This window comes from Haemaphysalis longicornis, unplaced genomic scaffold (assembly GCF_048455015.1).
Source record: "Haemaphysalis longicornis isolate Haplotype H1 unplaced genomic scaffold, Haemaphysalis longicornis Haplotype H1 scaffold_18, whole genome shotgun sequence".
Lineage (NCBI taxonomy): Eukaryota > Metazoa > Arthropoda > Arachnida > Ixodida > Ixodidae > Haemaphysalis > Haemaphysalis longicornis.
The window spans coordinates 3,633,094-3,777,272 of NW_027526282.1; the positions used below are offsets into that span (position 1 = coordinate 3,633,094).

Genomic DNA, 144,179 nt, shown 5'->3' on the forward strand with positions numbered 1-144,179 from the left:
ATTAGTGCTTTTATATGGGAAGAATTTATTGTGAAGCTGGGGTGCTTCAAAGGCACTAAATACAGAGAATGCTAGGTTGGGCGGGCGGTGTGGGGATAGAACTACTGAGAAGCAGGACTGTAACTTTGCTGCTAATACGCGTTACAAATCTAGTAAAGGAAGACAGACTTCATGCAAGAAAAAAAAAAGCTCTTCAATTTCAAAGCCCAATTTGATATGTTTGAATGAAACGGACATACTCAAAATATGACGATAGTCCAGCAGCAGCACCCCGCGAGCCAGAGGCTATGACCTACTCCGCGGCTGTTCGTCGACCCCGCCCTGTTCCAACACGTCGTCAGAGTCCCTTAGCATTGAAGGACTCTGACGTCGTCAAGAGGCCCCGCCATTCCGCCGCCCAATGTCGCCCGCCCGACCCCCTGTAACCCGAAACCAGGCGCCAAGGAAGACCGAGGTGTGGCGAACACCTGATAATCGCCCGCTGTGTTACCACTGCGGAGAGGCCAGCCACATCTACCGCCACTGCCCTTACAAGAGGCTAGGTTTGCGAGGATTCTCCATTGACGCACCTCGCCCTCTCCCTTGCCAACGACCACGTGAGATCGACGAGTATCTCTCTCATACAAGCCGTGGCCCAGCCCGTTTCAACCACTTGCCATCGCCCTACCCATATCAATTGCCGAACCGCCGTAGAAATGCTGACTTCGCCCATGGAAGGTCCCCCAGCCCACATGAGGGAAATTAAAAGCAGCAACTTTGGGAGGTAAAGTTGCACAATGACGGAAAAAGGAAAACCCTCCAATGACGCAAGGACGCGCCGAAGATAGTGATTCACGACTTGCCCTCATCCCGACAACCCGACCTAACCCTGACGAGACTCCCAAACATGATGACAACTACACAACGCGATGCATACCCGACATGACCGAGACTGCCGCTGAGAAGACGACGACAACGCACAGTGCCCGACCGTCAACACACACAAGCCGAGATGCGACGCCCCGACGCACCCGGAACTCAAGGAAGGCGGAGTCCGGCGTCAAGGTGTCTATCGACGGCTTTGATGTAGTCGCCCTCGTAGACACGGGAGCCGACTACTCAGTAATGAGCGGGCCATTTGCGTCTAAGCTGAAGAAAGTTATGACCAGATGGGACGGTCCGCACATACGCACAGCAGGAGGCCACCTCGTGACGCCAAATGGAACGTGCACATCCCGCGTCACCATAGACGGCACGACGTACCCTGCCACGTTCGTTATCTTGCCTAACTGTTCCCGCGATGTAACTCTCGGAATGGACTTTTTGACGGACAACAGCGCAATAATTGATCTGCAGACCAAGTCGATAACTTTTTCCTCCAATCACTCCATGAAGCCAGAACCGAACCCTGAACACCGTGCAGCTGTAAGGATCGCCGATGATCATGTCACCCTGCCAACCCGCGCAAGCTTAATGATCACCGTCTACTGTGAAGGTGCTGCTCCTGACGTCAACACTATCGTGGAGAGTGACCAAAGGTTGCTACTCAACCGCGGTGTGTCTATCGCAAGAGGCATTGCGCGGTTTAAGCAACGCAGATCCCACGTTTTGGTCACCAATTTCACCGAGGAGTACCAGCATTTAAACAACGGCGCTGCAATTGCGTTCCTCAAAAAAACGCAACAAGCAAGTGATGTGATCGCAGTCGCTGACTTTGAACGCGCACCCGCAGATACGACCTACCCGACAGTCACCGTACCGCGTGTCTTCACACGAGCGCGAAGCCATCCGGACTCAAGTAGACGACATGCTCAGGGACGACATAATACAGCCATCTAAAAGTCCGTAGGCTGCGCCGGTTGTACTCGTGAGGAAAAAAGACGGCACTTTAAGGTTCCGAGTTGACAACCAGAGACTGAACAAAATCACCAAAAAAGACGTGTGCCCCCTGCCACGAATCGACGACGCCCTCGACCACCTCTGCCACGTGAAGTACTTTTCATCAATGGATCTGAAGACAGGCTATTGGCAAATTGAAGTGGATGAGAGAGACCGAGAGAAGACTGCATTTATAACCTCGGACGGTCTATACGAGCTCAAGGTGATGCCGTTTGGGTTGTGCACGGCACCAGCAACGTTTCAAAGGGTCATGGACACTGCGCTAGCTGGCCTGAAGTGGCACACCTGCCTCGTATACCTCGACAACGTTGTGGTATTCGCCCGGACTTTCGATGAACACCTTGCAAGGTTGGAGTCTGTACTCGAGGCTATTCGCTCGTCGGGGTTAACACTGAAGCCCGAAAAGTGCTGCTTCGCTTACGAGGAACTCACGTTTTTGGGACACGTCGTCAACGCCGCAGGAGTCCTGTCTGACCCGGCGAAAACATCAGCCATAGCGAACTTCCCAAGACCGAAAGACAAAAAGAGCGTGCGAAGATTTCTCGGACTATGTGCATACTACCGGCGCTTCGTCGCAAGCTTCGCACGCATTGCAGAGCCACTCACGCGCCTGACAAAAGCTAGCACCCCTTTCAGCTGGGAAAACGCCCAAGACAAAGCATTCTGCGAGCTGCAACAACGCCTGCAAAACCCGCCCGCGCTCGCTCATTTCGACGAAAACGCCGAAACGGAAATGCACACGGATGCCAGCGATATAGGTTTGGGTGCTGTCCTCATCCAAAAGCAAAACACAAATAATGAAACCCAATGCATGGTTCGCGGCATTATTGTAGGTACCAGTATGATTTATTTGTGTACAGTACGTCACGGACAAATGAAATGAAAACACAAAAATATGAACCAGAACAAACAAATAGCGCGCTTTATTTCCCTGCAAACCAAAATGATGCGTGGTGTAGTTAAAAAAACTAAGTTGGGATATGTGGGTTTCCATATATACCTTTAGCGCGCCATTACTTCACCTTAAAAAGTATTTTTCAATTTTGTGTTTTGGTTCATATTTTCGTGTTCCCATTTAATTTGTCCACGACTGTACATGGAAGATTACCTAGCTGATAGGGGGATCCAGACTGACCATTAATTTCTAGGTGCCTACTATAGGCACTCAGTGGCACAGCACTGATTAGCATGACCACTAGATTATATGCCAGCAGTCGCAGGTTGCTCTGTGAGCAAAGTGAGGTTGGCCAGGTTGAGGATTAAATTTAGCACCACCTGATGGAGCACACCGTCCGCACCCAGCAATTTATCGGTGAGCTGGCTCCTATTCGCACGTCACGACCTATAAAGCCTGTTATGGTCTCGAGCGCTTGGAGCTGCTCATACAGAGCAACGCAGATTTATTAACAGGGAGGAGAGAATTTGCCGCTGCGACAAACAGGCAATGCTGCCTTTCACATGGTGGCCATTCATAACCCCCCTTCTATTTCATTCAGTTGAGGGGTAAATTGTTGGAGTCCACCTCCAAAAAACCTACTTGCCTTTGACGCCGAGAGGAACAGGTCAGCATACCTTTTCTGCTGCCATTTCACATTCATAAGACACAAGAAACCAAGCATTTAGGTTGCTGCATAGCGTCTGTTCCCTTCCCTGGTGATGGCTCGAAAGCATGAAGATTTTGCGAATGAGTGGATATTTTAGAATTTGTCAAGTGTTACATTCTCAGCGTTAAAATCCAGCCTGCTCATTCATACAACCATAAGCTGATACATCAGTATAGGTTTATCCCCACTGGTCACTGTGGGCGAGATGCAATGATGTAAAGGCAAAAGTGCATCACCGGCGTCAAACGAGCCCGAAGGGTTCATTCACACTTATGCAACTTCACTCAACAGCAGAGTAGGCAGAACATATCGCAGGGCAGTTCACAAATACAAGTGAAAAGAATTCGTGGACATCTGCCAACTTATAGCATTGCCTTCACACTTACCCAGATTGTTGTCACTTATAGCCAAATATTATTCTAAATATTTTGTCTGCAAGGCCACCCCTCCACCCAATTCGCCGTCCGGCCCTCCGCCGCGTCTGCTTCATGCAACTTGGCCATCCAGAGTAAAACATTGCCAACCCCTGTGCTACACGATTCAATTTGCGCATGCTGCTTGCCGTTAAGACCTACATACCTCACTTCATAAATTTACTCGTCCAATCTTCAGCAACGAATGACAAAGCGAGTACTTTAAGTGCAGAAAATATTTTATTAAAACAGCAGGTCAGCTCTGCAATACAGTAAAACCTCGTTATAACGAAACGGTATAGAACGAACTAATGGATATAACGAAGCAATCGTAATTCCCCTAGAAATTCCCATAGATGCCCATGTATTTAAAACCTCGTTTTAACGAAGCTAAAATGTCCTCGCAATGGGTATAACGAACCATTTTCCCCCCAAAACGAGCACTTACTGACCGCTTTGCGACCGACAGATCAATGTCTTATAGCGCGCGACGGTTATGTCTCATTACGGACGAGGTAATTGAAAACTCCCGCTCGCAGGGCCGCCGCCAACTCCCGCGCGCTAAAATGGCAACAAGCCGCCTGGCAACCCGCGCGAACTGGCGCGTCTGCCGGCCTCCCCCTCCGTGCATAACGCGTGGACCCGCCCGCTCTTCCGCGTCCGGAGGCCGGGCATGTTTGGGGCGCTGCGCCGACGCGCCGACCGCGGTTTTTGGTGTTGCCTGCGATCATTCAAGTGTCAGCAGTGCCAGCTTTTCAATCGGATGGCAGGTGCGTAAGCAGTGGTGACAGCGACGATCTAGATGCTGCCGTCAATAAGGGTGCCGCAGGCGACCAATCCCTGGCGTCGTGGGACGCTCTTCTTCATGTCGGTGTCATCCCCGACTGCGACACCTTCTACACGTACGTCAGTGCCGATGCTGACGCGGTAACGACGGAGGAGCTAACAGAGGAGGAAATTGGACGCGAGGTGACCGGGGTGCCTAATGAGGACTGCGACGACAGCCCAGAGCCTATTGTCGGCGAGTCCGGCGTACCGACGTCCGCACAAGTGCCGGATGCGGCAGACCTGCTGCGCCGCTTCTTTGGCGCGCATGATGACGGCGAGGACGGAAACGAAATAGCGGCTGCAGCTGAAAAAGCCATCATTCGTCTGAAGAAAACGCGGCAGCAATCCATCAAGTGTTTCTTTTCTGCAAAGTGAGCCGCAACGGCTGATGTGCTGTTTCGATCAGTGAAGAGCCATTTCGCGCGAATAAAGTTCTGATTCTTGCTGTTCTTATTTTTTTTCGCTGGTTTTTCTCCACGCCACGGTCGTTTTTCTCTCGTGGCGGCTGCTGTGAGGTTCGGTGGGGAGTACATCCTCTTTTCTTTGTTAATTAGCGGTAGATAATATGAATATTGTATATAACGAACTAACGTTTATAACGAAGTAATTACGACTCCCCCTTCAACTTCGTTATAACGAGGTTTTACTGTAGTCAATTAAGAAGTCACCAGTTGCTTCTTAAATCGTACCAATAAAACACGTCACAGCAACAACAGAAGTGTTTATTAACGTTGATCCCAAGCTACATTTCCGTAGTACATTTTTACAACTTGAACGCCCACTCACAGTGTTGCCATAAAGCATCAAGTCCGTTACATTAAAACAAAATGATAAGAAGCAAAGCACAATCGGAGCCATTTGAAAACGCACGATGCCATTCTTGGTTTCTGCCCCCTGGCAACATAACAGATGAGATTGTGTAAAAATGAAAATGAAAATCCAAACTGCGCACAGCAAAGAAAAAAAAAAAGAATGCTGTACAACTTGCTGTGCGAAGCATTTTAACACTTGCTGCAGTACAAACTAAAAGGAAAGAAAAAAAACCTAGAGCTATGCATTAAAAAAAAAAAAAAAAAAAAATTCGTCGAAATTGAGGGCACCTAATCGGCAGCTCGATCGATAAACAAAACTACGTAGAGCGTCATCCTTATTAAAACAGCAAACCAACTGCAGAGACAACACAGCTCACTGCGGTCACGCACCTACAACACTTGAAAGCATTTCGTGCAGCAGCATGATACAATAAGAGGTGGTGCACATGGTGTAACATGGAAGCACCAGTGAAACCAATGTGCTCGTCAATGCAGGCTCCTCTCAAACACACCCACAAAATGCATTCCTACCAGTAATTCTCAAACAACACGACGTCGCGAGTCAACAACAAATAAAAAAATACGGCAAACGACAAGCGAGCGTTGATCAAAAAGACGTAGATCCTTTCTTGTCCAAATTTTAAAAAAAACCGAACACCGACCAATGTCATGGTTGATGCACCCGGCCAAAGCATAAGTAGAGAAACGGTCATTCCCAGATTAGGAAACGTACTTCAGGAATACTTTCCCAAGGCTAACAAAGCACTCCACTGGGGCAGTGGTAGTCGCAAGGTGCGTGGGGCAAAACAACGAGCTAGCGCAACATGTACAGCGCTACCACTAAAAAGTAGTAGCAGGTAAAGTTTGCAGAGCACCAAACACGGTCTCCAGGCACCTTCCCTCCACAAACAGTCCCAACACAGCTCCCTCGATCGAAGATAAACAACACACTTTCCGTCCTAGCCGCTACGATGCCGACGGCCTCCTGGCGCTGGTGGAAGATGTCGAGGACGAGGTGCGAGACAGGGACGCTGGCACCGAGAGCACTAGTGGCTTCCAGGAGAGCTTGTAGCGGCGGCGGCGGGGGGCAGGTCGGAGGGGAGGCGTTGAACTTGCAGGACTTGCGCCTGCGGCAGTCCTTCTGGTCCGGGCTGCTTGCTCTCCAGGCGTCCCCGTCAGCACGGGAACTATCACCAGACGCCCGCGCCGCTTCCTGCAAGGAGGCAGACAAAAGCTGTGAGAAGTGGCTCTACTATACTCGGTTACAACTCAAGAACGGCACCACCTCATGTAGTGTATCACTCCGCCAAAGCGCTGGACCCGTGACGTCAGTGCGTGCGCGTTTTGAAAGGGGTTTGCTATGATATCGTCTGCCTTGTCTCACACAGTTTGTTTGTCGTCACTGGAGTCGTTTATAAGCATATTAAAGGGCCCCTGAGATGGGGTTTTTTGGGGGGTCGATGGTATCGAAGCGCAACGGCTATTTCTTGAACTAATCGTGACGTGTTTGTGCGCTCTTGATTTAATCAATTTTTTACGAGCGTAAAAACATCAGAAAGCTACAAAAAACATCTTTTGTGTGTGGGTGCTTTTACACAATCACACATATTTGTTTTATACCGGAGTGTAAAGCACTTACACACCGGGCCAAACCGGGCTTGACGCTCCTCCGTTCTCGGCGGAAGGATACAGTGAGCGCAGGAGCAACGACGCTTGCAGCCAGCGTGATCGCTCAGCGCTCCGTGTCTCAGTTTTCTTTGCATTTGCTTTCTTGGACGCTGTACCCGAAAGGATTCTTTGCACCATCTGTGTTTCGAGCGTAGCCTCGACGTTGTTTCAGAGGTGGTAACGAACGGCGCGCCAAGGGAGCGCCGCGCCGACGACGAAGGAGGAGCTCTGCACGCAGCGCTTGGACGCCGCCGGGCACTGCTCGTGATCACGAGGCGCACGCTCAAGTGCGCTCACGCGGGCTGAATAAATCAGTTCAAGCCCAAACGCTGTCGCAGCTGATTCTCTGCGGCGGTCGCGACAAGGGCAAGATCATGCTCATCCCGTAACGACAACTGCCAAAGAGTTTCATTTCATTGCTTCCCATCAAGTCATGATCGCAGGAAAGTGTGGTTTGCTGCACCGGCCTTCTGAATGAACCTGTTGCCTAGTGTCCTTAGCGCGCTTTACCGTTTGCCGTGTTAAATGAAGCAAGAGTAGCCGTTTGCTGCTGAAAACGAAAGGATTGCACTCTGCGGTTTCTGCATTCCGGCTTACCGGCTCTGCCGAGTAGCGACATCTGGCGAATTTGTCGCAAAGCAAATGACACAAACGTTTGTTGCCCAGAACTGTTCGCTTACGCTTGAAATGGCTTGAATCTTAGACGTCTTAGATTGAACTCTCACAATACAATATTTTTTTTTAAAAGAGCCGTATACTTCTACTGTAGAGCTTAAAAAATCGAAAACATGACGTTGACGCCACCATCTAGTGGGAAGAATTAGGACCAAGTATTGCATTAACCAGAATTCACGCCACCGCTAAATATTTCGATATAACATGAGTAAGATATATTGTAATGATTCCGCAGTTACCTATATTACCTTGCCCAAGACGATTTTGAAAGCATAAAAGAGCTATGCTAGTTCATAAAGGCATCTGAACCATTGGAAGCATGGGAAGCTGGAGTAGGGGCGGAAATTTTGCTCGCTCATTCTAAAAAAAATTGTCATTTATCCTGCTCCTGATCATCATTTAGCAAGAATGTAGTAAACAACATCAACTAAAATTGCTTGCATGAAGCGCAGAGCACAGCGCATTTGCTGTGCCGTAAATTTCCGGAAGAACGCCCACCCAAATTTAAGTACAGTGATATCAAGTGAAAAATACGAGATGGGCGAAATTTCGGGTCAAGCGCGGAAAGGACGAATAAGTGACCGCATCTACACATAAAGAGATGATTCGGGTTTGTTTTGTTCACTCATCGGCGCTAAAGCCATGGATTTTACGGGGTGGGCGCGCGTCTTTCAGTAAATTGAATATTTCACCCGTAAAAGGGGGTGGGCGATGTTTCGGGGGAGGGCATTCACTCGGAACTTTCTGGTAATCTAATCAAAACGCGAGCGTACATTTCGCCGGCGCAGGGGGCTCGCTACTACAGTCGGTAGAAATTCTAGCCTCTGTATCGCTATGTAGCGACGGTAAAAATAAGTTACCGTTCACGGAAACTCTCGCGCATGCAAGGTCGACTTCCGCAATCACCAGTATCTCCTGCTCAAAGCCCGTAAAGACTGAAAACGTAGCTTAAAAAAAAAAAAAAAAAAGGACGTCGTCGTCTCATGTGCGACCCACTCGCTGAAGTAACCATGGTAACGACGACGCTCTAAACCAAACTGCCGCCGTCAAAAACCGCGGACATTCCGGCGACCAACCATGAAATGAGTGCTTCGCCTCGGACGAGGTCGGACTATGTCGTCATCGCAAGCCGCCGAGCCAACAAATAGTTCTGTCTCGTCGGGGTAATAACTTTTGTTAGCGTGAGCGAATATGCTTACTATTTTTGGACTTGTTTCTACAAGAACTATAGAGTAGATTTCTGACACAAACAAAAACACTTTGAAATCCATCTCAGGCCCCCTTTAAGCCCAAAAAATCACGGGAACGGCTCACGCCATCTTCAAAATATTCCCAGTAACGCCCTACTTGCGCTGCGCGGAGAAACATACGGCTACGGTGATAAGGCACAGCGGCAACTTCCGTTCTTAAGTTGTCACCGAGTATAGCTTTCCTGTTCCAACTTCACCGCTTGGCTTGTCCGTTTGGCCTTCAATGAACATTTCGCCCACACTGCCCCCAATCTCCATAGTCGTTCCCCTGTCTGCGCTTGTGTTTCCTGTTTTTTTTTTTAGATAAGCCCCTGACTGACTGACAAATCCAGACTGCACCTGTTGAAAGCCCCGTTTTATTCAATTGCCCCTGCCTTCCTCGTGCCATCAAATTTCCGCCATTTTTCCTTTTGTCTTTTTCTCGCACACTCCGCGACATGATCTGTTGCATTGATGCTAATTCTTTTATACATGTATTTCTGAATTGACACACCCCTTTTCCCCCACTGTTACACAAAGAGTGTGGGCACTCAAAAATAAAATATGAAATGTACACAAAACTATTCCCCTTTTATATTTGAAAAAGCTTCCATACGTCAACATGCTCACTTTCATGGGATAAGAAGATGCATATTTAAAACGTTTATTTAATGTCAGTGTGTTGACTTTCATAGGACAGGAACATTCATTTGTGTATCGTATAAATTATCCCTAACCTTTCTTTTTGCTTGTTGCAAGCTACTAACAGGCCTTAGGTGCCCTTTTTCAATGAGTACAGAAGCAATAAGCCCATCGCTCAAGTTAATCAATGCTCTCTACCTCCATTTTCCATGCTTTGTGCTTACTTCAGAAGCGAATGGCATCAAACAGTTGCTCAAGTTCCTTAACATTACCCCTTCATTAGAGAAATGCATGCTTATAATATGTACTTATTCAGACACATCCCATACATAATGATAACACAACGCTTCAGTCATGAAACTTTTCCTCTCTCCTCGCACAACCACAACCAAAACTGGTGTGGCAGTAGCCTGCTTTTATTGGATAGGAACCAATTGAAGTTTTTTTTTTTCCCCCAGGTCAGATCACCATTAGGGGCCCAATTCTCCAGGCTCCAGTTAATTTTGCGGGCGGCGATGACAGAGTTCTTGAAGATGGTGGTGCGATGGACGAGCTTGAGACGTAGTTGATTTACACTACATAACAGCGCACATTGGTAATAAAAGATAAGACTTCCGAGTGCAAACTCTAGCTCAAAGCGCGTACAAGTCCCTTGAGTGCCTCAAACTCCCGGGGCTAACTATCTCATGCTCATAGTGCTGCGCACAAATCACTTGACTGATGTCGGTGGGGGCTTCCCCCTAGCTCCGAAGCGAACCCTCAAACTCCAAGTCTAACTTGGGCTATGACAATACCTAAATCTGCAAGATATTATTGGACAAGACTCCACGTCTCTCTGGGACCAGCCTAGCTTGGAGGCTCAGACCAGAACGCTCCTCGCAGCCAAAGTTCACCTCTACAAAACCTCGACGTCCCTCCCCCTCTCTCTCTAGGGGACAGGGAGGGCCCAGAGTTCGCAAGCCTTCACAATGTGCGGGCCAAATGCGTGCGTGTTACCCGCAGTGTTGAGAATGCACGCCAACTCCGAGTGGCGATGGTGGTGGTGATGGTTTGAGTGTGCTCTACAGCACATTGCAATCTGCCCACTGCTGGTACAGAGACGACTGACCAAAACACATCACGCTTTGGGAGGGACCCGTCCACATGCCGGGGATCACTGGAGCTAAAGTCGTGGCTGCAGCGGTAATCCGAGGGATAATTAGCCGTCTTCCCGTACATTCCCTGCGATTCCAGAAGCTTTGAGGGAACGCCTTGCGTTTCAAAAGGACAACCTAGCTCGCGCAGTTTCCTTCCAGACATCTCGACGCCCAAAGACTCCGTGACTAATTCCAAGAGTCACTGTAACTTCCCTGGTGCAAGCCCTCCCAGACATGAGCGGCAGCATCTTTTTAGATGCCAAGGCATCTCATTCACTCGCCTTGTCCATGCAGCGTCGGCGTCGTTGTCGTCCGCCCTTCCCTTATTCTCCTCGCCATGCTCACCCCCTCTCCTCTCCGATAGCGAACACTCTCTCGCGAGGGACATTGAATTGGATTCGATTGGATTGGCTTGGCTTGGGTTGGATTAAAGTGGATTGTGTTGCGTCATAGCCGCGGCAGGCGCACTGGCGCCGGCGCGTCCCCTCACCGTTATGCGTGCTATAAAACGCGGTGCCTGCGCCGCTCCGCTCCATCGTTCCAGCACCGTTCCTCCGCTGTCCAACGCTGCAACGTGAACCCCCCATGTGTCGCATCTACACAGGGGTTCCCGCGAGGGGAGGTGCGAGTTTTTTTCGTTCTCAGGCAAGGTGGAGACGACCGGTTACCGAGCTCACAAGACTAACCTGCAGCGCCATCTATGAAACACTGCATAAACTACGTTTTGAATTCCCCTGGGAAAACGCGCCGACGCAACGCAGGTGATGAGGCGCGCCGTAGTGGAGGGCTCCGGATTAATTTTGACCACCTGGGGATCTTTAACGTGCGCCGAAATCTCGTACACACGGGCGTTTTTGCTTTTCGCCTCCATCAGAAAAGCGGCCGCTGCAGCCAGGAATCGAACCCGCGACCTCGGGCTCAGCAGCGCAACGCCTTAGCCACTGGGCCACCGCGGCGGGTCTGGGAAGGGTGCAGGGGTGTGTAGTGCACTGCTATGACAGCAAAAGAGACACACTTTTTTGCCAACTGTGGCGTGTGTGAGTGGCTGCCATTATTAAGGGGGCACATGGGCCTTTGATCAAAAACTTAATTTTTACAGTTATGATGATGAAATTGGGGGACGTATGTACATAGTTTTTTATTCTGATTGTAGATACAAAATTTATTTTTGTGTAACATGATTACATTCAAATTTATTCGGATTTTCATAGTTGATTGGTTAACAGCTTTCGAAAAAAAAACTGCTGGAGTACGATAAGACTAGCATTATCATTCCATCTGGCCTGTAGCACAAGTTACAACCATTTGAAGTTTTGTGCTTGAAAGGTGGGAACCAGAAAAACCGATTTTGTTTTCCAAGCCCAAACTTCAAATGGTCGTAACTTCTGCTACAGACCAGAGTTACTGGATATACAGTCTACGCTCGTTACAACGGACCCTCTGGATGCGGAAAAAAACGTCCGCTGTAGCCGAAGTATGCAGTATCCGACAAGGGGGGGGGGGGGGCTATGAGCCCTACAGTGGGTACTTTGACCGATATTGCATGCATAGTACATACACTTTGTTCTTTCTACACGCCTGCAGCACCTCTGCACAGTGTTCGCGCGAGGGCAAAGAATCGCGTAAACACCGTTTCCAAAACTTAGCACCGGCACTTCGAAAAGGCCTAGCGCATGTGGTCAAGCGTGTAAAGACGCAAGATGAGCTGAGCAAATAACGCAAGAATGTAACTAGGCGCAATTATAAACCAGCTATAAAACATCAGTCGTGCCTATCAGCATTAGCTAGGCTCTCTTAAATCCCCTCACGACGAGGCAGGTTTTCCCGAAACCGTTCGTCAAACAAATCGGATCGCTGCCGGACGCTCCCTCAAGGCAGATTCCACATTTTTAGCGATTTTATTCTGGTCATTGAAACAGATGTAATGAAATAATCTGATGACGGTCAGCTGTAAAATCGAAAGTTAGACCAGTTGGACTGCGCACGGTTACCGGCAGATTGCACACAATGGATGGGGAACAACCCCTACTTGAGGCATTTCTTACCTTTTTCACCGAACGGAACGGGAACGATGCATGCGTGGGTAAATAAAAGCCGAACTTCACTGAACCCGAGTTTTTTATTACATAAAAAAACTGACGAGGGCAGACTCGCCTCCGAGTGCACCACTTCGAGTATTAGATTGCCCTGTTTTCAATCTCACCGGAGTCGCGTTTATCGGCAGCGGCCTTGTTCTTGACGGTACAGCGGACACTGTGCTTAGACAGGCCTGTACTTCTGGCGATGTCAGCCTGTTTTTCCTCGTGTTCAACAGCGTTAATTACGCTTAATTTATCCGACAGTGAAATCAGCTACCCTGCCGCTCATGCCGCTGGTCGCACAAAAAAAAAAAGCCACTGGCTTGGCTTGGCTGCGCCAACGACCCGGCTGCCAGCAATGTTGCCAGACATAATAGTTTTCTTGCCAAAATAAACGAAAAAGCACACCGGGCGCCGGCCCCGCGGAAGTCCGCTATAAAAGTTCAGTCGAAACAATTTTCGCCTAAAATTTAGTCTGTTGTAGCCGATAGTCTGCTCTAGCCGGGTCCGTTGTGAGCGGAGTGGACTCCATTTAAAATGCATGGGTAAAAGACAAACCAACAGAAATGGTCTGTTGTAACCGAAAGTCCGTTGTTGCCGGATCCGCTGTAACGAGCGTAGACTGTATACCAGTTGCGAAACTCCCCATAGGCCCCATGTATCGAAAGCCAGTCTTTGGTTGCCCCCCCTGCGCCGCCGCAAACACACGGCAAGTTGACTAGCCTGTCATCTGTCGGCAGAAAGTTGGAGCAGTACTCACGCGCTTGCGGCTGCTGCCGTAAGCCGTAAAAAAGAAAATCCGCAAAAACAAGTAAATTTCACCTAATTAATGTCTTCTAATTTAAAAAGCAAGGTTAATTTTACAAAATTTTTGAATAATAATATTTTATCGAAGTTCAGTTTTTGTCCCCTAGGGGCGCGCTAGTAACAGGGGGGCCTGTGCCGCCCATATTCTGAAGCGGAGTTTCGCAGCTGGTATGTATTGAAGAACTTTGCGACAGACCAGATAAAATGATTACATGAGACTTATTGCCCTCCTTGATTTGTGCACAGTTCACTGGTACCTTGTTCAGCTGCATCACTCCAGCAGTTTTTTTTTTTTCACAGAAGCTGTATAAAAATCAAATATAAACATCAAAATAAACTTAATGTAGTCGTTTTACACAGAAACAAATCTTATATCTACAATCAAAATGAAAAAATATGTGCATACGTCCTTTAATTTTCATCATCATAGCTGCAAAAATGAACATTTTGATCAAAGACCTAAGTGCCCCCTTAAAGCGAAGGTTTCTATGCCTCACTCGTGCCGTCCATCGTTACACCCAAAACGCACTGCAGGAAAGCCAAAGTTACACAACGAGTTTCCAGGAAGGCACATCAAGCACCTCAAGGAAGGGAGGGAAAAAAAAAAAAAAAAAAAAAAAAAAAAACCTTGTGGTTGGAATTAGCCTCAGTCCCTTGTGTTATGAAAACGACGTCTATACGATTGCACTATTCCCACACGGTCGAAGCAGTTTGGATTTTGGACATAGAGTCAGGTTGCGTGGGAGAAAACCTTGCGTCTTAACCCTCAGTCTTTTAATAAAGGGGCTTTGATTTTTCATCCCGATATCTCCCTCCATTCTCTCCTCCCCCTCCCCCCGCCCCCCCTTTTGCTTGCATATGGCCAGACACAGGCACACAGTTTTGTCGTGGCTGGTGTTGATATTTTTATACCAAGCATGCTTTATATCTGCTATGCCCCACACAAGCCAGAAATCGGATAAGTTGTAGGGGGTGCCAAATGCCCGGCTTTCGCCCTCGCTTTCCTGGATCTGAAGGGGAATGACACTTTCCTACAGGCATAAAGGCTCGATTGATTGATTTACTGATTATGGGGTTCAATGCGCCGAAGCTATCCAGGTTACGAGACGCATCATTGTGGAGGGCTCCAGATTAACAGTAATTCTATTACCAATGGCGTTTTCATCGTGCAAGTAAATGTGAGGGATTTGTGCAGGGCAATTTTTTTTAGCAAGATGTAAACGCTGCTTTCAGTAGTTGCTCACACGGGGATTTTTTTTTTTCTCTTTGTAACCACTGTGTAGGCGAGTCACGTATGCTCCGTACAACACAGAAAGTAGCTCTTACAGAATGCCCTGTTTGTATCATTCTCGCTGCTGTTGTGTAACTGAAGTAAGCGGCTGTCATTTCTGCACTGCGTGTTGTGCCCAGGATGACATCAGTTCTGCGCGACGTATCAACATACGTCAAAGGCTCCAGCTTCCGCGTTCATGCGGACATACAAATTTGTTATGTTTGAACCTCCGTCAGACATCCCACGAATGTCCCCTGGATGCACACAAACACTCTATGGGCACAAACACATCCAGAACAAATGTCAACCGCACATCCAACTGACACGTGAAATCAAAATTCCAACTGAAGTTCAACGCGATAAGGTACTACGAGGCACACCATACATAATCAACAGCTACGGTTCACTGAAAGTGCGTGGGGACCTTCAAAATGCACCAAAAAACCTTGACAGATGTGTCCGTCTCATCCTCTCCCATCGTGAGGAACAGCCGAAAAATGGCTGAGAAACGAACTTGCGAGTTTGTGTACCCAGTTGCTGGGTGGTGCACTTGAGTGAGGCTCAAGTTAAACCTTCACTCTGAGTTCGCATCGACCCAAAGTTTTAAACAAAAGGAAACAAGCAAGAGCTGCAAACCTCACGTTTTGGGGACTTCCTCCCTGCCCCTCCCAGAAGAGGGTGACTTGGTTGCGGGTGACCTCCCCTTTTTTGGCTGCAGGCGCTGCCGCGTCACGCGCGGCGATGCCGGTTTTGGCGGCGGCGACTCCACTTTCACTGGTTCTGAAAGAATCGTGGCAGCAGTTTCACTTGCACAGAAAAGCCCCAGGGAGCCATCTTTTGTTGGTGCAAGTTTAAACAGCAAAGAATCTGTTGGCAGTAATTTCATGGGCATTCGAAATGGTTCCTTAGCACTAGTGCCACCAAAGTTTAATGGGCTGCAAAATTAGCTCCAACTGGTGCATCAAGACACCGCTTGCCTTATTTTATTCACCAGGGTTCATAGTATCGGAAAATATAAAGACTACAGTTTTATGACTAACACTGTTTCGTCTAGTGTTCCTCCAAAAGTTACCTCTACACCAGAGTTCATAGTATTGAAAAATATGAGGACTACAGTTTTACGGCTAACACTGTTTCGTCTATTGTTCCTCCAAACGTTATCTCTACCTTGGGAACTAACTGACCGACTAAAGAAATTATGAACATATTTGGAACGAGTGCAAAAAATGCAGCAACACTGAGACAGACTTTCACCGAGTTTACTTAAAAATGAAAAGAAGTTGTTTTAAGAACAGTGTCCCCCCGAAAGCTGCAGTTTGTTCATTTTGTTTGTTTTCTGTGGAAGACAAAAGTTGGGCCAACAGTCGGCGGGACTTCCAACTCCTTCAACTGACAACTTTGTCTCTCCTTGCTGTCTTCCACGCAAAAGGCATTATGCTACCATTCCTCGGCACTAGAGAACCTCCCCAACTTTGAGTGGCCCTTACCAGCCAGTTTCCTGCCCCTCTTCTTTGGAGAAGGTGGCGCCACGACTGCCTCTGCCTGCTCGCCGGCCTTCCGCTTAGATGGCAGCCGGCCACGACGTGCTGGAGTCGCAGCCTCTTCCTCAGCCTCCGCTGCGGGCGCTTCCGCTATCGTGTCCAGAGCCGTGCCGCTCGACACTCTACGGGAGCGGCGAGCCGACTGCACGGACTTTGCTGCCAGGGTAGATGATGAGCGACGCCTGGTACGCGTCGACGCGTTTGCCTCCACATCTTCTTCCTGCTCAAACACGTCGCTGACTTCGGCAATGGTGTCCAAACTGGCACCCGAGGAGGCTGCGGTGGACTTCCGCCGGGAGCTCGTCGACCTTGTGGGCGTTGCCGTGCGCTCCTTGGGAGTTCCGCCCACACTGCGTCGGGCCGGAGTTGGTAGCGATTCTTTCTCGACACTCGAGGCAGTCTTCTTGGTAGGGCTGGGTGTCTTGCGCGGGGCAGCAGGCTTCTGCGCAGCTCTCCGGACCGCCTTTTTAGCTGGGATCGGTGTTTCGCTCTTGTCGACGCTGATTTCAGGCACCCCTTTCTCTGGCGTTTTCATCGTAGAGCTGTGAACCGCTGACGCCTTCCGCCTTGTACCCATTTCTGTGGAGCGGAGCTTCTTAGGACTAGGGGTGGCTGCCTTCATCCTGGACCGAAGGGGTGGCGTTTTCTTCGGACTGGCTGGCGACTCTTTCTTAGGGCTTTGTGCAGCTGCTTTTTTCTTGGTGGTGGACGCCACTGCAGCCGCCTTCTTTGGACTTGGCATTGTTTCTGTCTTCTTAGGGCTTGGCGTCGCCAGTCTCCTGCTTACGCTCGACGCCCTCTTGGGCCGGCCTGGTGTTCTTTTGGGGCTCTCCGTTGTTGCTTTCTGCCCCCTAGGGCTCGGCGTCTCAGCTTTCGTTGCGCTTTGTGTCTTCTGCCTAGGGCTCGGCGTTTGAGCCTTCCGTTTTGGGCTGGGTGTCTCCGACTTGGCTGGGCTGCTCTTCTTGGCCACTTTGCGAGGAGGGCTGGACGACACTCTCCTTTTGCTACGACCGTGTGCAGATATGGGCTCCTCACTGGCCGCGCGGGTCTTTCGGGCCTGCGACGTCAGCCTCTTCGCACTCTCTTCATCGCGGCGACGCAGTCCCGTGTTGAGTGGCGTAGACGGTGTCCGTTGAGATGGGGGCACAGAGCCACTTTTCCGCCGGCGTTCCCTGCCTGGAGTTGTCGACTCGGTCTGCGATTCATTGCCCTTTAGTGTGGACTTGCGCCTTTCCCTGAGGCGGTAGGAAGACTCCACGGTGCCCTGCGACAACGCCAGACTCGAGCCTTCGGCCAACTTCACCGACTGTACTTTCGGACTCCCCTCGCCCTTTGAATCGTGTCTAACCCGCTTTGGAGAAGAGCTCTTGGGACTTGCAAGGGGCGACATTTTCACCGTTAGTGCCTTCGGACTTCCCTCACCTTTTGAATCGAGCCTAGCACTCCTCGGAGGAGAGTGCTTGGGGCTTACTGGGGGCGAGATTTTCGCTGGACTCCCCTCGCCTTTTGAATCGGACCTACCGATCTTAGCAGGAGAGCGCTTAGGACTAGCGGGGGGTGACATTTCCATCGCCCGTACTTTCGGACTCCCCTCGTCTTTAGAGTCAAGTTTACCGCTCTTCATAGGAGAGTGTTTGGGGCTTACTTGGGGCGACATGGCCTTTTTCGGAGTTGCCGCATCCCCCACAACCCTCCTTCCGGGATCGGACAGTGTTGGAGAGCTCTCCAGACGCTCGACCACAACTTGAGGCATGAACATGCCCACCGTCGCCGATGGTGCCAACCCCGCAACCACCGCCGCAATTTCTTCGACGCTGCTCTGCGTGTCTTCTCCGGCCGACCGATCCAGACCCGGAACGAAGCCAAAGGACACATTGACGGGGCCTGCAGCGCCTCTGAAATGCGCATCCGTCTCCGAAACAGGGAAACCGCTCGGTGGCGGATGGGCCGACCCTGCGGCCGGAAGGCTTCCCCTACGCAGGGCAACATCGTTGTCGTCCGAAAGAGATCTCTCCACTTCCACCACCTCAACATCAGCCGCCGGCGTAAGCAAACCCAGTGAGGCCTCTCGTGCCACTTCGAGTGGTTCTAAGGGCAGGATTGGCTGCATGCTTCCAAGTTCTGTCAGGACAGCACCGTCTCCCCCCTCATTGGCTGCCACCCCACGTACGCTGTGGGGGGCATTGCTGTCATCACCCACGATGCTTGCCTCGTCAGGGTACCCGTCCCTGTCAGCGTAACTACGGGGCGGACTTCTGGACCAGTCGGCCTCGCGGCTTTCTGTGCCGTCGCGTCTCCGCGGCATCTCCGAGGAGTTGTCCGACAGGATGACTATTTCTTCATCCTCCTCCTCCTCTTCCTCCTCTTCAGGCTTTTCACTGTCCGAAGCTGAAAAGAAAGCAAAACACACGCAATATTAAGAAATATTCCGAGCATTCAAAGGCTCACACCAGGAACATGAGCAATTATTTGGACGACGGTTTCCACTGGAGACCATGATGTGTTATCGCCATTCAGGCTCTACCTTCGGGGTTTGTGTCTTGTACAGACAGGTGCAAACATACCCACTGAGAATCGGTGCACAAATAATGTTACATGCCTCAGCAGAAAGGAAGGCGCAACAATAAATTTAGCCATAAAATTTCTCGAGCGCATAACACCAACAACTACTACAAACAGGATGAATGCATAAGGGAATTTTAAAAACAATGTAGGAAGTGAGCAGCGCTCAAAGTAGTACCACTAGTTTTATCCCCTACTGCAGCATTTACTATGTCAATGCTGGCATCCACACCCGCACCATCATTCTCACAGAAGAATAAAAGCTAGACATAATTTACACCCAGTAGTTTTATGTGACAATATAAGCATATAACAGGCCCAGCCAATCACATGGCTACCACACACAAAGTTGCCTTGAATTTGTTGAGCTGCCTGTGTTACTATGATGTAGCCAGCACATGCCTTGGTGGAATTTTGAAACCCGAAAAATTGAGAATTTTTTATACCTGCACCAATTTCAAACATTATCTACGTGTCCATCTCCGAGATAGCCGCACAACCCAAAAAGTGCCACTCAAAAGAAGCAATGCAAGAGTCCTTAACTAAAGTTGCCTCCTTTGCGAGAAGCACGAGCCATGCAGGGGGCCAAACACGCAGAAAGACTGATGCACTGGCAACTCCGATCGGAAAAGCGCGTTGCTTCTACAGCGTGCCACAAATCAACACTCTCCCCTCTTCGTTAATTCGTTAAAACAATACCCCTCAGTTCCCTGCCCCCCCCCCCCCAAATTCCCAGAAGGGGATCTCTGGGCCATTCAACGTTGACAACCACTGCTTCTGACCTAAGCTTTGTTACTGTCTCTAAGCACGTCTCTCCCCTCAAGTACAAAACCAGCATATTTTATTTGCATTTCCAGAGCAGTTCTGACTGACCAGTTCCGGGGCAGTCCACAACTGCTTCCACGATAGAAAATATATGTGCAAATAAAATACAGAGCTGCCCCGGAGCAGTCCAAAAAAACAAATAAAAGACGGCCTGTAGTCCATGGTGACAAAATACACCCTTGTTCAACCAAAAAACCAAAAACTCCCGGGTAACTCCCTCAGCTGCAACGAAAGACTTTCTGGTAACAGAAAAAAGAAAAAAAAAAAGAAGGACATGCAAGAAATATTGACAAGCTTTCAAACATCACATTACAGTGACATAATATGCGGACGAGTGAGACATAATAGAAGCCAGCACTAAAAACGTGGTCACCAGGGCGTTAACTGCACATCGCCATTCAGGCGATACGATCACTTGAGGCCCCACTACAATTGCCCAGTCGCGTTTCTTGGTAGCGGATGAAGTTGGTGGCCACGAATTACGCAAACAAGATTCTGCAACATCATAGAAAAACAGCCAGAAAATAACTGGGAAGTCGCCGCTGCTTCCTCTCTTTTCTTTTACACCTCGATTACATGTTTGAAGTTTGTGATGAAACTGGTGTCATCGTTATCAGGGTGAAGCAATGCTTTCAATGAACAAACCCTGCGTTTTCTTTTCATTGCCCCTTTAATGCAGGGTCCAGCATCCCTTCCCCTTTAAAGGAGGGGGTGAAACTGTGACTTGAACATAGGACAGTGATCCAAACTTTACTTCGTTGCCATTTTTCCCCCTAACCCAACCATCCGAGCCTCCTTCTCAATTTGTTTGTATTCACTGGTGAGGCACGCATGCAGGCAACCGTGTGAGTGCACCGTCACTCGTTACGTTGGGCTCCGCGGGATGGCGGTACTTGTCCGCGCTAAGCACATCACTGTGTTGCACGCTAACAAACTCTACCTCACCGAACGCAAAGTATTGCCTCAAGTCCAATGTGAGTGCGATTAATAACGTCTCTGTTGACACCACCGTTGAGAATCAGGTTGAAACGGAGCAGACGACGCACGCAGGGGTGGAAGCAGGGTCTAGCTTTTTGGAGCAGGCACGAGAGCAGCAAAAGTCTTATTTTGGAGCAGCTTTGGAGCAGCGAAAATCCCATTTTGGTGCAGGTTTGGAGCAGTTTAGGGGCTATTTCGGAGCACTTCTGGAGCCCACTGACGGCTTTAAATAATGCGGCTGAGCGCACTTTTAAGTGCAACTAATCCAAAAACTGCATGAAAAATAGAATTGGCCAGAATTATTTAGCAGGAGCGCAATAAATCAGATAGGAGCTGGCACCTTGATATTACCCTTTACTCGGGACTGAAACCTGCTTTTTGCCAATTCCTTTGAATGTAGCGACTTTTTGGCTTTTATTTGTACTATGGTACTAACGGTGGCTGCTCTTTTTAATTTTTTGGTAAAGTAGTTTCGAGCTAAAACAATCGCGTGCAATGCGCCGCCCCGCTGCCACCGTCACCGCAACCGCGAAATCAGGCGTCGCGAACGTGCCCTACCCGCGCGGCACTCGCCGAGCGCGCATCGTCTCCCATCGATAGGCCCCAACACGAAGACGGGCCCCGTACAATATGACGCCGCATTCGCAGCAACCTGAAGCCGCCGCGTCGACCGACAAGGCAGGCATCATAGGCAGGCAGCGAATGAAGACGGCGATTTCACGACGCCTCGTTTCGTGGTAGACGCGAAGGCGAAAGCGGGCATCCCATCAAGACGCCCGTTTTCGCGGTCGAGGCGGGCCTCGTCGGCGCGCAAACAAGTACGGCGGCCGTGTGGCGCGCTGCACGCAACTGTTTCAGCTCCACACCACTTCTTTCATTAAAGAAGCGCGAAAAATTCGGCTTCAAATGAACTTCTGATGCAAAAGGGCCGTTATTAACAGCGGAGCTGTGGTTACTGGCCGTAAGTTCGGGGTTCGTGCGCGCCGAAAACTCCCACCGAGGAACGCTAACGTACATGTGTCTTGCAGCTCTCGACCTGACTCGACAGCGGAAAATAAAGTGATAGCGGCCGCCGCAACACTAGAGGAGCGTGCGCATGCGCTCAGTATCGTAGAAGAGCCCTTCGCGCGGAATTTCGCGTCGTCGTGCGCATGCGCTCAGTATCGTACAATAGCCCACGCGCGCAGCGGCTTCGCAGTTCTCGGTTCGTGCAGGTCCCGAAAAATTAGACTTCAATCACCAAAAACTACTGATGCGAAGGATGTGCGAAGGGGTCGTTCGTCTTACTTCGAGCAGCTGCAAATTCCAGAGGCCATGCCTCAAGTTATAACACTAGATAACTGTTCAAAGTGCTTTTACTCGTGCTGGTGACAGCCTTCCAGGAAAGCCGCGGCGATAACAACGTTGCGATAAACTCCACGAGGGAACCACGAGTGCACTGAACTGCCGTGACTATGGATGCGGCGTAGATGCGGCTGCGTCTATTATGAGATAGATAGATAGATGTGATAGATATACTGTTGCCGTTCCCTTTTAAACAGGTGATCGACGGGAAATCCGGCGCTCCGGAAAGCCAGCGCTCAGTGTTGCCCAGACGACGACAAGACTCGGCTAAATTTGGCGTTGTATGCTCTCAATGGACAATAATCGCGCAAATTGCTGTTTCTGCGCAGCTTGGCGCAGCAGGGCAAATTGACGCACAATGGCGCAATTGGCGCAGCAGTTCCACCCCTGCGCACGCCAGTGTTTTTTTATTCTTCGGCGTGCGGACACGGTGGCCCAAGCCGGGCCATGCCCGTGGCGCATCGGCCATGTCTGTGGCTGTTTCCAGTGTCGCCAAGCGAAGAAAGTGACAGCTAAACTTTTCAGTGAATACCACCTATAGGGCCACTCACCGACTTGATTTTCAGGGCAGCTTACAAACCAAGCCAAAAATGAACAAACAAGCTCAAATTCTGCCTACATCCCCCTCCCCCTCCACTCACCCTCAGAGGCGCTGATCACAATCACCTCCTCGACCACTACGGCCTCCCTCCTCTCCTCCTCCTCGCAGGGGTCAAACACGGGCACACGCAGCGACATGGCCGACTCCTCCGAGCTGGGCTTGGACACCTCTTCCATCAGGGCCGTGCCACCCCGGTCGGGGAACAGACGACGGGGCACGGGAGAAATCAGAATCGCCTCGCCCAAGGTGACGGCCCTGGCAGCATGCTGGAGGACCCGGTTTTTGGCAGCATCCAACGCCTCCGCCGCCTCCCTTTCCTCCTCCTCGTCCTCCTCCTCGAGGGTCAAGCCTCCCCTTGCGGCATCCCTCTCGTCCAAGGAGGACCCCCGGATCCCTCGCCTGGATCCCTCGTCGTCATCCGCCAGGGGCGTCCCGTCCAGGTCCTGCAATGTTCAGCCATGAAAACAGAGCAGCCACTAGTGAAGACTGAATGAAAGAGGCCAAAGTGTACAAGTGTCATATAACTACAGGGACCGGTCACTGCTCAGAGGGCACGACGAATAAGTACACCCAGCGCCGCCCCGTGGACGCTTGAGCAAACTTTGGGTCGGTGAGAGCCAGACGGCGGGCGTGCGTTTATATATTCGGCACCTCTTGGTTGTTTGTTTTTGCGATTCTGCGATTGTTTTTGAAAGGTGTCTCGAGCTTGAAAACTGTTCTGGCAAATAGTTTCTGTGAGATTTCCGGACAATTACGGGGCTGAAGCAATTGCATTTCTTAGACGGAAAAGCGTTCACAGATGCGTAGTCGTGCTGCTGACCACTGTGCCTGTTCGCCCAGCGCAAGAAAGTGCTTCCTGCACCCTATTTTTACGCTGTACGGTAAAAGTATCGGTTGATTTTATTTCCTTAGTACCTATATTGACTTCGCTGATTCTTCTCCCGCCTTCAAGAGGCCTTATATTTTCCTACTGGCGTACCAGTTAGCGAAGCGTCGCATGCTGCGCTTGTGCAGCGCTTGTGTGAAGCGACCTTGACTTGGAGCTAGATACAGTGTACAAACTAACGAAGTAAAAAAAAAGGCACATTCTTCCATTCACAAACATGTTGTGGCTTAGTTTCAACTGAGCGAGCGAATTGCGAAGACCCGTAGGCGGCCCGCGGAATATACGCTGAGCCTACTCACTCTGTCTGAAGGCCGGGGAGCCGTGCAGTAGCGCAGCCAAATGCCAGCTCATCTCCTCCCAACGTCGCACGAAAACGCCACAGAAAATGGGCGAGGGTGCAGAGAGGAGGACAGCATTTTCGAATTGATTTTTCTACTAAATAAATTCGCGTAAGCGCGCTCAGAGTGGTCGAAACAGAACCTAGGGACTCCGGACTACAATTTGCGCTCGTAATCCCGCAATGTTTACAAATCACTTCAGTGTCCCTTTAAGGAATTCACTGTGGTTTGAGGCTAAGCTGTTGCCAGGCAATCATGCAAGCTAGACCAGCCAACCTAGGAGGTGCTACATCTGCTGCAAAGTTTGTGGTTTTGCTTTTGACTTCAAAATATAAATGGCCGTCATATATATATGGGTGTTCAATATATGCTAAGCAACCACATATAAAGCAGTCATGCTACGCCCAAATCTCACTAGGTGAACACTTTGAAAATGCTGCCATAGGCACGCACCTCCCCATTGGTGGACGAGTTAGACCCTGGCCATGCGGTGAGTGCCGATTGGTGCATTCCACGCTGGCGCGACTTGCAGGCGTCAACCTGTCTTTAAAGGGGCACTTTTGACAAGGCTGCCTAAAATCGCCATAGGAGGGGCTTTCAAATGCCTGCCAGCTGTTTCTTATACTTGTCACTTTCTGGCATATGCATGCCACAAGTATTCGTAAGTTGGGCTTCTGACTACAATATGTATTATAGGTATGCGTTCGCTTTCAAACTACTTCCAAGTCCTTCCTACTTCCAATATTTCTTTAGCTTCAAATATTGACACAAGACTACTGAACCCCGATAACACCTGACTTCTCAGGTTCAGTCGTCAAAATTTGCTAGGCCATGCCAAACGTAGATAGGCAGCAAAAGCTTCAAAGTACAAGCTTTAGGAAATGTTTTGGAAGCACAAGGAAATGTTTCAGGCCAGAAGGCTGGAGAAAACACCTTTTTTTCTTTATGTCTTCACATAATTGAGCCACAGTGAAATTTTAACCTTTCACTTTGAATTCTTTGCGGCCCAGAAACCTTTGGTGTGGCCACGAAAATCTTGACAAAGACTGTACCTGTGCATCTCATGCTACATCCATCACTACGATAAGAACACCAAGAAAAATACAATTTAAAAGGACCATGAAGACAAAATGCAAGTTTGGTTCATTCGGAAGAGTGCCTCTTTAGAATAACACCGACTCCACTGTTAGCGTAAATGTCACTCAGATAAAACAGAAAATAGGTATGCGACTCACTAGCTTCTTTTCCCCGCCGAACTTGGGACATCCTATGGCATAGTATGGGCAGCTCATTTGGCAATAGGCTGAGGCCGGCAGAATTCGACAGAAAGCAAACAGGGACCACAAGCTTGCAGAACAAGCTATTTGCACCCGCCGCAGTGGCTCAGTGGCTAAGGCGTTGCGCTGCTGAGCACGAGGGCGCGGGTTTGACTCCCGGCCGCGGCGGCCGCTTTTCTGATGGAGGCGAAAAGCAAAAACGCTTGTGTGTGCGAGATTTCGGCACACGTTAAAGATCCCCAGGCAGTCAAAATTAATCCGGAGCCCTTCACTATGGCGCGCCTCATCGCCTGCGTTGCATCGGCGCGTTAAACCCTACAATCAAATCATCAAGCTATTTGCACCTGAATTTAGAGCACATTCTTTTATAGCAGTAGGAATGGTGGGGCAAACAATGAATGTTACGAACGAACACGTGAACACACAGAAGCAGTAAGTGCGGCACTTTGCCGGCAACACAGCCTAACACGGTCGTCAGGTGCATTGGATTGTCTGACAACACTGGCCAACTGACATAAGTGGCACGGCTACTTACGCGACTTTGTTTGCCAAGTCATATTTGATGTTTTACAAAACAGTTACAGTAATTACAGTTAAACCTCGATATAACGAAGTCGTACTTGCGGGCGAAAATTTCGTTAAATCGAGAATTTCGTAAAATCGAGGTTTCGATTTTACAGTTAATTTAACCAGTTATTGAGGTTTCAAAACCTTACCCATCACTCAGAAACAACTGCTACGTAGTTACCTCTCCACTTAAACCGAAATTTGTACTAAATCTGGCCGCAAAATTGTGTGAATTAAAGGCAATGGAATTCGGATAGCCGACGGTAGTTCGTGTCGTCGTAAAACCGATGCTTTTTCCACAACGCTGCATTAAATATGATAGCAGACTAGGTTTCCACTTTTTCTTTTTTTTCATTTCGGTCACTACTAAATGCCGCGGTTAGTCAATTGCACCAGCGTACATGCCCCGTGAACTTCACCCCGGCGAAGTGCTGGTTCGAAGTTACGCCTCTTTTCGTCCGTTCAGTGGTAGGCTTAGGCGCGGCGTTGAGGGGTGCGGCGGGCCAACAGCGGAAGGGTGCTATGAAGCTTTCGAAATACTTTTTTCGTCCACACAGGCTCTGCAGTATGGGCGCGTGATGCAACCACGACACTCGAGATAAAGCCATGAATGAGAGTTGAGCGGAGTACACACGGACCGCTTCACTTTGTGGAGCAGCGCTTACGTGCTCCCGCTAGAGTGGAAAGCTTACATCAAATATCTTCTGGCCAAATTTGATTAAGCACTTACTTTTATGCCCGCTGAGCCCTAAAGAAACCGATTTCTCCGCATCGCAGCGTTCTAATGAACACGTTTTGACCACGTTCGGAGAGCAATTTATTGCCACCAGCACTCGATGTTCAAGCCGTAGTGAAGAAGTCCGTAAGCAGTGCTTGGCATTTCTTGACCAGGGTGGGCTTTACGTGACACTCGTATGCTGACAGCGCTAACAAGGCTTGCTCTTCAACATTCGCGTGCGCCTGCGTGCCTCCGCAGAACGTCGATGGCATCCATCACTTCAATGGCCTTCGGTTTCACCGACACTTCCTCAGGCTCTTGTTCGGCACACTTTTCTTTCCCTTGGAGTGCTCATGCTGCTTATAAGACTCATCTAATGATGGACGAACGAAATATTAATGTGGTTATCAGCGTGCACAACCTAGAGCAGCAGCACCGTGAACAAGGACGGGTAGAAAAAAAACACTTGAAGTAGGCTTCAGCCTTCGGCAGCCCAAGCATAGAGGGCGCTGGCGTAGGCAACGATGGAGACGTCAAAATGGTGGTCGCACTATTCAACCGTCCATGACCGCTAGCGGTTTTTGAGCAGCTTCTTTCATCGCTTTTAATTGTTGTCAACCGCATAATTCACCACTTTTCTTTAATTTTAGCCTTTTAAGAGTTAATGCGAGTACTGAATGTTTTTAATGTAGGCTCTGAGAGGCAAAATAAAACGTGCCTCGACCGGAATTTCGATCTTCCTTTCTCGCCATGACTTCGTTAAATCGAAAGCGCCGCACGAAATTACTTCGTAAAATCGAGATAAAAATACATGGATTTAGCAAAATTTTGATAGAAAACTTGAAAAAATTCGTTATATCGCGAATTTCGTTAAATCGAGGTTCGTTATATCGAGGTTCAACTGTATTCGAATCTAAGCCGATAGTTTTTTTGAAATACTGATATATCAAACTCCAGGGTCGGCTTAGATTCGAGGATTTTGAAATACGCGCCAATTTCCAAGTAAAGTGGCGCGCAGCTAGCGCCACCCAGAAAAGAAAGTATTGTAGCCATTACTAGACGAGCCAGTAGCCACTTAAGGGCCATAGGCCGCCATTTTGAATTGTGCGGACCCTGTTCTGTGGGAGAGAGAGAGAGAGAGAAATCGACTTTATTGGATCAAAAATCCTACGGAGGCTGCAGGCGGATCACGCAGGATCGCCCACAGCCCGACTATTCTAGGCCTGTCGTCAAGGCGCGGTGTCCCCCCGACCTCCACTCGGGCCGGCCGGACCGCCGGCGGTCCCCAGGGCTCGCATCCCTCGGTCCCGCGCGGCATCAGCCCGCCCTCGGGATTGCCGGGCGAGAGCCGCCTCGACCCGCTGGACTACCTGCAACTGCACTTCATAGTCTCTTGACTGCATAGCCCACACCACGTCCGTCGGTAAGCCCCCCGGGTGTGACCCAGGTGGACACAGGTCCGTAGTGCAGTCCCAGAGAATGTGGGTAAGAGTCGCCGTTGCACTTCCACACACACTGCACTGCTCACTGTCAAACACCTCCGGGCACACGTAGCGCGCCAGCGCCGGCGTGAGCACAGAGTTGACAGTGGCTTGCGTGCGGTGTGGCGTTTGGTTTTGATAGCGCAAAAAGAAGCGATGCCATTATAGTGCCGCTTTTAAAAGAAAAGTTGTTTTAGCTGCGGAGTTGTCGTCGAACGTTCAAGCCGGGCGGGACTTCGGCGTGGATGAAAAAAATGTCCGTCGTTGGAGGACGCAACGGGAGAGGATTTTGCGTCCTCCAACGATCGCCCAGAAGTTGCCCGGTGATTTTGAAGAGAAACTGATTGAGTTCCAGCACCGCATCTTCATGTTCAATAAACGTGTTTTCTTTTTGTGAACGCTGACCCTGCCTTTTTGTTCGGCCTACATTCGAGGTAAGTTTTTTTTTTTTTTCGCGCCTTCGGACTTTCGGGGGTCGGCTTAGAATCGGGGCCGGCCTAGATTCGAATAAATACGGTACTATCAACCATAACAAAAATACAACAGATATAAGTCGGATCAAAAGTGAGCCCTGTGCTAACGGCGGTCCTTGAGCGGTATTGTTGCGCCCTCTGGGATGTCGGACAGTAACTACGGTTACCAAAAACACAGCATGGTGGTAGCCTCAGTCAACATACTACCTTACGCTTTCGGTACCTACTGTGAATGCGCCATTGCTGACGTCACCAAATGTACGATGCAGTAAGGAAACTGAAATTTCGGCTGAAATTGCTTATTTCTCACTGAATAAAGCATCATTTGCTGTTGGATAAACGCTCGGGGCGCTGTAAAGCACTAAATATTTTGCATACAACAAACTTGTACTTTCTCTTCACGGCATCTTGAAGACAAAACTTCCTCTCACCTCCCCAATCGGACTTGGTGTTCCGGGTCCCCTGTGCAGCCTCTCCTTAAGTGGGCTTGGCGTCCTTGGTCCTCTGCTGAGCAGCGACTCCTTTCCAGGGGAGCCTGGGGACAAAGCCAAGGAGATACGGCGAGGCTACTGCTTGCGTCCACACAACACGATAAGTGAACAAAAAAGGCTTTTTGCAAGTGGAGCGCCACTAGAACTTGCAGCAGGGGCCAGCATAAAAGGCTCGGCAAGAAAGGCACGCAGCACCCACCACTGTCTTTCCATGACAGGAGAGGATGGCAAGTGTCCTGCCGACCGTTGCAAGTGCAACCAACACGGCTATAGCCGAGACACAAGCTGCCCGCATAGGTGCAGGGAAATTACGTCTCCGCACCCATACCCCACAAATCCCGCAGCGAGGACAGAACTTTGCTAGACCCTTATAGTTCCAAATGACCTTGCGACCGACTGCAAGTCCAACCCTGATCAAGGGCCATGCACTTCGTTACACTTTAGGCAGCAATGTTGGATGAATGCACAGCTCTGTGCGAGTCATGATAGAAAAGAAAAACATCTAAAATATCTATGCATGCAACAGTTGCCAAGATCTAACCCCGTGTGACATTTACGCGCTGTTTCCCCCTGTGCAACGCTGTGGGGGCACACCTAACCACAAGTGCGTGGCTGCAAGCATGAGACGCTAAGTTGGCCCTTGCGACTGACCCGTGACGGAAGCGTCCAGTGTCGACGACCCCGGCAGGCACCTGGCGGCCTCCTGGAGGAGGAACGCTGGCAGCCGGTCCTTCAGCCCCGTGAACGACGTCTGCGATGGCCCCGCCGCTGTTTCCTGGCAACAGAAAGAACAGCACGCACTTCCACCGGTTAATTTGTAGACAGTGAAGCACCGTCTAAAAAAAACTCCCTCGCGTTCAAAACAAGTGGCCCCACTGCCACTGCAGTGGCAAAGTAAAGGATGCAGGTGTTGTGTCTCCTGCTTTGCGTGACGCATATCACGTGGCACCCAAAGGTCTGCACCTCGAGGAACTTGATCTTTTCAATTCTGCCAGTGGTGTGTGCTTTTCCAGAAGCGCCAAACTGGCACTCGGTCAACCTGGTTTTTTTTGTCTCGTATTTTCTCGGCACAGGGCCAGATCTAGCATCATGCTGCTCTTTTCGCACTCTCTCTAGAAAAGGAAGCCTAGTGGCATCATTCTACATAGTCCCTTATTTTCTAATCAAGCGAGCGAAGTTAAAAGAAAACAATTGGCCGCGTATCTGCTCCTTTCGTTGCAAATGTCGTCAAAAGACGATAGTCTTTGTAGACATTTGCCGAGGAAATGCCCCCCCTTTGCTTTCCCGCTCACCTCTCACGCTGTGCCTGTTCCGTCGCACTCATCACAAGGTAAACACACTAAAGGTTTGCTCAAGGCGATTTGAATTTACCGCATTCCACTGCTACAGGCCGGGTTCCTCGATGCCAGTGCTGCAGTACGGCGGGGACGCGCGTGAATTGAGGCGGCCGACTACAAGGTTTATAGAACCGCGTGGCCGTGTTCCAGTGCATTCCAAGCAGAACGTGGAACCTAGCTAGTGGAACCTTTTGTTGCTGTTGCTGCGCGATTTTTCATATGCCGCCAGGAGGTTGCGCGGGCAACAGCAGGCGGCGGTTTTCTGCAGTAGATGTATAATATCATTTGCTGTCGAAAAACCAAGCATCCATAAATTTTTTAATAAAGGAACACTGTATATATGCCTTGTGTACTAATTTCCTGTCTTATATTTGCGTAATGTCTTGTTCTTGTTCAACAAAGTTGACAAGTATGAACATATAAACTGGGCTTAGGCATTTACATTTGGTTGCGAGTATATAGGACTATTGCGCAGTATCTATTTTACTTTGGCTGGGTGGCTGAATCGAGTCACAGACAGACAGACAGACAGACAGACAGACAGACAGACAGACCAAAATTTCTGGGTTTAAGTAGCCCAAGAAAGACTATCGTCTTTAAAAATAACAATGCATCTGCCGATTGCCAGTATGTAGAACCTGCATAGTGTGCAAGTAAATACAACAAAGAAACTTCTGCTACATTCAGCTTCAAAACTTCATGCGCCTGCACTGAAAGGTCATGGCAAGCAGCCATATGCTGTTGTGGATGACATACCCATTACAAGAACTCCAAAAGTGGGCCCCAGTTTGCATCCACTCTAAAAGTGCCCGTTTTCATTTTCAGCTCTTTCTGTCTGTCTGTCTGTCTGTCTGTGTGTCTGTCTGTCTGTGTATGTGTGCGTGCGTGTGTGTGCGCGTGCGTGCATGTGTTTACAGGAATTTCTTCTTGCGGAAACTGCCTGGTTGCATTGGGGTGCGTTTAAAGAAGTCCTCCCTAAAAAGCTTCGTGTAAATTGGCAATGGTGCCATAAAGCAAGTGAGACAAATTGGCAATGGTGCCATAAAGCAAGTGAGACAAATATTTTGTGACATTCACAACCCCTTGTTCCAATTACTTATGGCAACACCTGTGAATTTCAAAAGTCTGTTTAAACTTTTTTTTTTGGGGGGGGGGGGGGGAGGGGGGGGGGGGGGCAGGCGGGGGGTAATTTGTGTAAGAATGACATACGCTCAAGCCACGTAGCTCTTGCGCCCCGCAAAAGGCGAACTCCTCGTGGTCCAACCAGGGAGACCCAAACGGAACCCACTCCCACCGGTCGAAATACACCTAGAGGGCCACACTATTCGCCCCACACCTGAAATCAAGATCCTTGGAATGATCTTCCACCACGACAAACGAAACTCCACTCTCGGAACTCGCCTCAAACACACTACGGACCAGGTGTCTCATATGCTGCGCAGGATCATCACGAAGAGGCGTGGCTTTGGGGAGCATGCGGTGCTACGTCTCGTGCAGGCCTTCATTATTTTCCGCATTACCTACGCAGTCCCATATGCTCTGCTCAACAAGCACGAAGAAGAATGCGTGAATACAATAATCCGAAGATCATACAAGCGCGCACTGTGCCTTCCCCCGAACACATCCACCTCGCTCCTCCTTCAACTCGGCATCCATAATACATCGTCGGAGCTAGTTGAAGGACATCTGCTACAGCAATACCAACGGCTCTCTCTCACCAAGGCTGGCCGCCATGTCCGGTCAGAATTAGGAATACATACACCGGGCTACAACGGCCCACTTCCAGAGCCCCTACCCCGACATATTCAAGAACGCATTCAAGTACGACCGTTACCGCATAACATGCACCCGGAACACCACAGGGGACGACGCAAGGCTCGCGCGGAGGCCATCTCACGGCAGTACAGTCAAGATGCTGATGCCGTCTTCACAGACGCGGCGGCATACCCGTTCTACCCAGCGTTCGCCCTGGCAGTAAGCCCCGCCCAAGGACGAATGACTATCACTGCCTCTATAAAAACACGCTCACCAGCTGAAGCTGAACAGGCGGCAATCGCGCTTGCCATCTCCTCAAACAAGGCTACTACTGTGGTGACGGACAGCCAACAGGCCTGCTGGCACTTCCAGGCCGGAACGGTGCACGCTGCGGCCCGCGGAATGCCACTACACCACCCCCCGCAGCGACAGATCCAGATTGTATGGACTCCAGCCCATCTGGGAGTGAGAGGGAACGAGACGGCCCACGACCTTGCGCGAGAAATGACACGCCGCACGAGGAGTGAAGACGCCGCCTTGGAGAGATTTACTCCCCTTCTGGCATACAGAGAAATGACCCAACATCTACGCCTGGCCCGACGCACCCTTCCCCCACCCCACCGACACCTATCTATAGAGCAGGCACACCACTACCGTGCCTTGCAAACAAGCACCTTTCCCCACCCAAAAAGAGTCTACCACTACTCCGAACACATTACGTCCCCTAGGTGCCCCTTCTGTGGAACAGACTGCACTCTTTTCCACATGGTTGGTGGATGCCCCTCCCACCCTCTCCCCAAACCGAATCCGCACAACTCTCCCGAGCTCTGGAGGTGCGCCCTGTCCAGCTCATGCCTGTCCGACCAGCTTCGGCTGGTGGAGCGGGCTGTAGCGGCTGGCAAAGCGTATGGGGTCCTGGAGTGAGGACTCCACCTCCTGAAGACGTCACACAAATTTATTACACAATAAAGATGTTTATCCTCCTCCTCCTCCTCAAGCCACGTAGAAGAGTTGAAATGGCAGACAGTGGTTGTGAAGAACTGCATACCTTTTAGGCACCTCAAAACCACTATATCTGCACAGCTAACACACAAAAAAATACCATTCCGGTAATAGGAAAAAATTAGACTGACAGCCCCGCACGCGCACACACGCACACACATTTGGATGGAACTATGACTAGGCAAGCAAAGTTTTGCCCGTTTTCAAGAACACCTGACGTCTTATTCACAGGACTGGGACACCGAACTAGAATTTTTTGTGGCTGTGTAGTAATTTGGGAGACTGGGAAGGTGCCACAACAAGATGCCTTCGATTCCCAAATTAACAGGCTCGCACAGGTGTCAGTAGTCTCTCACCAGTGACCGGTCATCGCCTGAATCCACAGCCATGCTCACGGACTGCCCAGCACCAGCGCGCTCCGGTTCAGGCGAATCCTCCTGGAGCTCAGTGCCGGACTCCTCGTCGCTCTCCGAGGCAGTCACAAACTGGCTCGAAGGGTCACTGGACCCCTCGGTGGCACTCTGTTGTGAGGGACAGAGGGAAGATCAACCACCCACACTGTCACGTGCAATGCGAAACTCTTAGGTGGCTGCCAAATAAACCGCACAATAGACTCCAAACCAAGAATCGGGAACAATGGTGGCAATATTGAATGCGTTCTTTTCATGTGAGAATGCCTTTCTTCTTTTGCACGCATTTCAGAGCCACAAAAAATGTCTGTAAAGACACAATGGCAAAGATCCCAAAGTACAGTGTAGCTGCCATTTTAAAGGAACAATGAAGGAATGCACATATCGCTTTGTTCTATTTGATTGTAGGGTTTAACGCGCCGACGCAACACAGGTGATGAGGCGCGCCAACCAGACAAACTTGCTTGGACTAGCCTTCAGCATTTGTTATGTTCCCGTTCTGAATCTTTGTTGCTTTGCTTATCACTTTTACGATACCGAGTGGAACATCACACGGGTTTTCTTATTGAGTGCCTCAATAAATAAAAGCCAGTTGTCACGCAGCGCTCATATTCACCTTTTTCACAGTCCCGTCTTCGCGCTGTTTCCCAATATGTTCTGACCTAGCGCATTGCCTAATTAGAAGATACGTGAAAGCAGCGATAAAAGTCTATAGCTCCAAGCAATGCAGAAACATCGCAGGGAGGGAGTATCTTGATTCAAGAAAGAAACACAAACCTGCGCAAAGCTCACCCCAGGCGAGCTCCTTTCCTTGGACTGGTCCAGCTCTGAGGACTCTGCAAGGGAAAGCAACGAGCGCACATGGTCACAATCAAATGGCAACATCCACATGCTTGCTGATTTACGTGGAAAGGTATTGAGTGGTGCAGAAAAGGGCAGCATGAACGTTACATCACCTGCTATTCCCCAAGAGGGCACCATACAGTAGAATCTCGATGATACGATTATGGGTGATACGAATTTCGGGATGATACGAATTTCTGAAAAGTCCCGGCAAAATTGCATTGTTTGCAATGGGAAAAATTTCGGCTGTTACGAACGGACCTGCGTGGCCCGGCGGATGATACGAACGAGCCGGCGAGGCGTCCAACTGCCGAACAAGCAAGTGACGGCTCTCTCTCCCCATTTGTCACTCTTCTTTCTCCAGAAATGGCTGGGCTGTTGTTTTCTGCTCGCGAAAACGCGCCCCGCACGCCCCATGCGTGCCGCGAAACCTCTCGCACGCTGCGCGCGCCGCGGCCGGCGGCGGCAACATGGCGGCGGCTTCGACCGCGAAGTGGCACGGCTGCTTGAGCGACTGCTTCTAGCCGCTCTTTAAAATGCCGCTCAAGGCAGGCACGAAGTTTTTTGTGCAGTAAAGGAGCTGATAACGTTGGCGAAAACGGTACTATAAAACACCATCCGCGCCGCTAGTGAAAGCGCCCATAAAATATCTGCCGGAGTGCTAAGCCTAAACATCTCGGGCGGAGCCAGCGGGCTGTCTCGAGCGTTTCGCAAGTCGTCAGCGTCTTTTTCTGAACGAGGTAGGAGTTACCGCGGGCGCAAAATCGTCAATGCGGCCGTGAAAATACAGCGCGCGCAAAGCCGAGGCGTGCGAATCGCGTGCAAAAACGCACCATGCGGTTCACGCTTGACTGTTGCGGCGTGTAGCGAGCTTGGATACCAGGAGTGAGGAGACAAGCGCGAAGCTCGGCGAAGCGTTACGCGCTCCAGAAAGGACTGCTTTGTGACGTGGGGGTTAAAAAAAAGCAGAAAAAATCACGGATTTGTTCACGCCAAAGTAAGAAAAGAAATAAACGAAAACTTTTTTCAGCACTCAATTTTTTGGTCTGTGTTGGTTCATACGAATTTCGGATGATACGAATATTTTTCGCGGTCCCGCGAGATTCGTATCATCAAGATTCTACTGTAATAACATGCAGTTTTCTTCTAAACACAAGTGTTCAAATCGACCATGTGGATGCCTCTGCCTAATAAGCCACGATTCCCCCCCCCCCCCCCTCCCCAAAATGGTGAAACACATAAAGAGGAACACCAAAAACTTTTGGGGGGTTTTGGCACACGGATGTCACATCTGCCAACCATTCATACGTTTCGGCATCTCGCCGGTTGATGTTTTGAGCTTTAAATTGTGTTGATAAGCGAGTACTGTTGGTCTGCATTCCATGAAACTAAAACCCTTCACGAGATGTAGGCATGCATTCCCTTTTGGTTACTTCACGTGCACTGCAAAAGTGGCATCAGGTGTTTTCCCAATACCTGTACGTGCTAACTACCGGTGGTAAAGCATTACACTTACGGGTGCATTACAATAGTGCAAATAAATGTGCAGGCTGCAGCTAGCAGCAGTCTCGTCTCTCACCATGTTCCAGCTGAGAGGATATTTTCTCATACATACAAACAGTCTACCTGCCTGAGACTCCCTTTCCCTTTGGCACTGCAGCCTACAAGGCCACCGCAGCACATGCCTGTATTAAACTGGAAATTCATTCCTGATGCTGTTAACATTCAAGTAAGATTCTGGCTTACATACTGCTTTCAAGGGCAAAGCCAGCAGTATCATTCATTTTAGAGTGGCACAAATGCTAAATTTCTAACTGCAAATCTGATACTAGTGATCAATACTATAGCAAATAAAACATTTTTTTAATATAAGCATTTTCACTTTGGGCTATGGAGAAGACTAGGACAATAAAGAAACAAACAAACTATGCCACAATAGCAACCACAGTGCATCCGAAGCAGTGCTTCAATTCCCCTGAAATCTGGAAATTACACTGCTTTAAAGGAGCCATGCGTAATTTATCGGATATTTAACAACGCACAAAAGATGCATGCGGAAGGCCAAGTAGTGGAACTTCTGGCTCTGCAACAATGCAAACCTTCCTCTCTCACTTCAACTCAGAAGACCAATAACATAAGATCAATAACATACTCGCACTGAGGCTACCCCTGGGCAATTACGTCCGCCATAGTTAACGGCTTCAAATTAATTTCTTGCACAGGGAAATCTTTAACATGCACCAAAATATCAAGACACCACCATTTCTGGCTTTTGCTTCCATCGAAACACCACGAGTTACGAATGGTGCTAAGCAGAGCATGCCTGTTGAGATCACACTCCTCCACGCTCACACATGTAAGCAACCCAAAAAAGTGGAGCGATGCAAGAAAAAGAAAGCTAAGCTGGTTTCGACACTTACCCGCGCTACGGGCACTCGTGTCAAGGTCGAGGCTGCAGGGGAACAAAAAAAAGTATAAGTGCAAAAATTTGCACCACGCTGCAATAAAGCTTGCAACAAACAATCAACAAGCTGCCATGATGGCATTGTGACAGTAAGCACATTAGTTCCCTCCAATAACCTGCCCCTTCCCAATTTTCCTCTTTGTACATTACACACACAAATGAACTGAGAAACAGAAGTCCCCATTATGCAGTGGATGGTACTAGCCTTTGGCCAAGATTATCAAACGAGATGACGGAGGAAAAAAGGTTTGCCTCCAGTTAACGCAGACAATTGGGGAAGTTAGTACGTTTTAACAAGGATAAACAGTGCAAGAACGACGAAACGCAACAAAAAAAGAAATAACAGACACAGCATTGTGTCTGTTAGTTCTTACTTTATTGCGTTTCATCGTTTTTTGCACTGTTTATTCTTTTTGCTTCCTGTGTTGCTCATCAGAAAATATAAAAGAGAGAAACAGGGCACTGTTGGGCAGTGCAAAGCTAGGAGAGTCGCTGAATGCATAAGTTACAGGAGCTGGCTAAAGAAACGCGAATTATCAGCAGCAAACTGGGGCAGGTTTCAAAAGTGGAAGTTACAGAGCTCTTTCTTCACACTCACAAAGGTCACAGAAAATGTGTGGCAAAAATTTGCTATGAAAGCAGCAGGCTGCCTGTCCACCAAGCATAGAACGCTAATGCAACAAAAACAGCGTTGAACCGTTTTTGAACAAACTGCTTTTGCACGAAATTTACTCACCCGGTCTCTGACAGCGATGTGTCCGAGACTGCAAATCTGAGCTTCCGCACGGTGGAAGAATCCACTAGAAGAGTGCAAGGGAAAAGGAATAAAAAAATAGAAGTAAATCAAAAGGTATCGTTAGCAGTATGAAGCTCATGTTCAAGCGCCATGAATATCCCCATCAACACAGATGCAACCCAGTAATGGAAAACTTCAGCTTTTCTAGAGCTTATTGGCGCTTTCATGAAAGCTGCACTGGTCGCAAGTTGCAAGCAATCCGTAAACAGGACCCCAGGACACAGTGCAATTTTTGAAGTCAGCTTGTAAACTGTACGATGCTTTCACAGATACCAGCATAAAACTGTCTGCAACAGTCCGTGTAAGCAGAGAGCATTCGGTGCCGGACAGTGCGCAACAGTTTCACCGCTGCACAATTTTGCGCACTGCCTTGGCTATGGCGTTGGCACCACACACCAAAAGCACCAAAATTTCTGGGGTGGTGTTACTTTGACCAGAGCCTACTTTGCGTTACCATGGAAGCCCAAAGCCAACCAGGACCAATCAAGTAAGTACCTGGTAAGGGGTAAACGTCGTCGGCCGCCAGGGGCGTCAGCGGCCAGGCTCCCTCATCCGCCACCGAAGTGGGCGTGGAGGCCAGTGGGGGCAGTTCTTTGGTGCGCCGCTTCAGGATGGAAGCTGGCGTGTGGGAGGATGCGGGGCCCGCGGAACTGGCCTCTGCCACTGGACCTTGCCAGCGCTGGACCGGTGGAGTCTGGAGTATGGACAGCGCCTCCGCCTCCCTCCTGTAAGTGGCACAAGCACATTGCACTCCGGATTCCAGTCTTGGAGACAAGCAATTGACTGCAGCCACCCCTCGAACAAGCAGGAAAATAAAAAAATAGAACAAGTCGAGATGGTTCAATGATTCGAAGGAAGTAAGGAGTCGACAGTACAGGAAAGACAGGCTAATAAGGGAAGCGCACAATTGGCTACCTTACGCACGGAGACAAAGGATTAAAACAATATACCGTATTTACACGATTTTAGGTCGACCCTTTTCTTTCAAATTTGGCAATCCAATTTTGGGAGCCCGACTTAGAATCGAAATTGAACTGTGAACAACTAGAAACGACAAGAGAAACAAGAATTCAGGGGTGTTACAAGGTGGGGACAGCTTTGCACCTTCATTTCCATGGTTATGACCGAAGCGTAGCATATTAATTTTCCATTGCATGCATTCTGGCGTCAATAAAGGTGATGCCGACTTTGAAAGCTGGCGTTCGCGATCTGTGCCCTCTGTTCACCGTACTCAGAGCGACTAACCTCCCACCATTGCGTTCGGAAGTGTACTGAACATGTGATGTGATTGTGGCTACGTTACAAACAAAACGCTTCTTGAATGTGAGTACAAACTCACAAATAAAAGGAAATCGCACACGGCCGCTTCCGTCAGCTACCCTGTCTGTTTTGGTATCGCATGGCAGTGCCGCTGCCGGTTGCTTCGATGGTTGTCATCTCGCAGAGAATGTGTTCTCATAATTGCGAATAAAGTTTCCAGCTCAACCCACAGCACATAGTTATTCAGTGTGCTTATACAAAAGCTTTTCTTTTTTAACATCTACTTACTGCGCGCATTACGACCACATGGCTCTTGTGGGAGCATCGATCATTGATGGAAGAGCCGGCGTATGGGGGTATTGGTAGCTGATGGAAGAGCTTCTCCTTGTGATACGATTGTTTTATGCGGCACTCACGTTTTTTCTTTGTTTTTTTTTAGAGACAATTATTGAGGGGTCGACCTACATTACAATCCTGTAAATATGGCATGTAAAGAAACAAGGTGGGGGGGAGTGAAGAAAAAAAGGGTAAAGGTAAGGCACAAAGACAGAACCGTGGACAAAAAATAAGGTGTAATACAAAGCCAGCAAACCGAGCAAATGGGCGAATGAAGGGAAATGCACGCTTGCAATGTTCCTATGACCATCCAGACAAACCGGTTGCCTTAGATGTTCGCTGCAAACCTGGCCTGGTGAAAACATTTGTGAATACCTAACCTAACACTACTTCAGGCACGAATGAGAACCACCACAAAGATCAAGAAGCATCACACAGGAATCAGTGGCTGCTCTTTCAAGAGACACCTCTGCAGCCATAATTTGGTGCCGAAGCAGTACGAGTAAGCTTCTGCCAGAATGGAGCACCTGCCAGCTGTTCTCTAAAAGGACTTAGAAACACTTCTTCAAGAAATCACAGATGGCGGCCTCAATGAGGTGAAAGATCTTAGGGAGAATTTTCAGCCCACACTTAGTATAAGCAATCATGGAATTAAACGTACCTCTCTTTCCTCTCACTACATGCTTCCTCCATTCACTTGGAAATGGTTAAGTCCCATCAGTTTTCACTTTGTATCCACCAGCTACCAGATGCCACCCCACCTAAATCCTCCCTACCGCCTGGTTTTACCCCGCTGCGTGCCTTGCTATGTTGCCAGAGTCCACCTGTGATAATGCGAGAAAGTGTTTCAGGGTCCTTTTTGAGAACAGCTAGCAGGTGAGTGGCGGTGCTATACCCTTGCACAACTTTACTTGTACTGTTTGGGCAGCAACTAAAGCCATGGCTGCAAGGGTGCCTCTCTTGAGAGGGCAGCCACTGACTGGTTGCTGTGTTGTGTTTCTTGGCCGCCAGCTAATCAGGATCAGTGAGGAGATGGGCTTCGCAACCAAGAACGCACCAAGAGGGATCCACATTCAATTGTGCAAACACAAACCGCACATTCAGTATCAGGAGACACACTAAAATTCCTGGCTGTCAAGGGACAAACGAAGGCCCTCATTTCCGAATACTCCAAAGCACACAAGTTAAACAAGAGACTGGCTTATCCTCAAAGTAAACAACAAAACTGAGAATGCACTACTCCCCACCGCCACTTCGATTCCTCAGAGCATCGTACGGGACGGTGGTGCAATCTAGTGTGCATCTTGGTCATAAGACAAAGAAGTCCCTTGACTAGAAGAGTACCCTTGCTTTACTTACAATGCCATTAGGAAGAGTGAATGCAATGGCTGCAACTTGGCGCAGAATGAAGAGGGCCACTAATCGCAAACAGTGTGGTCGCAGCGTCATTGGCAGAGTAAGGGTTATCTTTGAAAGGTATCCATGAATGCACAGTGGACACACAAGGCTCACACCTGGCTGAAGTACTGTCGACTACCTATTGCAGCAACTGAATGCATCTAGCTGCCACCTTTATTGGCGCTGTCGGGTCCTTTTGAAGAAAACAAAGAAAATAAATATATGCCTTGAGATGAAATAATTCAAGCCGCGTCAACCGTTAACCTAGTCAGACATCGTGAGGGCACTCTTTTTATCTAAAAGTTTTTTGATCCACAAGCACGCTGTCGCAGGCAAGGACTAAAAAACCTTAACTGGCACGATGAGTCTAGGAAGGGTTGTGGCTCATGGCATACACTGTAGTAAGACAAGCATCTAAACTATATAAAATGCTAGAAACAAACACACTGCCGCTAAGTAGAAAGTCGCTGCTACGTCTGCAACACTCACTCAAAGTGGAGGCTGTGACGGCGTACACTCGAGGAAGACTTCCTGCTGCCGTGCTGGTCAGCTGGTGTTTGCCTGAAAGTTAGCGAAAGTAAAAGTCCTCAACCTGCAAGTCCTCAACTTGCTTGTGCAAACAAAGCGGAGGTGACAAGAAATGGGCCAACGCTCATCGCGCTCCTGGACAACTTCCTTGCAGAAAAAGGTCGAATTGTATGCAACTGAAAAATAATAACAGTGAAGACATAATTGAAGACATGTTGGAAAATAGATACCAGCTCACTCGTGTGTTTCCCTTATTTTTACATTGCTCAATTTCACTGTCATCAATGAAATGCACTTCATGTGTCAAAAAAAAAATTCCAATGAAATGTGACAAAAAGAGTGCACTTTTACTTCTCACTTCTGAGTTTATTATCTACTTACAGCCCTTTTTTATGCATGACGGCATGTACAGCAGGAGATAATGGCACAGGAGGCATTACATGTTATTTATGCATAAAAACTGGCTCCTGAAACTACATTCATTAGCCGTTTCGGTGTCACTGACGTACACCACTAGACTGTTCCCTCCTCGTTCAAATTCAAAAATGGCCCTTAAAAAAATTCAGAAGAAAAAAGACAAGGGGGGTATGACATAACCTCTGAAGAAATCTGACGGTGAAAGGATTGACGGATGGCTCAACTGGTCTACAGTAAACGTTGAACGGGGTGCACCTAATCGGCCCCAACCATCATTTTTCCAAGCCATGCAAGGCTAAGCCACTGCGGGTGCTTGAACTTCCTCTGTACAATAAAACCTCGTTAGAAGAGACACTCAAGGGACCCTAGAAACATGTCTCTTGTAACCAAAGTATCTTGTATGCAATGTTGCTAACATGGCGAACATAGCAAAATCAACCAACCATACTTCATTAGAATGTCTCTTATAACCAAGTGTCTCTTGGAGTAGTGTCTCTTGCAACGAGGCTTTAGTACATTGACTTGGAGATAACTGCTGCAGTTCGCCCCAGACTGAGCCCACTGCAGCTACCACATTGAAAGTTTTCAAACAGGAGAAAAGTGGACGTCAAAGAAGAACGGGTACACCCCACGAAAGGCAGTGCAGTGGTTACAGAAGTGGAACTTACTGCTGGGGCAGTATCCTGTCTTTTGATACGTGCAACTTTAGCACTGCCTTTTTCATGATAAAGATTTGCACAATGCCTTTCTTCCTCGATTCTTCTGCACCTTCTCGTGAAAAAGGAGCTTAAAATCTTAAAGTCATACAGATGATTTAACGTGGCAAAAATGGTCCACTGCAGGCCCACACGCACGCACACGCATGCACGCACACGCATACCTGTCAGTGGGGCGGGGAAGCAGTGCAGGCCTGCTGGAGGCCTCGGAGGCTTCCAGGGTGGCACGCACCGCAGACACCCGCGACACCAGCCTCGGGGTGGTGCCCCTGTGCGGCACGCGCGCCGACACCGTCCCCAGGGAGCGCACGGGCACGCCTGCCAAGGAAAGGCACACACGCACCCACACCCATTGGGTCCACGGCAAGTGTGATTCTATTGATGCGAAATTCCTCCTCCACCCCAATGTCTCTGCTTTCATTTGCGCGAACCTTGCACTCATGAGGAGCTGCACTTACGAAGGTAATTACGTGACAACCACAATTCCTTAGTTGTTTCTTTCTTTTTTTTTTTTTTTTTTCAACCATTCGGGCGAGTGTGAATCATGACTCAAAAGATGGTCACTTATGATTAGTATTTTTTTTCCTTTTACGTCAGTAGAAAAACCACTATGGTGCTCCCATTGGACACCTAACTAGGGGTGCACTCTCTTCCCGACCACCCAAAACATCGGTCTGCTTAGGTCAAACTCTGCTCCGACTAAATGACTAACAAACAAAACAAGAAATAAAAGGAGCCTGTTTCCCTAGAGTTTCTTATACCTGTGACACACGGCAACGCTAGACCTCCTTTAAACTAAACCCCTTTTGCCACGTCAAAAGACATTTTGTGAAAAGGAGTGGCGCTCCTGACACACAACAACCCCCGATCTCCTTTACGTAGTTCCCGTAATTGACACACCATTAAAGTGGCGCAAGCAGTTCTGTGGAAAAAGCATGCACAATAACAAAAATAAAGTGCGGCTAAGAGCTCTTCTTCGTTATTTTAGAGAGAAACAATGCGTTTTATTGTTGTTTAGAAAAATAAATGGGTAATTTCACATATTTCTATTAAACAGCAACGATGGAGTGCTTTTTTAGTCTGTTTTGTGCCTAATCTGGCAACAGTGGGCAGATGTTTACAAAAATACATTACGATTGGGCTTATTTAGTGCAATTTAATTTCATTGCAGTTTTAAAAAATTATGAAAGTATTATGAAATCGCATTTGATCGCACTAAGTTCTGAGAAGCTTATGATTTGCAAGTGCCTGCTTACGAGGCTGCGCCGCTAGCTGCTCCTTCCCGTTCGGGAAAGGAGATAGGCGAACACCCCTTACGGAAAATGCCCGCTGCGGTGAAGGAGATTTTCCTTTGTCGTGTGTCATCGAGGCAAACGCCGTTTCGGTAGCAGTCCTTCTCTGCAAAGGCCTTTTAGGCGCCCGTGTGTCAGGGGTATTAGATATACTAGAGAGGAGTCTGGCATTAGTGCCAACACAATGCCATCGTGGAGACTATGGGAAGAGTACAGATTTGTATTAGCTTCGTAATTTCTATACCTCGAAACCTTTTAGTGCATGCAAAAATACATTAGGTGCAACAAAAATGCAGCAAAAAGTGTTTCTGACAAAGGCAGAAGCAGCAAGAAGCACCCAGCAGCACCACCCAGTAGCAGCGAGAAAATAAAACGCCCATTATCTTCCTTTTTGCAGCGGGACTACGTGAATAAATAATTTTTAACTTTAATAGTGCCCCATTTAAAACCCATTTAAAACCCATTTGAAAAATTTCAACAAACAATCGGAATGGTCTCTAAGATCAGCATGGTCCACAGTCAACTTAAGCTAACCACACACGAACAGCTTTGGTGGGGTTGGCTGCAACGCACATGTTTTGCCATATATATATACACCGTTTTTTTACAGAGCACTGCCATCTTGTAGTACTGGTGCTACCTAGGCCCTAGACTATATCCTGACTGCCTTATCTTATACGGCTAGCTCCAAAGCATTCTTCCGGGCATTCACACTTATTCACCGTGCTCCAGATATGCACTCTCCACAAGTGTTAATTTAAGGCTGCTGCACACCGAGAAAAACAGAAGTGTCCTCTCTTTCTTGAGTGTGCAACATTGTAAAATGGTCTCAAGTGGAGGCTAAACGAAAGAAATGGTTTATTTACGCGCACACAAACTGACGAACCTTCCTGACAATCTACTTTTAAAATAATGGTGAAACAATTAGAACGTGTTTCCGTGGAGTACTGCAAAAGTTTTTGTAGTGGCCAAGTCGGCATATCAACAATGTTCACATACCCTCACCTCATTGTGGTCAAGGATCCAATATGGGATCCGAAACGTCACAATTGTTGATTTGACTTGGTCAGTGACTGCAACTTTATTATGAACATACGACCTGACCAGGCAGACCTCAGTCGAACCCTGGCCTATCCCCTTTTGAATTGAATTTTTTTTAATTGAAAATAAGTTTTATTACGTTGAAAAACCACGAAAAAAGAACAAAATGTGATCATTTCATCCTCTCAATGTTACAGCGTTTTCATTTCCTGCCCACTTATTAAACAAACACTTCTTACCGCACTCTTGCTCCGCTTCTTCGGACTTGCAAAATATTAAAAACAAAGCCGATCACATAGCAGACACAAATGTGTGCCCTTACCGCAATTCCCACAATGGCACATGATCGCAAAGCCCCTTTTCTCCCTAGAATACTCCGTCTGGTCCTGCTCCAAAATACATAACACTGATCAAAGAACACTCATCATAAACACACCCGAGCAGTGGGAGGCAGCCTTGCTCAGCTTGGAAGCTGACATCCAGCTACAAGAAGTCCGGATGGCTGAAGCCACCGCCAGGAACCAAGGACTCCTGGCTGATGGCTGAGGGGAATGGGCGGGGCTCCCGCCCCTCCTACGCCAAACCCCTCACCAGATCTCTCTCTCTCTCTCTCTCTCTCTCTCTCTCTCTCTCTCTCTCTCTCTCTCTCTCTCTCTCTCTCTCTCTCTCTCTCTCTCTCTCTCTCTCTCTCTCTCTCTCTCTCTCTCCCCCTACCCCTACCTACCCTACCCTACCCTACCCTACCCTCTGCCCACTCACCAGAGGTGTCCCTCCGGTTGCGTGCCCCCCGCTGCTGCGACGGTGGCAGTGGCACGAGCCGCAGGAAGCTCTGCATCAGCTCCAGGGTGGCCGCCGCCTGCTTGCGCACCTCCTCCGGGTACGACTGGGCAGGGTAGTCAGGAAAACAGGTTAGGGTGCAACCGGCAGGTGCCCGTCCTCTGTATTACAGCCGTGGAGCGCTCAAAAGCAAGCACCCTTTTGAAATATACTTCACTCCGCTCACAAAATTCCCCAAACCACCCAGCAAGAAGGTGTCTGACAAACAGCTCCACCAGCGACATCTACTGGTTCACTTGGGACACTCCTATTCTCTTCAGCAACTGCTAGTAGGGTGCCACGGGATGACCGGCCAGCGCACAGAGATGAAGATGCGGGAATGGCGGCAGCTTGACAAAAGCCGGTGGCAGCAGGACAAGAAGCAGACCGAGACAGAAAAGAGGAACATGGCACAGAAACGCAGGCGTTGAAGGCGACAAAGAAGAAAGTGAGTGAGGGGGAATATGGGAGATGACGTTTCATTGGTTCGGCGATCCATCTCGGCCCTCACCCGCTGCAGCTGTGCCCTGCTGCCCTCCCTGAAGATCTCGCGGATGGTGGTGGTGAGCGGCAGGGCGGCGTGCGGGCGGCCGCACTGCAGGAAGTGCAGCGCCACCTGGCACAGCCACGAGGGGTCGGCCAGCTCGCAGAAGAAGCCCGTGAGCTGCGCCTCCTCTGCGGCCGACAGCGGCACCTGGAGCAGCATGTCCAGCTGCCGCCGCGCCTCCTGCTTTCCCCCTGCACTCAGTGGGGGATAACGAAGAAATCACCGTATAAGTTGGAATAGAGGACGATATTTGCCACCGCTAAGTCACACCTCGACCTATATACCGGTCATTGGCTTAATGTTAATTGTCATCTACCGGCAACCAGGTAGCTCATTAAGCTCATCCAAACCGCAGAGGCACCAGTGCCATCAATCCAATGCGCCATCTTTTTTTTTTAATGCTTTTGTTTTTTGTTCTCTTCCCTCACTGTCAGTAGCATGTGCGCGCTATCGCTTGAAACTAATTTTACAGCTCATTACACTGTGGTGGCACCAGTGGCAAGGAACTATTTTCAGTGCCCATTTCAAACACCGTAGTTTACTGAGGTGTAAAATTCGTTCCAAGCGACGCATCAAAGAACTGCTTCGATTATTGCATTCACCACGGTTCATAGTATTGGAAAATATAAAGATAACAGCTTAATGACCAACACTGTCTTGTCTATTGTTCCACTAAAAATGATTAGTTATCACTATCTAGGGAACTAATTCACCAACTGAAAATATTAATGGAATATTTGGAATCAGTGGGAAAAAAGCAGCAACACGGACAAGTTTCACAAAGTTTACTTGAAAATTGAAAGATGCAGTTTAAGACCAGTCTACCCTTAAAGCCCCTGGTAATGGCCCCCCGTACTCACTCCGGTTAACCAGTGCCACGATGGCGCCCAGCAGCTGATCCAGGTAGGAGAGACGGCTGTTCTTGCGCACCAGCTCCAAGGCACCAACCGCGCGGCTGCAAGGGGGAACACACACCGCATTTCTTCTCAACTTCCCTCCGCTCACCGATCGACGTGGCTACTCGCTCGTCTTACTAGAAGAGAGCCCCTTGCATTCCACGACAAAGCACAGTACCAAACCACTTTTACTCACATCGTTTCTTTAACGTAATGAAGTGCCCCCGGAAGTTGTTATTTACACAACTAGGACACTGTTGTCATCTCAACCTCGTCCTTCAAAGCTTCCCACTCTGCGCAGACGTATTTGACTTTTGAAACAGACGAACGCACAATGATGCAAGCTGATGTTAGACAACGATTCGCATATACCAAAACTCCACTCACAGCCAGTGAACCCTGTGGTTCATTTCGATTTCACGTTACGCTCATATATCCTTGCAAGGCTTGCAAGGAATGATGGCGGACAGATGCTTTCAGTGCTGTCCTATTGCACTTACCACCTAACACACTTTTTGATAGGCTAACAGGTGCCACTGGCAGAGCATTTTCATCATCATCGTCATTAGCTCGCAAACAGGAGCTAGCAGTATGCTTCCAACAGCGTTGCATCATTTAAACATTAAAATATTGCATTTGAAAGCTGTTTTTGGAGAGGTTTTGCAGAGGTTTTTACACTGCACTTTAGTGTAGTTGCTAGGTTTAGTTACTTTTTAAGCTTAAACTTGTTAATTAGGTGCTGCTACTTCGGATTTCGTGCTTTTGGTTTCGCTGTAAACAGCGGAACTGCCATAGAAATTCTCCAAAACAAACAAAATTTCAAATTTTCTTCCTTATATCCAATACTTCACTATAATCAGTGCTCACTACAACAATGTCCGAGTCTTGCTAATACCACAGTCCTTCAATGTTTTACTGGTCACGAAACTTCGGCGCTCGTTTTATATAGGGACCGCGCGCGCCACTACAGGCGCCACCGCCGCACGAAGGTCATCCAGCCGCCGCGCATGCGGCGTATTGGCCAGCTCTTGGCGTGCAAACGCTCGCTCGAGCTTTTAGTGTCGGCGCGCTGATTAAGTGCGTTTTTTTCGTAGTAGCTAGCGAAAAATAGTCCAGTCATTGTGTATATCACTTGCCTTCAATGGGGTTTTACTTTTCGAAGAAATTACCGTAGACTTCGGCCGCGAACGACAACGGCTTCTGCGTGCCCTGGCACAAGCGCTGCGCCGTCGTGTTGACGGATTTTTAAGTCTCTATTGCTTCTTTTCTTATAGAAAAAGTTGTAAATACCACACATACGGTATCTGCGTAGCCACGGACTGCTGCGGGCCTATCGATAATAAAAAAAAAAAACTGAAAGAAACCAAGTACGCGTCGTTCAGACTACGCTTAATGAATCCATTGATATCTCTGGAATGCACAGAACGCTGAAAGAGATAGCCCAATAGTATTGTCGTTTCGATGCGTGGGTACACACTTGAGAACATCTAAAAACGCTGCAGCAACGCGAAGGATCAAAACGCGAAGAGATATATATGTTGCACCATGTGTCTTTCTGCTTCCACCCTTTGCAATCCTCGCAAAAACGGGAAGCGAAAAAAGAACAATAAAACTGATTTTATCACACGCAACAAAAAATTTCAATGTTACGAAGGGAGACAAAAGAGCGTGGTCCAGGGTACAAAAATTTATTTTTTTCGCGCTGCGATGTGCAGCATACGGAGGAAACAGAATATTGCTACGAAGCCAAGAACGACGCAAAGCTTTTCTGAATGCAGCGAGCTAGCGAGCTACTGCTCTACAAAGGCTAGCATGAAACACAAACGTCGAAGAAGCAGTCCGCAGTGTGATGTGCACAAATGAACGTCGATAAAGTGAGTTGCGCGGTGTTTGCTATGCATGCATTACTATCGGAAAGTTATTAATTTCAAATCCATGAGTAAAGATCGTTTCCCCGAAGTCCAGTGTCGATCAGGAACCCAATCGCCCGGGCTCCGGTTGATTTGGCAGGAGGCTGGCTGGGCGATGGTGTTGAAGTTCTTGGAGACGGCGGCCGAATTGATTGATTGATTTATAGGGTTTAACGCGCCGACGCAACGCATACGATGAGGCGCGCCGTAGTGGAGGGCTCCGGATTAATTTTGACCACCTGGGGATCTTATCGTGCGCCGAAATCTCGTACACACGGGCGTTTTTGCTTTTCGCCTCCATCAGAAAAGCGGCCGCCGCGGCCGGGAATCGAACCCGCGACCTCGTGCTCAGCAGCGCAACGCCTTAGCCACTGAGCCACCACGCTGACGGTGGTTCCTGGAATCCGGCCGCGTCGTCTGTTTTCTCAATGGGGGATTAGCCCTGTGGTATGCGGTGGGCCAGACGATCCGTCTCCCGTGCGCGCCGTGACGAATTGGAGTCGACTGCTCTGCAGTGTTGGCAGTGCTACATCGTCAGACAGGGCGGCGGGTTCCCACGCGCAGCCCGGGCGCCTGGCCGCTAATCTCATAAGTGGACCTTACACCATGGAAATAAGATTAAGAACATTGTCGAAGAAACAAAAAATCAAGTTAGCGACAAGGTGGCACACTTTTAATATCAAACAACATTGCCCGACGGGACGTACGACAAAAAGAGCAAACGGGCGCTCTGGTTGAAACGCCAGATAAGAAACCGGAATCGGCCACGCGCGATTACAAAACAAACAAAACGAACCCTAAGGGATAATTCGCGGAAATATGAAAAGTAAAAGCACAAGGACGTCCCAAATCCTTTTTACACGCGAGCCTGAGCGCAAGGTAGTGCAAGCCATCAAGATGGCGCCGCCGGAGTGTGTGTGCGGAAAATGCTCCGAGTCGATTGTCGGCCGCCAACAATATATCGAGTGCTGCAAATGCAACATGCACTTCCACTGCAAATGCGTTAACGTCGTCGGCAACGCCTACGATGAGTTGATGACAACCGGCGTGAGTGCATATGTGTGCAAAGCGTGCGAACGAGCATCGGAACGAGACGCCGCCTCGATGGACACCAAACGTACCGCCAGCTTCGAAGTGGCGCGACCCAACACCGGCGACGAAGCTGCACCCGTATTGCCGAACGGCGAATTTGCGTCGATGATACAACAGTTGTGTTTGAAGATTGACAGCCTTACGGCCGAGGTCGGTGAATTGCGAGCCGACAACACGTCGCTCCGGCAACAAACTGAGCGAACGACCGAGCTGCTACGCAAGCTACAAGTGAACTCCGCAGCCGACTTTGCCTCATTGCAGCTCCATCTTTCTCGAAACTCGGAGCTTCTACGCACAGCGGTGAGCGTGAATCGTGTGGACCCACAGGGTCTAGCCGGCACACAATTTTATTCGACCGTGCTGAAGTTGGATGACAAACAAAGCGTGCCAACCGCCCCACGAAAGTATGCGGCGACTGACAAGAGAAAGGCGCGGCGCCTCCCTTGTCGACCAGGCCCTCGCAGTTTCCAGGTGCTAATCGAACGGCCTCTAAACACGAGGCACCTCCGCCAGAGTCAGCTGAGGCCCCCGAAGACGACGACGGCTTCCGGCTTCAGCGCCGAAGACGTGCTAGGCCTAATGTCGGCCGCAGCTCAAAGTCGACTCTCGCGGCGGTCGTGCGACCCCCGCGACAACGTGCACTCTTCGTGACGCGCCTGGCTCCCGGCACCACGACAGTGGACTTGACTTCGTCGTTGAAAGACCTCTTAAACGGCGTTGAAGTGACGTGCACTCAGCTACCATCTCGGCATCCCAGCTACTCTTCGTTTCATGTCGCGATCGAGGAGCAACATTTCGACGGCATCAACACGCCCGAGGCATGGCCCGAAGGCTGTCTCTTTCGCCCTTTCTTCGGAACGCTGCATGGCCGGCAGGATGTACTGCAGAAAGACACTTCTAAATAAGCATGTCGGACCCTACTTGCACCATCTATTACCAGAATGTCCGCGGCCTACGAACGAAGGCCGACGCATTTTACTCTAATGTAGCCACCACCAACTATCCCATTATATGCCTCACGGAAACGTGGCTGGACGATTCCTGCGCAAGTGCTCAATTTTTCACACCTGGTTACACAGTCTTCCGCCGTGACCGCAATTATGCCGCGACTAAGCAAAAAGAGGAGGGGGTGTGCTAATCGCGGTGGACAGCTCGCTTAACGTGCGCCGTAGAGGTGATCTAGAGCTTTACGAGGAAAGTGTTTGGATTGAGGTATCCGCCAGAAATGGCGCCAGCTATTTACTGGGAAATTATTATTTTCCACCTCTTTATGATGCTACCAAATTCATCAACCATTTTCAGAGCCTTGAGCAAATTGTAGACTTTTCAAAATATAATGTCCGCATTTTTGGTGATTTTAACCTGCCTGGGATGGATTGGGCAGCTACAGGTGTTCACGAGGTTGCTGCTGCGTCACGCCCGAAAGCATCTTTTATGTTAGACTTCATCATGTTTCATGGCCTATATCAAAAAAACACTTGCCCAAACCACCAGGGAAAATTTCTTGACGTCATACTAACATCCTCTCCTGATGATTGTGTCCAGAGGGCATGTGCTCCACTAACACGGGTAGATAGTTATCATCCTCCTTTAGAGATAGTGTTTTCATTGAAAGTGGTGAGGCACGTTCCTCGTGCACAAACTAAGTTTCAATTTGACCGTGGGGACTACCTCGGCCTGTATGTGTTCCTAAGGGACTACGACTGGTCAGACGTGCTCAGCGACCACTGTGCAGAATCGGCCACAGCCAAATTGACTGCTGCACTACAAGACGCAATGGCCAGGTTCATCCCGCAACGCACTTCCTGTCCATCCGTGTATCCGGCTTGGTTCTCTCAAGAGCTGCGACAGTGTCCCGAGCGAAAGGCACACCTGCACCACCTTCATAAAGTCTCAGGCTGCCCAACAGCGTATAAAATGTTCAGCGATTGTAGAGGACAGGCCAAGCAGCTGCTGAAACGGGACAGGCAAGCCTACATTGACAGAGTTGAAACATCTTTGAGGCAGGACCCCAAACAGTTCTGGAGGTTCATGCACAGTTATGGCTCACGATCATCTAAAATTTCAACGATCCACACAGCTGCAGGCAAGGCATGTACCAACGCAACAGATATTGCCAACCTGTTGGCTAGCCACTTCAGCTCCAGTTTTTCAGCTGGTAATACTGGCAACACTGACTATGCGGATAAGACCTTACAGGCAGACTGCCTGGCGGCAACGCCAGTGACAGAGACGGAAATTCGTGAAGCCCTTAGAAAAATGAAGGCCAAAAAATCATGTGGCCACGACGGCATCCCTAGCTTCATTGTTAAGGGCTGCGGACCGATACTTACACCCTTATTGAGACACATCTTCAACATCTGTATACAATCTGGAGTCTTTCCAACCACTTGGAAACACTCAATTGTTGCACCCATATTTAAGTCTGGCGACCCTTCCCTTGTGGTCAATTATCGACCTGTGTCACTGATTTGCTCTCTGTCCAAAGTTCTGGAGCTTATTTTGTACAGCCGTCTCTACTCTTACTTCTCCCAGAAGCTGTGTACACAACAACATGGCTTTATTCCTCATCGTTCACCTGTGACAAATCTGTGTGCTTTTCTTAGCAAAGTGGTCCCTGCAGTGCATTCAAGACACCAAATTGATGTAATCTACTTTGATTTGTCAAAGGCATTCGACACTGTGTCACACTCCTTGCTGTTACAGAAACTGGACAACTATGGAATATGTAAGATGTACTTGATGCTTTTTGAAAGTTACTTGTCTAACCGTACAAACGTTGTGCGAGTTTCGGGCTGTTTCTCTGGTGAATTTCGCTCAACTTCTGGAGTGCCTCAGGGAAGCAACCTGGGCCCCTTGCTGTTCTTGATTTTTATCAATGACTTGGCTGAGCGCATGCAACACTCTGAAATGCTCCTCTTTGCTGATGACATTAAGATCTTTCGGCCTATAGACAGGGCTAGCGAGTGCTCTCTTCTACAAGATGACATCAACACCGTGTCAGCATGGTGTTCAGCAAACATGCTTCGCATCAACCCATCAAAGACCAATGTGATATCATACCATCGTCGACAGGTGCCGATTCAATTTTTGTATAAGCTGCATGGGGGTTCCATTACTCGAGCGTCAACAGTGCGGGACTTGGGTGTGCACATTGACTCATCACTAAGTTTTAAACACCACATTGAAAAAACAGCCAGCGATGCAATGAAATCCCTTGGACTCTTAACACGTGTCACGAAAGAATTCACTGATCCTACCTGCTATTTGTCCCTGTTTCGGGCTATTGTACGTTCCCGGCTAGAGTACTGCTCGGTTGTATGGAACTCTGTTCCTCAATACTTGTCACTGTCTCTGGAACGAGTCCAGATGAGATTTGTTAGAATCTATTATGATCGTTACCTTTTCAGGAAAATATATTACACGTATGACAGAATACTCGACCACACTGGATTAAGCAGACTGAGTGACAGAAGAACACTCCTCGATATGTGCTTTCTTCACAAGCTCATTCATGGAGCTGTTGACTCTGCTGATTTGCTAACTTCCATCAATTTTCATGTCCCCACACGATGCCATTCCTCGCCGCTATTTTATCCTGCCGTCAATCATAAAAGCCCTGTCCAGAGAATGCAACTCCTTTACAACTCACTTGAAGCGCCTGATCTGAGTATCTTTGATCGTTACAGCACTTTTGTGCAAGCTGTTAAAAATACATCTAAAGCCTGAGTGTGCACTTATGTGTTGTAAAATCAGGTGAGTCAGCCATGTAATGCTTGTTCCATTGAGGTTATATTTTCATTTCTCATGCTCTTTTTTCGCTATGGTACACATCTGAGTGTGTTCTGAGTGTGTTCTTCTTTTGCGTTGTAGAATCGTGTGAGTCAGCCTTATAATGTTTGATCCATTGATGTTATTTTTACTATACTCTTTTTTCCCCATTGTACACATCTCCCTTTCCTATCCTTTCCCTTGTTTCTTCTGTGCACCACGCTGAAGGCGTCATGCTGTTTGTGGGCACTTATCTAAATAAATAAATAAAAAAGTTTGCAAACAGGTATGAAGCACCACTACAACCTGACTGATATGACAAAAATCCGATTTTAAGTTAGCCTTGTACAATTCTAGGTCCACGTTGCTCTCAAAAGGGTACATTGCTTTTTCCATTGTCACACACAGTGCATTTCCACACACTGTCACACACTTATAATCGAAGCTGAAATCTCCCGTTGCTTGCCTTGGAATGGCGCGCCTCCATTTCTCACGCAGCTCCCCGTCGCTCGGTCAACAGAACAAGAAAACATTTTCTGTGGTATCGTTGTACAAGGAACGACATCTCGGGTCGCAACACATGTTCGGCATCGTCATTGCACTACTTAAGTCGCATCACAACAGCGCGAGATGCACGTTACATTTTTTTCCCGCACAAAACAAACACAACTCGCCGCGGCTCCGCCGTTGCAGCCAGCGCAACGCCGCCGGAGGAGTGACCTCAGTGAGAGGGTGGCGCCACCGCGCGGCGGCCAAAGGCAGCATATGAAGCTCTCCCATTGAGTTACGGAGCAGTTTCGTGACCAGTAAAGCATTGAAGGACTCTGCTAATACAGTCTACGCTCGTTACAGCGGATCCGGCAACAACGGACTTTCGGTTACAACAGACCATTTCTGTTGGTTTGTCTGGTACCCATGCATGTTAAATGGAGTCCACTCCGCTCACAACGGACCCGGCTAGAGCAGACTATCGGCTACAACAGACTAAATTTTAGGCGAAAATTGTTTCGACTGAACGTTTATACCGGACTTCCGCGGGGCCGGCGCCCGGTGTGCTTTTTCGTTTATTTTGGCAAGAAAACTATTATGTCTGGCAACATTGCTGGCAGCCGGGTCGTTGGCGCAGCCAAGCCAAGCCAGTGGCTTTTTTTTTTTTGTGCGACCAGCGGCGTGAGCGGCAGGATAGCTGATTTCACTGTCGGATAAATTAAGCGTAATTAACGCTGTTGAACACGAGGAAAAACAGGCTGACATCGCCAGAAGTACAGGCCTGTCTAAGGACAGTGTCCGCTGTACCGTCAAGAACAAGGCCGCTGCCGATAAACGCGACTCCGGTGAGATTGAAAACATGGCAATCGAATACTCGAAGTGGTGCACTCGGAGGCGAGTCTGCCCGCGTCAGTTTTTTTTATGTAATAAAAAACTCGGATTCAGTGACGTTCGGCTTTTATTATTCCCACACATGCATCGTTCCCGTTCCGTTCGGTGAAAAAGGTAAGAAATGCCTCAAGTAGGGGTTGTTCCCCATCCATTGTGTGCAATCTGCCGGTAACCGTGCGCAGTCCAACTGGTCTAACTTTCGATTTTACAGCTGACCGTCATCAGATTATTTCATTACATCTGTTTCAATGACCAGAATAAAATTGCTAAAAATGTGGAATCTGCCTTGAGGGAACGTCAGGCAGCGATCCGATTTGTTTGACGAACGGTTTCGGGAAAACCTGCCTCGTCGTGAGGGGATTTAATAGAGCCTAGCTAATGCTGATGGGCACGACTGATGTTTTATAGCTGGTTTATAATTGCGCCTAGTTATATTCTTGCGTTATTTGCTCAGATCATCTTGCGTCTTTACACGCTTGACCACATGCGCTAGGCCTTTTCGAAGTGCCGGTGCTAAGTTTTGGAAACGGTGTTTACGCGATTCTTTGCCCTCGCGCGAACACTGTGCAGAGGTGCTGCAGGCGTGTAGAAAGAACAAAGTGTATGTACTATGCATGCAATATCGGTCAAAGTACCCACTGTAGGGCTCATAGCCCCCCCCCCCCCCCCCCCCCCCCCCCCCCCCCCCCCCCCCCCCGTCGGATACAGCATACTTCGGCTACAGCGGACGTTTTTTTCCGGATTAAGAGGGTCCGTTGTAACGGGCGTAGACTGTACTCACTAAAATTTCAACTTCAAATATTCAGCGCAGTACTCTAGGCTCTCTATTTGCATTTGATTGATTGATTGATTGATTGTAGGGTTTAACGTGCGAACACAACGCAGGCGATGAGGCGCACTGTAGTGGAGGGCTCCGGATTAATTTTGACCACCTGGGGATCTTTAACGTGCGCCAAAATCTTGCACACACGGGCGTTTTTGCTTTTCGCCTCCGTCAGAAAAGCGGCCACTACGGCCGGGAATCGAACCCGCGTCCTTGTGCTCAGCAGCACAATGCCTTGGCCACTGAGCCACCGCGGCGGGCTATTTGTATTTTATCTGCACACACAAACCTTCAGCATTTACAGACCCCAGAACACTCTGCCCTGTTTAAATGGCACACACAGTGCATAGCCCTCTTGAGACAACATGCAACAATGTTAACGTGCTTCTAGTCTATGAAGTGCTGCCCGCCTAAAGAGCTGGTAATTATGGCGAAGCGAAAACTCAAGACATGCGCCTGAAACGCACCTGTACAGCCACGAAGGAAAGTCGTGCAGCTTTCTCACAAGCTTTGTAGCTGAAGGAAAGTTCTCCTCGGGTGGTTTACTTAAGGGGGGACGCGGCTTTCAACTTCGGAAAAATGACCAAAACATCGTTTTTTTGAAACCCGCATATTCGGCTTCTATGTTTCCTATTCTATGCGTCTGCAAAGTTTTTACGCTGAAAAGCGTCGCAAAGTGGCATAAAAAAATACTTTTGTCAGGCGCGGTGACAAACTATCAGCGCAAAAGGCCGAAAAAACGGCAATTTTCGGAGCGCTCTATCTCCGCAACGGTGCCACCGGGCGCGGCCATTTTGATATGGTTAGATCGGCCGAGCGATCGTCTTTCCGGTTCCGCTCGTCTCTTTTATCTTCGTTCATTCACAAACGCACAAACGGCAGAAAAGAAACGACGCACAAACGAAGCTAGAAATAGATGCTGAAGCGCTGTTGGTCCTCCGGTCGGGGCTCAGAACAACGACCCTCCTGATTGGATGTCACGGGCGCAACGCAAGATGGCGGCCGCCTGAGCTGCGTAGCGAGCGCATTGAGTTCATTTTCGCCGCTTCGCTCGGCCGAGTTTCTGTTCAATCTGTGGTATTCAACACGCACGTTATCGCGATGGGAATGCCTGAGATCGCGAGCCAGATTACGGGAAGTTGTGTGGCTCGAAAGGAGGAGGTCATCGAACGCTTCGTGGTGCGCGTGACTCTACCGTCGCCAGACCCCGGAGGGTGACGCGGTGTGCGCGCTTGCGATAGCGGTTCGTGAAGTGAACTTTTAGTCGGGTTTGCGATGTTTACACGCTTAGTTATTGCTGTGTTTTGACTGTGGACTCGCTAGCCTTGAAAAAGAAACGGTCGACGCGTCAAACGCGCTGGCGCGCACGGCATAGCCGACGCGCATTGGAGCAGCACATGACTGGGCAACCGGTGGCAACCGGTTACGATTGAACGCCAGTAGTTGTAATTAATGCCTGCGACGTTAGATTTGATCTTAAAAGCGACCTGACCAGCCATGTCAGGTATAATTAAAGTTCGATATGTCGCGGTAAGCGTGCGCTGCGATGCGCGCGAGCCATATCGCCCGTATTGCGCAACGTTTCCCGTGCACTTGTAATTTTCATGCAAACAGGTTTGAGTTAGTAATATAGGAATAAAAATATGTTCTCTGCATTAAAAATGTACGTTACTGTCGCAGCATTTAACAGTGATTTTTTAGGGAAATTATTGATACCATTGCTTAGGGCATACTGGCTTTGCTGCTAGAAATATTGGATGCCTTGAATGTCAAAAGTATTAAAAAAATATGTTCTTGCATTGAAGTTGGGAGTTATGCAGAATACTCTACCAAGCTTCAAAGTAGCTCATTTTCATCCTTGTGGTATGCAAACTTTTGGCAATGAACACCTCTGCACGTATGAGTACTAAGTTGCTGTGCCAGGCAAGATGATAAAACATAAAAAAAAGCCAAAAATGTTCAAATTTAAGTAAAAAAAAATGCTCAACTTGTTGCCATGGTGACAACACTGCAAAAGGAGGCTGTTCAGTGCGATACAGCCAACCAGCTAACCTACTTTGCATTGAAAGCCCATTGAAACCCATCTCCCCCTTCATTTGGTCTGCAAAGTGGGGTATGTACTCTTCACGGAGGAGCTGAAAATGATGTTTTCTGGAAAGAAAAAGGCTGTAAAAGGCACTCCAATTTCAAGGCAAGGCATTCCAGAAGCCCCATGTTCAAAAGGACATGAAAGGCTACAACCATGACGACTTTTGATAAGTGAAACCTATGTTGCAACTTCGGAAGCCGTTTTCTCAAAACAGTTTTTTTTGCCACCTCCGTCGCTTGTACCAGGGATTTTTTTGTGACCGCTGGGTCTATTTTGATTTCGTTTCTTGCATTACATTCCTTGATAAACAGTTCAGGTCGTGACACTCTTGGTTTTCCAGATTTGTTTTTTGTGATTTTTTTATTCGAATAATCGTTCACAGTCAACATGCCTATTGCACATTAACCTCCAAAAAAATGAAAACCAAAAAACATTGTGTTGTAAAAAAAAAAATTCTAAAACTGTCACGACCTCGTCCATTCATTTGGGAATGCAAAGCACTTTGAACAAGTTTTCTATCGTGTTTTATAAGCCGCTCAAGCTCGGTACAAGCGGAACAGAAAGAAAATTTAATACATAAAAAAGTTTTCAAAATATTAGTTTGAAATTTTTATGGTGTTATCACGGAAGCATTTCCAGTTGCTGTGCCAATTTTCATCAAAATCCACAAAGAAATAAAAAAGTTGATTTTGAAAGCCACGTCCCCCCTTAAGGGGGGACGCGGCTTTCAACTTCGGAAAAATGACCAAAACATTGTTTTTTTGAAACCCGCATATTCGGCTTCTATGTTTCCTATTCTATGCGTCTGCAAAGTTTTTACGCTGAAAAGCGTCGCAAAGTGGCATAAAAAAATACTTTTGTCAGGCGCGGTGACAAACTATCAGCGCAAAAGGGCGAAAAAACGGCAATTTTCGGAGCGCTCTATCTCCGCAACGGTGCCACCGGGCGCGGCCATTTTGATATGGTTAGATCGGCCGAGCGATCGTCTTTCCGGTTCCGCTCGTCTCTTTTATCTTCGTTCATTCACAAACGCACAAACGGCAGAAAAGAAACGACGCACAAACGAAGCTAGAAATAGATGCTGAAGCGCTGTTGGTCCTCCGGTCGGGGCGCAGAACAACGACCCTCCTGATTGGATGTCACGGGCGCAACGCAAGATGGCGGCCGCCTGAGCTGCGTAGCGAGCGCATTGAGTTCATTTTCGCCGCTTCGCTCGGCCGAGTTTCTGTTCAATCTGTGGTATTCAACACGCACGTTATCGCGATGGGAATGCCTGAGATCGCGAGCCAGATTACGGGAAGTTGTGTGGCTCGAAAGGAGGAGGTCATCGAACGCTTCGTGGTGCGCGTGACTCTACCGTCGCCAGACCCCGGAGGGTGACGCGGTGTGCGCGCTTGCGATAGCGGTTCGTGAAGTGAACTTTTAGTCGGGTTTGCGATGTTTACACGCTTAGTTATTGCTGTGTTTTGACTGTGGACTCGCTAGCCTTGAAAAAGAAACGGTCGACGCGTCAAACGCGCTGGCGCGCACGGCATAGCCGACGCGCATTGGAGCAGCACATGACTGGGCAACCGGTTACGATTGAACGCCAGTAGTTGTAATTAATGCCTGCGACGTTAGATTTAATCTTAAAAGCGACCTGACCAGCCATATCAGGTATAATTAAAGTTCGATATGTCGCGGTAAGCGTGCGCTGCGATGCGCGCGAGCCATATCGCCCGTATTGCGCAACGTTTCCCGTGCACTTGTAATTTTCATGCAAACAGGTTTGAGTTAGTAATATAGGAATAAAAATATGTTCTCTGCATTAAAAATGTACGTTACTGTCGCAGCATTTAACAGTGATTTTTTAGGGAAATTATTGATACCATTGCTTAGGGCATACTGGCTTTGCTGCTAGAAATATTGGATGCCTTGAATGTCAAAAGTATTAAAAAAATATGCTCTTGCATTGAAGTTGGGAGTTATGCAGAATACTCTACCAAGCTTCAAAGTAGCTCATTTTCATCCTTGTGGTATGCAAACTTTTGGCAATGAACACCTCTGCACGTATGAGTACTAAGTTGCTGTGCCAGGCAAGATGATAAAACATGAAAAAAAGCCAAAAATGTTCAAATTTAAGTAAAAAAAATGCTCAACTTGTTGCCATGGTGACAACACTGCAAAAGGAGGCTGTTCAGTGCGATACAGCCAACCAGCTAACCTACTTTGCATTGAAAGCCCATTGAAACCCATCTCCCCCTTCGTTTGGTCTGCAAAGTGGGGTATGTACTCTTCACGGAGGAGCTGAAAATGATGTTTTCTGGAAAGAAAAAGGCTGTAAAAGGCACTCCAATTTCAAGGCAAGGCATTCCAGAAGCCCCATGTTCAAAAGGACATGAAAGGCTACAACCATGACGACTTTTGATAAGTGAAACCTATGTTGCAACTTCGGAAGCCGTTTTCTCAAAACAGTTTTTTTTGCCACCTCCGTCGCTTGTACCAGGGATTTTTTTGTGACCGCTGGGTCTATTTTGATTTCGTTTCTTGCATTACATTCTTTGATAAACAGTTCAGGTCGTGACACTCTTGGTTTTCCAGATTTGTTTTTTGTGATTTTTTTATTCGAATAATCGTTCACAGTCAACATGCCTATTGCACATTAACCTCTAAAAAAATGAAAACCAAAAAACATTGTGTTGTAAAAAAAAAATTCTAAAATTGTCACGACCTCGTCCATTCATTTGGGAATGCAAAGCACTTCGAACAAGTTTTCTATCGTGTTTTATAAGCCGCTCAAGCTCGGTACAAGCGGAACAGAAAGAAAATTTAATACATAAAAAAGTTTTCAAAATATTAGTTTGAAATTTTTATGGTGTTATCACGGAAGCATTTCCAGTTGCTGTGCCAATTTTCATCAAAATCCCCAAAGAAATAAAAAAGTTGATTTTGAAAGCCACGTCCCCCCTTAAGCTGACCGCCTAACAGCTGGTCATTTTTAAGGCAAGCTCTAAAAAGAATAGGGTGTTAAACAGAGACAAAAAAAAAAAAAGACACAAACGACGTATAAAGGCGCCACATCGTTAGTGTCTACCTTTGCCTCCATCTGTGTAGCGCCCTATTCTTTTTAGTGAAGAAATGAACCAAGCAGCTGAATAACAATTATCAGTCTTGGTCTCAGCATAGACTCCCCAAAAAAAGCAATTCAGCATTGCTATGGTGTGGGTAGTCCTCCGGCTACCTGCCGACTGTCCCTGGTTACTCCTAGACGGTAAATCAAAGAGCTCTTCAATCTGTGCTCATCAATCTGTGCTCTTCGGGCAGTGCGAAGTGCTGTGGGTCGGTGCACTCCAAATACTTGCGAGTGGACCAGCTCAGCAAGTCCTGTGAGCCCCGTTCCCTCCTTTGCCCATCACCTGTTGGCCAGCAGCACGTCCAGCTGGAGGGCCAGTTCCTCGGGCGTGGAGGCCGCCTGGAGGTGCTGCAGGCCGCACAGGGCCAGGGAGGAGTCGCCCCGCCGCAGCAGCATGCGCACCACGGGGCCCCACAGGGCACTCAGCAGGGGACGGATGTCGGGGGTGGCCAGGGAGTGCGCCCGCTGCAGCTGCTCCAGGCCCTCCTGCAGGTGCAGGGGAATGAGAAGAGGGCACGGCGAGAGAACCCGGTCTCAGTCTCTTCGCGGGTAAAGAACGGCGCACCGGGGCTGCACTCAGTGCACACTCCGGGGCAGGCAAGTGCGAGTGGTGGGGAGAAAGGCTGTTCAACCACCGCACAGTAAAACCTCTGGGCTAACAGATCGTGCAGAGCAGCACCACAAGAACCCCAAGCAGAGAAGAAAATGCTAAGCACCTTAACATCTTCCCTTGCTCCATCTCTTTATGCCCAAATATCAAAAAAGAAAAACATCCTGTAGCAAGTAAAACAGTCACGTGCATGACGCTTCCCTCGAACCACTTCTTTGCGAAAAGGTGCCTTTCACACCGCTTAACAGAACTTCCAGGCTAGTCGCAATGTTTGTTTTGTCATGTTAGGGGGCAGAAAGGAACCACTTGAAGAATGACAGACCCTACAATGCCAAGTGGTCAAGTGTGTAAAGTGTAATATGGGCAAAACAACACACCTAGCACATGTTCTTGCTCAGTTTACTGCACTTTGTGTTAGGCTAGTCTGGACGGCCCACACTCTTCCCCACAAACAGCAAATACCTTTCCTATGCAGCAACTCCAATGCTACACAAACCACCTAACACCTGAACAGCGACTAAAACAGCCTTTTTTTATTACAGTAAAACCTCATTACCAGAGACACTGGTACAAGAGATACCTGGTTATAAAAGACATTTCAATGAGTGAGAACGATTTGGTTGGTTCTCCTACATCTGCCATGTTAACAACACACTGCATAGAAGAGACCTTGGTTACAAGAAAAGTGATTCCTGGGTCCCTTGAGTGTCTCTTGTAACGAGGTTTTACCGTACCGAGATAGCCATGCTCAAAGTATGAATCAAACTGAACTTAAAAAGATAGGTGATCCGGCTGGTCTTAGTTTATACACTGCCCTTTTCACACATCTCTCGAAAGAAAAGGATGGCCTCACAGAGCTTTTTAACAGACCACAAAGACAAACAGTTTCTAAGAGGAGCACCACAGTTTGCCAGTGCGGGCTGTCCCCTCACGCACACACCTTGTGGACGTTGTGGTCAATGCTCCAGATGCCCTCCACCAGGTTCCGCAGGTCGGCGCCCATGGCAAAGGCGGCTGGGAAGCGCCCCAGCTTCTCCTCCACCTGCAACGGCGGAGAGGGACAATGCGGAAATGTTTCACGTGCTGCTGCGTGGCAGCGGGTCAATGCACTGGAATAAATGCCGTTGTTTACTTCAGCCAACTGCCACCTTCTAGAGTCGCCTTTGAATGCACAAATAGCGGGGGCCAGACCCCCCAGAGCTCAACATTTGCCGAGCGCCTCCATCACTGCCCGAGTGATCCTCGTAACAGACAGGCAGCTTCTCGCGTGTGTCTACCAAACGGCGAGAGCATAAGGTTTGCATTCACCGTCCCCCAGACTGGGCTCCAGCATTTGCAAGGCCAGATACATGGCATAAGGAAAGTCATGTTGGCCAGTTTTTCCTCAGGAAAAAAAGAGAGAGAGAGAGAGAGAGAGAGAGAGAGAGAGAGAGAGAGAGAGAGAGAGATTGATTGATTGTGGGGTTTAACGCGCCGACACAACGCAGGCGATGAGGCACGCCGTAGTGGAGGGCTCCGGATTAATTTTGACCACCTGGGGATCTTTATCGTGCGCCGAAATCTCGTACACACGGGCGTTTTTGCTTTTCGCCTCCATCAGAAAAGCGGCCGCCGCGGCCGGGAATCGAACCCGCGACCTCGTGCTCAGCAGCGCAACGCCTTAGCCACTGAGCCACCGCGGCGGGTAGGGAGAGATAGAGATAGAGATAGAGATAGAGAGAGAGAGAGAGAGAGAGAGAGAGAGAGAGAGAGAGAGAGAGAGGGGGGGGGGGGAGGAGGAGGAGAGAGCCAACAGGGAGGGAAGGGTGGGGGAAGGGTCTCACCGAGGGGTGATGCTGGCCGCAGACGGAGCCCGTGTCCAGCAGCAGGTAGTAGGTGAGGGCGTGGGCGGCCCAGGGGGGAAGCTCGCGGCACAGGTACACCTCCAGGGCCAGCTGCAGACCCGAGGGGGGGTACTCACGGCCCCCAAAGGGCAGGCGAGCCTCCTCCTCCGTGCCCGCCCAGGCCGCCTCCACCAGGGCGTCCACCAGCAGGTGGCTGCCCAGGTCGCGCCTGCACACACGGCCGTTCACTTATCATGCACAGAGGGGTGACAATCTCGCCTGGTCGGATCAAAACACCTTTCATCGGAAACCGGGCCAAAGCCACACTACAAGACGGCTGCGGTATCAGCTGGCCCAGAAATGGAAAGCGCAGGTCTCAGGAGTTGCACTTCACGAAAAGAGAGTTGAGCAACTTTTTCCAAGCTGACAATAAAGGCAGCACGGTCAGTCTACAGTTAGGAGTGACGCATTCTATTCACCCAGCTGTATCTCGGTGCCAGTTTGCCCAGATAACCCAGAAGCGTAGGCGAGTAAGTAGTGCCTTTCACAATAGTGCGGCAGCATTGGGCCCTTTTAGTGCTACCTGCAAATGGGGGTACGAAAAGTCCTTCCGAGGCCCCAATAAGTATCGTTGCTGTTCTTCAGCCAGCCACTGTAGAATGCCGTGGCAAGTTCGATACGCTGATGTGGGTGTATTGTTGTGAACAATGTAGCATCCACAGTGCTGCATGCAGCTTGTGGAATCATGGGAGCACACTGGTCTTTAAACTTTTTCTTTGCTTTTCAACTAATGTTCATGAAACTTCATGGCTTGAAGTGCAGAGGTGCGCTGCCTGACACGAAAACGTAGAACACAGTGAATAACACAAAAACTGACAAGGTGAGTTATTATTTGTGTTATTCACCCTGTTCTACGTTTTCGTGTCAGGCAGCGCACCTCTGCACTTCAAGATGTTAAAACACCAACTAACCCACTCCCAAGCCTTGCTGAACCTAATTTCATGGCTTGTTCAGTTTTTTTTTAGCTGATTTCAAATACTATCCAATTAGTTTTGATGTAAGGCATTTATTTTCTGAGATAATTAGAAAATCTTTTTTGACTGCTCTTGAGAATAGGAAAAACAATATTCAACGAAAAATTACCAGCGAGGCATGAATACACACCAGAAGTTGTGGAGAATAAAGTGTGGGAAGCAGTTTTTTTTTGTTGTTTTGCAATCATATACTAGCTTACAACAAAGTACTCCTGCTAACCAATTAAAACTAATGCTTATTAGACTATTGAAACACGAAACGTAAAATCTCCTTCTGATGTTGCATGGTTTAAACATTCAGCTTTACAGTGCAAAAAAAAAAAATTATCGTTCTAGCTGCTCTTTATGCTGGGATGTGCCCCAAAGAGCAGAAGTTTACAAATCACGAAAGCCACAATTTTGATTTATTTCTCTGCCACACAGCAGCCCGGAGTACTATGTGCGGTAGTTTTCATTAGTTCAGTACTTATACGACACCTCGCATGCATTTGACAGTTTGCTGGGCTGCTATAGGAAGAGAAATAACCTGAAATTGCCACTTCCCTGGTCCAGAAACTTTTGATTGTGGCTGCACCTCGAGAATTTCCTATTGCTGCAATACCACTCGTGGCGAAAAAGGAGAAAATTGTGGAAAAATTGTTATTTGCCATCAAAATCAGGCTTGTACAGCTTTTTATAAGTACGAGGTACTGTTCAAGTATCAACTTTTCAGAAGAAAAACTGTGCAAACTAAGGAAAAAAGTGGTACCTAAAAAAAAAAAACGCTTTTTTTGGCGACTTTTTGGTCCCAAAGACCCATGTGCACTGAAGGAGCACTGACACCAATTTTCGGCGTCAATACTATTGCACAGTTTGTTTCCTTCACTCAGCAGAATACCCTGGCTGAAATATGAGCGGCCTGCGATGCGGAGAACATAGTTCAATTGGATCTCATTTATCGTGCCGACGGAGCAGCGCGCGGAGCGGCACTCAGCAAATGGACATCAGTGTGACATCATCCAGGGAGAGCCAAAAGAAGTGACGCGGCAGCGCTCGTCAAAAGCTTGTGACGTCACTTCATGCGCGCGGCCCCACGAGCGGCGAGCGGGCGCAACACCCTCTCAAGTGGGCGCCGGTGACGTCCGCACAAAGCGGTGACGTCAGGCCGGCGTCACAAGCTTTTGACAAGCGCTATTGCGTCACTTCATGCACGCGGCCCTACGAGCGGCGAGCGGGCGCAACACCCTCTCAAGCGGGCGCCGGTGACGTCCGCACAAAGCGGTGAGGTCAGGCCGGGATTCTGTCATATGCGCTGTTTGCGATGGAAGCGCGGGAATTTGAAACAAACGATTTTCAGGCCGTTCAATGTAATTAACTATCGCATGCTGAAGTATCTGAAGTGCTGTTTCAGGTTGGCTAGACCATTAAGCATTGATAAAAGCAATAAAAGTGTAACATAAAATTTTCGTGTCGGTGCTCCTTTAACTATAGAAAGACACGGCTTCCCAAAGCCCCCTGGAGAGACAGCCCACCTGGCCTGCAGGCACCAGGTGCGCAGGAAGGTACCCGGGTAGGAGATGACGCCCGGCCCCGGCCGGCGGTCGGGAAGGACCTTGCTGTCCAGCAGGAACAGCAGCACCCGCAGGTGGCCAGCCAGCAGGCCCGCCACATCACGCCACACCTCTACCAGCCCTGCACCCAGCACACACAGCAAGCACAACATACAGGGTCACTTTTGTGCACGGGGTTGAACCACAGCTCAGTGTTTATCACACAACAGCAGCCAGGGTCACACAAGCACTCGGCTTGGTAGGGCTAAAGCTCAACCATGCAGACTACCCCAACATCTCGCACAAGATGAGCGAAACTACAACCATGACAGCTGAACTGTTGCACTAGGTTTGCCAAACTCTTCCCAACGCAGAGGTAGAGCCCCCGCCCCCCCTTTCCAAAAAATTATTGTGGTATCGTTACTTGAAGCCAAGTTGGCACCTCTACATTATTTGGCGTAGTTCGAGAGGTGGAACGTAGCACATTTATAGATGCTCTTCCATCCACGCTAGCCTAGGACCTTGTGCCGTGGAAGGCAGCCAATCACTGGCTCTTGCACTAACTAGACCAGTGTACCAGTAAAATAAAATGGCCAATTCTGCCCTGTGTTCGCATTAAAAATGTTAACTAAAGCATGCACGAGATTAGGCAGCTTGAAAAAGCACCCTTCTATTATCGGTGAAACTGTTCAGTGTACAACTGCCCGAAAAAAGCCATACAATCAGATGAAGCGGCAAAACATTCAAGACCATAGGTCCGTGTACTCACTCAGGAGCGCACTCATTTGTACTCGCTCAAGAGTGAGCTTGATTATGAGCGAGTACAGACCCACACAAAAAAAAGCGAGTGCAATGATGAGTGTGAACAAGCCCAGAAAAAAAACAGCGAGTGCGATGACAAGTTAGTACAGATGCAAGTACCGTACTCTACAGTACTTATGATTATGAGTACAGTACTCATGAGCACAGTACTCATGAGTAAAGTACTCGAGTACAGTACTCGCAAGTACAAACTTGCGGGTTTGATCACACACTCAAATCGCAATACGTGTGCACAAGTCCCGTGCATGAAGGAAAACTGCGGCTTTCTACATTCCATCTTCCGCGGTGTTGCAGCTCTCAGCAACCATTTGTCATGGAGTTGCTATAGTGAAAGCATGGGTGATTTCGCTGCTCTCTCTTCGTACGAATTCTGCGAAAAGAAGGGCCTGGGAGGCTGCAGGCCTGCACAACGCATGCTGAAGCTACTCTCGGTCTTTACAATCGGTCACCAGAAAAGCTTTAACCTGTTTCAAATAGGCAAAATGGTGAAGAAGGAGACGAGGAGAACCAACTGGTATGGGCTGGTAGAGTTCTCCGTCTCTCGCTTAGTCGAGTCCATAGACTTAGCGCAGCATAAGTTGTTGATTGTGTTGATTGATTGATTGATTGATTGATTGATTAAGAGAACAAATTAGTGGAAGCACTTTTGGGTATGAGTAAATGTGGGAACAGATGAGTATGAGCGGGTACAGACTGAGTACGAGTGCAAGTGAGAACAGATTGAATACGAGTACTCGTGAGGACTACTGAGTTTGAGTACGAGTGAGTACGATTAGAAACGAGTATGTGATGAGCGAGTACGAGTGATTTCAAGTAGAGATGAGCTTTTTGAGTTTGAGTGAGTACAGCATGAAGGAAAAATATTGTGATCGAGTTAAAAAAGAGTTCTTTCTGTTTTGCCGACCTATGTTCAAGACACTCAAGTGCGACGAAAACTGCTAGACTATCGAGCAAGACAGGCACACAAGTGAGACCAAGAATGAGGAAAAGGGAACAGCGCTAGCATCATCCTCGTTCCTCATCCTCGTTTCTTTCTTATTCTCCAGCGCTCAAAACTCCACAGGCGAGCAGTTTCCAGCACAGCCAAGGCCACCCACCGGGGTCATCGGTGTTCATGCCGCAGGCGTGCTCCAGCAGCCGGTGCAAGATGTTCAGCTCCTCCAGGTGGACTGCCATCCGCTGCTCGACGGCAGTCACGTCCTGGCCCGAGCAGTCAAACAGCGGCATGTCTGCATGGTCCGGCAGGGAGGGAGGGAGGGAGAGGGAGAGAAACACAGATTGGCCAAGACCGTCTCACTCCCCAGTCAGAACAGCAGCACAAAACACCCAAGCCCTGCAGCATTCCTGCTTTCAGCATCCAAGTGGCTACTAGGAAATGGGATGGGAACCAGAAGGAGACCACTGACTCATGGCAATAACGAAAGACGAACTTTGACTAGGAAAGTTAGAAAAACAAAGTTTTGAAAACTTCTCTTTTAAAACAAGTTCTTTTAATTTTAATGACGAGGGTCAGTTTTTAACAATTGCCACGTTTTCCCCCCGACCAGATGGCATTCTGTCGTATTTTTGATTTCCCCATTAACTTGATGAAGGAATGTAATAAGAAAATTCAGAGGCAAGAAATAGACTTGAGACTTTAAAGGGCAGGGACGGCTGGAGGTCAGCGGGAAAGGCCTTTGTCCTGCAGTGGACCTACATAGGCTGATGACGATGATGATGAGCTTCGCCACCAATTCTCGTGAATAAATGAAGCTAGGGACAAGACCCTATTGTTTCTCCACTCCAGCACATTCTGAAATTCTGGAACCATCTCTCCAACAGATCCATGATCACGAACACTTATTCCTCCGTTAAACGCATTTTTATGCTGACTGCAGCACTTTGTCTAGTGTCCTTGTTTAGTCTAGTCTTTGTCTGATGTCATCACAGGCAGCATGGCATTGTTTGGCAAAGACAAGTCTGACTGACTGACTGACTGCTTTATCCAACCTCTGGATTAGCATTAAACTGCAGCACGAGACAAAAGGAACAGATGATCTCACTGTTAAAAAACAAAAACAAAAAGAGGGGGTGAAGAGAAAACTTCCAGGCTCAAGCTGATCTCACGTGCACACACTGCTTCAATTTTCAGCAACGGCAGCAAACATCAAATTTTTGACTGCCAGTAAAATACAAATAATAAAACCTACTGTGAATCTAACTACTTTTGAATGAGACCATCTTTGCTCTTAAACACAGCTGCAAGACGACAAAAATAAAAAAAAGGGAAGGGAGGTAACTAGGTCCCAACCTCACATACCAACATGTTCATGTAGTAATGGTTAGTATAGAAAAAGAACATACAAGAATATAGAAGAAATATATACAACTACAAAGCAAGGCAACACAGCAGTGGTGTAAAAGATTACAGATTTAATCCTAACAACCTCGAAGGTCTAGCGGCACAAGCACAACACGAGGAACACATAGCAGTAAAATACATCAGCAGTACGTCATGGCCCATGCAGTACACCATACCTGGCCACTAGCCAGGTATGGTGAGTGGCTAAGAATGGGGTGACTTGGTGAGTTGTGTGCTGCTTTATGCCTAGAAACACTGGCCCTAAGAAGTTCAAGTGCTTCAGCATTTTTATTTTTTCTTAATAAATGCTCTTGGACTCTATGCAATCACACTCATCACTGCAAAAACGTTCACGATAGACAATGCCAATAGCTTCCCACCTTAGATAACATAAGACTTAAGACACATGCTTAACACCAGAGTTTTTAAAACACAAGCTCGCTTGATGCAAAGTTTTTTATTTTTTGATTGATTATGCGGTTTAACGCGTCGATGCTCCACAGGCAATGAGGAGTGCTGTAGTGGAGGGCTCCAGGTTAATTTCGACCACTTCAGTATCTTTAACACACGCCAAAATCTCGAACACATGGGTATTTTTACTTTTCTCCTCCATCACACAAGCAACCATCGCGGCCGGGAATCAAACCTGCACCCTTGGCCTCAGCAGCACCACGCCTTAGATGCAAAGTTTTGTATATTTGGCTGCCATGCTTCATTCTGTGAGAAAGCCAAATCACGAGCACGTTGCGCTCTGATGATTTAAAAAAAAAAAAAGAAACAAGTTGCGCAACAGGGCCAACTTTCACGTTTGCTACTGAAAAATGACACAAAAGATAACTCGTTCTTGGAACAGTAAGAGTGCACTGCCAATTGAGTCAAGCGGTTACTTGCAAAGTATTTATTCACTTTTGAATGTGCACCCATTTCTAGGTCTCAGTTCTCTCCACTTGTGCATGCAACACTAAAGAATGAAATGAGACGAGCAGTGTGCCCTCCCTCCCCTTTAACCCCCGCGCACTCACAGAGCTTGTCGAGGGAGCCCTTGATCTCCTTGACTTTCGACCAGGTCCACTTGAGCACAAAGGGCAGGAGGGGCTTGTCAGCCGAATCACCTGCGCAATGCAAAGCACAATACGCACTGCTCGCACAAACTGAAGGGGAGAACAGAAGGGCACGCCAGCTGAACACGGCTGATGCGGATTCCAGAAAATAGTGCCCCCACCCAAAAAATAGTCTGCACGCAGCACTCAGGCTCTCCGGTTATCAGTCTCGAGGCTCACTGTAGAGTCCCTAAGAAGCATTCCAGCATCTGTTTGTTCATATACATATCCCTATGCTGAGCAGAATTCTTGGACTACCCGCTGTTGCGATGCTGTTACGCAACACGTCTTCTGCGCTCGGGTGAACCACCAAAAACCTGCTCTCAGCAGGGGTGAGACAGCTGAATCGGATTTGGGAGCAGTTTTTGGAGCAGCGAAATCTCGATTTTGGAGCAGAAGAATTTTGATTGGCAGCAGAAAAACGACATTTATTATGTCCCCTTAGGAGCCTAAAAAATCAAATTTTTGGCAACTCACGAGGGAAAAGTGCACTTTTTAAATGGTTTTGAACGCACATAACACTGAAACAGCCTTTCAATAAAGTTTTTTCTATCAGAGTATCACATGGTAGGAATTGCACTACCTTTTTACAAACCATTTTTTTTTTTAATTCTTAGGCTCTATGCATAGCTAGCGTGGAGTGCCATTAAAAATATCGAATTGAAAAACTAAGCAATCATAAGGCGTTTTTACTACTATGTGAATGCCGAAATTATTTTTGTAATCCCAGACTCGGCTTTACGCACAAGTGTTGAGCCACGGCAAAAGTTGCGCACAGCGAGGTGACAGCCGTCGCTCTCCACCAGCCTTCCCATTTCAATCCCCAAGGTGCACGTTCACTACGATCGGTTTTTGAGCAATGTTAATATGTTTAGCCACCTCCCTTTTCGCATTAAATTCCACTTCAGGTAGATGAACCATTATTACTAGCGTGCAATAATAGCCCGCCCCGCTATCGGACACTGCTTGAACATTTTGTGGCGGTGTAGCCTGCGCCACCACTTCTGCCAAAGGCAGCAACAACTCGGCGTTTTACAAAACCGCAATGAGTCCGAAATTTCACTTCAAGCACGCACCGCGCCTCACACTCAAGGCCGAAACAGGGAGAATTCGCGGGCACCACGTTGTTTCTGATGAACTCCCGTCTTTCGAGTCGCGCAACTTCCCGCAACAGATCGAACAACTAAATGTAAACCCAGCCACCCCCATAACCAAAACCACGGTAGAAATCGGCGAAGAGCACTCCGCCCGAACCACGAGTAACTGCTTCACCCGGCGGCCATGTTTTCCCGTCTTCACCACACCAAGATGGCGGTGCCCAGTAATGTGGTTCCGGCGATACGGCGCTCCGAAGATTGCCGTTTTTTTCGTCAACTTGCACAAGTAGTTTGTCACTTCAGTATACGTAAGTATTTTTTCTACAGGACTTTGCAATGGTTTTCGATAGGAGAACTTTAAAAACTCACAGAATATAACATGTGCAACCCGACATTGTGACTTTCAAAAAAAGCTATCTCGGGGACAATTTTAGGCGGGTTTTTTTACTGAGTGATCAATCAATTAAACCTTTACAAACAGCATCACCTTGGATATGCAGGGAAAGCATGCCGTCAGTAAGCATTTTTCCCCACTGAAACTGACGGGAACGTTAAAATCCTTGGCTCTCAGACTGTTTTGGAGCAGTTTGGCGCAATTTTTCAAATTTTAAGGCTTTTGGAGCAGCCTGGCACAGGAAAACAAATTTGTATCAAAACTGTGCAATATGCGCAGCTGTCTCACCCCTGTGTCAGTATTCCCTAATCGAAGTTCAACGGCCTGGCGTGTACACAATGGCGAACTATGCTGCTACAGTAAACTTCGCTAATTCGAACTCGGTTAATTCGAACTTCCGATTAATCCGAACTCACGCCCTTGTCCTGGCGCATCCCTGTATATTTCAATGCGGAAAAACTCCCCCTAATTCGAACGCGTCAGTATCCAGAGCGGTTAATTCGAACTATGATCTCCTGGTTTCCATCGCTCCTTGCAGAAGAAGTTGGCCCAGAGCGAATACAATCCGAACCAAACCAAATTTACTAGAGATGCAAAACAACGAAAGAGAGAAACAACAGCGTGGCGTGCGCGCTACGCTCCTGCAACAGCTTATTTCGGTTTTAAAGAGGGCGCCGCGCCAGTGCAAGCCATTATTACTTACGAAACATTATTTACGAAATCACCTGCCCCAAACGTGTAGTAGCACTTCATTCGTGGTAACGAGTCTAGAGGTGGCTTCTTTGTGTTCTGCCAGCGCAGTTTGGCGCGATTTCCATTCATTCTAGCACCCGCCTGCTAATTCGAACAATTTTATGGTCCCCTTCGAGTTCGAATTAACGAGCTTTTACTGTACTGGACAAAACCCCTTTCAGCGACCTCGTCGCCCCTCAAGCGCCAACCTGCCAGCGGAGGCAACCTTAAACTCCCCTGTTCAAGAGAGAAACGTCGCTACGGTGTGTGTGTGTGTGTGTGTGTGTGTGTGTGTGTGTGTGTGTGTGTGTGTGTGTGTGTGTGTGTGTGTGTGTGTGTGTGTGTGTGTGTGTGTGTGTGTGTGTGTGTGTGTGTGTGTGTGTGTGTGTGTGTGTGTGTGTGTGTGTGTGTGTGTGTGTGTGTGTGTGTGTGTGTGTGTGTGTGTGTGTGTGTGTGCGCGCGCGCGTGTGTGTGCGTGCGTGCGCGCATGTGTGTGAGCACGCGTGTGCGTGCGTGCGCGTGCGTGTGTGTTTTGCGATGAGTGTGTCCTGACGTCAGCTGAGAAAAAGGGTGAAGGGGAACGGACCCAACGCGCCTATTTAATCTCTCGCGCACAAAAGCACCCTGCCTGTTCTCCGAGATCGAGATGTATATACTTGTACATAAAGCTTTCTTCTCGTTCAACTTCGTCTGAAACTGAGTCTGAAACTGTAAATCAAAGAGCCCCTTTGTTAAAAACATGGGGGGGGAAGGCTCCAAAGGGGGCATTTTTTTCTATGAATGACTACAAGCTCTTTGTCTCTTGCTCAAGCAAGGGGGTAAATTTTGTGGAAACAGCATACTAGAACGACCAAATATGAATATGCAGCGTGGTGATGTTTCAAAGAGCCATTACACTCCAGTTTTGGAATGAAACGTGCTGTGGCTATTGTTTATAATGTCTTGAACAGCTAAGCTAGCCAGCCCTTGCCTCGAATCCCAGTATCCCAGAAACTGCCTTCTGCGTCCTGTACCGTGACGAAGAATAGAAGTGTTGAATGGAACAGTCGTAAATCCTGACAAATCACATATTGTGCCTAGAGCATCAAGTGACGAACATCTTGGCCTTTCATGGCATGAACAAAGTGCACTCCTCAGTCTTGTAGTTTACCTTCCCGCAAGATTGGGAAGGAGGGAAGGGGAGGGGGGAGGAAGAAAAAAAAAACAGAAAAAGCCTATGGCTGTTTACATCAGGTGTCCCATATTGAAAAGCCCCAATGAGTATGCAGCCTTCGGGCAACGTTGACAAGGTCACAGGAGTAGCCTCAATTTGGTACTGATTTCATAACAAATGTCCTTTTTTGTTTTTTCCGCAACCTCTGAACAGAGAGTCCCCGGAAAGAAAAAAAAAAAAAAGACGAAGAGTAAGAGAGAGGCGGGGAGACTCACGGGCTGACTTGGTGGGTCCTTTTAGGCAGGCCACCAGGAAGCCCACCATTCGATGCTCCAGAGCGACGTTCAAAAGCCTCGCCCGAGCCGCCTGTGTGGATATACACAGAGCAGAAACAGGCACGGGAGGACCACTTGCACCAGTTCACAGGTTCAACGACAGTGACAGAGCAGGCAAGGAGAGGCCACAGCCACCTGCCCAACTCAAATCCCCCCCTCTCAGCGCTCCAGTCTCTTGCCTATGGAGCTTGGTCGCAAAACTGACGGAGAAGTTAATTTAAATGTTGCTATCGAGGGGGCAACATTTAAAGGAGCCATGAAGAGAAAATACAACTTTGTTCAATTTGAAAGAACTAGGATTCAGTATCTCACTCAGCGCCATTACAGCCGCAAAAGATGTTTTTTTAACGAAAAAAAAAAAAAGCAAGAAGTATTTAAAAACTTTCAAATTTTGCGCCACAGTGACGTGTTATGAGCAAGAATGACGTCGTGCGGGCCACCGATAAAACAATTTTCAGTGCGTTAACTGCACGTTAGCATTCAAGTGATGCGGTCAACTGGAACTAGAGGCCCCATGACAGACGTCCAGCCATGTGTCGTCGCGACAGGTGAGTTAGGCGGCCGCCAATCGCACAAACAAGGTTCCGTGACGTCATAGAAAAGTTGCGGGAAATTGGCTAGGGGGTCGCGACTGCTTCACACGTTTTCTTTCATATCTCCGTTATTTGTTCGAAGATTGCGATGGTATTGGTATCATTGTTGTCGGGACTAAGCAGTCTTTCTAATAAACCCGACTTGTATTTTGTCTTCATGGCTCCTTTAAGTACAGTACTCTGTCGCTGACCCTAAGGTAAAAGTTAGCCCCTTCAAAATGTGCACTACAAATTAAAACACCGCACTGCCAACGATATACACATCTTAACACAGGGATGGAAAAAGATGCTGAAGAAATGTAGCAGTAAAATTATGGTTGCACAGGTCAGACTAAACTCGTTAGTACAGTGCGCTCACAACTCTGAGACTATAAAAGATACCTAAAAAGACTGCATCATAACCAGCTGCAGTTGTGCACCGAAATAATTTGTGAAATCTCGCACACAAATTCCAAAATGTTACATTTGCCCCAGTTCCCCAATTAGACTGCTTTTTCCTCTTCGCTCTGCGTCCCGCTTTGCCAGTGGTTGAACCAAAAATGTAGTACAGCAAAAACTTGTTACAAGAGACACTTGGTTATAAAAGACATTTGAATGAAGACGATTTGGTTCATTTTGTTATGTTTGCCACGTTAGCAACATCGCATACAAGAGACCTTGGTTACAAGTGACATGTTTTCCAGGTCCCTTGAGTGTCTTTTGTAATGAGGTTTTACTGTACTAATGTCCAGCTCCGAGTGCTTCACTGCGAAATGTTTCCCGCTGCACTGTAGACAGCAGAGAGATAGCGTGAGCACTCACAGCAGGGCCTTGTTGGAACACCGACGAGCGGATGCTGTCACCAACGAGGCCCGCCGCGGAGAGACGGGCGCAGAAGTCGTCGGCCTCGTTCAGGCAGTGCGGCCCTTCCACGTTCATGTTGTGCAGCAGCTGGGGCAGAAGACAGCAACGGAGAGACTCAAGTCAAGAAAAAGCCCCCTCTCTCGCTCCAAGTTGCCCAGAAAAAAATTCCCTCTAAAACTGAAGTCCCCTTACATGCCTTGGAGGCAAAAAAAAAGCCTAGCAATTATCAAAGATTGCTACACCCTGTTCGCATATCTTCCTTCACTTTCGTTTCTTTGTCCTTTGACGCGAACTTACTCCGACAGGCAGACAGGCCCCAATACCCGTGACTAGGCTTGTGCGAATATTCGGGCGCTTCGAATATTCGAACGAATATTACAGTATTCGAATTCGCTTCGACTCGAATTTAAAATTTCCGATATTTCGAAGTATTCAGGATGAACGAATATCAAAACTTCGTTCAAGTTTCGGTTTCGTTAGGCAAGCCGCAGTGCCATCGACATCAGTCCTACATCTTGAATACATGTGGAGCCAAGACAAGCTAAGCCACATTCAAAGCGTTGTCGCTTCGTGCCAGACTTCTGTTTCCTTGTTTCAAGCAATGAAATTGTTCCCACTGCAACAATGGGAAAAATTTCGGCTCTCGCGAACGGGCCTGCGCGGCCCGGCGGATGATACAAACGAGCCGGCGAGGCGCCCTACTGACGAACGAGCGAGAGACGGTGACGTACGGGCTCTTTCTCCAGGAACGGCCGAGCTGATTTCTGTTCGCGAAAACGCGCCGCGGACTCCACAGGCGCGCTGACGCCGCCGCGAAACCACCCGCACGCTGCCGGCCGGCCGCGGCAACCAGGCGGCACCTTCGGTACCGAAGTGGTGCGGGGCGCTCGAGCCACCGCTTCTAACCGCTACTTAAAGGGGCCCTGAAAGGCGTTTTGAGCACACTAAATTGACTAGCGCAATCGTTAGATTGGGTCTTCAACATCATCTGTGCCAAGTATTACTCTTTTACGCGCAGCAGAAAGCTCACACTTTTGTTGCAAAGTTTGTCGCTTTTTTCTCACCCTTTCCTTCGTGTTTTTGGACGCCGCCATCTTCACATGTCTACATCATCGATTCCCAGATGTTCGTCATGAGCTAGACATCCTGCTATTGGGCGGCTTTTTCACGCACTTCCGGCAAAGAGATGAGTCGTCTGCTCAGCGTCGGCTCGCCGGCTGATCTGCCAGCGGAGTGCCGGAGTGCTTGGACATTTTACGACAAACGAAACAAGTGTAAACAAACGCTTAACCGTTTGTATTGAATGCAACAGGGCCATAACACGACATAAATATTCTCTTACTTGAGTACGTTCCATAACGAAAGCGTTGAAGCCCCGTGGCACTTCTTTCTTGCAATCGCAGAGAACGCCCTGAGCCGAATGCCCGGGTTTGACGCATACATTTTATTCAACTTCCAAACAATCCAGAGATGCGTTTCGAACGAACACAACGTCACAACATGCGTTGCAAGTCCGAATCGCGATTGACAGACGATGGGTTGCCTCCTCCTGCCCCTCGTAAATTCGGCACTCACCTCGCGCGCGGTTTGCGGGGACGAACAGCAAGTCACTTAACTCTGGCGCGCAAGCCGAGATGGCTTTTAGCCATGCACACTGCACATACGCCATGCGAGGTTGAGTCGTACGCCGCTTGAGAAAGATAATCCAGACCATGGGAAGCACTATCCACCCGCAGAAGCACAACGTCGCATTTCATCGCGAAACAAAGGCGTCCACAACACACACACCATCGCCTCCTGTAATGCCAAACGCATCTCGCACTTCCAAATGGGAGTGAGTAGTATGCCTGCAGTGCCCATATGCCGCGAGGTGGGGCCCCAAGCTGAACCGAGATCACGCAACCGTAACTGACTTCTAGAGCGGTTTGAGCCTTGTTTCCAGGGCAACCGATGTTTGATATTGTCAAAGAAATGGTGCTTGCTCCAGCGCTAGAAAGCTCAGAGCCGCGGAGGAGCATGTTTTGCCAACGTTGCCGCTCTCCACCACGCGTCGCCCCACGCTGAACTGGCGTTTTGTGCACGGGTTCTGTATCGGCTTAAAATGTAATTTTCACATGCCGCCGGCAGGAATTACCACCGCCACAAAATAAGACCCGGCACCAGCGGGGCCACATCTGATACGGCGCTTTTTGGATAAACGGTGCGCTGTGCATCCAAGGGAGCGAGCGCACGACCCCCCCCCCCTCCCCCCCCCCCCCTGTGCGGCTGCGAGTTCGCCGACGATAAAAAGTCACGTGCCGCCGATAGCAACTCCAGCAACGTTCACCGCGAAAGGGCAAGGCCAGGCCGCCGCACACATGCGGCCAGATTTTTCGTTCGCTTTTCCAGCCTTTAGCGGAGTGCGGGATTCATGGTGTCAACAAAGCTTGCCCGTAGCAGACGACCAGCGCAATAGCGGAAGTACGTCACCGCCGAGGAGCGCAGCATCATGGGAGGAAAGGCTCGCTCGCCGTCAACAGCGGAGAGTAAGTTGAAAAGAGGAGGAAACGCGGCGCGACGATAATGCGCGGTTTTTGATTTACGATTTCTCAGCTAATACTCATCGCTTTAACAAAATTCTTGCGGGAGGAGATTGCTAATACATTGCTTTATTTGGTTACATGTACATCCACGCATCGGCGGAAGGTATTTCAGGACCCCTTTAAGATACATCTCAAAGCACACACGAAGTTTCTTGTGCGGTAAACGAGCTAACAATGTGGGCGAAAATGGTGCTATAAAATCATCCGCGCCACGAGTGAAAGCGCTAATGAAATATCTGCCGGGGTGCTAAGCCTAAACGTCTCCTGTGGAGCCAGCCAGCTGTCTCGAGCGCTTCGAAACTGCCGCCCTGAGGTGCACGCCTTCCCATTGGCGCCAGGCTCCTCCCACTGCCACGCGCGTCATTTTCTGACAGAGGCACAGGCGACCGCGAGCGCGGAATCGCTGAGGCGGGCGTTAAAATCGCGCGCACAACGCTGACGCGCATGAATCGCGTGCAAAAACGCTCCTGAAGTGAGCTTGGGCATCGCGAGTGAATAGACGAAAGTCAAGAAATTACCGCTCGGCGAAATGGAGGTTAAAAACAAGCAGAAAAACGTCACGAATTTCTCCATGCGAAAGTAAGAAAAGAATTAAACGAAAACTTTTTTCAGTGCTCAATTTCTTGGTCTGTGTTGGTTCATACGAATTTCGGATGATACGAATATTTTTCGCGGTCCCGCGATATTCGTATCGAGATTTTACTGTAGAACGTTTTTACCGGAATGTCTCAGTGACACCTGACAGCTATTCGAATTCGCTTCGAAAGTATTCGACCCCTAGGACTATTCGCTTCGAATTCGCTTCGAACTAAAGTATCACTATTCGCACAAGCCTACCCGTGACAGCTTCCCCACAGTCAGTGCTCTACTCCGCATGCACCCATTCTACGCACGTGCCACCACGTGCAGCCCTCACAGCGCACACATCAGGCTCATTCCTGTTCCGTTCTGCCAGGGTGCAAGTTAGTGCCGTGGTTGGCCCACATGGCTGCTGCTCTGGCGACCCAGGTTCAAACTCCACACGAAACCAATTTATTTTCTTTTCACGACGGCGGCCATTTTGGTACCGACCATGTTCGCACCGACGACGACTACGGTCACATTTCACTTTGATGAGACACCCCAAGGCTTTTGCCTCAAAACTTTCAAAATGTCTGCACCGACAACTGCAAGGTCTGTGAAACAACAAACAGTCTAGACGGAACGTAGAAAAATAAGCATAGTGTAACAGAAATCTTATAATAAATAACTTGCGCATGAGGTGAACAGACACTCTGTAAACAACAGGGGTGAGACAGCCCAAACAGATTTGGGAGCAGTTTTCGGAGCAGCAAAATTTCGATTTTGGAGCAGAAGAATCTTGATTTGGAGCAGTTAGGGACATTTATTACATCGTCTTGTGAGCTTAAAAAATCATTATTTCAGCAATTTGCAGGGTCAAGTGCACATTTCAATCAGTTTTGAATACACAGAACACTGAAACAGCCTTACCTGAAAGAGTTTTTAAGAGTATCACAATATACAGTAGAATCTCGATGATACGATTCTGGGTGATACGAATTTCGGGATAATACGAATTTCTGAAAAGTCCCGGCAAAATTCCATTGTTTGCAATGGGAAAAATTTCGGCTTGTACGAACGGACCTGCGCGGCCCGGCGGATGATACGAACGAGTCGGCGAGGCACCCGAGTGCCGAACAAGCAAGTGACGGCTCTCTCTCCCCATATGTCCCTCTTCTTTCTCCAGAAACGGCCGGGCTGTTGTTTTCTGCTCGCGAAAACGCGCCCCGCACGCCCCATGCGCGCCGCGAAACCTCTCGCACGCTGCGCGCGCCGCGGCCGGCGGCGGCAACATGGCGGCGGCTTCGGCCGCGAAGTGGCACGGCCGCTTGAGCGACTGCTTCTAGCCGCTCTTTAAAATGCCGCTCAAGGCAGACACGAAGTTTCTTGTGCAGTAAAGGAGCTGATTACGTTGGCAAAAACGGTACTATAAAACACCATCCGCGCCGCTAGTAAAAATAAAAAGCGCCCATAAAATATCTGCCGGAGTGCTAAGCCTAAACATCTCGGGCGGAGCCAGCGGGCTGTCTCAATCATTTCGCAAGTCGTCAGTGTCTTTTTCTGACCGAGGTAGGAGATACCGCGGGCGCGAAATTGTCAATGCGGCCGTGAAAATACAGCGCGCGCAAAGCCGAGGCGTGCGAATCGCGTGCGAAAACGCACCATGCGGTTCACGCTTGACTGTTGCGGCGTGTAGCGAGCTTGGACACCGGGAGTGAGGAGACAAGCGCGAAGCTAGGCGAAGCGTTACGCGCTCCAGAAAGGACTGCTTTGTGACGTGGGGGTTTAAAAAAAGCAGAAAAAATCACGGATTTGTTCACGCGAAAGTAAGAAAAGAAATAAACGAAAAGTTTTTTCAGCGCTCAATTTTTTGGTCTGTGTTGGTTCATACGAATTTCGGATGATACGAATATTTTTCGCGGTCCCGCGAGATTCGTATCATCGAGATTCTACTGTACTAACTGCACTACCTTTTTCCTAACTGGCGATATTGTGTTGCGGCTGCACGCAACACTGACAACAAAACTGCCGTTAACATTAGAAAGTTTTAGCAGTCCGTCTGTTCTGTTGGTTACTTTGTTACCGGGTTGACCGCGACCAGTCTGCGCCTGCGCGCGCGGAAGGGCGAGGAGGCGCGGACAAGGTGAAGGCAGGCCCGCGGAACTAATCCCCCCTACCGCTACGAATGCCCAAGTGCCCAGTCGAGTCCCTGTCAGCATCGTAACTACGTACACGACGGAACAGACAGACTGCTAAAACTCTTATGACAGACTGCTAAAACTCTTATCAAATTTAAGGGCTCCGTAATTGTGGCATTTTTTTTTTTGCCGTTTTAATGCTAACATTATTATTTTTTGTAATTCCAGGCTGCGTTGTACGAACGACTGTAGTCACGGCAACAGTTGAGCAACTTTGAGCTAACGGTCGCATAGCCCAACCAGCCTACCCGTTTCAGTCCCCGGGGCGCAGGTTCACCCTATGGTCATTTGAGTAGCGTTACTGTTTAGCCACCTAGATTTTGGCATTAAATTTCACTTTGCATACATCAAGTGTTATGTTCTATGGCAACCATGTAGTCCTGCAGCTATTGGGCGCTGCCTGAACAGGTCGCGGCACCGCAGGACAACCCGCAACTTTCGTGTCGACCGTTCCATCCCCCGAGGCTCACGATCGCGCTTCGAAGCACAGCAACACCTCAGCATTTTATAACACCACAACGAGCCAAAAAAATCACTTCACGAACCTGATTATAGACGCGCGCACTGCGTTTCGCAACTCAAGGACAAACCACGCCGAAGTCGTAGGCCCCACATTTCAATGAACTTTTTTTCGAGCCGCGCAACTTCCCGTAATCTGGCACCAATCTCAAACCATATCCCCGCGTTAACGTCACTGTTCAGAGCCACAACAGATAGAATGAATAGTCTGGAACCCAGCTGATAGCGTAACATAAACCAGAGAAAATATCGGCGATGCGCACTGAGCGCGTTGGTAGCAGCCAGATCAGGCGGCGGCCATGTTTGTTGCCACAGCGATGCCTAATTGAGAAGGTCGTTTCAACGAACCCGGACGGAAAGCGAATCGAGTTTTAGAAGCTATTGCTTGCTTCGTTTCAGTCTTTCTATTTGTGCCATTTCTGTGTTTGCGATTGACCGACGATAAAAGCGGTGACCGGGATGCAGGAGGCTGAATTCGTCCCCGCCGAAACTGACATGAGCATCAAAATCCGTAGTTCTTCTGGAGCAGTTTGGCACAATTTTCGCCATTTTCGTGCTTTTGGAGCAGCTTGGCGCAGGAAAATGGAATTGTATCAAAAAGGCGCAATATGCGCAGCTGTCTCACCCCTGAAACAATGAATACGCAAAAAACTTAGACTAACACATGTAGGATAATTGGAGTTGGCAAGCTATCCAAGTCTACAACGGTTTTTTAAACAATTCTGCGTGAAACTGAAACAAATTATCAAGAGCTTAGATGACCATGCACCTTCCAGTTATGACAAAATCAAGGCTTTGCCATCTATACATATAGCAAATAGATCCATTTTATTTGATATAATAAATAAGGCACTACAAGCTGGCAAATTTCCTGATAAACGTAACCGGAGTTACTCCTGTTTATAATAGAGGAGAGGAAAACTAGATCAATATTTATAAACCTTATCTTTGTACTCCCAGCATTTTTTGAAATAGTGGGGTCAGTATTTAAACGAGAGAATTAAGAGCTTCGTCCAAAAATCACCAAGTAGTAACACTGTCATGATACAGCTTAAAAAGAAATAAATAAATCTACAGAACTGGTCTTAGTTCATATCAAACAGAACATAATTCCCAACAATAAAAACAGATGATGTACCATCAACTCATAACATCAGAAAAAAAAAGCATTAGACATCCTACAGAAGGCATTTCACTAAAAGAGCCTGAATCAGCCGTATATGAGGAGTTGCTCAATAACTAATTAAAACGTGTCTCCCAAATTGATGCCAATATGATCATCATGCCACTGCAGGATGAAGGCCTCTCCCATCGACCTCTAACCACTCCTGTACTGCGCCGCATGAGCCCATTCTTTGTCTCTGAAGTTCCTTATTTCATCCCTTCATTGAGGCAAGTTCAAAACCAAAAAAAAATTTTTTTTTTTTTCTTCTAGTAAGTTCAGCTTGACCATGGTGTTCCCCAGGGATGCATTTTAGGTCCACTGCCGTTTCTTGCATATATACAAACAACATTATCAAAAATCCCCAGAGCTGAACTATGCATGCCAATAACATTTTTTTTTAGAAAGCAAAGAGAAGCCACGAGGAATGTGCAAATGCTTACCTCCTGAAACTGTGATTTATGATTGAATAGAAGTAAAACTAAGAATGCAATGTTAAAACCAACAAGTAAGCAAGATACAACTCACACTAATGTTGTAGTTAAAGGTAACATACTAGAAGCTACAAAAAAGATTTGTTTTATGAGTTTGGCGTGCAATTTACAGACACCCTACTGTGGGATACTCACATCAACAAACTAAAGAGGTTAATCTAAAGGCAATGACAGAATGTATAAAATGTAACATTTCGTCAGCCTGGTAAAACAAGGCCTGTATGCATTACTCATCACTTCAACTGAAGCTGAGCTATAAAATTTCAGTGTGGGGCAGAACAGCAGCTTCCAATTGCAGTGGATTAATCATAAGGAGAAAAAAGTACTATCCGTGTGCGAGAACTATACAGGAGGTAAAACACAAGAACTCCCAAGGCAGCCACTTTTCAATAAATACGCACACTATGCCGAGGGTGGCCTCACCTGTCTCTGCATGCCCAGGTATGAAGCGTGGACCATCCCCTCGGCAGTCAGGCAGACACACGCTGTTCGGGAGGGAAATAAAAATGAGCAGGGGGGGAATGGCAGGGGGCCCATCAAAATTGAAATACTGACAGGGTCCACATCGCAGGCCTTCTGTGCACAGAATTCACTACCTTGCTGCATTTCAACCTCTCAGTCTCAAAGGCTTTCAAGGCCTGCTTCATGCCATAATCTTGTTGCATAAAGAGTGTGTGCGCACGCATGCATTACAAACCACACATGCCAAGGTCAGCTTCGCAGCAGCTGTAGTAAGCGCCCTTCTTTAGCAACAGCTGCTTGAATACACACGCAGAAAAATAACAGTCTTCGTCAATGTTTGTGGGGGATTGAGTAGGAAGGCAAACTGTAAACCACCATCCTTATCATCCTCGAAGGCAAAGGGTAGCCAGAGGCACAAAAATTTAGGCTGCGAACAATTTACATGCGTGTACTACTGTATCAGCTTTGGGCTAAACTTCTGGTTGAAACTAAAAAAAGGCAAATGCAAGTAAAAAGCGTTCTACAAAAACAACAACAAAAAAAAACGCGTTCAAAAAAAAAAAAAAAAACACCAAGCTCACTCCCCAAAATCCCTTGCACTAAAAAAACGGCCTGTACGAGTGAAAATGTCGAACTTTTCTACTGAAGGCATTTCCCCCAAAGTGCATCTTTCAACAAAGCACCATTTGCAGTAACCGTTCAAATGAGCCCCATTTTTTTCGCTTGTGGTAATTGTGTCAAACTGAACGGCATTTCGTCCAAATCAGCTGGGCCTGTTTCTGCCATCAAAGTAAAAGCAATAGGCCCAAAATAAATCCACTCTGGGACCAAAAGCAGTGCCAGGGTGGATCAACCACAGTCACTACTACACAAGACAATTTTGTATGACAAGAAAAGACCCTAAAACTGCATTCTAGCACACGAACTCAATGGACGAGACACTGCATCCATGTGCATGCACAACTCACAAAAGGCAAGTGAGGACGGATAGTGGGCTTGCTCGACCAGCGGGTCTGATGAGACGAACTTTTTCACCGAAGATGGCGGCACGCGGACATCCTACGAAGGAACAAGAAGAACAAGTGGTGGGAAACACAGAATGTGAAGCTGTGATGCTCAAAAGGAACAGTGCAAGGAATTGATCGTACTTCTGTTTGTGGCTGGTTACATTGTTCGGTTTAGCACATGTAACAAGGCGGCTTGTGTAAATTTGCCTCTACGCTTTTCAAATATGCGATCGAACAGTACATTATTCAACATCTGCTTTGATCCAAGCTTCGGAAGTCATGTTTTGGCACTAACAATTAGAGAAGGTTAGGCTGCTTTTTACCACAAATAATGATAAACATTTGGCCATCGTTTATCTTACTAAGTCAAGTACAGGCCTGCTACACCCTCCTTCTTTGCTTCTCTTTCATGCACTGGGGCTGGGGTAGTTGCTAAAAACAATGTCAAGCGTACATCAACATGCATCAAAGCGTGCATCGACAATGGGGCTTTTAAAATATCAGTCTCGGATTCACCGGGGGCTCCCTGAGAAGCAAGCCAGCATTCATTTTTGCCACACAATTCAAGGTATGGGGAATCACTACACTACCTGCGGACTATCCGCACTGAGTCTGAGACTATAAGAGCCCCACCACCAAACAGTTTTCCCCAGAAAGCATCTTAACTAAAATCACGGTGTGGCGAGTAGCACTCCGAAACCAGGGTCCCCGTCCCAACGACTCACCAGCAATGCATGTCCTCCACAATTGGCGACGGCCTCCCCCAGCGAGAACAGGCCCATGTAAGAGCACTGCTGCAGGGAAGTCAGCCTGCCGGAGTCAGAGGGGGGGGCACAACCATAAACCTTCTACTGAAGGGCACAAGCGTTCACATATCCTACAATGACGCGCAAATAATTTGTTCCAAAGTTTCAATTACTAATATTTCATTACACGAACCATTGAGACCCTTAATTATTCTACGGGTTTTCAGCATTATCCTATTCTAGTCTTTCTGGATATTCAGCAATTCGCAGTATTTCTCACAGCCGTCACTGGAGGCCCACAAGCTCAATTTGTTAGATCTCGGAACGTACTTGTGTCAACTGCCTTAGTGAATACTGTGTGCAAGGTGTTTTTTTTTTTTTTTATGAAGCCCATCGGGGGCCCAATATACTTGATCAGGTTCCCATTGCATAACGACAGCCAAAGTGATGCCAAAAAAAAAAAAAAAAGGCATCCAGCACTTAACGTGCACCACCTGTTTAGGCAACAAGGCACTGGTTATCTTGTGGGTGTGAACATAGTGCTATGGAAATGATGTAGCCTGCGACCTTTGCGCTGAACACACGTCACAGGATAGCAGACCACAACTGCTTCATTATTGTTCATTTCTTTGCTTGAACCCTTATTACTGAGGTGTGTGGGTGATCGTTGAAGGGGCGGGGGAGGCAACAGGATTTGTGAATATGTGAACAAGGGTGGTGGAGCAAAAAGACCACTGGAAGTAAGTTTTTGAAACAGTGACAACCCCTTCCTGCCAATAAGGCACAACCCAATGATTGGTTTACGAGGCCACAGCATATCGAATACACCCCAATCGAAAGAACAAACAAAAAAAATGGGGAGGGGGGGGGGGGGGGGGGTCCTTTATGAATTCTATAGTTCAAAATAGCCAAAAACTCTACGCTGAGCCATTTGGTAGAAAATGCAAATGAAGCAACACACATTTAATCTGCGGCACGAAAAATTCTGCTCAGTACTAACCTTTTCCTAGCTACTCAAACCTAATTGACTAGCCCAGTTGGAATACCATAATGTACAGTTCAGCACAAAAACAGACAGGGATTGGAAAGGCCAGTCCGTTACGTTAAGCGCTCTTGTGTTGTCTTTTTTAGTCCCTCTCTATTCTTGCGCAGAACTGTACATAATATTCAAATTTGCTTGCCTGGACCTGAAATTCCTACGTCCCCGCAGCTCTACTCAAAAGTGCTGTGCTCTGGGTTAACGGTGGCGGGCTGAGACCTTGTAACGGGACAAACGATACATATAGGGTGCAATGGGCCGTCATGGACAAATGAAATGATAACATGAAAAATATGAATTGAAACATGCAGAATTAAAAAATACTGTTCGCTGAGGTCCAATAGTACTGCGCTACTGGTATATTTTGAAAGCCTCATTTCCCAACTTTGTTTTTGTAACTAAGCCACGAGTCATTTTGGCTTACATGGAAAGTCAAGATGACACACACACACCTCAATAATAAGGGTTCAAGCGAGGCAATGAACAATAACGAAGTTTGGAAAGCAGTTATCTCTGATGGCGCTATTTGCGTGTTCTGGTTCAAATTCTCACAATGGCGTTTCTCATTCGTCTATGACTGACAAGCACACTTGCGTGCCCTCCTCCAGCCTTAGCTAGGGTCGCTTCCCTTCAATCCCCCCCTCAAAGATCACCTGCTCACAACATCACAAGCTACCCTAACACAAAATGGTAAAGATGTGGGTTGGTGGCTGTTTCTCAGATAAAGGCAAAAAACCAAAATGATTTCCGTGCACATTAAAGATCCCCAGGTGGTGAAAATAAATCTTGAATCCTGGACTACGCCTTGCCTCATAGCCCAGGTTAAACCCCACAATTCGACAACAGAGGAGGAGGGCAGAGCAGCCCACCTGAAGGTGTGCGGCATCTGTGCGCGGTACCACTGGTTGATGTCGAAGACCGAGAGGTAGCTGCCGACCACCCGGCCGGCCCGCAGAAGCTGCCAGCACAGCAGCAGCACCCCGAGGTCTTCCTGGCGCTCGGCTGTGCAGACAGGAGGAGGACACCACTCGTAGTCAGTAAGTCTAGCACCGTGCATACCACCACAGCCTTCAGTGGTTGTCACTCATTTCAGGGGGAATTTCCAATGCAGTGCAGCATTCAACATGCATCTGTGTGCGTGCACCTAGAACTGCCGTAACTGGGTCCTAGGAGTATTAACAACACCGAGGCAAATTCACATCTTCACAGGTTTACCTTGGAATAGGGGCGCAAAAAAGTTGGCGAGCTCAACCTCAGAGGGTTTTCAAAAGAACGTTACTTCGTTTGTTTTCTTTCTTTCTTTTCTTTTTTGTTTTTGTAGCCTACAGCAGCCTGTACTGATTCCTCCCCTGATACCCCTTTACCCCGACCTTCAACTACACATTCCCTTCAGCCACTATCCTACTCTAGTCTTATTGCTTGACAATGCCTGCCACCTTGTCTCCAACATTTTCAGCGTGACCATCCAGGCAAGGGTAACGTTCGGAGGTCGCACGCACACTGAATGATCCACGGCCAACATGTTAAGACACCAAAAGTCAACATTGGGAGACCCCCAGCAGAGCTGCTGTGCGGCTGGATGTGGAAGGCGTGAACCACAATTGCTCTTGACGTGGTAATTCACGGTTTAAAGAACACTGCAATTTCCTATGCCCTTCACACAATGAAAGACAACTTGGTGTGGGACGATGATGTGGCAGTTAGCGACGAAGCAGCGGCGGAGGCAACGCCGACTCAGACTCTGAGTATGCAGAGCTTGGCTAGCCTTTGGAAACAAGGGCATCTGCACTTTATGCTTACGTCAAACCTGTATTTTTACCGTAAAAACAGGAACATAGGTCAATTTTTTTGTTTGAAAATGAATCGCAAAAAGTCGACCCTCAACTTATATACCGGTCATTGGAGGAAAAACTGCGCCAGTCTTGCAACAATGGGCGGCTGGCAAGTTAAAGCCGCCATCTTGTTTTTTTTTTTTTTTTTTGGTTGTATGGTTGTCTTTTGTGGAGTAAGCATACAGCGGCTACACGTTTTTTAAGTGTTACTGCCTCTTAAAAGACGAGTGGCAGCTGACGACAGTTCAGTGTAGCCTTTAAAAAAAAAGGCGATCTCGTTCGCGGAAGAACATGGCAACTTGGCGGCGCAACGGGAATTCGGCGTGTCAGAGAAAACCGTGCGCTATTGGCGGAGCCAAAAGCAACGCCTCACGTCGTGCACCAACTTGAAAAAAACGTTTTTTCGTGGGCGGATTGCGGCACATCCCGAACTTGAGTGCAAGGTTGACGATTTCGTACGGGAGCTGCGCGCCAGGTCGCTACCGGTGACTTTGGAGTGTATCCGGGTCAAAGCCGTTGAGCTCGCGCATGCCTGCGGACTGTCGAGAGAGTAGTTTAAGGGCTCACCATCGTGGGTGCGACGTTTCATGAAGCGAAAGGGTTTCGCACTACGACGGAGGACCTCCATTTGCCAAAAACTGCCGGAGGAATTCGATCATAAGCTTGTAGAATTCCAGCGGTTCGTCATTGACCTGCGCCAAGAACATGGCTACATGATGGGAGAGATCGGAAACGCTGACAAGACTCTCGTTTGGTTTGACATGCCCTCCAATGCCACCGTTGCTGAAAAGGGGGCGAAGCAAGTGAAGCTGCCGACCACGGGCAATGAGCATTCCCGCTTCACGGTTATGCTGGCCTGTACCGCTGATGGTAGGAAGCTCCCCCCTTTCATCATATTCAAGAGGAAGACTTTGCCCAAGGAGGACTTCCCTCATGACGTAATTGTGCGGTGCAATGAAAAGGGCTTCATGAACGAGTCCTTGATGTTAGAATGGATCCGACTCGTGTGGAATCGGCGACGCGGTGCGCTTTTCCAGCGACCAAACATGCTGGTCCTCGATTCATTCCGGGGCCACCTCATAGCCAGTGTTAAGCGGGCCCTGTGCGATGGCAAAACTGATTTGGTGGTCATCCCCGGTGGCCTAACTTCAGTTCTGCAGCCACTGGACGTGGTACTGAACAAGCCATTTAAGGATCGCCTGCGCGAACTTTGCAACGAGTGGATGATGGGCGACAACCCGAGGACCCCCCCTGGCCAGCTGCAACGACCACCGCTTTCAACAGTTTGCGGTTGGGTGTCGTCGGCGTGGAAGTCGCTCCCCGAGGAAATGGTTGCCAAATCATTCAAAAAGTGCTGCATAAGCAACGCGATGGACGGCACGGATGACGATGCGTTGTGGGACGTGGGGAGCGACAAGCACTCGACTACGAGCTCAAGTTCCGAGGAGTCGGAGTAACGCCTTGCCATTTTCCACTCCAGCAGCAATTCTGATGAGTATGTAAATAAATATTGCTTTTCTCATGCCTTGGAGCAGTTTTATCGTGAAATTATATAAGAACTAAACATTTTAGTTTCACTTTCTTCACTGAGTATGTTTTTGCATCATAAAACTTTTTTTTTTAATTTTTAGAATTTTCAAGTTAAAGGGTCGACCTATATTCCGGTTCGACCTATATTCCGGTTTTTACAGTACCTGAAAGCCTAGTCCTGTTCAGAAAAAGGAATATCACAGCTGCAGTAGCTGGCATGAAAGTAAACATTCAAACTTGTGTACATTTCTTCGCAATACCCAGCAACATTCAGCTTGAATTTCCCTGGCATAACTAATGCACCACCTAACTTCATGCAATTTTTTGCACAAAAAAAAAAAAAGCAAAAAAAATCAGCATTTTTCGAGCAAATACGGTATGCATCTCAACGTGAATTCCTCAAAACAGAATTCAAAGGAGCGTTGTCACAGGCAAAGATCACTGCTGCTGCCAGGAGCAACAACCTATTTGCAAAGAATGCAGGGAATCGCCTCTTTATGCATAAAGACTATCAACACCCTGGGTTAGTATGCAATCCATTAAACAGTTCCTCCATAAAACCACCACCCCCATTAACACTTTCTACTCTGAAAGTTCAGTACGTTTCCATTCAGTACATTCCCGTTGAATCGACACACTCTTTCAAACCCTCCGGGCCTCCACTCGACCACTCACCCGTCTTGACAGCATGTGGTTGCGGTGGTGGCACCGTCCGGAAGGAGATGATACGCGACCCCATCTCTTCAGTGCCGCCCAACGCCTTCTCCCCACCACTGGCCACCACATCGGGCACGAGCGGGTACTCGAACATGGGCCGGGCATGGTGGAAGTCCTGCGTTGCCACCAACATTGCCCCCCCCTCTTCACCACACAGGCATTCAAAGCGACGGCACACACACATACAAGGCGAGACCTTAACGGCCAACTGCACTCAAGATTTCGACCTCTTGAAAACCTTTTCGTATAGTCTGCCTAAAAAAACTCCACAAAAAAAAAAAAAAAAAATTATGACACCTCAAATACGTGTGGCTGCGGCACAAACAGCTGTCAAAAATTGGCTATTTTGAAGCAGAAACTGAGAAGAGTGCGGCCATTACAAGTGAAAATGCAGCTGGCCCAGCCGGCGACCAAGCGGCCGCAAGCGGCAGGCCTGCCGGAGGGTATCTGTGCGCAATGTTTCCCCCTCGCAGCAGCCGTAGGGGAAAAGCGGCCATCGGAGCTCAACCGGTTCTCCTGGCTGGCCAAAGGAAAATGCGCCCGGCCGGCCGCACTGTCACTCCGCTTCATAGCTGTTTGCACGTTTCACCAGCACGTACAGCATCGCCTGTGACAGAGCTATTTTAGGCGTTTATTATAACTTATTCACAACGCATTTCGCGGTGCTGCCAATTATGCCCCAGTTGGTTTGGTGGTACTTACAGTACGTTCGCAGTAAATTTGGCCGAGGTGAAATTTGAGTGCAGAGGAGAGCCTTCAAAGGGGCCATGTAGAATGAATACAACCTTCTTTAAATAAACAAAAATTTAAAAACTGGCCCTTCGTAGCTCAATGATTTGAAGTGCAGCAAAAGAACACGGGCGACATACAGAGTAGACGAGACAGGCGGCGCTATCTCGTAGACGAGATAGCGCCAGTCTCGTCTACTCTCTTTTTCGTCCGTGGTGGTAAAAACGTTTATTTGAGCTTTAGGGGAGAGGGAAGGGGAAGTGGTCAGCCTCCCATGTCCAGGAGGCCGCGAGCCCGCGCCGATTCCAGAGCTCGTTTCACGTCCGTGTTTTTTTTTTTTTTTGCACTTCAAATCGTGGCAACTCTTCGATTGATTGTGGGGTTTAACGCGCCGACGCAACGCAGGCGATGAGGCGCGCCGTAGTGGAGGGCTCCGGATTAATTTTGACCACCTGGGGATCTTTATCGTGCGCCGAAATCTCGTACACACGGGCGTTTTTGCTTTTCGCCTCCATCAGAAAAGCGGCCGCCGCGGCCGGGAATCGAACCCGCGACCTCGTGCTCAGCAGCGCAACGCCTTAGCCACTGAGCCACCGCGGCGGGTCGTGGCAACTCTTCACCAACTAGCCCAGCAAGAAGTTCTTCGTAGCTCAATCGGCTCTATTCCAGCTACAAGAGACTTTTACCCAAAAAGGCACAAGAAAATTGACGGGGGGAAAAAAAAACCGCACCACATGGCATTACCACTGACACAATAGAAAGAACCAAGAAGACTAGCGGTGTGTTAACTGCACATTAGCATTGAAGTGATACGATCAAGCGAAACTAGGGCAACAACTACAATCACACAGTTGTGCTTCTTGGAGGTGGCTTTGCTTGACGGCTACCAGTTATACAAACAACATCCTGTGACTATACGAAAGCACCAGAAGAAAGCGGCTCGTAAGTCTCCAGTGCTTCATCAATCGTTTTCCTCAGCTAAATTATTTGCTCAAAGTTCGGAATAAAATGAACCAAACTTGTATTCCGTCTCCCAGGTCACTTTAAAAGAACCACGGCTTTGAAATACTGGACACATTTTTTGTGTGGGAACCAAGAGCCCCCCACTCGTAACAAAATCAGCAATGTAATTTGCAAATTGTTGCTCTCATTTTTTTTTTTTTTAGTTGCAAAACCACCTGCATAAGCGTCTGCCTCAAAACCACAGCAAACTTAACCCCCAGTGTGTACAGGTTGGAGGCATAAACATGTTAACAGAAGGAGCAAGGGGAACAAAAATCTGACGAAAACGCACCCTGTACACGTAGCGGCCGTCCTCTCGAATCTCCTTCCTCTGGAAGCTCAGGGAATGCATTGTTGTCGTGGAGAAGCAGCTCAGCCTGTTCGGAGAAACCGAGAAGAGACAAGGTTTCAAAACCAGTACCACCACCATGATGCCTTACTCTTTCCATAAACGGGGTGTTCTTGCTTTAGTTGCAAATAGGTTTTTTTCATAGGCTTGCATTTGGCACACTAGACCCTTTGCAAAAAGGCGGACAACACTGAGAATTCAGCGGTGGTAACACTGGTGGTGAACGCGACGACGCCATTAGAAAGGAAGCAGGTCGTAGCAACGCCGTTACGGTTGCACGTTTTCGTCCACAGCTTCACGAGTCTGTTGCCCCACGAATCTGTTGCCCCATCGCCGTAGTCATATTTCTCTCCTAAAGTGGTGTTTTGCGCTACCTTTCGAAGATTAACGCTGGTCAAATCGCTTCCGCTTATCTACCCCGCTGCACAACGGCTCGTCTGGGGCGAGTCGAGACGTGCCCTTCTTTTCTCCTATTTCTTCTGTGTTTGTTCCTTCCTCTGAGTTCCTCTCAAGGTCGACTGCCTCTGCTCGCTGCTGACGCACGCGTGCGACCTATCGCTCCCGCATTAGCACCGCATTCACCGACGGAAAAATTAAGCGCCGCAAGTACAGAGGCGGTGAATCGCAAACATGACCTCTAGTAGAGACATCAAAATCAGTTTCATTATGCATGCTTTGGTCATTTTCGCGAATAGTTTTGAAAGTTTAAACATACGCAGAGTGAGCGCTCAGCAGAGACGGACCCTTCATAGCCCGTTCATAGCGGCCAGCCGCCGCTACCACGGGGCAAAGGCGCATCGATTAAACACCGTTAAAACTCGACAACAAAACAAGGAGGCAGTGCTAAGGCTATTCTTTATTAGCAACAAATCCTACCTTTGCTTGCTGCTGTTTTTTAACACTGATGATGGCGTAACGTAGGACTCCACTCTTACGTACGATCGCTCGTACTCGTAGGACCTTTCAGTGGTCGACCTCAAAGAATAAAAATCCTGAATATGCCGCTCTTCTATCGAAGGAAGGGCGGCAAAGTTATTTTCCCATCCTGCAGTGGGAAACACCACTTCGCGGGACGCGTATGCAATTACGTGGGCGGTGAATGGTAGCTACTCCATAGGAACTCTGTGCTCGCAGCCTTTTCGCTTCCTTTCTAATGGCGGCGCAGCGGGTGCAGTGTTGCCAGAGTGGCTTGCTGCTTTCCCGCCAACGATTTGGCCATTTTGCAAAGGGTCTCTTAAAAGGCGGCTCTAGCTTGCTTTTGTTTTTCCCCTGGTTAAGTTTTTAGACTTTTCACCAGACATCCTCTTTTTTTCTTATGAGTTTCCAAAGCTTGTTAGATCTTGTGCACGCTCACTATGCTCATTACAAACTACAATTTGCAAATACGTGCCAATAGGCAGTCCACATACATTGTTGTCCACTGTACGAGCCGCACTTCTTTTTTCTTTCTTTTGTTTTTCAAAACTCGGGTGCGCATTTTTGGGCTGCAGCCCGTACGCAGACCACACAAAATAATGTTTTTACGTGGGCAAAAAACACATTATTTACTCACATAATTTGCAGACACATAGTTTGCTTTGTGGTCTATAATGTGCCGCTTTTTGAAAAAAGCGACGCAAACCCAGCATTCTGCGACAAAGAAAAAAAAAATTGCTCTTTTTTTTTTGTGCTGCGTGCCTCGCTCTACAACGCCAGGACCTATGTGGCAGGCCTGAGAATATTGGGGTGGCTGACTGACACAACATGGCTGGCTGGAAGTGAAAAGTATGGAAGGAAGAAAAGGGGGCGATGCAGCCTATACCCATATCATGAGTTTTATCTCCACATCTTCACTCTCGCATGCTTGTCACCCTCAGCACTAGCCTATTGCTCCCATGTGACATGCACACATACTGCATATTCTCCCACACAACTGACTGTGCAATGCAACCTTTCGGTCTTCAAAAAAAGCAGCATAGCACAAGTAAACTGCATTTACTCAGATAACGAACATATGCACCAGGGGCCATCAAGCTTACTTTTACTTGTGCATAAAAAGCAGATCCCCCACATCTTTTAATCAGAAGAAAGACACCTGCCATGGCGATGGCTTGTAAATAGCTGCGAGGTTACAAGAATCTCCCCTCCGTTGTGGCAGGGACGGTCCCTTATACTTGATCCTCTCGGATGCTTCCACTTCTGCATGGTGGCATCTGATCTCGGAATAGCAAGCGCACTTGCAACGGCCTATGTGTCACTACTAGCACGCAGTTAATTGCCCGAGGAAATGCCAGAAAATCTACCGCAGACCTCCCATCCACGCAATTCCTTCAAACCTGTCCATTGCAGACGTTAAGAAAAATATAAAAGCTGTGCAAAGATGTCCCTTTGCCTCCAAAATGCAAGGAAAGATTTGAAAAAAAAAAAAAAAAAAAGCGATAAGAAAACTCCAACCAACCGCAGTAACATCATGTCCCACGCAGCCTTTGTACAAATTACCCAAAAATTGCTTGCACTCGTGCACTGCTTTCACGGTGCCACCTCAAACGGGATGCACCTAAAATTCCGGAACAGAAGAACCTTCTTCCTTGCCTATACTTCCTTTTATATTGCGATTTTTAAGCAGTTTGAACTTGAACAGGGCGGTAAAGAGCAGGGAACCTTTGCCAGCCTTCCAACGCCAGCATTCACCCTCTTAGCTTTTGCGGCCCTCGCCAATTCGAGCACGCTTCGTGCCTCATGCCACCACAAAGGGCCCACTCACGTGGAGGCCGAAGAAGAGGCGGTGGAGGTCCCCTGTGCCACCCAGAGGTAGCAGAAGCAGCGGGGGTCATTCTCTGGCTCCTGAACCACCAGGGACACCACCGGAAGGTCCGAGGCACACGACATGGCCAGCCTGCGGGTGAGTGAAGCACACAGCACAGAATGAAATCTCACACCCTTTTTTGCAAGAGCCCACCTACAATTCTCCATTCTCCATAGTGTGTGTGTGCAGACTGTCACACTGAATAAAGGTAACAAGCTGATCAAGACAAAAATACTATGTGATTGGCTTCAGAATATTCCATGATGGAGGTCTTCTTTAAAACCTGCCCACGTCGTATGCAACTACACTGAAGAATAGTTACAACAAAACAGGCTGTGACGAAACAATGGGCCTGCCAAAATAACCAGCATGTAATTTTTCTTTGCATTATTGCTGACCATGGCTATAACAAGGCAACTCATGCTGCCTTTTCAACTTTGTTATAACGAGGTTTTAACAGCAAATCCAGCTGCTTCCAGCAATCAATAGCCAGCCACACCAACGTCACTGCCAGTGCTTTATTTGACTAGAAATCTAATGATGGCGACAGTGCCACATTGGGCAATGTTTTATCGTTCAATTGACCCACAGCAAATCTAAAAATGTTTGGAGCACATGACGTTAGCTGTGAATGCCATTAGTTTAAATGCTACACTGGAATACTAAACGGCATTTATGCATATGGCATTCAGGGATCGAATGAGTTCAGGAACACATTTGCATTAGCTTCCGAACCGAATGAGTAGCCTTGACAGCAGTAGGCCATCAATAAACAAGGAAGTTTAACAATAAACTGTACAGCCCTGTCTAAAACCTCCCAGCAAGTCAATAGTTTTCTCTCCATGTTGTTTTATAAAGATAAAGAATGTAAACATCATCTGCTACAGTAAAACATTGTTACAAGAGACACTGTTAGAAGAGACACTTGGTTACAAGAGACACTTGACTGAAGACGATTTGGTCGGTTTTCCTATGTTTGCCATGCAAGCAACATCGCATACAGAGACCTTGGTTACAAGAGACACGTGTCCCGGGTCCCTTGGGTGTCTCTTGTAACGGGGTTTTACTGTAAATGATACGGATTTGTTACTAGTTGTCTCGCAAACACCTTTTTAATTCAAAAATGAATTTGTTTTGTTTTGAGAAATAGGAGGTTTGGAAACACTACGGCCACATTTACATCCTTATCTTGCAAATATGTGACTTTGCTAGTCATTGCTGCCTTTATCATATGACATTTAGTTTGCCGTGTTGACCCGCAACGCCAAGCTGAATGTCATTTATAGCTGATGTCATTCAAAGCAAATGACACAAGATTTGCTGTGTAACCAGTGTATTAGACTGCAGCCTATGTTCTTTATCCCTGTACGCAGAGCAGTGGATGGCTTCCGCAATGCACATCATGGAAGCCAAAGTTCACTCGGCTGTGTGAAAAATCTTTTCCTTGTTTGCATGCCAAGCAGGGCGTTGGGGATAGTATGGAGAGACAAGTGATAGATTGATTATAGGGTTTAACATGCCGAAACTACACACGTTATGAGGCGTGCCATAGTGGAAAGCTCCGGATTAGTTTTGAATCTTTTTGTGTGCCGAAACCTCGAACACACCGCTGTTTTTGCTTTTTGCCTCCATCAGAAAAGCTGCCACCGCGACCAAGAATCGAACCCGCGTTCTTGGGCTCAGCAGCACAACGCATCAGCCATCGAGCCACTGTGACGGGTCAGAGAGACAAGCAATAAATAGTCCCCCACCCTCTGTTAAAAAAAAAAAAAAAAAAAAAGAGTTACAGGCGCCCCAACAGGCACTCACACGGAGGAGAGGGTCTCGACGTCCCAGATGTGCACGTTGCCACAGGCCTGGCCGATGGCCAGGCAGCCGAGCTGGGGCAGCCACTCCAGGCACGTCACCTCCAGGTCTTCTGCTGCACAAGTGGTCGGAGGGGAATGAATGCACACAGCGCCAACCAAGGTCATCGAAGATGGGGAGAACACCAGTTTACCTGCAGCCATACATAATAGGCCAAGGGATCATCCTGTCTCTCAGCATCAGCCACTTTTCAAAATGACCCAGTTACCGATTAATATGCACAGGTATTTACATTGGTATAGATGGTATCCACTGAAAAGTTTAGCTGTCAATTTTCACTGGGGAACACTGGAAACGGCCACGGACATGGCGCGGCTTGTGTCACTGCGGCCGCACGCCGCAGAAAAAAAAAAAAACCCGCCGGCGTACGTAGCCTGCTTCGTTCCCATCCGATTCTCAACGGTGGTGTCACCAGAGATGTTATTCAACAGAGAAGTGAGAGGGGGGCTACCAACCGCCTAGCAGCTATCTGCAACTATCAGCTCGGTAGAAACGCCTTGTGCAGCAATATGCTTTGCACCTGCATTTCTTCATTTCTTCACCTCTCCCGCCTCCTCAGTATCGCGCTCTTTGCGTGCTGGTAAAAAAACAGATAACCATTGGCATGCTTGTTATCTGAATAAACACTGCATTGCTGCGCATCACTCCTTTTTCTAAACATTGTATTAAGCTGCCAATGATGCGGAAATATCCGGTGCTATTTCTCTTGCCCTTCCGCGCTGTGTTGGGGCAGATTTCACCTCCACGATATTTTTCGCACGTCCCGTCAATTTCGTTGTAGCGAGATTCGGCACTATGCATAGTGTCTGCAAATGTGAAACCGTCTGGCAACACCTAGCAAGTCAACGACTTTGCGCAACAATGCAGTGCCGGTTCAGTCACGACTTGCAATGCCTTGCACCACAAAGACGCAAGGAGGAAATGGGAGAGGAGGCAAAGGCACGAGGTCAGTCGCTTCTCGTGCCAGATGCTAAGCAAAGAGGACGCCCCTACCCAGCCACATGAATGCTGAAAGGAGCCATGAAGACAAAATACAAGTTGGGTTTATTAGAAAGACTGCTTAGTCCCGATAACTATGATACCAACATCATCGCAATCTTCGAACAAATAACGGAGGTATTAAAGAAAACGTGTGAAGCAGTCGCGACCCCCTAGCCAATTTCCCGCAACTTTTCTATGACGTCACGGAACCTTGTTTGTGCAATTGGCGGCAACCTAGCTTACCTGTCGCGACGACACGACTGGACGTCTGTAATGGGGCCTCTAGTTCCATTTGACCGCATCACTTGAATGCTAACGTGCAGATAACGCACTGAAAATTAGATTTTATTGTCAGCCCGTATGACGTCATTCTTGCTCATAACACGTCACTGTGGCGCAAAATTCGAAAATTTTTAAATACTTCTTGCTTTTTTTTTTCATTAAAAAAACATCTCTTGCGGCTGTAATGGAGCTGAGTGAGATACTGAATCCTGGTGCTTTCAAATTAAACGAAGTTGTATTTTCTCTTCATGGCTCCTTGAAGCAGCTATTAAAATTGAAACCGCGTTTTAGCTTTTGCACACGCCAAGCAGTGCAATTTAGAAAAATGCATCCAGTGCATTCAGCAGCAACACCCACTGATTGAAGCAACGGAATAAACCAAGTACAGTTCAGTATGGAATGACGCCAAACTAAACACTGCCCCACAAAGTGAACAGGTGCTTCTATGCAAAAGATTTAGCTGTGACCTCAGAGAAAGAAAAGTATTTGACGCTTCTACTACAACTGCAGCATTTGACTACATTCCGGACGCGTCGCATTTTCTGTTAGGGGGAAGGAGGGCGACACGATTGAATCCTTACCTTCCCCACCGGGCATCAGACCCTCAACGTCCACGAGGTCGTCCAAATCTGCATGAGAAATAAAAAACAAAAGAATACATTTTGTGTGTGTGTGTATGTGGGGGAAGGGGGGGGGGGGGGAGTTACCTATGACCTCTTACAAGCACTATAAATTTGTCACTCTTGAATGTTCTTTCCCTCACAATTCCAGGAAAATACAGACACACTTAATTTCCACCAACTGGGGATCCTTAACGTGCGCTGAAATCTCCACACACAGGTCTAACACCCAACCAAATGTTCAAAATCCCCATTCCTTCTGCCTGTGAAACGAGGACATTTCCATTGCATGTGTCCACTGCAGCACAATGGCCTCCCTCAAATATTTCCAGCTACTTCCCCTGCAACCATTCTAAGCCCCCCGAACTTTCCTTGTTCATCTCTCCACTGAACAGCGGAGCGAACCGAATGGAAAACCAAAAATTACAGCGTTGTACAGCTGACTTTCAATAAATCGAAGCCACCTAATTGTAATTGCTGGTTAATTGGATGCAAAGCGAAAGTCCCGTCAGCTCTACATGAAATCCCACGGAAAAAAAAAATGCACTGTAATTGGAAGTTAATCTAAGGCATCGTTTCTCAAAGTGGGTATCGCGGAACCTAGGGGTTCCGCAGGCCCCTCCACGGGGTTCCGCGAGCCACTACTAAATTTTCCCTCGTTCCGCGCTCGCCAAGTAACTTAGATTGAGAACCCGAGGTGCTATCGATGTAAGGAACCTCCATTACTCATGCCAGAGTGTCAGTCAGCACATCTCAGCGCATAACACAAAGGCGTGAGCTGCGCAATAAATACAGCCAGCAGCTTGTAGCCAGCCAGACTCCGAAAACGGGCCACATAATTAAAATATTGCACTTGAATCTCCACCTTATATTACACCCATGCGCATTTCTTCAGTTTAGAGATAGGTGCCGCTAACATACGCGCTCGCGTAAAGTCGACATTCACGTGCAATAAATTTAAAAGTAAGCAAGCTTGATTCCTTTTGAATTTATTGCACATGAATGTAGCGTGAACGGAATGAAAAATGTCGAGGGGGGGGGGGGGGGGGTGTTCCTTGGCACTCAAGGGAGCTTAGCAGGGTTCCCTGGGAGCAACAAGCCTGAGAACCCCTGATCTAAAGTATTGGTTAATAAGAAGTTATTTTACAGTCTAAAGCCTCAAGGTGACTGTAACATTTGATAAATTCACTATTTTTAATGAGCGAATACTGCTTCAAGCAATAAAGTTTTGTATTTTTTTAAAGTACAAACGCAATGGCTTCTTGCTGCGGAGAACTTCGCAGAAGAAGCACTCGAACACATCCACAGTCTGCGGAATTTACTTTCCACAGCTAGACTCCCCGAGGAGACGGTAATTATCGACATTGTTTTTCATAAACCGTGAGCTTTCAAACTAATAAAACGTTTATGTTTTCAGCGGTTGATTGGAAGTTGGACTCACCTGATGACAATCCTATGGGTCCTTCTAATTCATAACCCACGCACTTATAAACAACCATGCTCCAGCGCGAAGATTTTTAGTTCCGTGAAAACGCTCCTAACGGCCTAGTTTGCTCATTTCAAAAATACGTTGCTTTCGTAATCAAATTATAAAAGAAAACTTTTGCTCGCTAGACAGAAAGCACCGTCTAGTGCAAACGAGCTAAGCTAAAATGTGTGTCTTGCTTATTTTTTTATTTGAGTACAGAAATGATATGTTTCTAAAATAAGGAGACAGGAACATTAGGAATCCCTTCACAGATCTGTGAAAGTTTTCGTATCGATACACGATGCTTTTTAAGCACGTGGATCATGAATTCCTAATACTCATAGGAATGTGATCAGGCGAGTCTTCCGTAATTCAAAGTTATCGCAGTCCCCGTGAACTCTGTATAGGGACCGGGCAGCTGGACGGGTGGCGCCACCACTCGGCGCTCCCCTCGTCAGTGGAATGAGCCGGTGCATTGGACTACACAGCCTCCCGTTGTTTTTGTTGTGTTCGCTTCGGTGCTTTGTATGTTTTGGTGGCGTTGTGAGCAGACATGCGAGATGAAACAAAGTCTAGACAGATGTGTTGGGTTCTTAGATGCAGTAATGACTACGTAAACTCGTCGGACGCGTCTAAAGTTGGGTATCAGCTGCAATGGCACGAGTGCTCTTTGCAACGATCTGCATTTGGCTCCACCCATTTTCAGTACCAATAAAACTAGTATTATTAGTATTCATTTATTAGACCGCCACCGGCATTCCACTGATGAGCGGTTCGCCACGGGCGGCGCTGTTCGCTGAAACGACAGTGGTGCCATACAACGGCCGCCCGATAGCTATTACCGGGAGTCTACCGTATTACAACGAGCCTGGAATGACACAGAGACGAGTAGTGGCACGCACCGCAGATGTGCACGCAAGGGTGCACTGGTCCCCCGTGCTGTGCGGGGGACAGGTCCGCGACATCGCTGGTGGCCAGCCCTTCCACGGCGACCACCTTGGCAGGCCTATCCTCGTTGGAGTAGTGCAGGCCGCTGTCCAGGCACAGGCCCAGCAGCAGCAGCCGACGGTCCGCCGTGGCCAGGGCCACCCAGCCGCCGCCGGTCAGCTCGCCCAGGCGGTCGCCACTCACCAGGGCCAGGTGGGTGGCCTGGAATAGCAATTAAAAAGGCGGCCATGAAGACAGAATACAAGTCTGGTTCATTAAAGGAGCCATGAAGAGAAAATACAGCTTCGTGTAATTTGAAAGAACTAGGATTCAGTATCTCACTCAGCTCCATTACAGCCACAAAAGATGTTTTTTTAACGAAAAAAAAAAAGCAAGAAGTATTTAGAAACTTTCAAATTTTGCGGTACAGTGACGTGTTATGAGCAAGAATGACGTCATGCGGGCCGACAATAAAACATAATTTTCAGTGCGTTAACTGCACGTTAGCATTCAAGTGATGCACTCAAATGGAACTAGAGGCCCCAGTACAGACGTCCAGTCATGTGCCGTCGCGACAGGTGAGTTAGGCGGCCGCCAATCGCACAAACAAGGTTCCGTGACGTCATAGAAAAGTTGCGGGAAATTGGCTAGCGGGTCGCGACTGCTTCACATGTTTTCTTTAATATATCCGTTATTTGTTCGAAGATTTCGATGATACTGGTATCATTGTTATTGGGACTAAGCAGTCTTTCTAATAAACCCAACTTGTATTTTGTCTTCATGGCTCCTTTAAGGGGGCACATGGGTCTTTAGGACCAAAAATTTCTCAAAAATAAATTTTTTTAGTATCACTTTTCTCTTGATTTGCACAGTTTTTTCTCCGAAACTTCCATACTTGGGACAGTACGAGCTACTTGTAAAAGCCATAGACGCCCAATTTCAACAAAGAAATATATCAATTTTTTTCACAATGCCCCATTTCTACACCACGAGTGGTATCACAGCGACAGGAAATTCTGAAGAGGTACATCCCAGCATGCAGTGCCGTGAGGAAGATCATTTCTTTTGCACTGTGAAGCTGAATGCTTAAAGGGACCCTGCAACACTTGCCATCGACTACTAGTAATGTATTTTAGGATAAAGTCTATTGTCCCAGAAATCTCCTCCCGCAAGAATTATGAAAATCCGTTCACAATTAACGAAACTACGCGCGATGAGAAATCGCGCATAATCGTTCCCTCTCAACTCGATCGCGGGCAACGCGACGAAAGCTGCGCGCTCTCTCCCGGAGAGGGGGTTGGCTCGCGGCGTTCTCTTCGGCGGCCTTCGATATATCCCATGCCGGGTAGTTTTCTCCTTTTCTCCGCAACGCGGAGGGACCTATTTCCGGTCTGGTGCCACAAAAAAGCAGGCATGGGTGCCTGCTCGCAAGTGCGCGCTCGGGCTGGTAGGGCGTTTTTGAAGCAATAAACGTTTGTAGTCGTGTGGTCCCGTTGAAAGGGAATTATTGAGCTCATCACTCAAACTCCGCGCGCACTCAAACCACAAAAGAAACGGCAAAACTGTGCCTACAGGTTCAGGCATAGAAGAGGTTCGTACACAGCGATGACGTCGACGGAAATGGGAGAATCTACCCGCGAAGTTGACCAGTGACAGCCGATCGGGCAGCCATGGCCTATGTGACGTCCCTCGGGCCATGCATAATGAGGACAACTGAAGAGAGAGCGGTTCGTTTTTCCGCGTCTTTCACATCGATTTGCGCGCTCACCGCTTCACGTGCACGTGTAATATTTGGCTCAGGTATTCCTGGCAGTGTAATCTAAACGTTGCGCAGGTTTACTTGCACTGTTCAGAGTGTTGCAGGGTCCCTTTAAACCATCCAATAAGGGAAGCAGATTTTGCATTTGGTGTTTCAATAGTTGTTTAAGTAGCGTCAGTGTTAATTGATTAGCAGCAATACTTCAAACCTAGAAGTAAGAATTAATGCAAACTCGTGCGGGATTGCAAAACAAGAAGAAACTGCTTCCCACATTTCATTCTCCACAACTTCTGGTATTTATTCATGCCTTGCTGGTAATTTTTTGTTGGATAGTTTCTTTCCTATCGTCCTCAAAAAAAATCAAGGAAGATTTTTACATAACTCTGAAACTAGTTACCTCACATCAAAACTAATTGTATATTTGAAATCAGCGGAAAAAAAACTGAACAAGCCCTTGAACTTTCATTAAAATTGGTTGGAAAGCAAAAAAAAAAAAGTTTTGAATACCATCGTGCCCTCTTAATACACCGCTTCCCTTCGATTTTATGGCAAACTTCAGACAAACAATGGGGATATTAGAAAAAACAGACAAAGAAGTGACAACTCCCCAGCCCTTTTCCGCTGCTTTCTCTACAACATCACAGAAAGCTTCTTTGGACACTTGGCAGCCGCCGACCTAAGCCCCCGTCAAGGAACACGACCGGGCGATTCCAGTGGAATCTCTAGCTCGTATCATTTGAATGCTAACGTGTACTTCACACAATGATAATCGTTTTTTAGTGCTAAGCCATATTGTGTCCCTACTGCCCATAAAACATCGTTGTAACGCAAAATTTCAAGGTTACTCAACATTGCTTTCCCTTTTTCAGTCAAAAAAGCGTCTTTCGTGGCTGTAATATAGCTGAATGAGTTACCACAGGATAACATTTTTTTTTCAAACTGAACAAAGCTGCGTCTTGTCTTCATGCCCCCTTCGAGTCAGACAGTTTCAAGTTTATTTCGCACCCCACGCTTACAGAGAAAGTACTGATGCAAAGGTACAGGCAAAGTCTTTTTCTTTTTTTTTCCGCCTTCACAAATGCCTGCACCCTGTTACGAATGAGCCCACCGCTGGGCTTTGTTTCAACACTCCTTGGCTGTGCGGCGAAGCCTCCACTACATGGGCCTTTCAAGCAGGCCCCCCCTGTCGGTGACTCACGCTTGCAACCGACAATTCAAACGCGTCGCAACGTGCCTGGATCTCTGGCACCTATCTATCGACGCGATAAAACTTCGATGGTGTACCGACGCAACACACAGAGACCTGTCCCAAGGCCACGGAGGCCCCACGTCCGCTGCGGAGACCTCCTCTCTTCAGTGGCTAAGGCGTTGCGCTGCTGAGCACGAGGTCGCGGGTTCGATTCCCGGCCGCGGCGGCCGCTTTTCTGATGGAGGCGAAAAGCAAAAACGCCCGTGTGTACGAGATTTCGGCGCACGTTAAAGATCCCCAGGTGGTCAAAATTAATCCGGAGCCCTCCACTACGGCGCGCCTCATCGCCTGCGTTGCGTCGGCGCGTTAAACCCCCACAATCAATCAATCAAAGACCTCCTCTCTCCCCTCTCTGGGACTCAGCGTGCGCCACTACTACCGACTGCTCACGAACTTTGGAAAGAGTTGTGTATGTCTGTGCCGTTCGTGACGTGTGCACAATCTAGAGGGAACACTTGTTTCGACCGTTGGCGCTTTGGGTATAAATAAGACCCCTTCAAGCGCTGTAGTTCATTCCTGTTTGAGCAGTGAATCAATGCTGCCACTCCGCACGAGTCCTGTACTGTTACCTCGCCCGTCGGGACATTGTTCTTTGGCTTCGGCTCATCTCTCGCTATGAAGTAAACAGGTTACGTTTTGCCTACGGCTTCTGGACTTCTTCACGGCTGCAACATTGGCTGTCCGTTCGCTTCAAACCACGCTACCACACATATGTCGGAGGCGACGGAGCTCGGCTCGGGTCGGCCCACCCGGATGCAACAACCCCTGTTACAGTGACAGAGGGGAAATAGCGAGCGATATCTTATAACAGCCTATGCCGATCCAAGAAAAAAAAGAAAATGAGCAGAATGTTGATAAACTCCACATAGCAAAAACAAGTGAAGAGGGCAAAGGAACCATTGCACAACCACTTCATCAAAAAGGACATAAGCGTGACTGCAACAAGCGAGCCCAAATGTGTGACACTAATTCCGCTACTCGAGAGTGTTTTAGTGCCGAATTAAAGCGCGTCTTGCGCTCAACTAAATGCTCAGAGGGCTACAGGAAGCTCAGGCTTTGGTTTCAAACAAATGTGCCAGTTGTCTTCACCGTCCCTCGGTAAAAGTGCTGATGCCTTCGCTAGGCTTGGTTGAGGACTGTGCCAAAAAGCAACAGCCTGCCACACCAAAGAAGATGAGCATTTGGTGTTGTCCAAACAGCATCATGCTGGCCAGTGTCCAGTGAATGGCCACTAGGCATGTACGCATAAGAGGTTGCAGAAAGAGCTTCAGACTGTCCAGTTGGCCACCTGCATGTGCTTAGGTGGCACGTTCACACCCTGCCACCGTTCCTCAGCCAACATCTCGTGAGCCAGCCATCATTGCAAGTGAAAGGATGCTGACCATGGCTAACACAGCGGAAAGCTTCGAACAGCTTCCCCGAGAGCAGACGACATCTCAGCAGACACCCCTATCTTCCCAGGCCACCAAGGGAGATGTGTGGACGGGTTTCCACTGTGTCTAGCTCAGTGAAATGAATGCATGCACTGCTTACAAAGCTAAAGCACCTCTAGCGAATTATAGTGCAACAAAATAGCATTAACAAACTGCACACACAGGCACGGCATTTGCGGCCAAACCCAGCAAGCACACAAGCACCCGCCCATGGCTCTGAAGGATGTGGCACTGATCTTCTCTTCTCAAACAAACCTGCACCAGTTCAGTGCCACCTTCAGTATGTTCCTCAGTGTAAACTCTGCTTCATTTCTTGGAGGGAGGCAAAGTGTGGGCGCAGCAAAGCACATGCCGAACCGAAAACCCACGTGCACAGAGCCATGCTTGGACCAGTTTACACATGAAGCCCTCCTGCCAGACAATATAGAACAGCGCAAATGACATATACGAAAGGGAAGGGGCAACACCGCAGCGCCGACAACAACACAGTTGCAGTCAGAGCTGTAATCAGCGCCATGGTGTTGTCCCCTTCCTTTTGTGCATGGCGTATGCGCACGCTTTCGCAACTAGCCTGAGCTTCCACGCTAGTTTCCCCTGGCCGACTCACCGGTGCCGTGAGGTGGACGGCCCGAACGACGCGGCCGCTGGACGGGTGGCAGACACACAGCAGGGGTCCCCCTGATCCCCCCTGCACTGCCACGGCCACCAGGCACTTGCCGGAGTGCACAAAGTTCACAAAGGGCCCTGCTAGGGGCCGCTCCTCCTTCCCCAGACGCAGCTCCGAGCAGAGACGCCCCGTGTGCGCCTGGTAGTTCCAGAGGCGCGATCCAGAGCACAGCGTCACCTCCGTGCCACCTGCAAGGCCACGAGAACGTCAGAGCACGAAAACCTGTGGCGACTGCCATCCTAGTTCATGTCCGACAGGTCACCATCCTGTTGTAGCGGTCACTGCAGCGGTCGCCAACCTGCAGCGACCGCCATCCTAGTTCATGTCCTGACACGCCACAGCAGCAAAAGTTGCAGAAAATAAAGTCTGTAATCTGTTTCTCTTTCCCTGTGGTTCCTTCCGTATCCTGTTAACTATAGCGTCCTTGTTAATGTACACTTGTATTCCGACTCCGGCCTACGGCCAGAATAAATAAATAAAATAAAATTACTCTTCAACTTGCCCTAATCTGTCTCTCACAAAACAGTACTTGCAGAGCCTATACCCAGTTTTGGACCGCCTGTCCTTTCCAGCAACACCCACAATGCAAAAGAACAGGCCAACCAGTTCTGGCCAATCAGGACTGTACATATGAATGTACACTTGGGGATGAGCGTTGACAGGACACGATTTCAGCGTTCACAGCTGATTTCTCTGCTCTCTGATGGCTCACCCCTTTATTTGTACTCGTATATGAAGAATCCCGCTTCGGAGTATGATCATCATATGGGCATCATGAGATCGGCCATCAGGCAGTGGAGAAATTAGCTTTGATTGTTGAAATTTGGCCCTGCAAACTTATGCCCCTGGGTAAACACAAAGGACCGACATTCAAAGATAAAAGTCAATACCAGCCCTCCTTCAAATCTGGATGTAAATGCACAAATGAAAGGTGCGGCCTCACATTGGCTCACGTAGCCCGTAACAGAGTAGTCCACTTGTAAAGGAAGTGCGGAGTCCACCAGGCTGGGCCGGAACGCCACCAGGTCCGTGACTTCCTCTGGTGGCACCACGGACATCGCCATGATGCTGGAAGACCGAACAATTAAACCGAGGTGTACGTTATTACTTGACAGCAAAGTATACAACCAGCTAAAGCAGAAAATGGCAAGTTTTAGACAAATAAATTGACCTCAATGAAAAGTGTGCCAAGCAGCTAACGCCATGAAACTGCAGATAGATGGCCGCATAACGTGATAAAACTGCTACATATTAAAGGGATGGCCAATCCCTTTTTATCGGGTGCATGTCCTCTAGCACATGCGAAAGCCAGCATGTTATACAGTAGGGTAAGGGTAACTACAAGTAATTTCTGAACAAATCGGTGGAAGTAGTTTTAATTCGGCACTAAACTTCCTGATGCCTCAAAGGTGGCACCATGCATTTTCTAAATGTCACACTACCATGCATACACAAACAGCTGTGTAGGTCTCAGGAATGTGTCATTCAAAAACTGCATTGAGAAATAGAAAGACTGCATTTTATTACTGTTTTCGCAGGTGACAACTTCTCAATTTCCCCCATGCGCAAGGAGAGGCACTCCTCCTCGCACAGCCTTTAGCATTGACAGACAGCTCTGTCAAATGTTTTTCTAGTAACCATCAAAAAGCACTTTCCAGTTATTGTCTGATCCCATGTACATCTTGAAATGTGGCCAGCACCCAGCACAACAAATGGCCAATGACAGGGAAGAGGGTACAGTACCAAGTGTATGTTTTCATTATGCAGTTAATTTTGTTGCTCTATCATTTTTTTTTTTTTGCTCGTCCTCTACTTTTTAAGGATGCACCTACCAAAGCAAAATATTTAGGTCATCAGCTTCATACTTTTTCAGAACTGCATGGGACACGAAAACAATGATTACTAAAAAACGAGCAGTAGGATATCCGCTTTATTTATGCACACGACACAGAAAACATGCAAATACGCATTACTTGAGCATGAAACCGAAAGACACAGATTAACCAATTAACAGTCAGGCAAATAAAAAAATGCCTAGATAACTGCCCTCTTTCTTGTATACCTAGTTTAACTGTGAGACAAACTACTCCTCCCTTGTTTATTTTTTTTTTATTCACGGGATAACATGGGATATGTCGCTTCCATATCTCTCCATCTTTGTGCAAGTGCCATGTACTGCACCGCTCGGCATGGTGAAAAAATTTTGTCAACAGCTTAGCAAATACGAGCCATCAATACTCGATTTTAGATCCTTCTCGATTGGTTGGTTAGCAAATTGATTGGTTAGTGCAACCGAGGGAAACCACAACGACCCAACTGTATCACCCACTGTTGGACAACTGAGCTTCCCCCCTCAAAAGACGATCTGCACAGTTTGCCCTTCCAGACCAACCTTCATTTTGTGCTTTCAGACAATCCTTTTAATTATTCGTCACTTCCTAAAGTTTCATTCTGTCACAGATTTTTTTGTTTCCATGTCATTTCTTTTACCTCGGTTCAATCAGAAAATCTGGCAAGTGGACAGGAGTACACGGTATCCGACATGTCAGTGCAAAGACGCACGAAAATGCCAAACTTTCAACACGACCTCACACAGCATCACTGCGCGCTACAGAAAGCCACGTAGAAGAAATCCGCCGAGGACAGATAATTATTTTTTTTTACGAAGGGGCTTTGTTGGCCCCACGGTCACCCCATCGAGTAAGAACCTTGCTTCGAGGTAAACTAGCTTACCACCCCCTCTCCAGGAATCCATCTTTTTAACTCCAGTCCACCCCACCGCCACTTAACTCAATATTGAACCCCCCCCTCCCCAGGATTTGAATAGTCTGGTGGCAGGCCAAAGCTGCGGTCTCGATACAGTCGTCCACTTTATACATTAGAGAGGCACAATCGGCACCCCGCTGGTACCCAGACCCCACCCCCCTTAGCGACGCCACTGCATATTTGCAAGTGCGGCGAAAAACAGCTCGCGTCTTAACACTTTGCTGACCGCATTTATTCCCATCGATAGTACGTTATCGATGAATACAAATTCCAGTTTTGATGCTCTCCAAGCGCTTCTGGGCAGCTGTTGCCATCTAAACGGTAAATAAAGGAGGAAGTATTTCATCAGTTTCCAAGCTGCAAGGGGGGGGGGATTTTTAAAGCTACTTCGCAGTCGGGCGCACATGGCTCCAATTATGGTGCCGATGCCACTTGCCAATGCTCCCTCCACGAGAACGGCGAATTTAGACTGATTCCGATGAATCTGAGCTGTAATCTTTGGATGATGGTAGCAGCACAGACACGCAAGACTACTTCGATTTGTCACACTTCAGTGCGGACAGAAGAGAAAGTGCGTCAAACTACTGCCCTGGAATGTCAGCAGGTATCAACCGATGAGTTTCGCTTTCTCCTCAGGTCATTCTATCACTGCCATGTGCTGATTTAAACATATCCGGCCTGCTCTAAAGGTCCCAGCTCTCATCTGCGGGGTGTCAACTGCGTTCGAGCAGGACCACTTGGTACTGGCTGCACATTGTAGCCAACCTTTGTACCGCTGCATTAAGAGACTGCTCCACACAGTGTCATGATAGGCACTAGCACTCATATTTTTTATGTATGTAAATAACTTTTGTACTTACAGAGCTCATATTTGCAGTATTATTGAAAGGGTAAATTTCATTTCTTTTATGTTTACCCCTGTGCAAAGTAGTATTGATGTTTTCATCCTCTTTTTTTTTTCCTTTTTGTTTTGATAATTTTTTGATAATCGTAAAAAATCTGTTGTCTGAAATTAATACTGTTGGAAAGCCCTATCCTTCCGCTTTCATTTTACACCTTGCACTTCAGCATCAATCATTTTCTGTGGCAGGAAAAATATGTTTCTTGGACTACCCCAAAACAACCGATTTTTCCATGGTCACGAAAGTGATGTTTCAAGTTCCTACATTTTTTTTTTTTTAACCAGGTTGCGCCTGAAAGGAGCAGGTGACTTTTTCCTAGCGTTCCTTCGGGTAAAGCCTAAAAGTACCTACGACCAAAGTAGCGTTTTAAAAATAGAACAAAAAATAATAAAAAGAACTACCCTGGGCCGAAACGCCAGCTTTTAGTTGAGCGCAAACATACAACTATGCCTCACGTCCTTTTTTGTTTTACTCAAGATATGCGTTTTTATTTGACTTTGAGCCCCAGATTACAGATAAATTAGGAACACGCACTAAATGGGAGCTGAGTGGGGAAGTTCACACACGGTCACGGCGACCTCCCCGGGGTTTGGACGCGCGCCACAATTCAAAATGCGCCTCAAGAACACGCCGAGAAGAATTCGCGGAAGTTGCGTTATTAGGCCACCCCCACCTTTCCGCGCACACATGAAAGTGACAAAGGCATGACACATGACAAACACAGACGCTGCAAATACGCGTGAAAGAATACTGAACGCCGAACATGCTGCAAACGCTGCCACACGCAGGTAGTAAATAATCCGCGCGAAAGAAAAAAAATTGCAGGTGGCATACACCGCTAAGATCCCCGCGTTGTTTCACGAACCATGCGCACAGGAGGAGTTCGCGTTTCGCTGAAAACAACACAAGCTGCTAACGGCGTTCGAAAATGGAAAGCCTTGCAAGGACGCTCTCAAACCCTTACGGCCGCGTGCGGAGTTGCGACAATACAGAACGCCTTTTACACCACAAGTATCATGCCCTTGTGTCTTGCTTTGAACTCCGGGCGTATAAAACTTGACTCACTCTACCTTGATTCCTACGGCGTTGATCCCAGTTTGATATTTGCTGTAGCCTACTTGCCAACGCTACCAACGTTTTAAGCGTTTCCTTCAGTAAGCCGCCATTTTTTACTCTCCCGCGTTGTCACGTGGTTAAGCGAATAATGATGATCGAAAAAGATATTTTTCTTTAACCAAGTAAAAAATAGCTTTCTACATTTTAAAAACCGGTAGTTAAATTTGAAAAAAAAAATTTATTGAGAATAAAATTTTGGCGGGAATAATTTGACAAATTTCAACTTCAGAACACAAGCACGAACAAAAAAAAACCGTTTCTGATTGGCTGTTAGTTCTAAAGCGGGCAAAGCAAGGCAGGCAAGGCGGGTAACTCAACTGGCTCAACTCTGGCCGTTCTTCCACCGTAACCGCCAGCTTTTGTTTGCGTTCATGTTGTCCGTGTGTTCGTTTTAACCTGAGTACTTGGTGTTCCCTTCAACTGCTGCCAAGAATTCTGCGGTGTCGTCGAGCTTCTTGTTCGAAAACCTGAGTTCGCCAGAGTTCCGCCATGGCAAGTTCACGGAATGCAAAATACTGCTCAGTGGGAGCCTGTCCAAGCAAATTGACGGACGGCGCCAAGATGCATTTTTTTTCCCACGTGACGACGCCCAGCGCAAATCGTGGACTGAGTTCGTCCGCGGCAGCGGCCGCAACGACTGGTCGCCGAAGCGGGCGAGCAGGCTGTGTTCGCTCCACTTCACAGACGACTGTTACCTGCAGAACCCCCAAGTTGACAGCTTATTTCGAGCTCCACACCAATTTGCGCCTCGTACCCGGTGCCGTGCCCACCATAAACGTGCCCAGCTCTGTCGATCTTGCGGAAAGTAGCGGTGCAACAGAACCCACGCTAGATTGGTTTCGTCTAGCGTGTGTTTCGTCGCCTCTTTTACCTTTGTCTCTATTTAAAGCTGTGCTGACATTTCTGCGTAGCAGCGGCCTCTCAGAGATATTGTAGTTGAGGCCCGTCCGGCTTAACTTTAACACATGCACAGTACCGGTATAGGCATCTTCTATACATAGCCATTTATTTATTTCTCCGCCATCTTCATCTCTCATCGTCCTCTATCCACACTCTTTCCTTCCCACACACAGAATAGCTGGCCAGATATACTACCATCAGGCCAACCTTTCTGTGTTTTTTCATTTAAATAAATTCCTCTCTCTCTCTCTCTCTGTTTAGTGTTCGCTAGTACGATGATTTCCTTAGTTAGTAACCAACTCGCCCAACTTACCGCCTTAGTAGTTCAACAGAACCCAAGCGTCGGAAATTCGAGGCTAGCACGTGTCCTGTGGTTCGTATATGCGCCCCTCCTGTCCTTTCACCGTCCTGGTTGTTACTTTGCGACACCTTATTTCTGTAATCACGAACCAAATCGCCCAACAGCACGTTTTATTGAAGTCTCATGTTTGCCGTTTCGTGCCGGGGTGCACCGACATAGTTGTGGTTGGCCCTTTTGGAAACTGCTTGGACACTGCGGGTGCGAACCTGAGCACACACAATTCTACGAACGCCGGTTTGTATGTGTTAGCGTCACTCTCAGGTGACCATGTGCACGACATAGGCGATCGTGCATCGATCGAGGTTGGTGACACATCGTGACCAAGCCAGTTCTGGGTGCAAGAAAGTCATCCTGGTCAAGCCTGATGTAGATGGATCACGGGTGCGCACGCGTATCGCGGTAATTTCAGCTGCGCAATTTGTTGGTCGTGGCTGCATATCGCACCGTTTTGGCCGTCGGGGAAATGTCGTTTGATGCAGATAGCGATTGTAAAAAAAAAACTGCTGTTTGGGTCGTTTCAAAACGCTGCCTCATACAACTGGCCTGATGACATTTTTGTGGCAATGCTGGGTTATCAATGAGCTTCACCTGTGTAAAACACTCTGTGTTCAGAAGCAGGGCTAGCCCCGTTGGGAGACTGATCTCGCAAGAAAATTTGAAGGGCTACCCGTCATGCTGGCTCAGTGGCTAAGATGTGGTGGCTGCTTCTCAGACGGAGGCAAAAAGCAAACACACCTATGGGTCGAGATTTCAGCACACATTAAAGATCCCTTGTGGTCTGGTGCTCTCCTTTACAGCACACCTCATAGCTGAAATGTAGCTGCTTTGGCGCGTTAAAAACACTAACACACTTGCGACTGGAATGGAAAAAGCGAGCAATGCGACTGCCACCCTCAGGGCTCACACTTTCACGCGACACAAGCGACAATGTATTTTAAGTGCGAATGCACTTCTTAAGCGAGCCTGAATCGTCCGCCGCCGTCGTCCGCATAGCAACAGCTGCGGGTGCGCGCGCTCCTCGTCTTCCCTAGCAACGGGGGGAGATGGGCGCGCGCTACTCTCCTCCTCTCTCCGCTCAGTGACTGCGGGTGTTGGGCGCCTCCTCTCCACTTCGGGCGGGAGAGCTCTCGCTCGCGTAGCGGGCGCTCCGCATTCCGACGCGTGGCGCGGGAGGGTATTAGTCGAGCGTGGCGCGGGAGGGTATTAGTCGAGCGCGCGCCGTCGTCGAGAGCGGTCGCTGGTCCTGCATCTCGATAACGATGATGGCGGACCGGGCAACAGTACCAGCAATAACGAGTGAAATATCTTTCTTTGTAGTTGTGTGCGTGTGTGTAATCTCTCGACTACTCATTAAGATCACGATATCCACCGTAATCGCGCAATCAACAACCGTGCATTCGCACTTACACACTCTCCCCCTCGGGGAAGTGCGAGGGAATTTTTTTTTGCTTTTGTTTTAATTGTCTCTCCCTCAGAATGAGACTTCACAGGAGTTTCGACATCGCACAGTACCTTCCACATCAGGAGCGATGGCGGCGCCAAAAATTAATCGAGACCAATTGCTCTTGTCGCACGACGAAAGCAATGCCAGGTGACAAGAGCGAGATAAATCGCGTCGCTTTTGGTCACTCCAGTTGCAAATGTGGATGGGCCTTAGATTTGAATTTTTTCTACGTTCAGCTGCTGTTAGTGCTAAAGAAATAAGCGCGTCGAAATCTAGATTCCTCATTTTAGGACCATGTAGCAGAATGCAAAGCAGCATTCAACATACACGAAACAACCGTTTTCACCAGTTGACTTTTTCCAGTCCTAGCAGGCGGTGCTCTACTTCAACGCTGTTTTCGTGCTGCAGGTTCGGTCGAATTGTCGGCCCATCTTGCGGCGTCACCGAGCCCGGATGAGATGCGATCAAATGCCAGGGCCTCAGAAGCACAAACGCAGCGTTTTGTGCGCATGAAGTCGACTCAAGCAACACTGAAGCCAAGGAAAAGGTCAATCAGGACACAGACCGAAAGGGAAGCAAGAGGAATTGGTATGTGGCGATGCATGTTGCCTGGAAGTTCTGAAAAGTATTGTGCACACTTGCTGTAAGTGTAATCCATGAAAGCGAATCAAACCATTCTTACAATATGCCGGAAGTGATTGGACACTTTGTGACATTCTGTTGCTGAAAGGTGTGCAGGAAGTTTCTATGCCAGTGGTACAGTGATTGAGACCACTTTTCGGGGAGGTGGTGTCGTTCTCATTTGAGGACGAGCCACGGAGCACCAACCATGAGCCTATTACCTTAGCAGAGCAGTGTTGGTTTTCTTGCGACCAGTATCGAGCAAGTCAGCATCCAAATAGCATTGGATGGGCCAACAGCATTAAACCCCGCATTGGTGTGAGCATCAGACAGTGAAGCATAGCATATTGTCTCATTCATCATGGCACTAAGTAACAAGGCTGGTTGCACTAACAGCTTTAGTACCCCTGCTACACTGACGTCCGAATAACATTCAAACCGAATGTCATTTTACTCAAATGAAGGGCTTTGAATTCCAATCGGAATTCACCATTCTCCACTGCAATTTTGATTGCGTTTGAAAGCTTTAACAATCGCTCGCCGTGCTGCATGGCGCTGCTGCTGTAGAGTTCTGTTTTTACACAATAATTGAACAATGAACTTTAGCGGCAGTCTTTGGAATTGAAATGATATCAAATCATAAATAACGTAAGCTTTGACACGGTTTTTACTTGCTTCTAAATTGCAATTGAGGTTTTTCTGTGCTGTTTCGTGCTTTCTGGCCACACTGGTTTGTCGCTTGCTCGCACTATTGTTGAGAGTATGGAAGTATTACATCTTGATATCATGAATTAAGTGAACTAAAAGTAAACAAAGTCCCATAATTAAGAATATTTTGTTTGTTTTAAGTTTGCCAGCAATGTATTTGTTTATGCTGACTTGGAACTCTGTCCGCGAGAGTGCTAGAAATGGCATTCGAGAGCCTTAAATGTCTATCTGGGTGCTCATGTGGCTCAAGTGTCATTTGAGCCGAATGGCTTTTCAAAACCCAGTGAGCAGCACAACTTGAGTCAAATGACATTCGGACGCTAGTGCAGCAGGGGTATTATTCATAAAACAATGCAATTGTGTTGCCTAAGCTGCCCTTTGCTTCAATGCGTTGCAAATAAAGCATTAATGTTTGCCTCATTAATCATAGGGTGGTATTGAAAAACTGAGGTATTTCAGCAACTGAAATTGGTTGGTGGTGCTTTGTAATTCGCAACAGCATCAGCATATGGGAAGTGAGAAACATGGATATATTCATGTAGCTGGATCTGTTTTTTTTTTTTTTTTTTTTTTTTTTCTGCACAGCCAGTGATGAAACTTTTATGGCGAGGTAAATGTTCAGTCGACTGATGAGAAAGTTTGCGTCGTGGTGTGAGAGGGCAACCTACTACTCAAACTTTTTGAGAACTGCAGGAAACGTCACCGTCTGGTCACTTCCTTATAAGGCACTGGCAAAGGCACAAAGCAATCGTAAATGGCACAAATATGATTAAAAAATGGTCCAAATCTGTTACGTTTGACTTCAATAAACCATTCAAATGGAATTATATTTATGGCACAAAAAAGTACCGTATTCATTTGAATATAAGGAAAGGTTCTTTTTCCCAATACCATCAGTAGTCTCAAAGTCGTACCGCACCTTACATTCGAAGCTCACTACAATAAATGGTAATTTTGTTTGCTCTCCAAACTGCACCCTCGCCTTATAATTGTGACCGCCTTATAACCGAGTAAATACAGTAAATTCCACTTGCAGCTCCTTTTGCAACTTCTAATCGCCTTAATACCTAAACTTGGAAGTCATAAATTTCCCCATCCTTTTTACGTGCGTTTTCACCATGTCGTGGCCATAAAGCACCAATGGTGCCCTGCACAGTTGCTGTAATGGATCAGCTGAGGGCAGTGTTTTTTCCATGGTATAAACCCTCTCCATCCCCAGCTGAGTAAACTATGAGCAAAGCATGGGGTCAAAATGGAAAGTAGGGCATACAGGACACCTGGAAGCTACTGCTTGTACACATACCCATTACCATTGCTATTGCAGCTCTTAAAGGGGCCATGATGACAAAATGCAACCTTGTTCAATTTGAAAGAACTAACCTTCGGTAACTCACTCTGCTCCATTCTAGCCACAAAAGACGTTCTTCAACCGAAAAAATGCTAGAAATATTGAAAAACATTTTTCGCGCTGTAGTGACATGATGTGGGCAGAAGTGACAAAATAAGGGCCAGCAATAAAAACTGGCTGGCGATTACAATACTCCCCAGAACGATATCTGGGCGCAGCAGCAGTGCACTGAGGCAGCGCTCACTCGTGGGTTCTCTCGACAGCAGCGATCATGAGCCTCTGCGGCGGCGACACGAAGTGCATCTCAGGAAGGGACCACGAACTGCGTCTTAATTAAGTGAACTCACATCATAGTTGTGCGCATGTCACGCCGTCAAGTGCCTTGTGCGGGCACAGCATACTGCCCCCTCCCCCACTGCACACTTTCAGAGACCGCTGGCTCGCACCGCCACGGCGAACCACCCTCCCCTCCCAAATTAGTGACACTCTCCTCCTTTGCTTTGTTTCATCGCTCACTTTTTCTTTCACTCGTTGGTCTTGCCATCGTTCGCTCGGTTACGCAGACAACGCAGCTCAGCCCATAGACAGCCGCCAAAGGGCTGCGCCGTAAAAACATAGTCATCTGTTAGCATGCTAGCATCGAAGTGATCTGATAAAACGAGCCTAGAGGCCCCGGTACTGTTGCCCGGTCATGTTTCTTAGTACTGGCCTTGGCAGGTAGCCGCCAATCGCAGAAACAAGATTCTGTTAGCGGTGGTGACTAAGAGTTCCGCTGCAATGCTGTGTAACTACGTACATGCATGTCCCAAAAATCCGTAGTCTCAGAGTATATCACTAAATCCAAACACTTAAATCACTGCACTCAAATCAGGGAGCTTCTTGTTGGGCTAAGAGAACCCAACTGCCCTACAACTACTTGGCCATCATCACAACCCCACTCAGAACATTGACTTTGTTTGGACTTTGGCTGATGCCTGGCTAGCAGGAAACAACTGCGCTCACCAGAAAGCCTGCACCCTTTCTTCTTCCCAGGCTACCAAGGACGTTTCGGAGACTCTGCCCCTGGTCACCCTCCAAGCCATCAAGCCAGCATTTCCGTGCCTGTAGACAATCCCTCACACCTCCTCATCCTGAGCTGCTCAGATGCAAACAAACTATACTTTTCGTACGGTAATTCATGCGAGGGGATCCGTGTTGTGGATAGGTGAAAGGTGGAGATAATACGGGAAATAACAAAGTCCGAAGAAGCGGAAAGCGCTATTTCTACGTCTGCCTTTAGCGAGTATTTGCTGTTGGATATTCTTTATAAAAAAAAAAGAAGTAACTGTAACGGCATTTCCTGTCACAGTTACTGTGTAGAAAGTAACTAGTTACTTCCCAAGACAGATTTTTTACATGTTAAACAGGGCAAAACAAAATTCAACTTTGTTCAATTTGACGGAACCAGCCTTTGGTAACATACTCGGGCCTATTCCAGTCAGGGAAGGTATTTTTCAGCCAAAAATATGCAGGAAATATTCAAAAGCTTCCAAATTTCATGCTTCAGTGATGTCATGAACAGTGATGGCATAGTCGTCAGAGTGTTAACTACACATTAGTTATACAAACGATACGATGAAATAGAACTCAGCTCCCCTAGCCATGGCTTAGGTTCGCAGTCGCCAATCGCGCAAACAAGATTCTGTGACAGCATAGCATAATCACTGCAAAGTGGCTGAAGAGTGGCCACAGCTTCACATGTTCTCTTTAATATTAACTTTATTTGTTGGAATTTTGCGATAAAATTGGTGTCATTGTTATCCAGAACACAGCAGATTTTTTAATGAACTCTGCTTGTATTTTGTCTTCATGTCCACTTTAAACAAACCAATTTGAATCAGAGGCTGGTCACCATTATTATAACGTGCTAATCAGCATTTGCTGGTAGTTTTTTAAGGTACTGCCATAGGTAGCTTGGGGGCTATGCTGTTTTCACAAGCTGTTTGCATGGGCACAGCCACTCTGCATTTAAAAAAGCTTTGACCACAGCTAATATATGGCAGGAGGTTTTCTTCCCTATTAGGTCTATCTGTTTGGCTCATCAATTTGACCAGCTGCCTCAAATTTGTTCGTTGCACTGAAGATTTGTTCATTTGCACCAAAACTTACTGAGCCACTTGGTAACACAAAACAGGCGTACTTCAACAGTGACACAAAGAAACAGTCTGCAAAGTGGTGTAAAAACAATAACAGTGTATTTTCAACAGCACAGTCAACCAAATGTAAAAGCCAACGTAGATAACACGTAACAATCTTTCCCTCAGCACTCAACAGATAACAAAAAGTAAATATCACACGGGTCAGCTCTTAATACGGTCTCAAAGAAATACTGAAGTAAAACAATCAAACTAGGTAACCATTATGTGTTGATCTTGGCACTTCGACGACTGAAAGAGAATTGTTTATGTGCGATTTTTAGTGAGACCCAAATCAAGCTCTTTAGAAAACATGTAAGAATTCTGAGGTGCTTAGCCTTTATGGCCTCATTGTTGGATGTGCATCAATCCGTCCATTTCTAAAACAAAATTAGGTCTCCAACTACCCCGATCTTTGCAATAACACATAGGCATGTAAGCATAAGCATGTCTTGTTCCACGTGCACATTCACAAATAGAAAATTTTGTGGCAGGGTGACGCAAACATTACGCAAAGCAGGATAACCACAGGGCAGGGTAAAGGGATGAATTGAAGTCACCCGGCACATTGGCCTTGCTCACATTTTTCGTTCATACTGTCGATACCCATGTTACAAACACTCAGCTCAATACTGTCGATACCCATGTTACAAACACTCAGCTCATAGCCGATTGCGCATTTGCCTCTTTCTCTGAATGCCCTGCTTTTGTCTAATTTTATTTTGTTTTTCACTATGTAGTGATTGCCGGATTTTCAGACACCGCCATACGTGTAAAACTATCTCGTAAAACCGGGACAATAAGCGCCATGTGCAGCGAGTCAGCCAAAGCCCTCTGGGAGAAGCATCACAGGCTGTTCCTGATCTTGTCTGAGACGAAGGTGGCGATTCCCTCTGTCCGGTCGAGCACAAAGGCGTGCTTGAGGTTGTCCTTGCAGAGGGTGAGGTCGGCCTTGGGGTATGCTTCCCGCATCTCCCAGTAGAAGCGGGTGGGACACCAGCCATCTTTGCAGCCGTAGTAAAAGGTCAGCCTGTCGAGGTGGGCCCTGATGAGCGCGTCGTCCCGTTCTTTTAACTGTGTGTGCAGAAAAAACAATACGGTACAGGTCAAATCACTCTGCCTTATTAGTGCCTGTAACCGACTGCCTGGTTGTATGCAATTACCACCAACATTGCAGAGCACAGGAAATGTCGCTTTGTGCCTATGTCATACACACATGCACGATTCTAAGGAGGGGAAAAGTTCTCAAAATAATGCTTGCATTGTATTTCCCACTGTCCTCATCTACTGCTTGAGCAGGTGCTCAAACGTTGCAGGCCTGAACTTGCACTCTCTGGTACTCTCCTTTCAAACTAATCCACAAGCGAAACAGAAATGAGAAAAATGGAGCGTGAGGCTCACAAAAAAAGGAATTTTTCAAAGTGTGGTCACGGCACGTGGGCCAGAAATTTATGATGGCTACGAAACTCATTGCAGGACACCCGCAGTCTGTATCACCCAACAGAAAAAGATGCCCAACTGAGCAAGATGCTGGAGGCAAACTGCAAGGACAAAAAACACAAAAAAAAAAACTGTGAGCCAAAGCTATCCTGAAACCTCACTGATAAAATTGGTGAGCTGGGCTAGTTGGTACGGATTCAGTGATAACAGCACAAAACTAGACAAAGGAACGTACAAGGGGAGGACACAGACAAGCCCTATTATCACAACGACCAAAATACTTTGCGTAAAGATCAGCCTGAGGACAGAGGCACCACTGCTGCACTAAACAAGCTCTAATTTTTCGAAGCAACCATGGGAAGATGCCTGATAAAAACAGATATAGAGCATTCCAGCAAACTCTGCATTAACGTGCTACACTCACTTATATTCACAGAGAGAAAGAGAGACTAAACATATTTATTGTTTCTTAGTAATGAGTCTTTAGGGTGGCCTCATTCCAACAGTCCACTGGCACGGGCCGCGTCTTCTGCCCTCTCCACCAACTTGTGCTGGATGTCAAGGTAAGAGCTGGCCAAGGCACTCTCCCAATTCATGGGCAGCCCTGCACTGCTTCGTGAGCTGTTTTACTGTGCGTGCCTTTTACTGCTCTCCTGCCTTCCAACGTAAAAAACATGAACCAAAGCTGCTGGGAAAGCTCAGTGTGCTGCCAGAAGGAAAACATGTGCAGCCTTTAACATTGGTGATATTGGTACAACCTGCCTGATGAGTGCAACTCAAACCTGGGTGTTCAATGGAAGTTTGTCAGAAACAAATTTTGACCTGCAAACTGCTTACAAATAGTGAAAACTGAGTGCAAATAGAATCAAATATCTTCACTTATGAATAGTAAAAGCTGACCGCAAATTCAATATAATGTTTTCAAATATGAACATCTTAGGTTCAGGTTTTATAAGGCTTCCAAAACATGGCTACGAACCAAACGTAAGTTGACGGGAGTTAAAACGTCCTGAGTGCTCATGTAAAGAAAATGGTATAAAAAGTGAAAAGCAAAACAGTCGGACAAAAATGTGGCATACACTGCCCCGGAGAACTGCAGGTGCCTCAGCATGTTGTGATTGAAGGGTGTATATTTGACTGGCTGGTACAAGCAATGCCTTACTGCAAGCATTGTCAAAAAGTAACAAGCCTTGATTCCTCACCCATGCCAGTATAGAAGAGAACCTTCTATATGGCTTATAAATTTTACCCCAGTGGCGTTCATCTTCAGCTTATGTACACCAGAGCTCGCTCACACTTGTTTCATCCAAGGCTTGCATGTGTTTGTTTTTACAAAGCTTCAAAAGCTTCAGCACTGTGCAAAAAAAAACCCAGAGGAGCATGCCAAGCAGTGAAGCTCAAAAATTTGTGTGTTCTTTGGAAGAGCCAACTTTTCTGGCTTCATTATTCATAAATTTTGAATATTCAAGAACTTACACTTACCTTTGACGGTGAAAGTGCCCAGCGCACACCTTCAACACTTCTAACTTCTCCCTGAAGTACTACCACTGCTCCATCTCTTCTAGATACACTACTGTTTTTGAGTGGGCTATCCCTCAGTACTTTACAATATATATATTGCTACAGATCATGCCTTTTGACTCGTTTATGTTTCGTTACCAGCACCTAGCCCCTGCCTGCCTATCTTGTGTTCTAAGCAAAGCACAAGCTTACTCCTATTATATGCCGCACCACCAATCTTTCTTTGATAGAAAAAAACGCTGTGTTGCGGTCGCTTTCTCAGGCTGCTTTTATTTCATCTAAAATGTTTTCGATTGAGATCGATGTTGAGCATCATAGATAAATGTGTGCAGAGGAAATGCCACTACATTCGATTCGCCGACGATCATCTATGCACGTCCCTCTGTTGACTGCTTTTTCGGTGCTTGTGTATTCTTCGAGTTCTTTGCAGAGCACAAGTTCGCTCGAATAAACATTAACTCCAACAAGGACCTTGCTTTGTTCTTCGCTGTGTGACAATATACAGAACACGCACACACTCCCATAATGAGGGTGTTAGTGCAATCACAACAAAATGTGGCTCAACCAAAGCATACCATGACCATTTTCCTATACTCGGGAACAATTTAAGAACAGGAATAGCTCATGCACGTTATCACTCCGCCTAAGCAATGGACCCAGGTGTCAACGGGTGCGAGCGTTTTGAAAAGGAATTGCTATGAATGCGTGATATTGTCTGCCTTTCTCACATGTAGTTTGTTGTTGCTGCAGTAGTTTATGAATATATTAACTCCAAAAAATCGTGGAAACGGCTCGTGCCATGTTCAAAATATTCCCAGTAATGCCCTACTACTGGCAGCACGCAGAGTAACTGCTTGTGTGCTCAGCCACAAGCAACTCAGCATCTTACACATCAAACACAGCAGCCGAGTCCCCGCACCCGTATAGCACCCGTATGCAGGTAGCCGCTATGCACCCGTATAGCGGCGTACCTGCTGCAGCTCCTCCTCAGCCATGTCGATCATGAGGCGGAACACGGTGGGCGTGAAGAGGGTGCAGGTGGCGGCAAACGCCCGGTTGCGAACACCCTCCGGCAGGCTGCGGCAGTACCAGCCCACCAGCGTACACCTGAGCACATCGGGAAGCACCAGCAGCAGCAGCGAGACCATCCGGGTCACCACCTTGAAGAGGCGCCGGTTCCACACCAGCGAGCGCGCATTGGGCGCCTCCCGCATCCGCTCAAACACCGGGAACAGCAGGAAGGAGCGCCGCACCTGCATGCCCAGAGAGGGGACCACGAGGGAGGGACAGCTTTAAGCTTCCAGTCAGGGTTTTGGTGTGTTAAGGGCAGAAGTGTACAAAGTTTTCTGTAGGGATTATACATGGGTGCGGCCACTGCACGAGTACATATGGTGATCATCAAAAGCCAATCACACTATTTAGTACCAGCATGGCACTGCCACCTCAATTTCAAGACAGCAACTGACAATTTCTAGTATTTTATATTACCGTAAAATTCCGAACGAGCGCCCCCATCCTTGTAAGGCCCCCCCCACTCACTCCATAGTGTCCACACCCCGAAATCCACCACACCCAGGCAACAGAGGCAATCCACAGCCAGTCTATAATTCAATCCAATCATGGTTAGCACCCCGATGATGCATGGTGGACTAGCAGATGTTGGAGTCAGGCCACCAGGAAACCGGGGCAGACTTCAAGCGTAATTCTGTGAACTTTTCTTTGGGACTGACCCTGAAGAGTGTTTCGATGGTTTTGAGAGCAATAACTACCATTCCTTGGCAAAACGTGAGGTGCATATGCATTCCAAGGTTTTTTTCCCCCAGCAGGAGATCGTTGTCGCCGCCGTCTTGATTTTTGGTGTCATTCCGAGATAGCACCCCCTCCCCACTTTGCCGGTGATCACGACTTCTCTGCAGGGGGCCGCTTGCTCGGAATATACGGTAGGTATCGATCAGTGCACAAGCCTTTGCGTGAAAGTTCAGTCATGAATTAAAAAAAAAGCAAACACTCGCTCAGCCAGAAGCGACATGCTGTGCAATTGTTGAACATCATTACACTCTCAATATCAATGTCATCTACAAGGGTAGCTGTCACCGGCCATGTTAGTGGAATTTCAAAATCTCCAGAAAAGTTCAACGCTCAGAATGCATCAAACTAAAAGGCCACTCTCATGCTTGCTAATGTTTGTCAGTACCATCAGCAGCAGCAAGCAAGTGAAGAGGGCGAGAACACTCGAACCAGCACTTGGTCACGAATTCTGATTGATTAACTGTATGGTTTAATTTAACGTGCCGACGCAACGCAGGCGATGAGGCGCGCCGTAGTGGAGGGCTCCAGATTAATTCTGACCACCTGGGGATTTTTAACGTGCGTCGAAAGGTCGCTCACACGGGCGTTTTTGCTTTTCGCCTCCATCAGAAAAGCGGCACCGCGGCCGAGAATTGAACCCACGTCCTGTGCTCAGCAGCACGTTTTAGCCACTGAGTCACCGCGGCAGGTTGCGTCACGGATTTCTAGGCTGCAGCTCCGAGATTGCAGCTGTTAAAGTGTTCCTTTAGCCTTCCTCTTTCGATGACCAAAGTGCCATACGTGACAACATTTCGGGGCAAGTGTACTGGCCATCTGCAAGAGTTCTGCGACTTCTGTCACGCAGAAAGGTCACCTACACTCTGCCAGTGTGCGGTGGTGCACCTTTGCACCAATTAAATGTCCCAAACCCTACCCTCGCAGGTAACAAGTGCACCTGCCTCTCCTGGAAAGCAGGCTAGTTAAAAGGGCCATGATGAGAAACTCCGAGTTTCGTTCATTAGAAAGATTGCTTTGCCCAATAACAACGATAGCAATTTTATCACAGATTTCAAACTACTAATAACGGAGATATTGATTGATTGATTGATCGATCAATCAATCAATCGATCGACTGTGAGGTTTAATGCACTGAAGGTACACCTGGGCGATGAGGCGCACCGTAGTAGAGGGCTCCGGATTCATTTAGACCACCTGTGGATCTTTAACATGCACCGAAATCTCGAACACATGGGCATTTTCACTTTGCTCCTCCATCAGAAAAGCAGCCACCGCAGTTGGGAATCGAACCCACATCCTTGGGCTCAGCAGCACAATTCCTTAGATGCAAAGTTTTGCATATTGGGCTGCCATGCTTCATTCTGTGAGAAAGCCAAATCAACAGCGCATTGTGCTGTGATGATAAAAAGTAAGTGCACAGTTTTTAGTTATACACAACAACTTTTTTTATTTTCTTCAACGCCCAGACGAAAATTTTGAATTTGATAATTTTTTCCAAACATTATTTATAAAAACATGATTAAAACTGTCGTCGTTGGAACGGGCGTTGAATAATCTGCTTTTATGTCACTGCAATACATACCAAACCAATATGTTTAGCACCAAACAATGTTTTTTCAGACCCAAAAAATTTCATTTTTTACCGCAGTAACAAAAGAGTTAATCATATCACTTGAATGCTAACATGCAGATAACAGACTGATAGCTATGTTTGTAGTGCTGGCGCACACTCTGTCACTCCTTGCCATATTATGTCAGTGTAGAGCGAAATGTGAAAGCTTTTCAGTACGTCTTGCTTTTTTTAAAAGACGATAGTCTTTCTTGGGCTACTTAAACGCATAAATTTTGGTCCGTCTGTCTGTCTGTGACTCGATTCAGCCACACGGCCAAAGTGAAACACAAGCTGCACAATAGTCTTGTATAAATCTAAACGTCTAAGTCCGTTGTCAGTGTCCACACTTGCCTACATTGTTGAACATAAACAAGACACTACACAAATGAGAGGCGAAAAATCAATACACAAGTGATATTTGCAGTGTTCCTTTATTACAAAATTCATGGATGCTTGGTTTTTGCGATAGCAAACGAAATACTACATCAACGACAGAAAACCGTCGCCTGCTGTTGCCTGCGCTACTTTAGAAATTTCGAAATCAAATGGCAACAGCAGTGAAAGGTTCCACTAGATAGGTTCCATGTTCTGCTTGGATCGCTCGTGGAGTAAGGCAACACGGTTCTATGAACGTTGTTGTAGGGTGCCTTGATTCACGTGCGTCTCCGCTGTGCGGCAGCGCTGGCATCAAGACACCTGACTTGGCGCAGTGGAACGCAGTAAATTTCAGTTGACTTGAGCAAACCTCTAGCATGTTTCTCTTGGGAGGAATGTGACGTGGGAGGAATGAGACGTGAGAGGAAAAGCATGAGAGGTGAGCGGGACAAAGAAGGGAAGCATTTACTTGGCAAGGGCGCCAGTCGACTATCATCTTTCGTCAACATTTGCAACGAAGGGAGCAGACATGGAACCATTTCTTTCTCTTTTGGGGGGGTTAGCAAAATGTCTTTCATGGCTGGAATTAAAATGAGTGAGTTACCAACGGCTAGTTCTTCAAAACTGAACAAAGTTTTGTTTTGCCTTCCTGGCCACTTTAACACCGTGCTGCAGCTGCAACTTCATTCAACGCAGGCATACACGTATTGTTTTTGGACAAACAGCTTTCAATTGCACGCAGACAGCTCGCAAGATATGTGCACCACTGCTCTAAAGGCAGGAATGGCGTCAATAGTTGCACCAGAATGGAGTGCACGCTTGGAATCAATGGAACGCTACTCACGTTGAGTCCGCCCAGCTCCCCGAGAATGCGTAGCACCATGTAGGCCCCGATGGAGTGGCCCGCCAGGAACAGCGGCCGGCGGCTGCTGACGTAGCTCCTGACAAACTCCAGCTTGTGCCGCACCTGGCCCTCCAGGCCATACAGCTGCCAATTCTCTGCACAGGAAGGACGGGGGAGAGAAGAAGTGGAACCAGAGGGGGCGACAACCGTTGTGGACATGGGGGAGAGGGTTCACAATGCACGCGCAGGTGCTTTTAAAGGGACACTAAAGGCTGAAGGAAATTTTATTTTATCTGGAAGATCAGACATTTCCTAGCTCTCTCGGGTTTTGTTTGACGAGCAATGATGCGTTATTTCCTTAGAAATCCGCAAAGGAGGCATTTCTCTCTCCCACTTTCCTTTCATTTTTTCATGACGTAGACATCGCTTCACAAACTAGGAGCAAGAAATTGCTGCGGTCTGGCAACAGTAGCTGCTACGTCACCAAGCTTGATTGAGGAGGCTGGCTTTCACTCATGTTATTAGTCACCAACCGAATGAGAAATGCTTTTCACCGCTCCAGTGGCCAGTGTGCCTGCCTACCCCGGACACCCAGACTTCATGCCGGCCGCGAACGAAGCAGCGACAAGCACGGTTTCAAATATCACACAAGAGCGGCTGCCTGGCTAGGCGTAGCTCAAGCGGCAGCCTTCATCTCAGCTCGTCCGGCGATCACGTCCATCTCATATTTTCTTCTCTCACACGACGTGCCAACCTGGCATGAAATACACTCGTTTCCCACGTGATGCTAACACGTGATGATAATCATCATGCTGGAGATTTTACGGTGCAAGGCCAACACTGGCAAGGAGTGTCATGGCACCTGGTCTGGTATTATCTGCAATGTGTGAGCTCCAGCTGCGGTGGTACAAAGCTAAGACTGCTTCAACTGCCAAATAAAATGCCAATTGTTCCCTTTGAATGCAAGTTGTGTGCTGAGACTCGTGCCACATTCTTGGGGCACAATGTGATGCAGTACAATTTGCCTCTATGGAAGTCACAATGCCTACACAAAAAACCATTTAAACTCTTACATTACTACACTTAAAAATGACAGGGAAACTCCCTGCATGTTGTCTTCATTTTCAGAGGTGCTACGAAAGCATAGCATGCTCTATTATTCCTACATGCACGAAATTTTTGGATAAGAATGCCTAAGCCAATCAACTCTGTTGTTGATTGTCTTAAGCATTCTCTGCTGCCTCAATGCCGGGAATAGATATTCAGAAACAGCCACGGCTAGAACACTTTTTGGAACTTTTAAGGGGCCATGAAGTCAAAATGAAAATTCGGTTCCTTCGAAAGATTGCCTCGTAGAATAAAACTGGCACCACTTTTAAAGCAAACTTCACTGAAATTAGCTGTACAAACGAGGAAAACACAGAATAGTCATGCGACTTCTGCACTGAGCTCATGATGTAATATCGGCAGTTTGTTGCGATTGGCTGAGGGCCAACAAAATCCAATGCAAAATAAACAGGGATTATAGGCCTTGCATAATATAATAAGCTATTTGCACTTAAATTTAATGCACATTCTTTTTATAGCAGTAAGAATGGCGGCTCAAACAACAGAATTTACGAACAAACAGATAAATATAGAAACACCAGTGCGTACGGAGTGTACTACGCTCACCGACACTGCACACCGGTCGGATGCATTGGAATTTTCTGACAACGCCGGCCAACTGGCATAAGTGGCAATGACACTTCGGTGACCCTGCCAGTCAAGCCATGCCCAACATTTCACAACAACCTTAGTATCAACCGTAAATGAGCCAGATACAAGTCCGGTCAGAAAGAAAACCTTATGCGAACAGCAATCCTTGAGCGGTACGGTTGCGCCATCTGTGACGGCAGACAGTAAACCAGCTAACAAAAGACATGCTTTTGTCGCTGGTGGCTGCACTGGGCATTAGTCAACAGAGTAACTTCCGCTTTAGGTACCTGCCCTGGATACGTCTTTGCTGACGTCACAAAACCCACGATGCAGCGGCAGTACTGAAATTCTGGCTTAGGTTGTTTAATTTCTCAGTCAACAAAGCATGGTTTGCGGCCAGACAAGCGCTGAGGGCACTATAAAAAATGAAATCATTCGAATAAAACAAACTTGTATTTTGTCTTCATGGCCCTTTTAAGATTGAAATCGCAAGAGGAAAGGAAGGGGCGGCCAAATACACAGCAAGATTGAATTTATTCAATGCTGTAAACCACCAACAGTAAAAACATGATAATTCGGGTAAAGTGCCATACAAATCAGTCATCAAGTTAAAAAATTATTCGGCTTTGTCCAGTTTCACTGCAATACATGTTGAATGTGCATTGCCCTATTTACAACTGCATTTCAATCTTGTTCATGCAAACTGAAAGGTGAGCCACACTCTGTCTGAACAAGGCACGATTTGAGATGGTACAAGTCCCCTGAACACAAGCTACATGTCCCAGAAAAACGCAGACTGGAATCAGGCAACATGAAATCATTGATATTTGACTTAACGATAAATAGTCTAACACCCACTTCATCCCTGAGTGATAACATATTTAGGATCGCTGCAAGGTATTACCGTTTGGCGGTGGTGCAATTCCACTTTTCCACACTTCATCGTGTCCCGCATGTGAAACCCCGCAAACGTGGATGCTCCCTTGAAAGTGGTTGTAAATTTCCGAGAGGAAGTCTTCGTAGTATTCAATGATTCCGGGATTGCCTGCAAAGAGAAATCACGAGTGTGAGCACCAACTTTGCACTGGGAAGACCTCGTTGAAGGAGTTGGTATGAGCTCAAACTTTTAACTGCGCCAGTGTCAGGACATCCAAAAGTGTGCAGAAGGTGGCCCCATTGAAAAAAAGGCTGCTCTGTCCTGATAACAATGATACCAATATGATACCAATGATACCGATATGATACCAATATGATACCAATGATACCAATTGCACACTTCACGCTAATAGTGGGGATAATGAAATGCAGCACTGCTGAAATGAAATAATGCAGCAGTGGCGGCCACATTCTGGCGATTTCTTTATGACATCACAAAATCTCGCTTGCCAATTAGCAACCGCCAACCTAAGCCACCACCAAGAAACGTGACTGGGCGGTTGTAGTGAGGCCTGTAGTTGTGTTTCGCCGTAGAGCAATTAAGAAGGCTGCGTCTAATCTCACGGCAGCCGTGAGAATTACCTCCGGGGAATTCTCACGGCAGTTTCCATAAAAGCTGGCTGGCCTAAAATTTCCTGAATAATATTACGCCCCAACGTTACCTAACCGAACGAGTTATAACCTACCCAAATCCAGCCCAACTGCAACAAACCTAACCTAACCCAGCCCAACGACACAGAACACAACCTATATTAAATGTAATTGAAGTCATTCCAGAAGTCCTGTGCGTTGATCTCTTGATATAGCAAAAAATTGGGCCCATCTCCCCACGAGGGGGGACTCGAGTAAATGCGTCGCGTAGGGGGTGGGTGTATGCGTTAACGTTAGTGTTTGGGGGGTGGTGGTGGGGTGGTAGTAATCTTGACGTAGTTTGAATGAGTCAAGGATATAAGGCGCGTTCGTACCCTTTGATTCTGTGTCGCTTTTGTGGCGCAGTGGGAAGAGCACCATGTATCTCGCGTTCCGCCCACAGGTAGTGAATGTGTTGTATCAGCAGCTTCTTGACGTAGTTTGAATGAGTCAAGGATATAAGGCATGTTCGTAGCCTTTCATTCTGTGTCGGCTTTGTGGCGCAGTGGGTAGAGCACCATGTACCTTGCGTTCGGCCCGCAGGGTTGTGGGATCGAAACCAGGCGCCGGTAACTGTTATTTCTTTTTTATATAGTGTAGGGGGAGGGGTGCGGACCTGTTGTTGAGAGCGAGGAGGATAGCGTGATGCGGGAGAGGAGGAGTGGGGGAGAGGGCGCACCTGGAACGGCTGTTGCAGACGGACGGCGGACGCTACATGTGAGTTGAAGAAATGCTCTGCATTTAAAACCAGAGTAAAAAAAAGCCTCAACAAAATCACGATGACCGAAAAATTCCGACAGCTAAAAAGAAAAAAACATCGTAATGTCAGACTCGAACCTGAGCCTTCTCGTTTAAAACCAAGTACTATACCACAGCGCTATAGGGGAAGTTGCAAACACGGCTTTTTAGGGAATATTTATCCCATAGAATCTACGTATAGCGTGCTTAGACAATAGGCAGTTTTAGCATATCGTTACCGTGTTTGCGTTACCGTTTACCGTGTTACCGGAAGCCCGAGTTTCCGTTTACCGCTGAAAACGGTAGGGCACGTTTTAGCGCACCGTTAGCGGTTTGCGTATTCCGGCCGTCGAGGCGCAGGTAGCGCCATCTGATGAATTAGTCTCAAATCAAATTACTCATAATTTTCTTGCTCGTATCTATTTGCATTCGTTTAAAGTAACTTGAATATTTCACTTTCGAGGTAAAGCATTCACACTAACTGCAGTTGTTTTGAGAATAGTGTAGCCATCATCTGTAGAGCTTTAAAAAGAAAACGAGTTGGTGGCGCCATCTACTGAGGAGAGTTAGAATGAAGGTGAAATAGAATTTGCCCCCGCGCTAATTATTTAGGCAAGAAATGAGTGAAATATGTCGTAGCAATTACTCAGTAACCTACACTACCTTGCCTAGCACAAGTTTGGAGGCTTAAAAGCACTTTGCGAGCTGAAAAACCTATCTGAACTATTTGAGGCGGGCAAGGCTTAGAACCATTAGGGACGGCCATTTTGCTCACCCATCCGAGAAAAATGGTTGATTGTCGCTTTCCTGAGCATTATTTAGCAAGAAACATGTGATAAAGAACATCAAGTAAGATTACTTTATTCCGCCGTACCAAGCATAAAGCACCGACCGCTCTGCATTTGCTGTAATCAATACGCGAAGGTAAACTTCGTCTGCTCAGGAAGCTCGCTGGCGACGGTAAAGCCTGTGCCGGTAAGTTGCCGTTCACGGTAACTCTCACGCATGCTCAGTCGACCCCCGCAAACCCGGTAAACGGTAACGCAAACGCAGTAACGATATGCTAAAACTGCCTAATGAGAGGCGACTGGCGTGAGAAATTTCTGACGGTAACTCTCACGGTTGCCGTGATAATAGACACTACCAATTAAGAAGTGCGGCATATGTTCATATCTGCGGTTCTACGCCGCGAAACTAAAACTAGGCTATGGGCCGCGTGTAGTGGGGACCTTTAATGTGCGCCTAAATGTCGACAGACAAGCGCTCTTCCGCTTTTTGCCTCCATGAGAAAAGCGGCCGCAGCAGGCGGAATCAAACGCGTTTTGGGGCTCAGCGTCCAACCCTTTTTCGCTACTGAGCCACCACGGCTGTGCATGTCAATCACGTAATCAACACAAGCTCAAAGCTCGGTTTCCTTGTACACTGTCACAACAGCGATTCAAATTGCCGCCGAAAACCGACTGTCACTGAACCTTCCAGTACCAGGCGACTATATCGGAATTTCCAGTTACAATTTGGCGGTGTTATATCCCTAGAATCAAGGCCCGGGGATCCAACGAAAAGCGGCCAATTTCGCTCCGAATAAAGCCCAAGAGAGTGATCGTACCGTTAACTGACCTGGGATCATGATCAGCAGCGGCTCTTGGCGCTCGGGGCAGAGGTCGGTTTTACCCACCTGGACAACCCTAGTTGGAACGTTGTTAATCGTGGCATAGCTATATCGCACCCTGGGAGACGCACAGACTTCCATAGCTTGTGCTCGCTGGCCCACTTACACCGCCCTATCTGCGAGTAACCTTTGATTGAACCCACATCATCCGATACAGCTGCCTCTCGTCCGAGTTGTCGCGCCACTTGCCTCAGCTTGGCTTGGCTCTATGGCTTCGCCTACCCACGCGCATGTTGGCCGTTTTTAAAGTTTTTTTCAACTTGTGCACAGATGACATTTTTTAGCCATTTTATTTCGATACGTAGCGAATGATGCTGTAAAATAGCTGGAAGCAGTTTTAAGCAATGGTTTCAAGCATGAAGTAAGCTGCACGATGTCGAGTGGTCGAGCGACATGCATGAGGCCGGGGCCGGGACGCGGGACGGTCCCAAAAAGTGGGCTCAGAGCAGGAGAGCGGCTGGACATCCTCCCTGTTCTGTGGCTGGACTTCGTACAAGCCGGTGACCCCGGTCCCTTGTGCTGTATATCGGGTTTTCGCTCAGCAGCTCCGCAGACGTATACGTATACTGGCCAGGACAGAAAGGAGCGGCATTCTGGAAGAGTTGCGGAACGGTTTCCGTAGGGGAAGGCGCTGGGATGACTACCTCCTTGTCATCCCACAGTGGGGCTCTTCGATTTACAGTCTCGGACTCACCGCGGACTCCCCGAGAAGCAGTCCGGCATTCGATTTTCCCATGTATCCCCATGGCTTCGGGGAATCCTCGGACCACCCGCGGACTATCCGCGGTGAGTTCGAGACTAAATCTGATGAGCCCCGGCCACTATGTGGAGATGACACGCACACCGAGCAGAGAATAACCATGGCGTTCCTTCACATAGAGAAGGCGTACGACGTGTCATCCGCACCATATGCTCTGGATCAAGTGCGAAGCAAGGGCCTGCCAAACGATCGAGATTGTCAACCGACTGCAGCGAGGGGCGGTACTCCCCAGACAACACAAACACATCCTGAGCACATCCCGAGGACGTTCTATTGAGGACATCATGATGTCCTCAGTATGTCCTCTTCTGATACTCAATTGGTACTGAAAAGGTCCTATTGTCCGGCCTCAGCACATCCTCAGAACATCCTCAAGATGCAGTCAAGGATGATTACAGTACATTCGCAGGACTACTGTACGACGTCAGGACATTTTGAGGACTACTTTCTAGCCATGCTTTTTTTGCAGGGTGTTATGCACAGGGTGTTCGAGAAAGGAGGGGCCTGGGCTTGATACTGCCATCCCCGAGGTATTTGTGCAATTGACTCTTTGCCAAGGTATGTCACTTTGTGTACCCCTGGAATCTCCACTGGGTACAGCCTTTATGTGTAGCATTAATCTAAAACCAGTACTGCCCAAGCCTCCTCGTTATGACACAAGTATGCAAAATATGCTGGAGATGGTGATTTATTGCACAAGTAAATGCATCGTAGTGCAATGTGAGGCGACACATGCTGTGAATCGTCACCGGAGTCCACTGGAGAGCCTAGTAGTCACTGGAGTCCAACTGCCCCAACGACCCTAGAAAAATGATACAAGCAGAACAAATTAGCAAAGCATATACACAAGAATTTTCTCTGAACTGGACCCCACCATTTTGTAATTAATGATGATCCAGCTTCTGGGCATTTCTTGGGGACTACGGGGCGAGCAGACGATAGCGCAATCACACCCTGTTGCGCTGTGGCGTCCTTGGTTATCAGACGTCCCAGCGGCATCGAAACTCGGTGTCACTTATTCGGTATGTCAACAGCGTGAACTTTAACAGTGCTTAAGGGGAATGTTTAAAGCGACGGGGAGCAGCCAGCTTTGCCCATTAATTCCGTTCTCAACCCACTCAGGCGGCAAGCGTGCACCCTACGTGTGCTGTCGTGATGGGGGTTGCCTGTGAGGATATGTTTTGCTGTGCCAGCAGGACGAATGCCCAACGTTTTATCTCCAATTGACGTTTACTTTCTTCATTGTGGGCAGGTTTCCGTCATTGACTTAACTTGGCAATGCACAGCAGCCACCCGTCTGGGCGTCATTACGCCATTGTTCGCTGAACCAACTATCGGCATAAGCGCAAAGTGCTCACACAAGAAATGTGTTAAGTGCACCACAACAAAAGAAGTGTCTGCATGTGTGGAGTCTATTCACTTCACAAATTTCCTGCATCCCTCGAGAGCCGCCATGATTGGGTCGTCGTGCTGAATCGGAAAGTGTTCGAACCTAGCAAATTTGTGAGAGAAGGTACGGTCCTACGCTGCTTTGTAAGCACTGTTTATTTACTGTCATGCTAAATCCTTATCGCAAGTGTCTGTGCTCTGGAGGTATTCTCTGTTCATTTCATCGACGGGAAAGTGGTAAAAATCAACCCTACACCTTTGCTGCAGCTAGGGTACGCGAAAACGGTGAGCTGAAAGCGAAATAGGAGTGTCGCGGTGGCGAAGCATGCCCGGTCGTTTCGGTAAATCGCTAAAACGCAAAACCTCTTTAAACGTGCAATAAGTGTTTAGCATGAGGGTGAATAAACAGTGCTCCCAAAGTAGAATACGACGGTATTTACTCTCACAAATTTGCTACTTTTGAAGTCTTTCCGCTTCAGCACAACAACCCATTCGCGGAGGGACTCGAGGGGTGCAGGAAATTTGTGCAGCAAATAGACTCCCCACACGCCGACACTTTCTTTGCTGTGGTGCAATTCACACGTTTCTTGTATGAGCACTTTGCGCTTACACGGATTGTTGGTGCAGCCAACAATGGCACAATGACGCTCAGATGGATAGCTTCTGTACATTGCCAAGTAAAGGCAATGACTGCAACCAGCCCTGAATGAAGAAAAAATAAATATCAATTGGTGATAAAAGGTCGGGTGTACGACCTGCTGGTGCGGCGAAATGTAGCCTCACAGGCAACCCCCACCAGGACAAAGCGCGCGTAGGGGGGCACGCTAGCTTAGTGGGTTGAGAACGTAATTAATGGGCAAAGCTGATAGCTGTCCAACGCTTCAAACTTCCCCCTTTAGGCACTGTTAAACTTCACGCTGCTAACATACCGAATAAGTGACACTTACCGATTTTCCATGCTGCTGGGACGTCTGATAACCACGCACGGTACGGCCCAACAGTGTGTGTGACTGCGGCGTCGTCTGTTGGCCCCGCAGTCCCCAAGAAATGCTCGCCAGGTGGTGCATCGGTCGCCAGAAAATGGCCAACCCGGCAAAATTCTTGTCTATAAAAAATGAGTGCATTGCAACTTCGTTGCATTATTACAGACTTTGACAACCTGATTAAAATGCTAAAAAATTTGCTCACCGAGCTGCACGGCTATATTTTGAAAGTTCTAAAGGGGAAGTATTGCCGGTCATGGTGCAGTGCCTTCCAAGGTGTGCTGAATGAGTAGTAGCCATTATTTAATTACCTTTACCCAATTAGCTTAGAATGCAGAATGTATAGACCACGCTCCAAATGTTTCTCTAAAATTTTAAGCTATTTTCTTCCCAAGGTATTGACAGTGCCCTTTCCCTCACACCATCCTCCATGCCAATTAGATCTATCAACATACTCGCAATTCACAGGTGGGCTAAATTTAAATTTAAGTGGATCACTATTCCTGAACCTGTTAAGCAAAAAGTCAATACTGACCGTGAAGTGTATTACAATAACATTTTAGAAGCTTCAGGTAGCATGAAAACACATTGAAAACCCGTAGCATGAAAACCCACGTGCTGTTCTTCCTGTGCCTTGTCACGAAAGCTCTGATCTGTGCGTAACTCCTGTCTGATATCTGGGTAACACACCCTGTTCTCATGTTTGCCTTTCACAATGCACTTTGAGCAGCAGAAGAAGTCTGGATGGCCTTTTGTGCACAAAACAAACGCTTTAGCAGGAGCATCACATACTAATGCATGCAGCATCATAAAAAGGAGTTCATGATCTAACAGTTATGCCATCACCAAACAACACTTTCATTTCATCAACAAAACCTGACAGCGAATCATTCGCGTCACTGGGCTTGCTACGGCCGAAGAAGCACTCACATCAAATAGCTCCTTCTCAACATTGTTCACATGGCCAAGAGTGACCCAAAAGGTAGTTCTCGTGCTTTTACATATTTCTATGCCGTCTATATTGAAGGAAAGGCTGAGTTCTGCAGGAAGCTCTGGACAATCCTGAAGTATTTTGCATAGTCCTGCTTTCACACTGAAGTGCTGGTACAGCTGAAAGCTTTATTACAGTAGACACGGAAGCGAACGCCGCTCAATACATGCAGAGTGCTCTGGTGAGAGGATGGCGTGCTCTCACAGTTTGCACGATTGGCGGATGCATTCCCTGAAACGCCTTATCGCATGCCTGCCTGCTGCATCAGTTAGTCACGGAGGATGACATTTTTTTATCACCCAATTAGGAAGCGAAAAGAAAACGTTTTAATCCATTCGCGCCGTTTCGCGCTTGATAAAAAGCCCTTCATCGGCACATGTATTCTCTGGAATCATGCCGAGGTATCTAACGTAGCTACTGCAGCAGCGCAATCAACCGTTGCCAGGGGGTGGATCCGACAAATGTACGAGCTGCGACAGTTCGCCATCCCATCACTAGACCTCTCTGCATGTACTGAGCGACACACGCTCCCGTGTTTACTGTACAGGGTGTTGCGACGATAATTGGAACACTTTAAAAAAATTTCCTGAGGTAACCACCGCTCTGTTCGCACTGAAACTTGCCACGAAGGTCGCATTTTGTGGTCTATTTTGTTTTATACCGGGAACAACGACGGTACTTACTTTTGTATTCTGAAAATAAATAAAAACAATTTTAGCCTACGGCAAACTGGCGGCTGATTTGGACGTGCGAGCCAGCGCAAGTTGATGTTGAAACGACGGAACCACCGGCGGCATGCAGAGCGAAACGCACGTTTGGGATTCAAGGTAGGAAGGAGCCAAATGGAGCAGCAGACGATCAGAAAATGCAACTAGGAATGAACTAGCAGACGATCAGAAAACCCTGTTTTCGGGCTCGCACGTCCAAATCAGCGCCATTTTTTCACAGGTGAAAATCGTTTTTATTTATTTTCAGGAAAAACAGGTAAGTACCGTCGTTGTTCACGGTGTCAAACAAAATAGACCACAAAATGCGACCTTCGTGTGAAGTTCGAGAGCGAACCGAGTGGCGGTTCGCTCAAGAAAAATTTTTAAAGTGTTCCAATTATCGTTGCAACACCCGGTATAAAGCTTTCGAATGTACTTTCCCCCTGAACGTTGCGAAGTACCATTGGTCCTTGGTGTGTTCAGCAGGGCTCTTCCAGACGATGGCAGTGATGAAAAACACGTGTGGCTGCGCAACACACCAAGCAGTGATGTAACTGCGGCAAGGGTCGATTTAGAGTTTACCGCCCTCTCCCGCAGTTTGTGCCGAAACGCCAACGTGGTGTCTCCATCGTCTTCGTTAACAAAACTGTGGTCTGACAACTCGTGATCTCCGCTGGACAGGGACCACGCAACGCGACTCTCGATGTGGCGGCGGTTTATTACAGACACAGCAGTATGTCACGAACTTTGCTGCTGGTGGTTGCTCGGACTGGGATTACGCCAACAACTCGAGCGTGTGCTAGCATCTAATTAAGTTGCTTCTAAACAAAGCCCACGTTGTTGCGATGTCGACGGCTTGGGCACAAAGTCGATTTGCGCGCTGCCAACTAACGCGGAAAATGCATCGACGTGGCGCTTCCGTTCCCGCCTGAGCTGCCGCTCGTTGCTTTCTGACATTTGGAATCCAGTGAAATTATACAGACAGCTCAAGTTTGTTATTTGCACCCACGACAGGTACTTACCTCCGTGCGTGGCGGCCATCTTTCTCAAGGCCGACTGGCTCGTCTTCAAACTTTCAACTTGGCTTGACTAGAATAAGTACTTGCGCATGGTGGCCAGCAACAAAATAGAAGTGAAAATAGCAGTGCTGAAAAATGGTTTCACACAGAACGCATGCACGTACTGAACATTTTCTCTTTTGCATCATTTTTAATTTTAAAATTTGCGGAAGATGTTTCTATTCTTCTGAGTGTTGAAAAGGTACCCAGCCAGTAAATTAGAAGCGCTATTTTTTTACCTGTATTACAAACAAACAATGTGGACGAGAACGCTAATCACTATCTGTGTGAAATACCTGCGCGTGAAAAGTATATTAGCGAGCGTTCCCATTGTCTTCTAGTGACCAAAATTAGCACATCCTGAGAAAGTCCTCAAATAAACGTTTATAGGACACCAAGCGCACTGACGTACTGAGGATCTCCTGAGGACATAGCAAAATCAGTGAGGACGTTTGGACCTTTTGAGGACATCCTGAGGACCTTGTGTGTTGTCTGGGGGGCGGAGGTGATGGTAGAATGGCAGAACAGGCGACCGAGTCTCGCTCCCCTTGAGCGGGGTCTTCGTCAGGGCTGCCCGTTATCATAATGTCGCTGCTTTTTTTATCATGTCGCTGCACCATGTCATGCTCGGATGATCTATGTCGCTGCTGTCGCTTACCGTTATCATGTCGCTGCTTTTGGTGTTGCTTCTTTGTAACCGGGAGAAGAAATTGAAAGCCACTGACCGTGCAGGGACAGGAGATCCCCCACGCGACAATTGAGTACCTGGGAGTGGTCACAGGAATTACGGCCTACTTCTGGAGGAGTGGGAGAGAGAGGTGGAGAAGAAGGCATTGCGTGGGAAAGGTGTGTTCAGATGCAGGGTTGTGAGGACGTGGTGCGTATACCCTCGTGAAGATCGGTGACGCCAGCGTTGGCGTTCGCGAACTCGGTGATCGGCCTCTCAAGCGCGACGCGGCAGTACTTGGAGCGCCGACAGATGGAGGTCGGTCAGTTGGCCCGGGGGCGCACCGAAAGACGACAAACAAGGCCGTTCAGGAAGACGCATCGGGTGGGTGGTCGTAGTTGGAGGCCCAGCAGAGAGCGGCAAAACTGGGCTTTCAGACTAGGGCGTGGGGCCCGTGGAGGAGGCCGGTGGGTGCACGTGGTACAACGGTGCATATAATAAATTAGGTAATGTAAAAGAATTGTGTATGCCTATGATGGCCGACGGTGTCTTATTTTGTGTCCCATTTCAGCTGTACAAGTCAAATATGTTGTTTTTGAAAATGTTTATTTTTTATTACTTGGGTTCTTCACATCCGCCTCGACCTCACCAGCCATTCCCAGACTACAACGAATGTTAAAGAGACAATAAAAACACGAGTTTGGTTCATTCCACAGACCGTTACATCCGAATAACAGTTATGTCAATTTTAACGCAAAATTAGAATACAAACTAACCCGGGTAATAGGAAAGAGAGATCAGATGGGAGGGGAAGGGGGGGGTGATAGATATTCACTACAGACTTTTTCACAGTGCCTTGTGACCTCACAGGGATGACTGTGTGAGATTAGCGACCACCTGTTTGATCACGTCATTTTACGCAGCGACAAGGTTACATACTGATGATTCTATTTTCGGTACCTCCCCAATGACGTCATTTGTGGTGTTTCCGAAGCTGTGAACTTCAAAATTTGCCGATTTTTAAACCCTTTTGTCAGTAAAAATTTCATTCGTGGCTGGAGTAGAGGTCAGGTATAGTTTTTTTTAATAGTTATTTTTTTTTCAACTAAAAGAAGGATCTACGCTGTATTCAGAGTCTGTTTAAAAGGATGTCCTTTCAGAAGTTAAACATTACACATTTTGTCACGTTGCCAAAAAACAATGCAATGGTCCTGGAAAAAAAAAACATGTTTTTAAAGGTGTCCCGCAATAAATCAAATGCGTCGAAAAAGCAGTAAACAAAGAGACGTGCACAGGCGACCGTCGGCGAATCAAATTCTGCCGTGTTGGCTCCGCAAGAATTTAGCTCGACCGTGCGTTCGAGATTTCGGCGCACGTTGAAGATCCCCAGGTGGTCAAAATTAATCCGGACCCCTCCAGCGGCCCAGGAGTGTACTTCCTCTTCCCCTCCTCTGGCTGCCCCCACAATGGCTCCTCCTCCAGATCCACGTTTCACACAACTCCTCTGATATTAAATGGCCAAGGACAAAAGGAAGAAAACTTTATTAAGAAAGGATGGCCCGAAGCCGCAGGGGAAGGGGGAGGGCAGGCCATCGAGGCCGCACAGACGAAGCTCCAGAGTGCTGTCAAGGTGTCGTTGATGCGCCAAGAGGAACGAATTCACTCTTAACCCACGCCGGGCGGTGTTGGGCGCGAAGCACGGCAAGGCCCGGGCAAGTCCAGACGAGGTGCGGAAGGTCAGGTTTCGATGTGCCATAGCATGCGTAGCAGAGCACATGGGGGTCCAAGAGAGAAGGGGAGGAACTGAGAGCATATCCGGTCTGTTGAAGTCCTGTGAGGTCTACAGAAGGGGAGTTCCCCGTCGAGGTTGGCATCGGTGAGCCTGCTGGCGGTATGTTGTTGCCTTTTTGGGATTCGTTGCCCGGGGGCTCAAAGTGAATGTGCCGTCCCCGCCACCGTGCGACGATGTCGGCGGTTATGGCGAAGCCGGAACGGGCCCGGTTGAGAAAAACCTGGGCGCCGTGAGATAAGCCCGGAGGCAGAGGATGCGGGTTGTGGGGCTCTGGGACTGCAGATGAAGGCACCGGGCATGTCGGCGCCGCTGGCGCTCCTCGTCGGGATCGAAGTGGTCTCCGCTGGCAATAGTCTCCCCGGACGGACGGCGGTACGACGAAGATGCCTCGCTCGCCAGCCTGTGGGCGCTTTCATTACCGGGATGCCCTCCATGGCCAGGGATCCACCGTACTGTTACGGGCGTGTGGAAGGTGTTGTGCAGGGAGCTGCATGATCGTTTAATGCAGTGTGCTGCAGAGTGTTTCCGTGGAATTCCTATGAGGGAACGTGAGGCCTCGGCACAGTCCGTGAAAATGTGCACACGGTGGTACGCGCGGTGATTGCATGCCTGCAGAACGGAACGTGCTAGGCGTAGGCCTTGTTGGATAATTGATTGATTGTAGGGTTTAACGCGCCGACGCAACGCAGGCGATGAGGCGCGCCGTAGTGGAGGGCTCCGGATTAATTTTGACCACCTGGGGATCTTTAACGTGCGCCGAAATCTCGTACACACGGGCGTTTTTGCTCTTCGCCTCCATCAGAAAAGCCTTGTTGAATAGCGCGCAGCTCAAGGTTTGTGCTGTCCGGAATGGAGTCGACGATGTAGGCTGTGACGCTGCGTTCATTGCTGTCTTCCACTACAGCTGAAAGTGCCACAGCGGCCGTGCGAGGTTGCCGGGAGGCGTCCACGTACACACGTAATGTCCGCGGATCAGCCGCGTCGGTGGCTGCGGTGGTCAGCACCAGTGTGGCGCGTTGTGCCGCATAAGTAGCACGAGCAGCTTTCCGGGATGCTGGTCGCCGCTCTGTAATCAGCACGTCATCCCATGGGCGAACGTGCGGATGGATGGGCGGCTCATCTTGTAGTCGCTCACCGTCGTGACGTAGCAGGAAGCGTCCCTGCAGTGTCAAGTGGCGACGGTCGTTGGCGCCTGCTTTGCGCGCAGAGATGGTATCCCCAAACATGGGCAAACCAGCATAACGGTACAGCTCTTCGACGCGAGTGTGACGGGCAGGGGTTTTCCCAGGCATCGAATCAAGGGGGGGTGTCTCAATGGCTTGGGGGGGTTCATAAACTAGAGGAGGAGGAAAAAACGTTTATTGCTCCCATTGAACGGGAAGAAAGGAGCGCGGGATGGTTGTCGGTCATCCATGGTGGGTGGCGTCCCTAGTCCGGGATGCCATGGCCAGCTGCAGCTCGAATGGCCCTGGTCACCAGGCCACGCTGGTTTTCCAGGACATCGCTACTCAGCAGGACCTCCCACTGCTCCTGTGTCGGTGCGATGACTTCAGGTAGTTCGGTGACGCCTTTACACTCCCACACCATGTGGTACAGGGTGTTGGGCGTCCCAGAGCAGAAGTTGCAGTCGTAGCTGAAGAGCGTGGGGTGTATTTTGGACAGCTGTGTGGCGTGCGGAAATGAATTTGTCTGCAGTCTCCGGAATTGTGTGGCTTCTTCTTTGGTTAGCTTCGGGTGGGGTGGCGGGTATCGTCTTCTTGATAACCTGTAGTGCTCTAATATGTCTCTGCTGCGCTTGGGGATGGACGGGTGGTTGTCGGCAGTGTGGTGAGTGCCTATGAGGGTTGAAGCCCGGTGTGAGTGGCCTCGGGCTGCGGTATCTGCCGCTTCATTACCCTCTAAGGACTCGTGACCTGGTGTCCAAATGACATAAATGTCCAGTGGAGTTTTCCGTGCTTTTGAAGCCTTATGTAGTAGATCAAGTGCCATCGCTGAGATACGGCCCTTTTGAAAATTACGGCAGGCCGCTTGCATAAACTAGAAAAGCTGTTTTTTTATCCCACTAGTTAAATAATAGACGTCTGTTAACCAAACGCTCATCCCCGTGACGTACGTTTTTCATTTTCTATATATCTATATATACACCTGAGAAGCGGTGCTTTCTATTCAATCTAAGAAAAAAACAAATTTAGAGAAATTAATTTTTTACCATGAAAGGTCCGCATTCAGTTTTTTTTTTTAATTTCTCGCCATTTTTCAACGTATAAGGACATTTTCGTACTCGTTACCAGGGCTAGTGACGAAATTTGAGGTCTTGAAACAATGTTTAGGTAGTACACGAATTATGCAGCACTTATAAATCAGGCACCGATTGTACGCTCCCGATTTATTAAAACGCCAGGATTAGCTTTCGTAGCGCTTCGCCTCGCCAAATTGCCCATTTTAAATGTACATGCTGAAAGAGCTTCTGCAAAGATTACGGTTGTAAACAAAGAACGGCATCGAATCAATGAAGAAAGTATGTGTGTGTTTACTGCACTTAGTTCAAGTCAAAGGCGGCCTCAGTCGAAGTAATTTTGGGTGAGTGCTTGTCGATATATGCTTTGCTCGTACCTCCTGACGGGCTTGTTCTTGCTCTGTACCAGTGGCCTCTGACGAATCGATATGTTATTTATTTTCAGTTCTTATAATTAAACTTGCACACGTCTTACTTGACGCAGCGTGAAAGCAGCGCTAATCATCCAGGGTCCAGAAAAACAAAAGCAATTGAAGACCGGGCACATGGTACTAGGCCAAATAAAGACGCTGAAAAAAATCTTCAAATATCGAAAGCGTGAAATTTTATTTATACATTTACAGAACAACAAAGCGTTTTTATTGCGAATGAAAGAACCAAGCAATAAATTCCAAAATAAAAATTGGAGAAGTACGCATTTTTGAAGACTAGAACTTCATAACGACGCACCTATTAACCGTCTAGGCTTCTTGCTGTAGCACTGCACCGCGTTTGCGATGAAATGATTAAAAACATGTCGGTCAACGTCAATAGCATCTCGCGCATCGGGTACCTCCGGACCTTCGATAGTTATGCTAGAGTGAACACTCTAGTTATGCTTATCAGCTCATTCACATGGTTGGGAAGAAGACGGCTTCTTTCTTATGACGAAACCCTGTTGAGGGCCTTTTTGTGTGCACATACGAACTTGCCACGAGCTGTCGGAAAAAAGGAAATAAATAAGTGCAACGCTAACAGCAAGCTCGGGGGGCGCACTTTCGTTTATTTTGCCCGAGGCTACTGCCAAGAATAGCAGACGGTCAGCCCACGCATGCGCAGATCGATACTGAAAAAGGTCCATACAAGGAGTGCAATTTTGGGATTCAAGGGGGCGTGTCCAGAAAAACTAGGGGGGGGGGTCTACACACCCCCTAGGGGGGGTGTAGGGAAATCACTGGTGACGCGGCAGTCCAGTAATAGCTCTCAGCGCTTTCCGATACAAGACCTCTAGCTGGGGAAGTTGGGCCTTCGTGAGATCGTACCGAAGACCGCTCTAGATACCAGCACTGCCTGTACTAGGCGTCCAGCGATATCTTGCGAAGCACCGCCGAAAGTGCCAGAGATGCGACGTATTATGTGTAGGAGACGTCGCCACAATAGTTTGAGCTGTCTCAGCCACTCTTGAGCTCCCCTATTTTCA

General features: G+C 47.9%; 2 protein-coding genes and 1 long non-coding RNA gene across 7 annotated transcripts; all 3 read right to left on the reverse strand.

Annotated features, from left to right (window-relative positions):
* Positions 1–5,429: 5,429 nt before the first annotated feature.
* Positions 5,430–111,394, reverse strand: LOC144166570 (uncharacterized). 5 transcript variants are annotated; one of them, XM_077696068.1, is made up of 38 exons: positions 111,267–111,394; positions 107,472–107,596; positions 106,469–106,716; positions 101,396–101,642; positions 98,987–99,034; positions 97,086–97,197; positions 95,235–95,366; positions 92,435–92,519; positions 90,370–90,526; positions 87,202–87,334; positions 85,273–85,357; positions 84,509–84,599; positions 83,502–83,563; positions 75,521–75,649; positions 74,067–74,157; positions 70,338–70,427; positions 68,072–68,203; positions 66,135–66,294; positions 63,590–63,818; positions 62,707–62,808; positions 61,440–61,642; positions 46,944–47,038; positions 46,048–46,274; positions 45,480–45,603; positions 42,552–42,705; positions 41,216–41,287; positions 38,228–38,457; positions 37,673–37,736; positions 36,893–36,924; positions 34,407–34,465; positions 33,576–33,740; positions 29,777–29,900; positions 29,066–29,169; positions 22,935–23,337; positions 17,481–18,972; positions 16,531–17,435; positions 15,685–15,823; positions 5,430–6,748 (listed from the first exon to the last, which is right to left on the reverse strand). In XM_077696068.1, the coding sequence occupies exons 2-38, from the start codon at positions 107,590–107,592 to the stop codon at positions 6,502–6,504; spliced, it is 7,293 nt and encodes a 2,430-aa protein (XP_077552194.1). In that variant the 5' UTR covers positions 107,593–107,596; positions 111,267–111,394; the 3' UTR covers positions 5,430–6,501. The 5 variants fall into 5 exon arrangements, with proteins under 5 accessions (XP_077552194.1, XP_077552193.1, XP_077552191.1 ...); XM_077696067.1 differs by having other exon boundaries at positions 16,531–18,972; positions 97,086–97,194; XM_077696065.1 differs by having other exon boundaries at positions 16,531–18,972.
* A 7,517-nt stretch (positions 111,395–118,911) lies between these two features.
* On the reverse strand, positions 118,912–132,349 carry LOC144166572 (lipid droplet-associated hydrolase-like). Its single transcript, XM_077696070.1, has 5 exons — positions 132,086–132,349; positions 129,069–129,209; positions 126,467–126,621; positions 122,801–123,082; positions 118,912–119,942 (listed from the first exon to the last, which is right to left on the reverse strand). Exons 1-5 carry the CDS (start codon positions 132,216–132,218, stop codon positions 119,715–119,717), a joined length of 939 nt encoding a protein of 312 aa, XP_077552196.1. The 5' UTR covers positions 132,219–132,349; the 3' UTR covers positions 118,912–119,714.
* Positions 132,350–133,569: 1,220 nt separating this feature from the next.
* LOC144166573 (uncharacterized) lies at positions 133,570–138,012 on the reverse strand. Its single transcript, XR_013321708.1, has 3 exons — positions 137,990–138,012; positions 135,234–135,391; positions 133,570–133,699 (listed from the first exon to the last, which is right to left on the reverse strand). It is a non-coding gene; the product is annotated as an uncharacterized LOC144166573 (long non-coding RNA).
* Between the last annotated feature and the right edge of the window lie 6,167 nt (positions 138,013–144,179).

Coding starts and splice junctions, on each gene's coding strand:
- LOC144166570 (XM_077696065.1), bottom strand. CDS start 107,592: ATGGCGATGTCCGTGGTGCCACCAGAGGAAGTCACGGACCTGGTGGCG. Junction 106,717..107,471: donor TACGGGCTACGTGAGCCAAT/GTGAGGCCGCAC, acceptor GTGGCCTTGCAG/GTGGCACGGAGGTGACGCTG. Junction 45,604..46,047: donor GCAGGGCACAGCTGCAGCGG/GTGAGGGCCGAG, acceptor TACCCTGCCCAG/TCGTACCCGGAGGAGGTGCG.
- LOC144166572 (XM_077696070.1), bottom strand. CDS start 132,218: ATGGAAGTCTGTGCGTCTCCCAGGGTGCGATATAGCTATGCCACGATT. Junction 123,083..126,466: donor GGGAGCTGGGCGGACTCAAC/GTGAGTAGCGTT, acceptor CTGGGCATGCAG/GTGCGGCGCTCCTTCCTGCT. Junction 119,943..122,800: donor CTGAGGAGGAGCTGCAGCAG/GTACGCCGCTAT, acceptor CTGCACACACAG/TTAAAAGAACGGGACGACGC.